This window comes from Dipodomys merriami, unplaced genomic scaffold (assembly GCF_024711535.1).
Source record: "Dipodomys merriami isolate MVZ:Mamm:240054 unplaced genomic scaffold, mDipMer1.0.p SCAF_156, whole genome shotgun sequence".
In the NCBI taxonomy this organism is placed as follows: domain Eukaryota; kingdom Metazoa; phylum Chordata; class Mammalia; order Rodentia; family Heteromyidae; genus Dipodomys; species Dipodomys merriami.
In genome coordinates this window covers 2,670,125-2,812,234 of record NW_027202893.1, presented here as the reverse complement: position 1 = coordinate 2,812,234, position 142,110 = coordinate 2,670,125, and the positions used below count along the sequence as shown (strand labels likewise).

General features: G+C 44.3%; 3 protein-coding genes, 1 long non-coding RNA gene and 1 other non-coding gene across 18 annotated transcripts in view; 1 reads left to right on the top strand and 4 right to left on the bottom strand.

The window, feature by feature from the left end:
* The window catches only part of LOC138827434 (RIIa domain-containing protein 1-like), a 10,700-nt gene extending 500 nt beyond the window's left edge, over window positions 1-10,200 (bottom strand). Inside the window, exons 1-6 of one of the 4 annotated variants that reach the window (XM_070022923.1) lie at window positions 10,104-10,200; window positions 9,525-9,601; window positions 1,778-1,824; window positions 1,596-1,676; window positions 895-1,071; window positions 677-763 (exon numbers count right to left, since the gene is read on the bottom strand). In XM_070022923.1, coding sequence (XP_069879024.1) covers window positions 1,630-1,676; window positions 1,778-1,824; window positions 9,525-9,601; window positions 10,104-10,187 — 255 coding nt within the window. In that variant the 5' untranslated portion in view covers window positions 10,188-10,200 and the 3' untranslated portion in view covers window positions 677-763; window positions 895-1,071; window positions 1,596-1,629. Of the gene's footprint in view, window positions 1-637; window positions 764-894; window positions 1,072-1,595; window positions 1,677-1,777; window positions 1,825-9,524; window positions 9,602-10,103 lie in introns of those variants that run through there. The other 3 variants (XM_070022922.1, XM_070022924.1, XM_070022921.1) reach the window with 3 other exon arrangements.
* Window positions 10,201-14,427: 4,227 nt separating this feature from the next.
* On the bottom strand, window positions 14,428-22,744 carry LOC138827516 (uncharacterized). 2 transcript variants are annotated; one of them, XR_011372103.1, is made up of 4 exons: window positions 22,682-22,744; window positions 21,516-21,588; window positions 18,644-18,676; window positions 14,428-14,567 (listed from the first exon to the last, which is right to left on the bottom strand). It is a non-coding gene; the product is annotated as an uncharacterized lncRNA (long non-coding RNA). The 2 variants fall into 2 exon arrangements; XR_011372102.1 differs by lacking the exon at window positions 18,644-18,676.
* LOC138827514 (CUGBP Elav-like family member 3) lies at window positions 16,351-32,610 on the top strand. Of its 9 annotated transcripts, XM_070023108.1 has the most exons (14): window positions 16,351-16,396; window positions 17,181-17,286; window positions 18,420-18,502; window positions 23,410-23,458; window positions 23,839-23,967; window positions 24,105-24,184; window positions 26,178-26,321; window positions 26,432-26,573; window positions 26,831-26,980; window positions 27,317-27,442; window positions 27,721-27,897; window positions 28,163-28,306; window positions 29,954-30,090; window positions 31,782-32,610. In XM_070023108.1, the coding sequence occupies exons 4-13, from the start codon at window positions 23,410-23,412 to the stop codon at window positions 30,079-30,081; spliced, it is 1,269 nt and encodes a 422-aa protein (XP_069879209.1). In that variant the 5' UTR covers window positions 16,351-16,396; window positions 17,181-17,286; window positions 18,420-18,502; the 3' UTR covers window positions 30,082-30,090; window positions 31,782-32,610. The 9 variants fall into 9 exon arrangements, with proteins under 9 accessions (XP_069879209.1, XP_069879206.1, XP_069879203.1 ...); XM_070023105.1 differs by lacking the exon at window positions 16,351-16,396 and having other exon boundaries at window positions 16,403-17,286; window positions 23,842-23,967; window positions 27,377-27,442; XM_070023102.1 differs by lacking the exon at window positions 16,351-16,396 and having other exon boundaries at window positions 16,403-17,286; window positions 23,842-23,967.
* A 12,944-nt stretch (window positions 32,611-45,554) lies between these two features.
* LOC138827513 (sorting nexin-27) lies at window positions 45,555-120,381 on the bottom strand. 2 transcript variants are annotated; one of them, XM_070023099.1, is made up of 12 exons: window positions 120,071-120,381; window positions 94,275-94,506; window positions 82,588-82,780; window positions 79,344-79,408; window positions 75,442-75,546; window positions 73,236-73,314; window positions 69,915-70,078; window positions 60,609-60,698; window positions 47,657-47,806; window positions 46,977-47,105; window positions 46,530-46,589; window positions 45,555-46,422 (listed from the first exon to the last, which is right to left on the bottom strand). In XM_070023099.1, the coding sequence occupies exons 1-12, from the start codon at window positions 120,379-120,381 to the stop codon at window positions 46,414-46,416; spliced, it is 1,587 nt and encodes a 528-aa protein (XP_069879200.1). In that variant the 3' UTR covers window positions 45,555-46,413. The 2 variants fall into 2 exon arrangements, with proteins under 2 accessions (XP_069879200.1, XP_069879198.1); XM_070023097.1 differs by having other exon boundaries at window positions 45,555-45,679.
* LOC138827526 (U6 spliceosomal RNA) lies at window positions 92,704-92,810 on the bottom strand. Its single transcript, XR_011372105.1, has one exon. It is a non-coding gene; the product is annotated as a U6 spliceosomal RNA (small nuclear RNA).
* Window positions 120,382-142,110: the final 21,729 nt, after the last annotated feature.

Genomic DNA, 142,110 nt, shown 5'->3' with positions numbered 1-142,110 from the left:
ATGCCTAGCTACTCAGGAGGCTGAGATCTGAGAACCGTAGTTCAAAGCCAGCCTGGGCAGGGAATTCTGTGAGACTTGTCTCCAATTAACCACCAGAAAATCAGAAATGGCGCTGTGGCTCAAGTGGTAGAGCGCTCACCTTGAGCTGAAGAGCACCCAGGCCCCATGACCAACACACACACACACACACACACACACACACACACACACACACACACACACACACACACACACACACACACACACACACACACACACACACACACACAGTATCCAATCCAAAATGCACGGAAAGTAAGTGCTCCATTCCCAGCCCCGGGGTGGTAGGGAAGGTCTCCTGCAGGAGCAGACTTGGTGCTAAGGACCCCTCCCCATCTCTTTGCTGCTTTCTCCCTGTTTCCTTCCACTCTTTTCCCTCTAACTGGTTCACTAGGTGGAAGGCTCCTGTCACTAATATGCTAGGCCAACTTAAGGCATCTCACAGTGCCGAATTCCCCGAAACCGTGGCAGGGAGACAGCGCGCGGGCGCTAAGCTCTCCAGCTCCTCTCGGCCTTTCTCTGCTTGCTCTCCTCCTCGTTCCCTAGACCAAAATGCAGGATGAAGCCGCCTCCCCAGCTGAGTGGGGCTAGCACCCACCCGAGGCTCGTTCTGGCTGGTCTCTCCCAACAGCTGAGCGTCAGGATTTTGCTAATTAAGTTGCTTTCTTGTCTTTAATTAGCTGCGTGTGAATCTTGTTGGGAAGTCTTGGATCCGTGAAATAGTCTGGGATAAAAATCAAAAAAAAAAAAAAAAAAAAAAAAAGAAGAAGAAGAAATCATTTATACTAAAGTGGAAAAGACTGGAGGGACACAGCTTACTTTGGGGATAGGCTGCTGGAGGGACCCCTGCCGTACAGTGTCTGTGAGCAAGCAAGCCCTCACTGCAAGTCCCTAGGCCACTGTCGTTGCTCGAGGGCTCCAATCCCCAGGGAGGGTGGACCGATGCCCACAGCCATTTGCTCCTTGTCTGCTGACACTCAGGGCGGTCTCAGAAGGCTCAGAGAGTCTCTCAGTTTTCTGCTCCGGGCCCATCTTGAGGCGCAAAGAAATGCCAAGTGTTATTCTCGTTTTCACTGGGCTTGCCAGCGCCTGTCTCTGAGAACACCCTCTCTGAGGAGAGCCAGACTCCGCAGGATGACGACAGAAGAGGGCTTTCTACCCCGGCAGCATGTGAGTCACAGGCTGCATCTGCTGTGTAGCAAAGACGTACTTAGATTTCGCTCCCAAACATTGGAGAACGTGACCTGCTTGCAGGGTTAACTGCTGGAGAAATGGCCCAGCTCAGGTTCCAGTCCTGCTAAATACCACTGACCTTAAGCCACCTCAGGGCAACCAAGTCCATTAGAGTCACCTGGGGGACCTTTAAAGCTATGGATACTGGGCCCCGCCCCCCAGACTCATTAAATAAAAATATCTCTAGGGGTGGGGCCTGAGCATGGGCATGTTGTAAAAGCTCCCCAGGTGATTCTAATATGCAGCCACGGTCAGGCACCCCTGTGAGATCCCCAGGGAAGAGGGATGTGCCTGTCTTCCGTTGGGAATTTCAAAATTCTTACCAATCCTCACCAAGCGCAAGTTCTGTCTCCTTCCTTATCTGGCCTCATTTTGAGGAAATGACAGCAGAGCAATGAAGCCTTCTGAAAATAGCCCCCAGGGGGGACAGCTGTCAAAAGAGAAGGCCCCCCAGACCCCACGGGGAGGGTAGCCTGTCCAAGTCTCCATTCCCCATCTTACTCACCTGCAGCAAACTCCAGGACGTTGCCAGGTCTTTGCAGAAACATCTGTCTGCAAGAAAATAGTAAGAGAAAAGGTAGCAGTAAGTCAAGCTTCGAGGCAGGCTGTGGCTGCCGCTTGAATACTTGGATACTTCTCCGCCTGCCACCTGAGACCTCATCCTCAAAGCCAGCAATCCAGGGGATCTCAGACAAATGATGTTTCGTCAACCCATGTTCTCAGGTGCAAAACACCCAAGTAGAAATAAACCTAGGCCACGGATTATTTCATTTTAAAAAGCTATGCTGGCCAGGCACTGGTAGTTCATGCCTGTAATCCTAGTTACTCAGGAGGCTGAGGATTGTGGTTGGAAGCCAGCTCAGGCAGGAAAGGCTGAGACTCTTGTTTCCAATTAACTACTAAAAAAAAAAAGCCAGAAGTGGGGCTTTGGTTCAAAATGGTAGAATGCTAGCCTTGAGAGAAAAAGCTCAGAGCATGGAGTTCAAGCCCCACAGCTGGCAAAATAAAAAAGAAGGGGGGAAAATAAGCTATATTGTAGCCAGGTGGGGCTTGTCATTCATTCAAACGTTTTCACAGAACCCAAATCAAGCCAAGAGCACAAGGCAATCATGAAGAACCTCTGCCCAGGGCTGGGAAGGTGGCTCAGTGGTAGAGTGCTTGCCTTGCATGCCTGAGGCCCCGGGTTCGATTCCTCAGCACCACATAAGCAGAAAAAGCCGGAAGTGGCGCTGTGGCTCAAGTGGTAGAGCGCTCGCCTTGAGCTGAAGAGCTGAGGGACAGCGCCCAGGCCCAGAGTTCAGGTCCATGGCCGGCAAAAAAAAAAAAAAAAAAAAAAAAAAAAGAACCTCTGCCCATTCTTCAAAGGTTAAATATGCAACTCACAACATTCTGAGAAAGTTTAACTGTAAATTCTCACAGGGCAGGGGACAGAGAGCCAACAAACAAGGCTGAGAAGATGGACTTCAGGTGGTGATTAGCCCTGGGTACAGCAAGCAGACACAAAGATTAACACCTGAAGTCCCAAACTCACTCGGCTCACAGAAAATGTCTTAGAACCTATCAAGTTTTATGTTTCACAAAATATGTTCACTAATGTTATCTTGTTTTATAGCATCCTTGTAAAATGACAATTAGTATGTCCCTAGTTTACATATGAAGAAACCAAACCTTCAAAGGTTAATCAGTTACCCCAGTTCATAAAGACAACAAATAAAGAGAGGGCCCTGGTCTGTAACTCCAGGGTTAGTGCTTGCTACATATGTTGCTGGTCCACCAGCCCCACTTCACTCTTGGCCAGAGGCTCTGTGCCCAGGAAGCCCCAAGCTTCAATACCAGCGCCTTGCATTTGCTTCCCAAGCAGGGTACAGGTAGCTTGTGCCTGTAGTCCCAGCTACTCAAAGAGATTGAGACCTGGAGGATTGCAGTTAGAAATCAACCTGGGCAAAAAAATTTTGAAAGACTCCATCTCCAATGAATCAGCAAAATGTCAGACTAGAGGTATGGCTCAAGTGGTAGAGCACCAGCTGTGAGCAGAAGCAGAGCCTCATTACAGGCAAATGACTAGTTTGCTTTCCTTCTCCTTCATTTCAATTTGATTAAGTACAATTATGTGTAAATTAACTGCACAAAACATGAGGGGTTGGTCTGTTTCCTAAAATGCAATCTGACAGTACCTTAAATAAGTTACAGGCAAGTGAAAGAGAACAAGTAAGTTCCCCAAAACTTCCCTTTGCAACTGGCCCTGAGACATTGACAGCACACATTAGATTTATTTGGCAGGAGAGGGCTGAAGGACAAGAACATTCTAGATTCTGGAAAACAGCAAGAACCAAGGCCCAGAAATGGAAGAATATATTCTTCAGATTAAGACTTTCTTGAGATTAGCAACTAGGGATCCCCAGGATTACCTTTGATTGCCAGAGCCCAGAAGAACACTCAAAAGGTATCTGTGCTTCTACTCCATGAACTCAGAATGAGCACCAGAGCTCAGACTGGCTAGAGTCAGGGCAGGTTCAGGGAGCATGAAAAGTAAGGAAAAAGACAACAGGAGGGCTGGAGGTGGAGCTTGGAGGTAGAGTGTGGACTTTGCACACAAGAGTCCTTGGCTTTAATCTCCAACAATGCAAACACGAAAGACAATGGCTATAGATACATAGCATGTGGTATAGTCATACAAACACAGAAGTGAGAATGGAGGATCGACTATTAAGGAAGGCACCAAAGAGTACATATTATAAAACGTCCATTTCTCTAAAATGCAAAATGAATCTGTGCTATTAGCAATCTGAACAATGGCATCAGGCATGATGGTTCACACCTGTAATCCGCGCACTAAAGCTGAGTGAGGCAGGAGGATTGAGAGTTTCACATCCACCTAGGCTACATGATGAGACCCTCTCTGAAACAAACAAAAAAGGGGTCACAAAGCGGGAGCTGGTGGCTCCCACCTGTAGCTACAGCTACTTAAAAGGCTGGGACCTGAGGATCATGGTTTAAAACCACCACCTGTAGGAAAGTTCACAAGACTCTTCTTTTTTTGTTTTTTCTTTTTTTTTGTTGTTGGTCATGGGGCTTGAACTCTGGGCCTGGGTGCTGTCCCTCAGCTCTTCAGCTCAAGGCGAGCGCTCTACCGCTTCAGCTACAGCGTCACTTCTGGTTTTCTGGTGGTTTATTGGAGACAAGAGTCTCACGGTCTTTCCTGCCTGGGCTGGCTTTGAACCATGATCCTCAGATCTCAGCCTCCTGAGTAGCTAGGATTACAGGCGTGAAGCCACTAGTGCCTGGCACAAGACTCTTCTTATCTCCAACTGACCACCAAAAAGTCAGAAGTGGAGCTATGGCTCAAGAGTGCTAGCCTTGAGCAAAAAATGCTTAGGGACTGTGCCCAGGCCCTGAGTTCAAGCCCCAGGACCAGCATACACGCTGGTCAGAATGGGTCTGAGGTAAGATCTAATTTCTTCACCTGGATGCTAGAGCCACAAGCACAGGAAAGTCCATCCAGCTTAGAATCTGTCACAGAGAAGTATATTTCAAAGGCAATTTTTGTAACAAGAAAAAAGATGTATGGGCTGGGAAGGTGGCTCAGTGGTAGAGCACTTGCCTTGCATGCCTGAGGCCCTGGGTTCGACTCCTCAGGACCACATAAGCAAAAAGAAAAAGCCGGAAGTGGCACTGTGGCTCAAGTGGTAGAGTGCTAGCCTTGACCTGAAGAGCTGAGGGACAGAGCCCAGGCCCAGAGTTCAAGCCCCACGACCGGACCCCAAAAAAAAGAAAAGAAAAGAAAAAAGATGTCGGGGCTGGGAAGGTGGCTCAGTGGTAGAGTGCTTGCCTTGCATGCATGAGGCCCTGGGTTCGATTCCTCAGCACCACATAAGCAAAAAGCCGGAAGTGGCACTGTGGCTCAGGTGGTAGAGCGCTAGCCTTGAGCTAAAGAGCTGAGGGACAGCGCCCAGGTCCAGAGTTCAGGCCCCACGACCGGACCCAAAAAAAAAAAAAAAGAAAAAAGATGTAGACCTACTGAAGATTTTTTTTCAGCCAAGTAATTATATGGCTGCTGCCATGATTTAGTATTTGCATAATTGGGTATTTACAAAAAAAACAACAACTAAGTCTTTCTATAATTTCACATCTCCAGACCCAAACCCAAGATTTCTGGGTGGCTAAAATAAGTATGATCCCTATTCTTTTAATTTCTCAGGTCCAAAGTTGAAGGTATTAAGAATTGTATGCATAGTATTTCTGTGACAGATCAAAGGGCCATGGCTGAATGGCCATAAGTCTCTAGGATCGAAACTCAAGAAGAAAATTCACTTTTCATTAAAAATGGTACAAAACTTCTCAAGGAGTCCAGAGCAGAGACCTGCAGGACAGACACAGGCATGCTGCCCAGAGCCCTGCTCTGTCTGCTTCTCTTCACAGGAAGGACTGGTGAAGTAGCCAGTCCAATGCTAGGCTGATTCTGGCTCATTCTAGTAGCACTCAAAGCAAATAATAATAGCACCAAACAAGCAAGCAAAGTAACTCCTCATACTTCAAACATTAGCCCTCGCCATCCCAGAGAAATGCCCAGGGGGGCCAGAATTCCATTTAGGAGAGCTGCAGGGACAGCAAAAAGAAAAGCCTGGCCTGCCTCATCTTGGAGATGGGGGTAGTAAGGAAGGTAGGGAGGCACCGGCGGCTAGGCTCATTATATCCAGCCTCCTCTAGGAAATGTTGTCCTCGAGGACAACAGAGAAACAGAACAGGGCCACAGGGACACAGGATTCAGACATGGCCTCTTCTTTTTTTTTTTTTGGTCCGGTCGTGGGGCCTGAACTCTGGGCCTGGGCGCTGTCCCTCAGCTCTTCAGCTCAAGGCTAGCGCTCTACCCCTTGAGCCACAGCGCCACTTCCGGCTTTTTTTTTTTTAATGTGGTGCTGAGGAATCGAACCCAGGGCCTCAGGCATGCAAGGCAAGCTCTCTACCACTGAGCCACCTTCCCAGCCCAGACATGGCCTCTTCATTCACCTTTCTATGTTCTTTCTAATCCCAGTTGTTAGTGAACAATGCAAATGGAAATATAATTTGAGCTTTTAACATTTATCCCCAGTCTCTTAGCTGGAACCCTTACTTAGACCACAAGCTCCCAGCGTGGAAAGGATGACACTCTTTACTTCCTTTAAGTTCTTGTTTTTGTTTTTTGGGTCCGGTCATGGGGCCTGAACTCTGGGCCTGGGCGCTGTCCCTCAGCTCTTCAGCTCAAGGCTAGCGCTCTACCACTTGAGCCACAACACCACTTCCGGCTTTTTTCTTTTTGCTTATGTGGTACTAAGGAATTGAACCCAGGGCCTCATGCATGCAAGGCAAGCGCTCTACCACTGAGCCACCTTCCCAGCCCTCTTCCCTTTAGAAGAAAAGGTACAAAAGTAATGACTTGACCCCCTCGTGTGACACTATCAGATGACTCCTAAAACTTTTTTTTCTTTTTTTAATGTCGTGGGGCTTGAACTGTCGGCCTGGGCACTGTCCCTCAGCTCTTTAGGTCATGGCTAGCACTCTACCAATTGAGCCACAGAGCTGCTTTCGGTTTTCTGGTGGTTACTTGGAGGTAAGAGTCTCACAGACTTTCCTGCCCTAGCTGGCTTTGAACCACCATCCTCAGATCTCAGCCTCCTGAGTAGCTAGGATTACAGGAATGAGCCACCAGCACCCAGCTTACTCCTAAAACTTTTACCCAAGCCTTATTCCTAGTACCAAGGAACCCAGCTTCACAGAGGAACTAGATACGATTTTGTTGTGTTTTGTTTTTTCTGATGTCTCCCCATCAGTTCTATAAGCCTCATGCACCTAAGAGAAAATTCCAAAATATAAAATCTGAGGCTCGAACCTAGATCCTCATGCATGCTAGACAAGTATTTTGCCACTTGGGTCTCCGTTGGATCTGCACAACATGGTAGAAAGAACCAGGGTTTAGGGGCTGGGAAGGTGGCTCAGTGGTAGAGCACTTGCCTTGCATGCATGAGGCCCTGGGTTCAATTCCTCAGCACCACATAAGCAAAAAGAAAAAAGCCGGAAGTGGCACTGTGGCTCAAGTGGTAGAGCACTAGCCTTGAGCTGAAGAGCTGAGGGACAGCGCCCAGGCCCAGAGTTCAGGCCCCACAACCGGACCAAAAAAAAAAAAAGAACCAGGGTTTGAATCATAGGTCAATAACTTGAAAAAGATACTTCATATCTCTTTTTTTTTTTTTTTTGGTTGGTCGTGGAGCTTGAACTCTGGGCTTGGGCACTGTCCTTGCGCTCTTCAGCTCAAGGCAAGTGCTCTATCTCTTGAGCCATACCATCACTTCCGGTTTTCTAGTGTTTTATTGGAGATAAGAGTCTCATGGATTTTCCTGCCCGTGCTGGCTTTGAACCACGATCCTCTGATCTCAGCCTCCTGAGTAGCTAGGATTACAGGCGTGAGCCACCGGCACCCGGCACTTCATATCTCTTGAGTTTAATGTGTTTCACCTGTAAAACGGAAATGATAATTACCTTTTTAAAAATCTTTCATAGAGTTTCTGGGAAAACCAACAACAACAAAAATGTTATCAAGACATCCCACACTATATGGGCACTGGGACACACACATGGCTTCACCAGCTTGAAGCTTTGGACCAGTAACAGAAGCAGAAGATTGACAACACAATTACAATACACTGTGATGACTGCTGATGTAGGGAAACAAAGCAAAGCCTGGAAATGGAAGGCATTATTATTATTTAAACCTTCCCTTGCTGACTTGTCTATAACAAAACAGTATGAGCAAGCTCTGTTGTTTGCACCCATGGTTGCGCCATGATTTATTTTTCCTTCAATTCTTTTGTCTGATGTCCCTTTAGATTTTTTCATTCAAGCCAAGTAGTAAGTTGAAATGTTGTGTGGGGGAGGGAAAGAGATACTCCAGGAGATACTGGAATGGCCTCTCTCTCTCTGTCTCTGTCTCTCTGTCTCTGTCACTCTGTCTCTCTGTCTCTCTGTCTCTCTCTGTCTCTCTGTCTCTGTCTCTGTCTCTCTGTCTCTGTCTCTGTCTCTCTGTCTCTGTCTCTGTCTCTGTCTCTGTCTCTGTCTCTGTCTCTCTCTCTCTCTCTCTCTCTCTCTCTCGGCTTAAGAAATGGCTTGTGGGTTGGGGCTGGGAAGGTGGCTCAGTGGTAGAGCGCTTGCCTTGCATGCATGAGGCCCTAGGTTCAATTCCTCAGTACCACATAAGCAAAAAGAAAAAAGCCGGAAGTGGCACTGTGGCTCAAGTGGTATAGCGCTAGCCTTGAGCTGAAGAGCTGAGGGACAGTGCCCAGGCTGAATTCAAACCCCACAACTGACAAGAAAGAAAGAAAGAAAGAAAGAAAGAAAGAAAGAAAGAAAGAAAGAAAGAAAGAAAGAAAGAAAGAAAGAAAGAAAGAAAGGCAAGCCAGGCGCCAGTGGCTCACGCCTGTAATCCTAGCTACTCAGGGGACTGAGATCTGAGGATCACAGTTCAAAGCCAGCCCAGGCAACAAAGTCCATGAGACTCTTATTTCCAATAAACTACTCAGAAAAAGCCAAAAGTGGCACTGTGGCTCAAGTGGTAGAGTGTCAGCCTTGATCACAAAGAGACTCAGGGACAGTGCCCAGGCCTAAGTTCAAGCCTCAGGACCAAGAAAAAAAAAGGGGAGGGGAGAGGTGGGGGGAGACAGAGAGAGAGCATCCAATCCTTGAGTTTTCTACAATGCTCTCAGTAGGGAAGAGCCAGACATGTGATTTTTTTCTTAAATTTCTACTAAGGATCTTGAGCTCCTCTGGCTGAGAGCAGTATTCTGTATCTATTGGCTACTTGGGTTTCCCAAAGTCAAATTCCCTTTTCCATTCCCTCTTCCAAGTGTCATATGGTACACATTTATTTTCACAGTTAAAGTAAATGAGCATTAATATTTTAACTGTATTATTAACTGAATTTAGAGATAACTGAAGGAAATCTTTAAGGTATACTGAACTATGATCCTCAGATCTCAGCCTCCTGAGTACCTAGGATTACAGGCTTAGGCCACGGGCATCCAGCTTAAGAATTTTAGAGATAAAATAAAGTTAGACAAACTCTCTTGTAAGAAAAAGTTCGTCTTAGGATATTTTCGAACTTTTAAGAAGGTAGAAGCAATAGGGAATGTATGAAGAAAAGGGACACTCCTATTCATCGATCTATAGCAAGACCCAGGAAGTTTTCCACTAGTTGCACAAGGTCAGTCTGGAAAGTCACCTACCTGAAGAAGCCATTTAGGAGCAACTCCACTTCTTTATGGGTCCTCAGGTACTTTTCATTTGCAAGCCGAGTCTGGATCTGGAGCAAGAGCCAAGGGTCACCCACCGCTCCACGAAGGGACAGACCCAGTTCAACCCCAGAGGTGTGAAAGGCCGGGGAAACAACCTCCATGGGTAACCTCGACCTTTCCCCAGGGTGCTTGTAAACGGAAGCCGCCCAAGTCCCGTGTGTGTACAGAGATTCGACATCTTCCGGCTGCTTCCTGTTAGGGCTTAGGGAACTTATTATTAAGGCCATTAAAACCTTGTTTGTATCTGAACAGATGAATCTGGCACTCATTTCTTCCCATTTCTCCAGAAGGAACCCTACTTTAAATCTTGCCTTTTTAAGCGCCCGTGGCTCTGTTCAGGACCCCAGAAACCCCCAAATCCTCTCCGGAACCCCTTCACCAGGGGTGGGCTCCTGCTCCCCTCCCCTCGGGGGCCCTTCGCTCCGTCGGGGGCGGGGCGGGGGGGAATCCCGCCCTGGGGAGCTGCACTTTTCACTGTCGGAGGAAGGCATGAAGGCTCGGACCACGCACCTTGATTTTCCGAAGCTCCTCGGTCTGCTCCTGGCTCAGAGCCCCAGGGTCCGGCCCCAGCAGGCCGCCCTCCAGCCCATCCATCTTGCTTCGGTCGTCAAGGCGACAGGCGCGCGAGCTGAGCGGGCCCCGCCCCCTGCCCCGGGCCCTGCCCCCGGCCCGCCCCCTACCCCGGGCCCCGCCCCAAGCCCCGCCCAGGCCCGCCCCAAGCCCCGCCCTCTCCAGAGAAAGGAAAGAAACCTGTCCTGGAAAGGGAGCGGGAGCTGCAGCTAGAGCTAACTTGAGGGGCGAAGACGTGGTGTCGCGCGGGGGCAGGCGTCTCCAAACGATCTTCATTCCTGGATTTGAAGACTTACTTTTTTTTTAAACTAACTTAATTGTAGGTGAAATGAACCTTTCTCCTTGACTCAAATAGTATTAAATCGGATAGAAAAAGATCTCTAAGGGAGGCTCTCCCAAAGTCCAGTTCCTAACAGGCCCAAGTTGGAGGAAGTCTGGTCCTAGTGGAAGAGAAAGGGAAAGGGAAGCATAGAAACGGTGGAACAAAGCGTGAACTAATTCAGCGATGATACTCACTAGAGACTATGTTGGAAATGAACTATGCAACTTGGGAGGAGGAGGGGAGTCAGGAGGGAAAAAAACTGGGAGAAAATGAGGTGGGGTGACACTGCTCAGAAAGAAATTGGGAATGTGGCTCAGTGGTAGAGTGCTTGCCTAGCATGTATGAAGCCCTGGGTTCAATTCCTCAACACCACGTACACAGAAAAAGCCCAGAATGGTGCTGTGGCTCAAGTGGTAGAGTGCTAGCCTTGAGCAAAAAGCAGCTCGGGGACAGTGCTCAGGCCCTGAGTTCAAACCCCAAGACTGGCCAAAAGAAAAAAAAAAGAAAGAAATGTACTCAATACCTGACTTATATAACTGTAGCCCCTCTGTACATCACCTTTAAATAAAAATTAAAATAAACCTAAAAAAAGAAAAAAAGAAAGGAACCCAAGCTTGTTCCCTAGCCACTGGCCAGAAGCCAGCCCTTCCATCTGTCCTGTACACACTTGACATTGAAGTCTGGGATTCTTAACAAGCATGAAAGTACCCCAGAGCATGGGGTGAGCCGAGATCTGCAAAGGAAAGAACATTCTTGGACTCTGGATGCCGGAAAGGACCCGTGGGACATTTTGGCAGAATTTCCCCTCTTGGACTGACTTATGTAGATTAATTTTCTTTTCACCCTGGGTTCCTCATAAATTCTAAATGATTTCTCCCACTCCCGATTGAATAAGGGAGGAGAAATGGAATTGGTCTTCAAGATTTGTTCTTGTAGTATCTGATTAAGAAGGGTAAGTGAAACATAAAGCCACAGAGCTGAAAATAGCTGCCTGGAAAGGGCAGGAGCCTGTCTGTAAACACACACACACACACACACACACACACACACACACACACACACACACACACACACACACACACACACACACACACACACACAGCTTCCACACCCACAGAGATGATGCCCAGCAGAGGCTTTCTGAGAGGCTGGAGACAAAAACCCTGCAGGAGAGGCTGTCTTTTCAGACTGGTGCACAACTGCTCCAGAAGCTCGTCCTCAGGCCACAGAGGGATTCTTAGTGGGCTGCCCCTAACATTTCCCAGCAAAGACAGAAGAGCCACAGAAATGTTGGGAGAGGGCTTTAAACCTCGTCTCAGAAACCTCATCAGGGTTAGTGATCATTTTGATTGGTAGTCCATTTTTTTAGGGGCGAAAGTTAATACAGTGAGAGGAAGATAAGCTACCATCTGTCCAAAGTGCAATGTTTTCCAACAGGAACAGAGGTTAACCAGAGGTGATCGTTCCTATTGGCCAAGACCTGCCTCTTGTCACCCTCCCCCAGAGCTTCACTAGCCAGGATGATCCCAAGCCACCTATTGCTCATTGTTTTGTTGTTTTGTTTGGTTTTGTGTTGTTGTGTAGTTTCTTTCTTCTGGTACCAACATTTGAACTCAGCCTTGCACTTTCTCAGCTGGCACCTTCACCACTTGAGCTACACTTTTAGCTCAGCGTTTTGCTAATTATTTTGTGGATGGGAATCTGAAGGACTTTTCTGCCTGGTCTGGCTTCGAATAACCATCCGCCAGATCTCAGCCTCCAAATGTAGCAAAGATTATCTAGGTGTGGGCCTCTGGCTCCAAGCCCATTGCTTTTCATGCTTGAAACATGGCTGTTGAGTGTTACATAGATTAGACATGTAAAATAAATCCTGAATCTTGAAGACTTGGCATAAAAAATAATGTAAAATAGCTGAACACTTTTAAGTTGATTATATGTAGAAATCGTATTTGAGTTAGAACAGACTAAATAAAAAATTTTTTGTTAAATATTTTTGTTATTATAAAGATGATATATAGAGGGGCCATTTCATAAGTCAGGTAATGAGAACATTTCTTTTGGGACAATGTCATCCCTTCCTTCTCTCTAAAATACTTTTTTTTTTGTCATGAAGCTTGAACTCTGGGCCTGGGTACTGTCCCTCTGCTCTTCAGGTCAAGGCTAGTGCTCTACCACTTGAGCCACAGCGCCACTTCCAGTTTTCTGAGTGGTTTATTGGATATGAGTCTCACAGACTTTCCTGCCTGGGCTGGCTCTGAACCGCAATCCTCAGATCTCAGCCTCCTGAATAGCTAGGATTATGGGCGCACGCCACCAGCACCCAACTATAATATATTTTTAAAAGTAATTTCATTTGTTTCTTTTTACTTCTTTAATGTAACTACTAGAAAAATATTTTTTTGGGGGGGTCCGGTCGTGGGGCCTGAACTCTGGGCCTGGGCGCTGTCCCTCAGCTCTTCAGCTCAAGGCGAGCGCTCTACCACTTGAGCCACAGCGCCACTTCTGGCTTTTTTCTTTTTGCTTATGTGGTGCTGAGGAATTGAACCCAGGGCCTCAGGCATGCAAGGCAAGTGCTCTACCACTGAGCCATCTTCCCAGCCACACTAGAAAAATATTAAATTATATATGTGTTCGGCATTTAGACAGCACTGGAGTCTAGACAAGCAGACCTACATATACAAACCCACACAACATACACACAGATAAATCTCTTTATCTTCCCCATGCATAAAAACATTGTTAAATCTTCCTGCTAGTTTGTAATCTTCTTGTGCATTGAGAATCCACCAAGGCTTTCCTGACTGATCACATTGTGTGCCCAAGGCTGTGTGTGTGTGTGTGTGTGTGTGTGTGTGTGTGTGTGTTACTGACCTTTGAACTCAGGGTCTTGTGCTTACTTAGTTGGTACTCTGCCACTTGAGCCACACCTCTAGCCCTGTTTTTTGCTGGTTATTTTGCAGATGGAGTCTAGTGAGGTTTCTGCCTGGTCTGGTTTCAAATAGCCATCCTCTAGCTCTCAGCCTCCTAAGTAGCTAGGATTACAGACATGAACCACCAGTGTTTGCTTAACAGCATCTCAGGGTTCATGATTATCTATTGTGTTTTCCTCTCCCACCTCCCCACTTGAGGTCAGGGAGGTTATATAATCAATTCTTTGTACGCTCTTATCCATTCTGCTACTGATCTCCTCATTCTCTGTTCAATCTCACAAGCCACACTGTCCACACATACCAACACATTTCTCCCTTTTTCAAAAATACCCCAGTTATCTGACATTTTTCACTGCCTATGATTCTAAAACCAGGAACAAAGATCTCCTTTATAAAGTCAACAGTCTTTTTTTTTGGGGGGGGGGCGGTCCAGTCGTGGGGCCTGAACTCTGGGCCTGGGCGCTATCCCTCAGCTCTTCAGCTCAAGGCTAGCGCTTGAGCCACAGTGCCACTTCCAGCTTTTTGCTTTTTGCTTATGTGGTGCTGAGGAATCGAACCCAGGGCCTCATGCATGCAAGGCAAGTGCTCTACCACTGAGTCACCTTCCCAGCCCAACAGTCTTTTTTTATGCTTTGACTGAAGAAGGAAAAGGTGAGCTTGGGAGTGGAGGGCAGAGTTTAAGTATCTTGGAGGAATTAGGACTTGAAGCTTTATTTCCTCCAGAGAGAAACTGACCACAAAGGATGTCTGAGTCAAGAGGTTCCCCCCCTCCCCGCCCCACTCTTTACTTCCTATCCCCTGGCCCTGAAAGAACATCTGTTACTCAAGCAGGAAGGTCTGAAGGGAGCGCCCTTTCTCCCCGCTAAATCCCTGATGCTCCTCTCACTTTGCCACCTCGATCTGGGACTGAAAAAGGAAAGACTGGAGCTATTTCCTTGCTAGCAGTTATCTCCACAATTACTGACTGGGAGGAGGAGTGCGAGGAGTTCATTGAAATTCATTTCTGTAAATGTTTAATATTTCAATTAATATGATTAGGCCCAAGCCTGAATGAACAGCAGGGCGGCAGATCTGCTGAGAAGACGTAGCGTAATGAGATCAACACAGCCCAGCCTTGGGGGTCTTCTCTTCTCCATCCTCAAAGGTTGTGATCTGTTTAGCATCACCATAAATACCAAGGAAATCAAATTAGAATGCAAGAAAGGCTCCGTGGGGGTGGGGCAGTGAGTGGAAAGTTACTTTGGAGAGAGATATGTTTGTACTTCCTCTTCCCTGGGCACCATCATCTCATCCTCTGGCCACCTACCAGGGAGTTCTCTAACACTCCCCACACCAGCACCAAGATCCCCATTTTAGGGAACTATAGCTTGGAGGACCTGATAAAATGTATGAAGTCTCCCCACAGCCATATCCACTCCAATACACACACCTGCCACAATACAGTTCCAGGCTAAGAAAGGATGGCAGGTGGCCAACAGGGAGTAGGAAGGGCAATCTCACCAGAGTCCCCTAAAGGCAGAGGAGAAGAGTGGTCAGGTAATCACTACCCCCTGGTCCCAAGATGAATGTTGGATGTGGGAGTTAAAAGCGTGGACTTAAAAGCCAGATGTCCTGGGCTCCAATCATAGCTACACTTTTTTTTTTCTAGCCATGTGGTCTTAGGCAAGTCATTTAATCACTCTGTGTCTTCATCTCTACTTGGAGATGATGGCAGAATTCACATCCAAAGCAGTGGGCAAGGAATAACCAGTTAGAAAGTATAACCCACTTGGAACAATGCCTAGGACACTATAAGTGCCATAAAAGCCCTGTTGCTCTTCTTTATTTTACTTCTAGGAGAGGAGCCTGCCTGCTGGGATAGCTCAGGAATGGAGACTGATGGGATTTGGCTGCGGTGTAGTTCAGAGATTCAGGCACCACTGTGGAGACTTCAGCCCCACCCTAGGATGAAGAGAACCACCGGGAGGCAGGGTATTCTACCAAAGCTGGGAGTGAAGTGCCCAATGGAAAACCCGGGCCGTCAGCGCTGAGGTCTGATGTCAGCAGGCACTCCCTGCCCTGATGGACCCAGAGCATCGAGGAGGGGCCAGGCTCCCTCTAGATCATGGAGCCTACAGATCACACATCGAAGTAGAATTGTCTCAGGGAGTAATGGTCCCCAGATGCACTTTTCTACTCCTCTTTGCTACCTGAGTCGATCAGGACCAAGTTCCACCCTAGGAACCCAAGTGCAGGGAGAGCAAAGGAAGGAGTCATTGAGTTTCTCTGCCTCAAAGGGGAGCTTGACAGCTGTGTTTCTCTTCCCACGGAAGGAATCAGAGTCTACACCGGTCACAGGTTCTTCACATGAGTGTGTGTGAAGCACCTGCTATGGATGCGAGACCCAGTGCTAAACCCTGCAGACTTCACCCGCGTCTTCCAACCTGTTTTTCCCTTCATCTCTCTCTCCTTTTTTCCTCTCTGGGTTCCTCCTTCCCCCCACCCCCCGCCCCGACTCTGTCTACACCTTCCTTCCTTCCCCTCAACCTGCCCAAACATCCTATTCGGTTCTCTGCTCCTGGACTCCTCCGGCCTCCCCACCCCCAGCTCCCCTCGCCCGGGTCTTCTCTTCCAGCACCGGGGACAGCTCCAGCCCCCGGAACAATGGACCCCACCTTAGGGCTCCTCGATAAATTCTCCATCTCAGCGCCTTGCCCAACTCCTGATTGGGGAGTAAGATGGGGGAAGGGCTGTTATCAACAGGACCAGCTGCTCTTCGGGGGGGGGGGCGGGAAAGGGAGTCAGGGAGGACGGAGATAGGGAGAGGGCGTGGCTCCTGCCTGGATTGTGCGTCCCTCGCTACGGTAGAGAATTTGTATTCCACCCCTGAGACTGACATCACTGATGTCAGGGGAGAGGAGGTGGGAGTGGGGAGGGGGGTGTGGAGGGGGGAGGTTTTTGTTGAGGAGAGCGCGGCCGGAGAGCAGAGCTCCGGGACCCAGGTGACCGGGAAAGCAGGCAGCCCCAGCCCCAGCGGCGGGAGCAGCCCACGGCAGCCTAGGCCCGGGGACCGGGGTGGGGGCGGGAGGGGGGCCGAGGGGAGGACCTGAAGGGGGGGAGGCAGGGCAGAAGGGACCCCCGGAGCCCCGCCGCCATCAGAGATCAAGCATCTGGCATCGGGGATCTTCGGACCCAGCAGAAGCATCAGCCACAGGGGAGGTGTCCTCCCGGGGAAAGCAACGAGAGAGCCACCTGCCCCGCACCAGGAGTGGCCCCCCTCACTGACGCTGCTGGCAACCAGACCAGGCCCCTGGCCCTGCCCTCCCCCCACAGCCCGCCGCCTCCCCGGCCCGTTCCCCTCGCGCTGCTCCCCTCTCCCCTCCCAGCTCCCAGCCCCCCCCCAGCTCCAGTGCCTCCTGCCCACCGCCCTAACCCTCCAGGTGCTGGCCACACTGACCCCCATCCTGGGCTATCTGCCAGATCTCAGGGAGGGAGATTGTTTGTTTGGGCTATGCCCCCTGGTGGCATGATCGTGTCTGCCTAGACCCCTGACCCCCAGACTTCAACTCCCTGGGCCTCCTTTGTGTGAAGAGCTGCTCTCCTCTGCTCAGCAGTGTGGTTGGGGGCCAAAGGGAAGGCCGGCCCGCCTGGGCTCCTGGCTCCCACCACTTGCCTCCTTGTTGGGCAGCTCCCCTGGCCTTTGGGCCTCTCCCTGCTCCCCTCGGCCCCTCCTCCTGGGCCGCCCCAATGAAGGAGCCGGATGCCATCAAGCTGTTTGTGGGGCAGATCCCGAGGCATCTGGAGGAAAAGGACCTGAAGCCCATCTTCGAGCAGTTTGGTCGGATCTTCGAGCTGACTGTCATCAAGGACAAGTACACCGGGCTGCACAAGGGTGAGGGGTCAGGCCAGACTGGAGAGGTGGCAGTGACTGGGGCTGGGGGGGGGGGGCCTGGGAGGAGGGAGGAAGCCAAACTGGAGGGATAGAGCGGCTGGGAAGAAGAGCTCAGGGGACTGTGATGGAGACATTGCAAGAGAATTTAGCTAGAGTGACCAGGGCACTCCAGGATGGAGGAGTGAAAAGGGCTATTTGGGGTAAAGAATTGTCAACAGGGATGCAGAGGTGTGGACCTTAGGGATGGAGGGGGTGTGTGGATGGCATGGGATGAACTCAAGAGGTTGGAGAGATGAGAGAGTTGGTTTTGGAGGTAAAAAGCCAGTGGTGTGTGTGTGTGTGTGTGTGTGTGTGTGTGTGTGTGTGTGTGTGTGTGTGTGTAGCAAGACTGAGAATCTGAGTAAGCTCAGATAATGCTGGGATAGGGATCAGGTGCTCAACCTAGAAAGTAGAGATGTCCTGCCTGGGCATCCCCAGGGCTAAAAAAAAGGGAGTGGAGAAGCAGGACATGGAGTATGGGAAAGTGTAGGAGATTTAGAAAGTTAAGACCCAAGGCTTCTCTGAGGGCAGTACTGCTAAAAAGCAGAGCCAGTCCCAGGGTCAGAATTTGGAAAGCTCCAGGCACCAGGATCCAAGGCCCATATTGCCTCCCTCCCAGCACTGGGCACAGGGAAAAGACACTTCCACTAACTGTCCTTCCCTTTCCTTTTCTGTTTACTATCCAACTTGTACCTGCCTCCCACAGAGTTGGGGAGAAACAGGGAAAATGGGAGTGGAAAAGGGTGTTGATGACAAGATGGAGGGAGGAGAGGGCAAAGGAGAAAGGGGAAAGCATAGAAACTGAGGAAGACAGAGCCACACTCTGCACACTGAGATCAGAGCCATCCCACCTCCACCTCTCAACAGCCCACTTGCCCTTCCTTCTTCATTAACCACCAGCATTTGGCCTGCCAGGTTTCTGTCCCCCACTTCCAGAGCACCATTCTACTCCTCTCAGATCTTTCCCAGCCCATATGGCAGAAGATGACTAGAAGGGAAAAGCTCTCCAGTCCTCAGCCATGGGGGAGCCCCTTATGGAGGGGAGACCAGAGACTCATCCCCCACCCTGTCTCTCTGCCCATGCCCCTCCTCAGGATGTGCCTTCCTGACATACTGTGCCCGCGATTCAGCCCTGAAGGCCCAGAGCGCCCTGCACGAACAGAAGACGCTTCCAGGGGTGAGTCCCGTCCTTTTCAGGGCCAAGGGGCTGAAAAATGACCTTAGAAGTGGCAGGGGGCACACAACCCTCCCAAGATACAGAGCTTATTTTCTACTTCTCATCCCCAGGAAGGCCCTCATCTCTTTTTCTAGCACCCACCTTTCTTGTTATAGATGCATGCATGTCTCTTACCTGGGGAGAAGGAAAAGATCAATTAAAGGACTAAATGTGATCCTCATAAGGAGTTGATACAGCTCCTTTCCACTTACCAACCTGTCCACTAGCCAAGCTAGAAGGAGGACTTTAGCTGGTTGGAAGTGTAGGGTGACAACTGGACACCTGTGTCAGTGTGAATGGGAGATACCCAAGACACTCTACTTGTAGTTCTAGAGAGGCAGCCTAGGTGGCTGTGGGATGGGGGAGGGGTGCTGCCACCCTGAGAACAGGCAGATGGGCCTGTTGGATTTGTCTGCTCTGTGTTGGTTTCTGAGCTCAGACAGACTCCCCTCTTGTTTTCTAGAAAGAGCCCCAGGAACCTCTGATGCCACCGGCATCAAGTGGGGCCTGGGCAGGATGTTAGCCTAGGTATAGCAATGCAGACACCATCAGATAGGATCAGATCTGAGCTGGCCAAATGTGCAGAAGTGGCTCTGGAGTAGGCTTCCTCACTGCAAGGTCACATCTCTTTGGGTTTGAGGTGTTTTTTTTCCCCCCTTCTTCTTCTCAGCCAGACTTACAGATTGTCCCAGGCCTGGGTTGGCAACTGAAGTTAAGATTAAATATTCTCAGACTGCTACCCCCTTGCAGAACTGGTTGGGGGAGAGGGATAGAAGAGGGAGGTCTACTCCCTTTTGCTACCTGCTTCTTAGTTTCTCTCTGATTGTGGATCCCAGGAAGTACTTCCTGAGGTCTGGCTCCGCCCTGCCTTCAGCAAACATTTGCTCAGAACCATCTAAGTACTGGAGACACAGCTGTCCCAGCCTCTGCCCCTTCCCCACCCGGGATATGGAGAACAGTGTGGACCGTCCATCTTTTCTAGGAGGAAACAGACAAAATAGATGGAGGCAGAGAACATCAAACCTGTTTCTACCACACCCAACATCAAAGTTAGGTCCTCCCTGGTCTTCAGCCCTGGAGTGTAGCTGGGAGATCAAACCCACTGCCCCTCCCCCACCATCTTAACCCATCACAAGAATAGCTAGGGCTGCAAAGTGGGGGATTGGTGTATGTGTGTGAGCAGGCTCAGAGATGCAGGGTGAGCCTGTGTTCAGCACAAATGCATGTAAGCACCCAACTGGCCAGATGTGGGGGTCTGGGCACATGCAGGCTGGTAGCTACTGAGTCTGAACTTCCCTTCCTTTCCTTTTTCTCTCTGGAAGCCCTGATCAAGCCCACAGCTTTCATGTCCTGTTGGTGTTGGTCTTTTCCTGTCGTTCCCCCATTTCAAAGCCCTGGTAGAACCAGTGGGGACAGGGGGGAAAAGAGAATATGGAAAGGGAGACCAGAGCGGGCCTTAGGTGAGAGATGGCCTGGGAGTGGGTAGGAACCTCAGGTGTGGTGTGTGCCAGCTAGACGCCTCTACCCTGTGTGCGTCCTCTCAGCCGCCCATGCAGCTCAGGCAGAGCTGTCTGGGGGGGGGGGGGTGGAGAATGGCACCAGGTAATGACTGTCTAGCCTGCCCCAGAGCTCCCAGGTGACAGAGTTCCCATTCCTGCCCTAGTTGGCAGGGTCCAGAGGGACCTAACAGCCTCCAGGAGGAAATGAGGGGTTCCATCTTCCCAGGGGACCCTGCACAAAACACTTGAGGGGCAGACTCATGGCAGTCCAGGAGCAGATGTCCGCGGCCCAGCTCTGTCTGACTCTCCGTGTTCCTTCCTCCTCCTCAGCTGAGTCTTCTGCCATTTGTCTTTCCCCTCAGACAGTGTGTGTGTGTGTGTGTGTGTGTGTGTGTGTGTGTGTGTGTGTGTGTGTGTGTGTGTGTTACGATGTCCACTGCTGCTTGCTGATTCTGTGGGGGGAAGTTTTTCTTACAGTCGAATCTCTAAGCCCTCTTACTACAGGTTCATGTTTCACCAGAGAGAGCACCTTTGTCACCCCAGAATCTAGAAAATGCTACCATATTAGGCTGCAGAGAAAGAAGGGGGGCTTGGTCTATGGTTGTCAAGCCCCATTTCCTCTTCTCTCCACTGAGAGTTCCCAGGGGTGACTGTGTCACAGGTCCCTGGATCTGTTCTGAGCACAGGGTGTGGCTCCCAAGCTGGGAGCTGGGAGGGACACATCTGTCTGCCTTAATCCTTTCCTTTTACTCTGAGCCAAAATCCTACTCCCTGGCTCCTCCTGGTCAGCTTGTGGCCGGGAAGGTGGACTCTGCTCCACTTGTGTAGGATCAGGAACACTAAGACACTAGGAACAAGTGTAGAGCCAGGAATTAGTAGCAGGGCTCCAGGCTTGTTTTCTCAAGACAAGTAGATTTGGGGGGATGAAGGCCTCTTTTTGGAGGTAGGTCTTCACTATGGATGCGAAGGAGGGGCAGCTTGGCACCCGTTGGGGTATAAATAGCCCCTTCTTCTTTTGGAGGCCCTAGAGAGGGCTTATTGCCTGGCGGGTGGTAACTAGGAAGAGGTGCCTGCCTGGTTCCAGGTAAACACAGCACAGCTGGACTCAGGGGAGGGGGCAGGTGTGTCTGAGCAAGCTAACAAAGCTGAGCTTCCCACAGGAAGCACCAAGCCAAGAAGAAGGCAGCTGGAAACGAGCAGGCGCTGGGGGTACCAGGAAGCCTGTCCTTGAGGGCGTGTGGGGAGACCCATGCTGTGGTCTGTGCACTCGGGTGTCTTTGTGTGAATCCACATCAGCTGTGGGTATTTATTGACCTGCTATTTTTGTGCCTGGAGGGAACCACATCCTTTCTCTCTGGGTCCCAGGTTCCCCATCTCTAACCAGAACAGCAAATCCACAAGAGGCCTGTTGGGAAGGGGTAGTGCCGACTGCCCACTCCCCCCACCCTGCGCTGTGACCCTGGTTCTGACTTTACCTCTGGAAGGGTGGTTGGGCAGCCGTGCTGAGCTGATGAAGCGCCTGTGGGGGAATTTCTTTGATGGTTTGGGCTACGGTGCAAAAGACAGGAAGGTCAATGGCCATCAATCTCTGGGCTGCTGACCCCCAGGTCCTGCCTGCCTTATGTTTTTTCTCTCTCTCTCTCTCTCCCTCCCCCCCTTTTTCCCCCTCTTCCACCCCTAAGGAGATTGAACCTTGGATGGGATAATCCCAGATTGGTGGGAGATAAAGCCAGGGGCAGGTTGGCTGGAGGATTTATGTGACTGCAGACCCTCCCTCCCTCCCCAGCTGCTCACAAACCCAGAGAACTGGGGGTGGGGCTGTGGGGCAGGAATATCTCTTGAGGTAGGACTTAGAGTTGATCCAAGGCTCTGAATACTTGACTGGCAGAGGGTCCAGAGAGCCTGCCATTGCTGTGCTGCTCACCCTAGGCTGGGTGAGGCCACCCAAGATCTCTCAATGTTAGGAAGCTGTCTGGAGAGTCCTTTTGTTTGGCAAAGGAGGAAGTTGAGGCCCAGAGGAAAGAAGTTACTTATCTAAAGTCTCACAGCTAGTGAGTGGCAGGGCCTGTACTTGGAACTCTTTTTCCTGACTCCTGGTCCAGTGCCTTTCCTTAGGGCACACTTAACCTCATCCTCAGAATGGCTTGCATTTGTTGTTGTCACTAGAATGAAGACAGCCCCACATATGAATGTGGGGACTTGGTATAGCCCTAGTGCTCAAAGTCCTCAATAACAAAATATTTCCAGACCCTGGAGCCATGAGTCCTTTTCATCCCTTTCCAGATCCCTACTCCAGTGAAGGAAATCAACCTGTGGGAGTCATTCCTTAGTCTTCTCACCAGACAAGGCATGGAAGAGGGGAACTAGAATTAGCATCATCCCCACTGCTGGCTGAACAAAGCAGGCTAGTGCAGGGGTCAGAGAGAAGGTGTGCTCTGGAAGACTTCCTGCCTGGTCCTGGGGAGAATGGCCAGGGAGAATGCGCCAGCATCTGGCGCTTCAGCACTGTCCCAGCGCTTCAGACCTCCAGGATTTGCACTGCAGGAGAAGGGACAGTTTGGTCCCTTCACGCTTGCTCTGCACACCTCCCTCCAGGACCAGGGAGCTTTCCTGGGCCCCTCCCCCACTTCCCAGCCCTTACCAAATCCTCCACCCCCAGCATACTCCGTTCCCACCCCCTCCTCACTCCTTCTCTGGGTGTGTGGAGCGGCAGAAGTGATGACGTCACCACGGTCGCCAGGGCGACGGGGACGGATAAATCAGGCTGAGTGGGCGGTTGCCATGGTGCGCATTCTCCTGTTGCCACGGAGACTGGGCATCTGCTCCCTTTGTGCTGCCCGAGTTCCTTCCCCCTAGGGTCAAGGGGTGTAGGGGGGCAGAAAAAGAGGCAGACACACCTTCAGGGGTCAGAAGGAAGTCTGGGCCTCTGTGGGGTCTTCTTCAATGTAGAGCCCTTCTTGGGGCTGCTTTTCCATGGGGTGGCCCCTGTGGCTCCTGTTTTGTGGTGGAGGAAGCTCTGGACACAGCCCCTTGGTTAGATTGTGTCTCAGGACCTGGGGCCTAGGGAAAGGACTAGTTCTGGCCTAAGGATAACCTGTTTCAGGCATCACTGGTCAACCTGAGCCTGGCACTATGCCCGATGAGCATCTTCCTCCACATCCTCTCTCCACTGCCTCTAATCCCCTCAGGTCCTTCCAGACAAGATTAGGCCCAGCCCCTTCCTTCCCATCAAATTTAGGGGACTAGGGACAATGCCCATGTCTGGAGCTTGCTCCTTCTAGCCTCGCTGGAGGTCCTGGTCTGGGGTGTGGGTGTGGGTCTCGGGTGAGCACAGGAGTCCCTGCAGCTGCCCTCTCTTCTCTCTTTTAGATGAACAGGCCAATCCAGGTCAAGCCAGCCGACAGCGAGAGCCGAGGAGGTAGGTTCTTCCCTTTTGAACTCATCCTCTTCTCTTCCCACCTCCAAACCCTAGGCTTGGAGGAACTTCCAGGCAGCCTTTGTTGACAAAGCAAGTCTGACAGTTCTGAAGAGTTCCCAGCCTAAGTGGGGATAGGATGAGTCAGTAAGGCTGGAGGGGATGAGATCTGGCAACACTGATACCCAGAGAGGAGTTCAAATCCTTCAGAGTTAGGAGGTTAGGTCAGTGAACCCAGTCCCCCTTTTCACACCCTGCAGCCACCAGTATCCAGAGTGGGGAAAGTCGTGTCCCCTCCGGGGAAGGGGGGGGCGTGGAAAGTGATGACGCTGAGAGGCCAGGAGGGCCTGACCAAGCCTGTTCTCCTGTGCCCTACCCCCCAGAAGACCGGAAGCTCTTTGTGGGGATGCTAGGGAAGCAGCAGACAGATGAAGATGTCCGGAAGATGTTCGAGCCGTTCGGGACCATAGATGAGTGCACTGTGCTCCGGGGGCCAGATGGCACCAGCAAAGGTAGCCCACCCACTCCCCTTCTTCTCATGGGCTTCTTTAGCTTTCCTGACCTTCCCCACTGGCCTCCTGGGCAGCGGGCACCCGCCTTCGTGATGAGAATCCTCACCTTTTTTTCTCCTCCACCTCCACCTTTCTAGGCTGTGCTTTTGTGAAGTTCCAGACCCATGCTGAGGCCCAGGCAGCGATCAACACACTTCATAGCAGCCGGACGCTGCCGGTGAGCCCTGATCCCCTGATGTCCCCCCCCTTCTCATCAGGCCCTGGCACATAGGGACAGCCTACCCAGGACAAGATTTTTAGTTCATTCAAAAGGAAATGTTCTGCCCAAGAATCAAACTGCTTAGGGACTTCTGCACATGGCAAATACCATGTCCTTGCTTCCTTCTATATACCACCCTGAGTGTGAGTGTGTGTGTGTGTGTGTGTGTGTGTGTGTGTGTGTGTGTGTGTGTGTGTGTGTGTGTGTGCATGCCTGGGCATTGTCCCTTAGCTTTGTCACTCAAGGCTTGCATTCTACCACTTGAGAGCTGGTTGGGTAATTGGAGATAAGAGTCTCACAGACTGCCTTGGCTAGCTTCAAACCTTGATCTAGGATTACAGGTGTAAGCCACTAATGCCTCCCTACTCCTCATCTTCAGTCTAAATTCCATCACCCTCCTCTCCTGCTTCCTCCATTCCTCAACCCCTTCCTCTGTCACCCATCTCCTCTCTGCCTTCCCATATCCCCCTCCCCACTTATTTGCTGGGTATCAGAACCCTTGCTTAGAGGCCCCATGCACTTTTTTTTTTTTTTTGGTTGGTTGTGGGGCTTGAACTCTGGGTCTGGGCGCTGTCCCTGAGCTCTTCAGCTCAAGGTGAGCACTCCACCACTTGAGCCACAGTGCCACTTCTGGTTTTCTGGTGGTTAATCGGAGATAAGACTCTCATGGATTTTCTTGCCCTAGCTGGCTTTGAACTGTGAGCCTCCTGAGTCGTTAGGATTATAGGTGTGAGCCACTGGTGCCCGGCTGCCCCACGTACCTTTACATGGTGATTCTGCCGAATGCACTCGGGGAATTCTTCTAAAATAGAATTAGCTGGATACAGAGGAAGTGATCTTCCAACCCCTCAAGAATCTCTAATCTGGGCACCAGTGGCTCATGCCTGTAATCCTAGCTATTCAGGAGGCTGAAATCTGAGGATTGTAGTTTGAAGCCACCTCAGGCAAGAAAAGTCTGTGAGACTCATATCTCCAATTAATCACCAGGAAACCATAAGTGATGCTGTGGCTCAAAGTGGTAGAGCACCAGCCTTGAGCAAAAAAAGTCAGGGACAGCACCCAGACCCTAAATTCAAGTCCCACAACTGACACACAAAGAAATCTCTAGCAGAGGCTGAGCAAGCTTAGAGGTACTTGGACTTGGTAGAGAGAATACAGCACCAAATAGAGAACTGTATTAGGTGGCCCTAGGCCCCTTCCAGTTCTGAGTCTAGGAGTTTCATCAATGTTCCTTTTTTTTTTTTTATTTGGTTCAGGCTTGTATTAATGCGTGTGTGTGTGCGTGTGTGCATGTGTGCGTGTGTGTGTGTGTGTGTGTGTGTGTGTGTGTGTGTGTGTGTGTGTGTGTGTGTGTGTGTGTACTGGGGCATGAACTCAGGCACAATCCATGCACAATCCAAGCAATTTCCATGCTTAACTAGCATTAGAATCACTCCTCCACTTCCAGTTTTTTTGGTGGTTAATTGGAGATAAACATCTCACAGACTTTTCTGCTTGGCTGGCTTAGAACCTTGATCTTCAGATCACACTCTCCCTGAGTAACTAGGATCACAGGTGTGAGTCACCAATGCCCAGCTTGTTATTGAGGCTGCATCTACTGAGCTTGAGCATGGGGGATGGTGGGGGGTGGGGGGGGGGGAGGGGGGAGTATGTCAGGGCAGTGGGGCAGCTACCAGACAAGATTGGCTATGGCCGAGCCATTGGAATTCATACAGAGAGGCCCTTCCTGTGCCCACAGGCCCTCCATTTTTAGAGCACATGACTTCACTCTTCCTTTGCCTTTTGTACATCCTAGCACAAGGAAATGGTGAGATTAGAATCTCCCCATTTGACATGGGCCTCCCAAAGAGGCCAGGCCATGAGAACAGTACCTAGGCCTGGTGCTAAGAAGGCTCTGGGGAAGGAGAGATGTGCACTGTTCCTCTGCCCACACATGGCGTCTATTACCCAGGGTGCCTCATCCAGCCTGGTGGTAAAGTTTGCTGACACAGAGAAGGAGCGAGGTCTCCGCCGAATGCAGCAGGTGGCCACCCAGCTGGGCATGTTCAGCCCCATCGCCCTTCAGTTTGGAGCCTACAGCGCCTACACGCAGGCCGTAAGCACGTCCCCGGTGCTGGACATGGCCCGCCCCCATGTCCTGCCCTATGCGTCCAGCGTTGAGAGGAAGACTAGGCCTCACTCTTCTCTTCCCTCCTCCACCTGCAGCTGATGCAACAGCAGGCAGCCCTGGTAGCGGCCCACAGTGCCTACCTCAGCCCCATGGCCACCATGGCTGCCGTGCAGATGCAGCACATGGCTGCCATCAATGCCAATGGCCTCATTGCCACTCCCATCACCCCATCCTCAGGTAAGGCTCTGTGCAAAGCAGGCTGGGCTTGGTATACACAGAACAAGGGGACTACAGTGTGGGGGGGCGGGGAGAGGAGAAGACATTGGGTTCAGGGATTAGAGAATGGTCTGCTTGCTCCTCTCTGCCCTCCAACTTGCTGACTGGTTTTCTGCATCTGTGTGTGTGTGTGTGTGTGTGTATGCACATGCGCACGCACACACGTGCATGCAAACGCGTGCTTCTTTGCTCTGTCTCTGTCGCTTTCTCCTCCCTAGGAACCAGCACCCCTCCTGCCATTGCTGCCACACCCGTATCTGCCATCCCTGCTGCACTGGGTGTCAACGGCTACAGCCCGGTGCCCACCCAACCCGCCGGGCAGCCTGCCCCTGATGCTCTGTATCCCAATGGGGTTCACCCCTACCCAGGTGCGGCTCTCTGCCTGTCCACACTCTCCTAGCAACCATCCAAGCCATTACTCCTGTGGTTGGCAGCCTTGATACCCATATCCACCTCCAGCCTCGGGGTTCACAATGCTTTCTTCTGCTCTGTCTTTTCTGGTAGAGATGACCCTACCCGGGAGGCTGAGGCTTAGGGAGGTGAAGCAATATGTCTGGGGTGGTGGAGTCAGTCATAGACTGCAGTCCTCCTTATGCTAGGCCCCCCCATCCCCCACCTACCTTGCCATGTGCATTTCCCCTCCTCATCTCACACCCCATGTCCAGACCAGGCCCCCTTCCCCACCACTTGGCCTCTGCTCACAGAGGTGCTGGCGGGGCTCCTGCTGTCTCAAGCGCACTCATGGTCCATGATGCTTTCCCCAGCCCAGAGTCCCGCGGCCCCCGTGGACCCCCTACAACAGGCCTACGCGGGGATGCAGCACTACACAGGTAAGGTGTCCTAGCCCAGGCCTCAGCTCAAAAACTGGATGTGGGCTTCTCAGCTCACTGCCAACCGCCTTGGGCCCTCCTCCCCCACTTCAGGCTTTCCAGACCATCTATACTTGTGAGGGTGGCACTTTGGGGCAACACACCTGAAGCAGGGGATCATTTCCCCCCCGATGACTTCTCAGCCCTGTGCATTCCGCTGGCCTGGGCTAGGAGAAGGGAGAGCAGGTCGTCTGCAAGGAGTCAGAGGACGCCATGAACTCTTTCTTCTCCCACCCTAGCAGCCTACCCTGCGGCCTACAGCCTGGTTGCGCCTGCGTTCCCGCAGCCTCCAGCCTTGGTTGCCCAGCAGCCCCCACCCCCACCTCAGCAGCAGCAGCAGCAGCAGCAGCAACAGCAGCAGCAACAGCAGCAGCAGCAGCAGCAGCAGCAGCAGCAGCAGCAGCAGCAGCGAGAAGGTGCCAGCCTGGGGCAAGGTCCTCATAGCTGTGAAGCTTCAGAGCTAGAAATGCCCTTGTCGTAAGCCCAGGAACTCTCCACTGTCCTGTGCTAAGTCCAGCTCTTGCCCCATTTGTGGGGATAAAAGCACCAGGGAGCTTTGGCCCACATTTTTGGGCTAAGATTGGAGGGTCCTCCCCAGCTCTGTTTTTTCCCAGGACTTGCTGCTTGAATCCTGCATTTCCTGGTCACTGAGCTCTTCCTTCTGTCTCTACTGGCACCCAGGCCCTGATGGCTGCAACATCTTTATATACCACCTACCCCAGGAGTTCACGGACTCAGAGATCCTCCAGATGTTTGTCCCCTTTGGCCATGTCATCTCAGCCAAAGTCTTTGTTGACCGAGCCACCAATCAAAGCAAATGTTTTGGTAAGAACATGATGATCTAAAAGACAAAGTATGGACATTTTTGTGTGTACATCTGTGTGTACACATTAGGGCAAGGTCTGATACATGTGAAGGCATTTAGGGTTACCGTAGACCTAGTATCTGAAGTCCTGAGTACCCAAGGCTATGAAAGATCTTTGACATCTAGGCATACCACAGTTATAGCTCTCTCTTCACTTTTTTTTCTTTTTGCCAGTTAAGGGTTTGAATCACTTGGCTTGCTCACTCATGGCTGGTATTCTAACTCTTGAACCATGTTCCCGCCCAGCTTTTTTTGCTGATTAAGTGGAAATGGAGTATCATATACTTTTCTTTCCCTACAGCTTCAAATCCCAATCCTTCCTGTCTCCTGAGTAGCTAGGATTATAGGTGTAAGCCACCAACATGCAGCTCTACAGCTTCATCTTTCTCCTGAAGAACTTGTCTTGGAGCCAGGCATGGGTGGTTCACACTTGTAATCCTAGCTACTTAGGAGGCTGGAAACTGAGTATCATGATTCCAAGTCAACCTGGGCAGAAAAGTCCACAAGACTCTTATCTTCAATTAACCAGTAAGACAGACTTGGAAAAATGGCTCAAGTGGTAGAGTGCCAGCTGTAAGCCAAAAAGAGCCAAGCAACAGCCCAAGGCCTTCAGCTCAAGACCCAGTACTGGCAAAAATCAAACAAACAAATCCAATACAGCCTTGGAACTGGAGGAATGGAGCATGCATAATGCCCTTGGGTTCTACCTCCAGCACCAAAACACCCCAAACAGCCAAACAAGAAAAGACAAAAACCCTAACCCAATTTGTGTGTTTCATGAAGTAGTCTGGGAACATGTGATTTTCAAAAGGGAGGCTTTAGTTGGTATCACATCTTTAAAAGCCCTCAGTGCCCTGCTTCAAAGCCATTCAGAGGCAGAAAGTAGCAATTTGCAAAGCATGTGTTCAGAAAGCTATCCAGGCTGAGCAAGGGGTCACCCTGCAAAGAAGGCTGGAACGAATGTCCCAGTTTATACAAATGGCTAGACTGGATTCACTCATTTAAACCCACTAGTGAAGAATTTCTGAATGCCTACCATATAGCAGGCAATTTTTTTTGTTTTTTTTGGGTCTGGTCGTGACCTGAACTCTGGGCCTGGGCGCTGTCCCTCAACTCTTCAGCTCAAGGCTAGCGCTCTACCACTTGAGCCACAGCACCACTTCCGGCTTTTTTTTCCTGCTTATGTGGTGCTGAGGAATCGAACCCAGGGCCTCAGGCATGCAAGGCAAGCGCTCTACCACTGAGCCACCTTCCCAGCCATAGCAGGCAATTTTCTTTTCTTTTTCTTTCTTTTTTTTTTGTCGGTGGTGGGGCCTGAACTCTGGGCCTGGGCGCTGTCCCTCAGCTTCTTCAGCTCAAGGCTAGTGCTCTACCTCTTGAGCCACTTCCGGCTTTTTCTGTTTATGTGGTGCTGAGGAATCGAACCCAGGGCCTCATGCATGCAAGGCAAGCACTCTACTACTGAGCCAACCTCCCAGCCCTAGCAGGCAATTTTCTAGGCATTTAGAGATACCTGGATGAAGTAGGGTGGTATTGGGAAACCCAACAGGCCCTGGCCCTAAGCCAGGAGAGCAAAGGGGCCAGGCCTTATGACCCTCTCATCACAGGCTTTGTGAGTTTCGACAATCCTGCCAGTGCCCAGGCTGCCATCCAGGCCATGAATGGGTTCCAGATTGGCATGAAGCGCCTCAAAGTCCAGCTAAAGCGGCCTAAGGATGCCAACCGGCCCTACTAAGGGCCCCAGGTGGGTGCTGCTCCTGTCTTGTGTCCTTCCTCTTCAGCCCCTGCGTACCGTGCCACCCTCGGGGCTGCTCATCCCTACACCCCCACTCCTGGCTCTGGGCATAAGGTAGGGATCCTGGGAGGGTTCCTCAACTATTGTACACACACACACACACACACACACACACACACACACACACACACACACACACACACACACACACACACACACACACACACACACACACACACACACACACACACACACACACACACACACACACACACACACACACACACACACACAGCCCTGTGACCCCAGAAAGAGCCAAGTCTCTTATCTATCTGTGTCCACTCCCAGATTTTCCACAGTATCTGGTCTCGTTTGTCTGGTCAGTGTCCGTGTGTCTGTGTGTATCTTCTTTCTGGTTTTCCTTTGGGTTGGATGGAATGAAGAGTAGGATTTGGGGAAGAGGGCTGGTTCAGAGTGCAGTAAAGGAGGGTCTTAAAATCACTGGCTCCTAGAATCTCTGCTCTCCTGAGAAGTGCAGATACCAGGTCCTGGTTGACCTAGACTCGAGATGATTTTCTTACACAGCAGAGCCTCCTTCCCCTTGAAAAGGAGCGAGCACAGGACAGACAGGGAGGCAATCCGTAGGCCTCTTGGGAGCTATTTTGGCTTAAGTGGAGGTTGGAACAGTGTACTGCCTGTGAATTTCATTATCACGGCCTCTTCACCCCAGTGCCAGAGCCACAGATGTGTGAGCCTTGGCTACTTTTATGTGGTTTAATCTCCTTTGGACCAAACCCCTGAAAAAAAACACAACCCATGAACAATACCCATATTTTCTGTTTCTCCCCTTTCCCCCCCAATCCTGGCTGCTTAACTCCCCCCCGACCCTGGGGGCCCCCCCCAGCCCAGGGCCCGTGTCCATTGTCGGCTGAAGCCCCCATCCCCGGACCCCTGCTCCGGGCCCTTGTAAGTTGCATGGAACGAGCGTGTTGTCTTTGGAGCCAATTGTTTGTTATTTGGGGAGGGGCCGTGGAGGGAAGCGCCCCCCAGCCCAGGGTCAGGGCCGGGGGCAGCTCGCGGGATGTGCTTGGGTCAACAGTGGTTGGTGACTGTGGTCTGTGTACTGTGCATTTCTCTTTTGCTTTCTTTGTTCCTTTCCAAAAAGGAATGAGAGCACTACCTAGGGGCTGGGGGCGGTCTCACCCCATGAGACTCCATCCCTAAGCCCATCCGGGGTCACCCTGGCCTTCTCTGCGGATGCTCCCACTCTCTGTCCAGGTGTCTGTCTCCTTCATGCACCCCCTTCTCCTTTCTTCTCTTAGTTATCTCTGCCTGCCTGTTTGTGGTCTCATTTCTTTGCCTCTCTTACCCTCTAGGTCTCCATCTCTCTATCTTCCAGTCTTTGTTTTTCTCGTGGGCTTTTTGACTATTTCCTTCCTACTAGCCTTTGGTTTCTGTATCGTGAATCCCCTCCCTCCCCCTCTCCTGTACCCCTGCCCTTTGCACTCATGGCTGGGGGTTGCGGGTGGGGGCAGATTGTTCTGCTTGGACTGAGGCCTCTCTGAGGATCTGCCTTCTTAAGGCAGCCCCATTTTAGATGCCATCTCCTACCTCAGCCACCCCCTTCCCCTTCCTGCTAGCGCCTGTCACCAGCACCAGCCGCCTTCTCCATGCTTCACCAGTGTTTCCTTCCTTCGCAGGTCTGGAGACACCTGAGGAAGGGGCACCTCACACCCTCTTCCCCCCACTGGCTCCAGCCCCTCTGCACATCTGCCCTGGGCCTTGATTGGGCTCTGGGGCAAAAGCTGCTTCATGGCCCTGGGGGCACAGAACTCAGCCCCTCCCACCACCCTGCCTCTCTGAAGGGCCGCGGCTTTGCTTCCCTGGCTCCAAGGGCCTTTTTCCTTCAGGTGCCCTTCTGGCCTTGTTGAGGGAGCAAGGAATAGGCTCGAAGGTTCCAGGGTATCTGCCTTCTGCTAGGGCTCCTGTGACGGGTCTTCTGTACCCACCATTTCGTTCGTACTCGCCTCCCCCACAAGTGGGCCTGTTCCAGCCGGGCAGGCCCAGGAAGGTAGTGGGGCCTCCCCCCTCCCCTGTCCCCCCCTCTTCCCCACAGTAGGGGCTTCTCAGAAGCCAGCTCTCACACGCCCCTCCACCCTCCGTTAGAGGTAGGATACCCTTGAATCCCGGGCTCTAAGCCCTAAAACTCACTGCCTCCCCCAAGGGCCCCTCCAAGGAGGGTGTGGGAGGAGCCCTGAGGGCTGCCTCTCTGCCAGTCAGCCACAGAGACCCTCCTCCTTTCATGAGGAAAAGACCTCCCCCTGAACCCCTAAAAATGTTTACAGTCTCTGCTGGCCCCCTCCGTGTAAATACCACTACCACCCGTGCGTTATCTAGCCCGTCTGCCCTGCCCGCTGGGCCAGACGCTGCCGTCTCCCTTTCTGGGAGTTTAGACAATGTTGCCCTTGGAGTTTTTCTCACTCTCTTTATTTCCCCTTTGCTTTTGGTGGGTAACTGGGTATTCGGGAGGAGGGGTGTGGGGAGGGCTCAAGGGGGTTTATTACCTGATCATTTTCTTTAGGAAGAGGTTTTAGGGAAAAGAAGATAGGGAGGGGGGGGGGAGTGGTAAGGGGAAACTGGGGAGTCAATTTCGGACAGTTCTCTATGCTTCACTTATTTATTTATTGCATTTTACTTTTAAAGAGTTGGTCTTTTCTGTCTAAATAAAGAAAAACATTTAAAAGCATTCAATAAGAGTCTTGGAAGGCTGAGGGTAAGGGGATTGTTCACACTGGGTATGGGAGGGAGGAAGGGAGGGAAGAGGTGGAGGTTTGGGAGAGAAAGGCCCAGGGAAGGGCTCAGCCCTTACTTTTGAGCAGTGTCTCAGTCTCACTCTCTGGGGCTGAATTCTGGAATGTTATGCTTGGAAGGGCACGGGAATGGGTGAGCAGGCCTCAGAAGGCTGGGCCCTTACACCGAGACCAAATGTCATATATGTTCACTGACCACTGTTCTGTACGTGGGTCAGGAGTTCCATATGCAGTTCTTCATTTAGACGGGGAAGAGGAAGCTTTGAAGGTTAACACAGATTCCTTAAGCAGGAAAGGGAAGGATATGGAGATTGAACCCAATTGGTCATACTCTAAAATCCAGAATGGTAATCTCCTCACCCGTTTTCTGACCTGAGGCAAAGATCTCCAGGAGTATCAAGTAGGCTACAGCAGCAACCCAGTCTGCTATAGGGTTAACTATATAAGCCCTAAGGTTTCTCCAATTCCTAGGGGATACTTTGTGAATGGTACATGGCGTGAGTCTAGGAGGATCAAACAGGCCCATAGCACCTGGGTCACTTGCTTGTGGTCAGCTATGTGCTACCTTTGCCCTTCTTAGAAACTTGCCCCCTTCCAGCTGTGATCTGGCCTCTGGCTACACTTGTTCACTGAAAGTACCACCACAGGCTACGGATGTAGCTCAGTGGTAGAGCACTTGCCAAGTACATGCAAGGTTCTGAGTTCCATACCGTTTAAAAAAAGAAAAAAAAAAAGCAAGCACAGGAGTTGGGAAGGTGGCCCAGTGGTAGAGTGCTTGTCTTGCATGCATGAGGCCCTGGGTTCGATTCCTCAGCATCACATAAGCAGAAAAAGCCGGAAGTGGTGCTGTGGCTCAAGTAGTAGAGCACTATCCCTGAGCTGAAGAGCTGAGGGGCAGACCCAGGCCCAGAGTTCAGGCCCACAATGAACAATAACAACAAAAAGCAAGCACAACAATGAGTAAAATCCCCACTCCCTATCTGCCCCCTTCTTCTGTCTCCTCTTAATGTGTCTCTCTCTCTTTTGAGCCACAGTGCCACTTCTGGCTTTTTCTGTTTATGTGGTGCTGAGGAATCGAACCCAGGTCCTCAGGCATGCAAGGCAAGTGCTCTACCACTGAGTCACCTTCCCAGCCCCTTAATGGCTATCTCAAAGTAGTAGTTCTTACCCCTGTAAATCCTAGTTACTCAACAGGCTGAGATCTGAGGATTGTAGTTTGAAGCCAGCTCAGGCAGAAAAGACCCCTCCCCCCTTCCACCACATGAGACTCTTATCTCCAATTATCCACTCAAAAACTAGAGCTATGGCTCAAAGTAGTAGAGCTCTAGCCTTGAGCAAAAGAGCTAAGACAGTGCCCAGGCCCTGAGTTCAAGCCCCATGACCAACAAAATAAAAAAGGGAAATTGGGTTTAGTAGTGCATACCTATAACACTATGTACTCAGGAGGCAAAGGACTCCAAGTTTGAGGCTAATTTGGGCCACATAGTAAGACCCTGTGTCAAAACATGGAATAGTAATAGAATGAAAATAATAAGGGCTGGTCATTATGGCACATGCTGGTAATCTTAGCTATTTTAGGTAAGAGAATAATTGTCTGAGCTAGCCCAGGGCAAAAACATGAGGTGTTACCTGAAAAATAAACATAAAGCCAGGCCCCTGTAATCCTAGCTACTCAGGAGGCTGAGATCTGAGGACTGTGGTTCAAAACCAGCCCAGGCAGGAAAGTTTGTGAGACTCTTATCTCCAATAAACTGCTAGAAAACCAGAAGTGGTGCTGTGGCTCAAGCGGTAGAGTGCTCGCCTTGAGCTGAAGAGCACAAGGACAGCGCCCAAGCCCAGTGTTCAAGCCCCACGACCGACAAAAAAAAGAAAAAGAAACATAAGCAAAAATGAACAAGGCTGGGGACATGGCTCAAGTGGTAGAACACCTACTCAGAAAATGTGAAGCCCTAAACTCAAGCCCCAGTACTGTCTTAAAAAATGAAAAGTGGAAGTGGCACTGTGCCTCAAATGACAGAGTGCTCGCCTTGAGCTGAAAAGTTGAGGGACAGTGCCCAGGTCCACAGTTCAAGCCCCACAACAACAACAACAAAAACATTTAAAAAATGAAAAATTATGTAAAATATGAAGTACTATGGAGATGTATCTATGGGTATGGTTTCAGGGAAAAAATATTCTTGGGTGGGGAACTTATTTGGATATATGCAAATCCAGTCAGGATTCTTAGCAAGTACACAGCATCTGAAATCTGCGCGCACGCGCGCGTGTGTGTGTGTGTGCGCGCGCGCAGAGATGGGAAGAAGTGTAAGACCAACAGGAGTTGGAATTTAGTATCTGTGAATTTTCCCTTGCTCCATGTCAGCTTCATAACACTTGTGGGTGAGAAAAGAAAGATAAAAGGAGAGGTTTACACCAAGAGCATCTCCCAGAGGGACTCACTGTGCAGTGTTGCTGCTCTCTCTCAGGATGTGGAGGTAAGGAGTATCAGGACTGATACTATTCTTCCTTTCTGGTAGCTTTCTGGATCTCAGACACCACCAAAGCATGGCCGCCCTTCCCACAAACATCAATGACTACCTTTACTGTCTTTCTATAATAACCTATGTTCAAATGTTAATGGCAGCATAAACAGAAGGAAAATAGCTTCTTGAGGCAGAAAAAAATGGAGCTGGCACATTAACAGCAGAAACTGGGAGCAACTTTCAACTGTAGAACCAAAACCAGATACCTGGAATGCTGGCTGCTTGTGGCCACACCTCATTTTCTTCTCCCTATCTGAGAACTTTAGCCCAGCTCTAGCCTCCAGGTTTTGTTTTTTTTTTTTAAATATAGAATATTGGAGTCTTTAATATACAGTTAACAGGCTGCAGGCCGCCAGTTGTTACAAAGGCCTGTAGCATGCAAGTATACATAACCCTGCTAGGAAACATGTTAAAGAGGAAAGAAATAACAAGAACAATACCAACAAGCCAATTCAGCTCCAATGGAGAGCTGAACTGGGACTCCATGATGACTGGAGATGAGCCAGGAGACAGGACACAGGACACAATCACAGAGACACATGGCATGGAGTCCTGGCAGCTAGGCTGGCTGGTCCAGGCCTAAATTAGCCTCCAGGTTCTTACACAATCCTAGTCCCAGGCTTCTCCTCAGGTCTGCTTCACGAAGAGCCAGCTGCTTCTTGCTCCCCAGATGCAGGGTTTCCCTCCAATGGGCTACATCCTCTCACTGGCTTGATGAAAAATGAATGTCAGCCGGATACTAGTGGTTTACACTTGTAATCCTTGCTACTCAGCAGGTTAAGAGCTAAGGATCCTGTTCCAAGCCAGCCCAGGCAGGAAAGTCTGTGAGACTCTTTATCTCCAATTAACCATCCAAAAGCCAGAAGTATATCTGTGACTCAGTGCTCTCTCCAAAGGGACAGTGCTAAGCCGGGCGCCAGTGGCTCACGCCTGTAATCCTAGCTACTCAGGAACTGAGAACTGAGGATCATGGTTCAAAGTCAGCCCAGGCAGGAAAGTCCGTGAAACACTTATCTCCAATAAACCACTGGAAAAGCGAAAGTGGCCCTATGGCTCAAGCGGTAATGCTCGCCTTGAGCTGAAGAGCCCAGGGACAGCGCCCAGGCCGAGTTCAAGCCCCACGACTGACAAAAAAAAAGAAAAAAAAAGAAAGGGACAGTGCTTAGCTCATGAGCTTAAGACCCAAACAAAACCAAAAACAAAAACAGCCAGGTGCTGGTGGCTCTTGCCTGTAATCCTAGCTACTCAGGAGGTTGAGATCTGAGGACCCTAGTTCAAAGCCAGCCTGGGCATGAAAAGCCGTGAAACTTTATTTTTTGTTGTTGGGGCTTGAACTCTGGGCCTGAGCTCTGTCCCTCAGCTCTTCAGCTCAAGGCTAGCACTCTACCACTTAAGCCACTTCGGTTTTCTAGTGGTTTATTGGAGATAAGAATCTCAAGGACTTTCCTGCCCAGGCTGGCTTTGAATTGTGATCCTCAGATTTTAGCCTCTTGAGTAGCTAGGATTACAGGCATAAACCACCGGCACCCTGCAAGCCGTGAAACTCTTATCTCCAATAAACCACCAGAAAACTGGAAGTGGCACTGTGGCTCAAGTGATAGAGTACTAGCCCTGAGCTGAAGAGTTGAGGGATAGCACTCAGGCCCAGAGTTCAAGCCCCATGACTGACCCCCCCCCAAAAAAAATTCCTAGTTATGTGTTCCTAACTTAGGTTTTCTTCTGACTCTTAAATTTTCATCAGGAAATATTATGAACCCACTCAACCATAAATTTAGACTATATCCTTTCTGCCTATACATAGGTTTAATTTTTCTTGGGGTCCTCTGCCTCAGCCTCCCTAGTGGTGGATTAAAGGTATGTGCCATGAGACCTGGCTTTTCCAACATCTCTAAGTCAATCCAACTGCAAATCACCAACTAGGTCCACCTCTAAAATAAATAATGCCATCTCCTCTCCCCACTGCCCCAAGAAACCTGTAGTATCCTCATCTGTGTTCACATTTCTCTTGCTCTCTCACAACCTAGTCTCCAAGGAAACTGCAGTTCTATTTGAGAGCTAACTCACTGATACTCAGTGTTCATCTGCTTTGTTCATTTCTGTATCTGCATCATCCTCAACCGTTACCAGAACATTAACAGCTGCTTAGTAAATAATTAAAACCAATAATCAATACTGGACTTCCCATCCCTGCCTAAATTATACTAATCCAAAGCTAACTGCTACCCTTCTGAAGTCGCAGCTTTTTTTTTTTTTTTTTTTTTTTTTTTTTTTTTTTTTTTTTTAAAATTTTTTTATTGTAAAGATTCTATACAGAGGGTTACAGTTACATGAGTGGGGTAATGAGTACACTTCCTCTTGAACATTGTTACCCCCTCCATTGTTTTCTCCCTACCATCCCCTCCCTCCCTCCCTTCCCCAAGGTTCTTTTTTTTTTTTTTTTTTTTTTTTTTTTTTGTGATTAAGTGATTACTTAATTTCCGGAAATTCACAGTATTGTGGAATAATGATGCTCATTTAAAGTCACACGTTCATTCTAACTTTCCTGGAGCAAATTGTCTATCACAGTCTGTAATATATAACGGTGTTCATATGTTATATACCATACACGTGATCAGCAGCATGGGGATATTTAGTAGTGGTTCAACCAGATGAGTGGGAGTTCTTTGTTTCTTAAGTCCTGTTAGTTTTGTCATATCACCTAACATTTTGGATTTATCATCCGCTTATCAGGGAGACCATGTACTGTTTGTCTCTTCGTTCTTGGCTTACCTCGCTCAACATGATTCCTTCTAGCTCCATCCATTTCCCTGCAAATGCCATTATTTTGTCATTTCTAATGGCTGCATAATATTCCATTGTGTATAGATACCACAATTTTTGGATCCATTCATCTGTGGTGGGGCATCTAGGTTGTTTCCATATCCTAGCTATTGTGAACAGTGCTGCAATAAACATGGAGGTGCACGTGTCTTTGTATATTGGTTCCTGTTGTTCAGGGTAGATGCCTAGAAGTGGTATGACTGGGTCGTAAGGGAGGTCAATCTTTAGCTTTCTAAGGACCCTCCAGACTGCTTTCCAAAGTGGTTGTATGAGTGTACATTCCCACCAGCAGTGTAATAGCGTTCCTCGTTCTCCACATCCCCTCCAGCATTTGTCGTTGGCTGATTTGTGGATGTGGGACATTCTGTGAAGTCGCAGCTTTTAAACATTTCTATTCTCCACTCAAGACATCAAACCTTAGAAGACTTCAACCATCTCACACAAATTCACTAAATCATGAAACAGTTCTGCATGGAGCCACATGCAAAGCATCCTAGCACTTGGGAAGCAGGGGTAGCCAAGGTTACATATGTTTAAGGGCCTGCCTGCGCTACATGTTAAAAAAAAAATCACAAAAACTTTTTCCCATCAATTTTCTCACATATATTTCTCTTTTCAGTGTTTGCTGTTTCCATTTACTGACTGAATAATCATAACTGGTCTCCTAATTGACCCCTGAAACACCAATTTTCTTAAAACAAAAAAACCCAACCTTCTAATGTAGGGCACCTATTGGCATCAAAGTTCTTCAAAGCCTTACTTCCCACTTTCTTTCCTACCTGCCCTGGGTTCCATTTGAATAGGATTACTGTTATTTGGATAACATTGGACCTTTCTATATACATTTCACTCTCTTGTACTATAGTGACTGGCACAGAATGGCACAATAACTGTGTGTGAGATTGTGTATGTGTACTAGGGTTTAAACTTAGGGCCTTGCCGGGCACTGGTGGCTCACGCCTGTAATCCTAGCTACTCAGGAGGCTGAGATCTGAGGATCACGGTTCAAAGCCAGCCTGGGCAGGAAAGACCGTGAGACTCCTATCTCCAATAAACCACCAGAAAACCAGAAGTGGCGCTGTAGCTCAAATGGTAGAGCGCTCGCCTTGAGCTGAAGAGCTGAGGGACAGGGCCCAAGCCCAGAGTTCAAGCCCCACGACCGACAAAAAAAAAAATTAAAAATAAATAAATAAATAAACTTAGGGCCTTGCACTCTTGCTTGGCTGTTTTGCTCATGGCTGGAACTCTACTACTTGAGCCATGCCTACAGTCAGGCATTTTGCTGATTAATTGAAGAGACTCACACTTAGTCGGGTGCCAATGGCTCACACCTGTAATCCTAGCTAGGGTTAGGACCTCAGGAGGCTGAGGTCTGAGGATCCTGGTTCAAAGCCAGCCCAGGCAGGACACTCCGTGAGACTCTTATCTCCAATAAATCACTCAGAAAACTGTAAGTGGCGCAGTGGTTCAAGTGGCAGAGCACTGGCCTTGAGCTGAAGAGCTGAGGGATAGAGTTCAGGCCCACAGTTCAAGTCACATGACAGACAAAAAAAAAAAAGATTCAGACTTTTTCTGATTGGGTTGATTTCAAACCATGACCTTCAGATTTCAGCCTCCTGAGTGTGTCCAGGTATATAGGTATGAGGCACTGGCCTCCAATTTTCCTCATGCCCTTATCTAAGGGTCTCTTTTCCTTCCCCCAACACCCCCTAATAAATATGGTGTCAAAACCTTCCACTGAGCCGGACACCAGTGGCTCACACATTGTAGCTACTTAGGAGGCTGAGATCTGAGGATCGCAGTTCAAAGACAGCCCGGACGGGAAAGTCCATGAGACTCTTATCTCCAATAAACCACCAGAAAACCAGAAGTGGTGCTGTGGCTCAAGTGGTAGAGTGCTCGCCTTGAGCTGAAGAGTTGAGGGACAGCGCCCAAGCCAAGAGTTAAAGCCTCAAGACCAACAAAAAAAGGAAAAAAAGAAAAAAGAAAAAGAAAAAGAAATAAAAACCAAAACCTAGGTGGGAGGGAAGGGATAGTAGGGGAAAAACAAAGGAGGAGGCAACAATGCTTGATAAGAAATGTACTCATTACCTTGCTCATGTAATTGTTAACCCCTCTGTACAGTATTTTCACGATAAAAAAACTTATTTAAAAAAAACACCTTCTACTGCTCTGTATCATAATTACTTGTAAATATCTCACTGTCCTGTGAGGCTGTGAGCAGAATGTTTTCCTTTGCTTTGGCATCTTTATCTATCACACTGCTCATCTTCCAGTAGATAGGTTGCTGGCCACAACCTCTGGTAATTTTAATTCTATAAATCCATTGTTTACTTTTTTGTAGATTTTTTTCCTTCCTTGGTTAAGGAAAAAAAATCCCATTGGCACAGTAATATCAGATTCCAAATGTTCAATGCTGATGCTAAGTGAATGAGATCCTTCCTATTTCTCCCCGGTCCTCGCTGTATGGCCATCAGCTAAGGCTTTGGTCAGGGGCTATAGAAATAATAAAGTAGGGGCTGGGAAGGTGGCTCAGTGGTAGAGCGCTTGCCTTGCATGCCTGAGGCCCTGGGTTCGATTCCTCAGCACCACATAAGCAAAAAGAAAAAGAAAGCCAGAAGTGGCACTGTGGCTCAAGTGGTAGAGCACTAGCCTTGAGCTGAAGAGCTGAGGGACAGAGACCAGGCCCAGGGTTCAGGCCCCATGACTGGACCCCTCCCCCCCAAAAAAGAAATAATAAAGTACAAAGAATTATAAAAAACAGTAAATATGTCCAAGCCGCTATAAATGCTGAGGTTTTCTTTTTTTTTTTTTTTTTTGTCGGTCGTGGGGCTTGAACTCTGGGCCTGGGCGTTGTCCCTCAGCTCTTCAGCTCAAGGTGAGCGCTCTACCACTTGAGCTACAGCGCCACTTCCGGTTTTCTGGTGGTTTATTGGAGATAGGAGTCTCACGGTCTTTCTTGCCCGGGCTGGCTTTGAACCATGATCCTCAGATCTCAGCCTCCTGAGTAGCTAGGATTACAGGCGTGAGCCACCAGCGCCCGGCTATGCTGAGGTTTTCTAAGCAGGTTTAGCCTTCAGCCTCATGCACAGAGGAGCAGGTACTCTTACATGTGTAGGTAAGTAGGTCTAGCACCTGGATTTCTTCTGTAAAGGCAAAGGCAGCAGGCTTACCCTTCCTTCCAGGGATATGGGCAGAGAGGGGTTAAAACCAGAATCTGCCCGGTCTTGTCCAGGAATTCACTAGGGTAACTTGGACTTTTCAGATCAGATCCCCAAGAGATAAGGTTGCCTAAGTTACTTCAGAAACTAACATGTACATGCGAGTGAGGTAGCAGTATAGTGCTAACATGTGACCCAAGGGCTCTGCCAGGCTTTCTGTACTTGGCTGGGAAAGGAGTCCAGAATTCATGCTGTGAATCCTAACAGGATTTTGTGCATGCTGGCTGACAGGAGGGGCAAGCTTAATCAACTCTAAGAGCTGAAGGAGAAGGAACTTTCAAAGGAGCCACTAAACACAGCACTGCAAACCAGGGACGACCTCCATGGCTTCTTGTTCTCCCATCCCTCTCAATCTCCTGCTCTCTAAAGACTGCTCACATTTTACTTGGGGTAACTGGCTACACGTTCCTTCTCATTTTCAGATTAACCACACTAGCTGAAATCTCAAAGGTCTCTCCACTTCTTCCCACACAACCCAAAGGATTTGTAGTCTAGGAAACCAAAGAATTGTTTCATCAATAAATCAATTTATTTAAAAGAATATGTTACAATTAATTACACTAAGTGACATTACCAAACAATTTTAGAGTGGTTAGCTCTAGAACAAGGAATGAAAGGAACACTGTTAGCCATTATGTGTCTGTGTATTTTCTCTTCACATTTCTTAAATCACAAATAAAAAATACAAGATACTGCAGTGAAAATACAATTAGAGTTTCTCTCAAATAAATTAAAAGTGTGCATGGCCCAGCTCACTGGCTTAAAAGAGGGCATGAAATAAAATTGTTATCCAAGTTTTGCAGTTGGCCAAGGGCCCTACCCCCTATTACTCCCCTCTTCAATTCCGACCTCCCCAGAGCCCTCCACTTCCCATCTACCCTCAGTTATGGGTAAGAAGGGAGCTGCTATCCTGCTATGAAAGAGCCTGGTCTGATGTGCTCAGAAGTTTAGCTTAGATGGAACAGGAAGATGGGGGGGGGGGCTAAAGAAGCACTCCCACTACCTGTATTTTCCCTTTCTTCCTCCCTCCTCCAGAAGGAAGCTAATGTGACTAATGAAGCTGGTGAAGGAACAGCAGTGTACTGAGGTCTACTGCTAAATGAGTCCTGCCAGATAGCATGATGAAGAGAAGGGGAGGGTACAGTGGTCCGCCAGCTCTGGAGATCGGGTCAACTAGCATACCGGTCCTTCAAAAGAAACTGTCTCTTAGAAACTAGGCCCGTAAGTTGGCAAATTCTGAGATAAGTGAGAAAGGCATTATTACCTCCTGTCAGTGCCCTATTTGGCCGCTCCAAGCATGGTGTTTGGAGTTACAGGAGGGGATAATCTAAGCTACTGGCCTGGGTAACTAAAGGATGAAACAAAACAGTCCAGGCATGAGGATGTTGGAATATTTAGCTAATTCCTCCCTGAGAGCTCTATCCAGGCCTAGGAGCTACCCTGAGCACGCACATATGGGTACCTGTGCTGAGCTTAAGCCTAGGGCAAGGGGAGGGTAGAAAAAAATGGAGACTAGAATAAAATATAATGAGCAGGAGCTCAAAGCATGGCCCAAGGGAACCTTTCTACAGAAGCATGTTTCTCAGGGCATACATTTTTTCCTGTTCCATAAAAAAGCTGAGCTTTTTTGAGCTTTTGCTCTACAGAACAGAAACCCAGTGTAAAGAGAACAATAATGGGAGGCCAGGAAGATCCTGCTGGGGTGAAGCTAGGGGAAGGGAAGCCCCTCCTTTCTCGGAGACAAATTGTAAAAAAGACTGGGTAGATGCCTCCCTGGGCAGAAGCCAGGACTAGGAAACATAGTAGGAATTAGAAAAGGGAAGTGCAGAGGAAGGGGGTTAAGAAGTCACCTAACACTGCTTCATGCAAAGAAGGGCTTGGCCCTATGGACCTCACAGCCACAGTGACCTCTGCTCCACTACTGAAGGGCTGATGTGAGCAAAAGAGAACGTGCTATCTTTCGGGGTCTCCCTCCTTTCCACCACCTTGCTACTGCTGGGGACTCTTGTTAGTAGGACAGCTTCAAGTAGAGGCTGATCCCAAACATATTTTGTCAACAGGCCAATTACCTACTGAAGGGGTCCCTCATCCAATCTCCAAAGCACCAAGTGAGTGCTAAATCAAAAAGGGAGCAGAGCACCATCTATCCATTCTCAGGGGCCTCCAAATCCATGTTTCATATCTGGAGTTCAGCACTTGGGTTACTAGAGACTTTGGGTTTTCACTCTTCAATTTGCTCTTTCCTTTCCCACTATGAGGGAGTAGAGGCACATTGCTATTTTTATAGTTTGAACAAAGCTGGTGCCAAAAGCCTCTTTAGCATCTTGGAGCAGGAAATAAATTTCTTTTTAGGGTTATTTGGCTCATTATTAAATTCATTTCAAGCCAAAAGGAAGAGTCAATCCTATATTAAAGCCTTTAAATCAGAGACTACCCCCTGCAACTTTAAACAAACAGCATTCTTATGTTCTGCACTCTATGGATCTGAAGAGAGGACAGGGTATCTATATGATTCCATGCCTCCCTAGGGCAAGTGGAATCCAGAATAAGGAATAAGAGAGACAGAAAAGTGGTCTCATTATGATCTGCAAAACCAAGTTACAAAAGAGAAACTTTAAGCTACCTCAACACTGCTTAGAGGAGCTGACTACGGCTAGCTAAAGCAGACAACGCCACCTCACGGAGGTGACTTACTCAGGTGTATGGGCAGTGTTCAAAGACCTGTTTCAACTGCATCTGAGCCTGACTTAGTGCTCCTTAGGCAAGACCTACAAACCTCAGGGTCTGAGACTGTTGTCCTATGTATCAGCCCTGGCCTCTGAACCTAGGATATAGCTCTTAGGGACTAAAAAGATTTCCTTCAGATTGATTTTAAGTAAAAAGAGAGCCAAATAAAATCAACCATATCCCACTTCTTCCCAGACCCTCTGCTGGCTGGCTTGAATAGGGTTATCTTTTAGCTGGCACAGACTACAGACACATTCCAAGTTCTCCCTGAGGCCTTGAAGATACTGTCAGTTCCCTCCCCACCACAGCTATTTAAAGAAATCACAAGATAATGCAATTGGTCAGGAGTGGAGTAGGTAAAAACCCTATATTTGCAGGTATCTTTCCTTCTTTTCCTTCCATTCATCCAACCTTTGTGCCTGAGATATATTTACCCTTGGTCTGTAGTACCATGCCTGCTACAGAAGTGGGGAGAAGGGAAATTACCATAAAGTAGTAATTTTATGTTCCTGCAGCATCAGCCTCCTGAGCCCATCCTCAACTCTGCTCTGGGGACAGTTGGAAAAAAAAAAAACACACAAAAGGCCCTAGAGAAGGAGGAAGGAGATGGGAGATGGACTAGAAAACCATGAGTTGGAGAGAGATGGTCCAGGAAAACTGCTTTGAAAGCAAGAGATCACATCAAGCCTTTAGATTCTCCCAGCAGATCTACAGCCTTCCTGCCTGTGAGAAACACACCCCTTTCTCCTCCCCAGCACCCTCTTAGAAGATAAAGCAACTACACACCCTGCTCCTCAGACTCTATGGCAACCCATGAGCCAGAAACTATACTCAATACAAAAAAGGAGGGGAAAGAACCCAAGCAAGGTTGTAAACTTTTCGAGTCCTTCACGAGGAGAGGTATTTTCTCTGTTTTTTTTTTTCCTTTTTAAAGTTTGTTTTGAAACAAAGAGAGCGAGAGGTCATGAATTCTAGTGAAAGGTGTGTAAAAACACAAGCTAAAAAAGGTACTGCCATCAATATGAAATTTAAAAAGAAATATATATATGTATATACGTGCAGCTAATTTTGTGTATATTATAATTTCTTTACATACATACATATATATGTCTGAACAGTGCAAATGGATGAAGTTCATAGTTCCAGTTTTAAAAATATAGTACAAGGAGCGTCTGTTGGTATGAGGCCCAGGTGAAAGAACAAAGATACCTTTGGCGAGTTGGTTGGGCTTATTTCTATCTTATCTCAGTGGACTTCTGGTACTGACCAATCTGTGTTCTCTGCCAGCTCAATTCAAGACATGAAATTCAGAGGGAGTTATTAATATTTAGTTTAGGGCTTTTGTATATAATTACTTTTTTCTTTTTCTCATCTTTTGTGTTAATGGTTACTCTGACATGGGAGACAAAAGGGATAAGAGGATGAAGGCAAGGGAAGGGGAAAGGAAAGGCTAGGTGGCCACATCCCTCTGCTGTGACCTCGACATCTGGAAAATGTTCTGAAAGGAAAAAAAGGAGAAGAGTTATTGGGAAGCCATCATCTCCTCCAATCTGGAGACAACCCTCAAACAGAAACTAAAACAGTATATAACTGTATGACTCAATCTCATTGGTTTGTTCCCTTGATACAACTAACTTTCTCTCTAGAATTACAAGAACCTTGAATGTTAATTACCAGGCTCAGTCTTCTTTTTCTATGGAAGGGAAAGCTCAGATTTAAGAAAGCTGATTTACCCAAAATTACAGAGAAAACAAAGCTAGGAAAAAAGCTAGATGCGATTCCCAAAGCCCAATGTTGTACTATATCATGTTCCTGACTTTACCTCTTGATCCTCTGATTTTCTTTGAGAACAAATAGTTAAGTGTTTAGAATCTTCTAAATTCTGCTCCAGCACTGACAGCAGTTACAGAAACTTTCCCCCACATATATGTTCTTTTGTTAGGCTATAAAGACTGTATCATGACTCATCCAGTCAGATGGCTAACACTGAAAACAGCTGCCCTTCTGGGTCAGGAACAACATGGAAGGTGATTTCACTGAACAAAACAAAATAAAACCAAAAGAACAGGCAGAAGAGGGTCCATGAAGTCATGAGAGATGGGAGAGCCTGATGCCAATGTCCACCCTCTAGACAAGGGAAGAAGCAGGGCTTTTTTGCATAGCCCATTCACCATCCAGAGGCCAGCCTCGCTGGAAGAATGTTCTGGCCCACATTGGATAATCAGTCTCTAACTAATATTCCTAGAAAGACAGAAATGGAGGTAAGGGTCCCAGGTATTTGGCCATGGGCCTACAAATTTTAAACAAACAAACAGATAAAAGTTAATTAAAGAATTCTTTAGAATTACCTCTTTTCTCCATTTGAGCTCGCAGAACACTCTCTCAAAGCATTCATGCATATAATTGAACTGGGGAAAATAAAAGAGTAACAACAGTCACAAGACTTCACAAGACAGAGCACCCTAGGGACATACCTTTTACTACTGCTCTGCTACCCTGTTTTCCAAATACATCCAATCTAGAGAAAACCCTGACAAATCCCAGGTCTGGCCATTTACTGCTCTTTAGCTCCTTCTAGTGGCAGTAATGAGTCAAGCGGGCTGTGAAACTGCCAATCCTAGAGTGGCCTCAAGGAAAAATACTATAACCTTGGAGCTATAAGATTCAAAGAGGTTCTGATCTTGAGAACAATTCTCCTCCTTCTCTCTCCTCTCTCTCCCCACCCAACTGATGTATTTACTTAAAGAAATCTGAAGCCCAGAGTTCTCCCCTGTGCTTTGCCAGGTCCCACTCACATATGGTGTGAAGATTTTAACCCATCGAGGTTTCTTCTCTCCCCGTGCATATTCAAAACAGAAGGCCATTCCTTCTTCATCTGTGTCCCATCGCTGCATCTCATCCCATTCAAATGCTATTACCTGGTTCTAGACAATCAAGAACAACACAGTAAGTTCTTTTTTTTTGGGGGGGGGATGGCAGTCCAGTCATGGGGCCTGAACTCTGGGCTTGGGCGCTGTCCCTCAGCTCTTCAGCTCAAGGCTAGCGCTCTACCACTTGAGCCACAGCACCACTTCCGACTTTTTTTCTTTTTTGCTTATGTGGTACTGAGGAATCGAACCCAGGGCCTCAGGCATGCAAGGCAAGCGCTCTACCCCTTCTCTACACCTTCCCAGACCCCAACACAGTAAGTTCTACAGTTGAGTCTGAGAAGCTGAGAAAAGGGGATTCAGATCCAGGGATTAAAAAAAAAAATGACTGGAGATGTCTACAGCACTTCAAAGACTGGCAAAAGAATGAAAGCCAGCAAAAGTAGCAGTGAATTTGGTTTAGTATAGGTTCAGTGCCTATTTATTTACCTTAATAGAACACAACTGTGATATCATTTGCCCAAAAATAGAAACTAAAATACAGTAAGTATCGAGTATCAAAGTGTTCATCTGTAATGCTCCTTGCTCAGGACCATGCTGATGCTCACCTCTAGCTGTCCTTCTTCAGTGCAGGCATGCAGTTTAAAGTGCGTGATGCTGATGGCTGTGATAACATGCCCCTTCCTCCTGGAATCACAGGCACAGTGGGGGAAAATAATTTCATTGTAGCCCTCACAAGTCCTTAGCATGTTGAGGTACTAGACAAAAAGGAAGGGAAAACAGTGTTACCATAAAGTTGAAACACGGTAAAGAGCTTCTGGTACAGCATAAGAGAAAGAACAGAGTATTTAAAGCAACCATGGTTTCTGATCTCACAGTTGACCCTAAATTGGGTAAGGAGTCTATGAAAATCCTTTATTCTGCTTCCAGCTTCTGCCCCATACTTATCTCCTTCCTTTCTCAACTTAAAGGGGATATAGGAATGAAAAGGAGAGACAAGCATGGTGGCTCAGGCTTATAACCCTAGCTACTTGGCAGGTGATCATAGGATTGCAGTTTGAGGCCAGCCTAGGCCAAAGAACTTCACAAGTCTCCTTCTTGACCAATGACTGGGTTAGTTGTGCATATCTTAAGCCACAAGGGAAGCAGAATGGGTACACACAATAGTGTGTGCCTAACATCCCAATGATCTGAAGAAACACAAATACAGGAGGACCAAAGTCCAAGATGGTCAGGGCATAAAGTGAGCTCTTGAAAACAACCAATGAAAAGGGTAACTTGAGTGGTAGTACATATGTTTACCAAGTGTGAGGCTCTGAGTTCACACTCCAGTACTATCAAAAATATAAAAAGAGTTGGGCGCCAGTGGCTGATGCCTGTAATCCTAGCTACTCAGGAGGCTGAGATCTGAGGATCATGGTTCAAAGCCAGCCTGGATAGAAAAGTTCGTGAGACTCTGATCTCCAATAAACCACTAGAAAACCGGAAGTGGCACTGTGGCTTAAGAGGTAGAGCACTCACCTTGAGCTGAAGAGCCCAGGGACAGCGCCCAGGCCCAGAGTTCAAGCCCCATGACCAAAAAAAAAAAAAATTAAAAGAAAAAGAAGGGCTGGGAAGATGGCTCAGTGGTAGTCTCACATGCATGAGGCCCTGGGTTCGGTTCCTCAGCACCACATAAGCAGAAAAAGCCGGAAGTGGCGCTGTGGCTCAAGTGGTAGAGTGCTAGCCTTGAGCTGAAGAGCTGAGGGACAGTGCCCAGGCCCAGAGTTCAGGCCCCACGACTGGTCAAAAAAAAAAAAAAAAAAGTGGATACTATAATTAAGATCAGACTAGCAGGGCTAGAAAGGAGACCTCATAATGCTAATTAGTCTTGTCCTCAATCCTTTTTTTTCAAGCACCAGGGTTTGAACTCTGGGCCTCATGCTTGCTCAGCTTGCTTGCTAGGCTGACACTCTATTTGAGCTACTTCCAATCTTGCTTTTTGCTAGTTATTTTAGAGATGGAGTCTGCCAACTTTTCTGCCCAGGTTGGAGACACATCTCAAGTTGCCAGATCTCAGCCTCCTGAATAGCTACGATTACAGGCATGAACCACCAATTCCAGCTCAACTCACTATTTTGAGTTGAGAGGGAGAGAATAAAAGAAGGTAAGTGGAAGGAGGATAGAGAGAAGCAGGGAAAGTAAGATAAAGGGGAAACAAAGAAGATTCAGGGTCAGTCAGGCTTCTTTTCAGGGATTGCCTTACCAGAAGAATCAGGACACAAACACAAAAAGGACATGGGGTAATTTATGGCTCTTCATAAATGGCACTTAAGACCACTAGGGACTTCAGGACCCAGGGAAAAATCCCTTTCCTACTTTCTTTCTTTCTTTTTTTTTTTTGGGTCTGGTTGTGGGGCCTGAACTCTGGGCCTGGGCGCTGTCCCTCAGCTCTTCAGCTCAAGGCTAGCGCTCTACCACTTGAGCCAAAGCACCACTTCCGGCTTTTTTCTTTTTGCTTATGTGGTGCTGAGGAATCGAACCCAGGGCCTCATGCATGCAAGGCAAGCGCTCTACCACTGAGCTACCTTCCCAGCCCCGCCCCCCTTTTCCTACTTTCTACTTTGGTAAAACAATAACAACTTTGAAGATGAAACATTATAAAAGGATAGAATATAGGGACAGGGTCAACAACTTAAATTTTTTTCTCTAATTTTCCCTTCTATCATCTTACTTACTCATTTTTAATCTTGTTTTGCTTATTTTTGAGACAAGGTCTTACTAGCCTCAAACTCACTATGCAACACAAGCTGGTCTCAAACTTGGATCCTTCTGCCTCAGCCTTTCAAGTGCTGAAACTATAAGCATGCACCATCACACCTATCTAACCTCCTCCAACTGCTTTTTACTGTCCTTTCTATATCAGTGACAAACATTGGCCCTACTGAAGCCTGCTATAGCAATATGAACAAAACAAATCCTTGAGTCAGGTACTGGTGGCTCATACCTGAAATCCTAGCTACTCAGAAGGCTGAAAGCTGAAGATCACAGATCCAAGCAAGTCCAATGTAGGAAAGTCCATGAGACTCCTATCTACAATTAACCACCAGTAGCTGAAATGGTATAGTGCTATCCTTGAGCAAAAAAGTTCAAGGATAGTGCCCAGGCCCTGAGATCAAGCCCCAGCATCAGAACATACAAAACAAAACAACTCAAATCCTTGACTGCTACACTTTGGTAAATATGACAGGAGTTATATGTTATGGAATAAGCAAGATCTCTTCTAGAGTTATAATAAGCAGCAATGTTTAGTCAAAAGAACAGTGGATGCGTCCAGGCTATCCTACCCTTCAATCGAGGCTCCATTGCTTCCTAACTGTGCAACCTTGGGTAAATGACTTTAACTCACTCCCAGGAACCTTAGTTTCCTCTTCTATAATGTAGGAAATAATAACAGCCATAATGTTACTTGTGAGCATGTAATATTAGTATTTAGCATCGAATCTGATATCTGAGAATAATGGTTCAAAGCCAGCCAGTGCAGGAAAATCTGTAAGATTTTTTTTTTTTGGGGGGGGGGAGGTCTGGTCATGGGGCCTGAACTCTGGGCCTGGGCGCTGTCCCTCAGCTCTTCAGCTCAAGGCTAGTACTCTACCACTTGAGCCACAGTGCCACTTCCGGCTTTTTTCTTTTTGCTTATGTGGTGCTGAGGAATCGAACCCAGGGCCTCAGGCATGCAAGGCAAGCGCTCTACCACTGAGCCACCTTCCCAGCCCGTGTAAGACTCTTATTTCCAATTAAGTACCCAAAAGAACCAGAAGTGGAACCATGGCTTAAGTGGTAGAGTTCTAGCCTTGAGCAAAAAAGCTCACGACAGCACCCAGGCCCAGAGTTCAAGCCCAGGTCCAGCATACACACACAATAAAATCCATTAAGTAAATTGTAATTATAATCTATAATTATTAAGTAATAGAATAAATGGGTTTACTTAATAATAGTACTATATAATATTAAATACGTGGATTTATTTACAAATAGGTTAAATAAATCTACTTTTTAATTTTTTTTTTTGTCAGTTGTGGGGCTTAAATGCTGGGCCTGGGGAGCTGTCCCTCAGCTCCAGGCAAGTGCTCTACCACTTGAGCTACAGCGCCATTCCAGTTTTCTGGTGGTTTACTGGAGATAAGAGTCTCATGTGCTTCCTGCCTGGGCTGGCTTTGAACTGCAATCCTCAGACCTCAGCCTCCTTGACTAGCTAGGATTATAGGTGGAAGCCACCAGTGCTACTATAATAAATTCTTAATGTCTAGGGAACAACAACAACAACAAAAATGCCTTGTCAAGACTGGGAGTGTGCCTCAAGTGGCAGGTGCTTGCCTAGTAAACCCTAGGGTCCTGACTTCCATCCTCAGTAGTGTCTTCCCACACCCCATAAAAACCTTTATGAAATGACATATCTCTAAATTGTTATTAAAATCTTCAGGGGAATAGCTGGGCACTAGAGGCTAATTCCTGTACTCTTAGCTACTCAGGAAGCTGAGGGATCATGGCTCAAAGCCATGATGGAGTCTCTAAGACTCCATCTCCAAAATAAGCAGCAAAAGCCAGAATAGAGATGTGGCTCAAGTGGTAGAGTGCCATCTGAGCAAGCAAGCCAAGCAAGTGCAAAGCCCTGAGTTCAATTTTCAGAAAAGCCAAAAAATCCCTCAAAATTCCAAGGGAGAGTAGTTCAGTGCTAGATCATTTGCGAATTAAGTATGAAGGCTTGAAATTAATCCCTAGCATTTTTTTTTGGGGGGGGGGTTCTGGTCATGGGGCCTGAACTCTGGGCCTGGGCACTGTCCCTCAGCTCTTCAACTCAAGGCTAGCGCTCTACCACTTGAGCCTCAGTGTCTCTTCCGGCTTTTTTCTTTTTGCTTATGTGGTGCTGAGGAATTGAACCCAGGGCCTCAGGCATGCAAGGCAAGCGCTCTACCACTGACCAACTTCCCAGCCCAATCCCTAGCATTTTAACCAAACAAACAGAAAGAAATTCCCAGGGGGAAAAACATACTGAGTGATAGGCAGAAAGATAAAGACCACCAAAGCTGGGCAATGGGTGCATGAGGGTTTTCTGTGATATGATTTCAATTTATGTGTTTGATTTTATAGTAAAATATATTTTTAAAAAGAGTAACTGGAAATATGGAGCTGGTGGCTCACACCTGTTATCCTAGCTACTCAAGAGGCTGAGATTGGAGGATTGCAGTTCAAAGCCAGCCTGGGTAGGGAAGTCCAGGAGACTCATCTCTCCAATTAACCACCAGAAAACTGGAAGTGGCACTGTGGCTCAAAATGGTAGAGCACTAGCCTTGAGCAAAAGAGATCAGGGATAGCACCTTGTCCCTGAGTTCAAGTCCCAGGACCGACGAAAACAAACAAACAAAGAGTGACTGTACAACCAGGCCTCTAGCATCCAATCCATGGCATCCTTCTAATATAGACCTAATAATACAGACCTCAGAAATGTTGTTATGCTCTATAAAAAGCAATTCTGCTCAATACTTAAATACTTAAAACCTCTACTGATACCAATGGGTGTCACAGACACAAGATTAATTCTGCTTATGTTCTATGACCAAAAAAAAAAAACAAAAAACTTTCATTAAAAAAAAAAAAACTATGGGGCTGGGAAGGTGGCTCAGTGGCAGAGTGCTTGCCTTGCATGCCTGAGGCCCTGGGTTCGATTCCTCAGCACCACATAAAGAAAAAAGCTGGAAGTGGCACTGTGGCTCAAGTGGTAGAGCGTTAGCCTTGAGCTGAAGAGCTCAGGGACAGCGCCCAGGCCCAGAGTTCAGGCCCCACGACCGGACACAAAAAACAAACAAACAAACAAAAAACTATGAACTCTCACATTTTAGAAAGAGTTGTTCTCTTTGAGAAGCACAAATACTATATCAACAAAATTTTCAGCCATATTCTTTTTGTGTGTGTGTGTGCTGATCCTCAAGACTAGTACTCTACCACTTGAGCCACAGCTTCACTTCTGGCTTTTTGAAAGTTAATTGGAGATAAGAGTGTCATGGACTTTCCTGTCTGGGCTGGCTTTGAACCATGATCCTCAGATCTTAGCCTTCTAAATAGAGTAGGTAGGATTGCAGTCATGAGCCACTGGAGCAAGACATTTTTTTGTTTGTTGTTGGCCCTGAGCCTTGAACTCAGTCCCTGAGCTTCTTTTGCTCAAGGCTAGTGCTTTATTATTTTAAGTACAGCTTCACTTCTGGCTTTTTTGGTAGTTACCTGGAGATCAGAATCTCATAGACTTTCCTGCCTAGGCTGGCTTTGAACCTCAATCCTCCTGAGTAGCTAGGATTATAGGCATGAGCCACCTGTGCTGGCTCTATTTTTTTTTTTTCTTTTTTATTCTCTTTTAGAGAGAACCACACAGACAAAGGCAAGAATTAGAAATTGAAAGAGATGTGTAACTATGCATATCTTAGGATGTATGACTTTAAGAAAGTTGCTTAACCTGAAGGCTTCCCCTGGACCATCTGGAAACCACTTCAGCCCTCTCTCACTCATTATAGGACATCACAGATAGAGGTTCAAATCCTGTTTCAAATCCTACTTCTACTTCAGACCAGCTACACAACCCCAGGTAAGAATCTTATCTATCTCTCAGACTTCAGTTCTCTGTAAAGTGGAGGTAATATCTGGAGGTAAGGAGAATGTCTATAAAGGGCCTAGAACAGTTCCAGAACAGAACACATGCTCGTCGACCTGACCTTTGAATTCAACAATGTTGTCCTTGAAAGAAAAAAGACCTGAAGTGGAGTTTTTATTGGCATAAGTTCTAAAAATAACCTGAGTGAAAACTAAGGTCACTTGTATCCTTGGTAAGATGCCAGAAGTAAAATCTTACTGGGAGATGTAAGGTTTTTAGAGATCTCAGGTTGGGTAATGTTTCTGTTTTAAATGGACAATCCCTACAATGCAATCCTGGGTTCGTATCAAGCCTAAAGAGAAGCATTTGAAATATTACATAAACCCAACATTTGGAAAAGGTGATTTTTTGCTTTCAAAAATATTTATTTTATATGTTTATTTAAAACACAAAATCAGGGCTGGGAATGTGGCTTAGTGGCAGAGTACTTGCCTAGCATGCATGGAGCCCTGGGCTCTTCGATTTCTCAGTACCACATAAACAGAAATAGCCAGAAGTGGCATTGTGACTCAAGTGGTAGAGTGCTAGCCTTGAGCAAAAAGAAGGTGGCTCATGCCTGTAATCCTAGCTACTCAGGAGGCTGAGATCTGAGGAACGCGGTTCAAAGCCAGCCCGGGCAGGAGAGACTGTGAGACTCCTATCTCCAATAAACCACCAGAAAACCGGAAGTGGCACTGTAGCTCAAGTGGTAGAGCACTCGCCTTGAGCTGAAGAGCTGAGGGACAGCGCCCAGGCCCAGAGGTCAAGCCCCACGACCGACCAAAAAAAAAAAAAGGTTAGGGACAGTGCCCAGGCCTTGAGTTCAAGCCCCAGGACTGGCAAAAAAAAAAAAAAAAAATACTGTCCTTGATTCACATATGCCACTTACATTTGGGCCCTTTTAGACAACAGAAGAGGGAAGGTATATTATAGGGGACATTTTATAAATTTTCAATATTCAGCAAGACAGGTAAATATGGAAGCAAGGCAGTTATTAACACAGACTCAGTATCTAACAGAGCAGAACACTTCAGGTAAATGGGTCAAGATCCATTCTGAAGAACAGTGTGTTCTTACAACCAACCTGGCAAGGGTCAAACCAGGTCTAAAACTGAAACAAGGGCTTAACTGAACTCTCCCCAAGCCCTACAGTACTAATTCATAAGCAAATAAAATTTCAGAATTACCAGTATGTGCTTTAAAACCAATGATCTCCAGATCCTAGCCCATTTACTCTGGCTTAGTAAATGTGAAATGAGATTCAGAAATCTGAATTTTAAGGGGCTTCATAAATGAATTCCATGAAGTGGACTGGGGAATCACACTTTGGGAAACACTAATTTACATATATACTGCTTTGTGTAAAATCATTACAAATTACAAATACTAATATAGAAAACATCAGTTTAGCAATAGCAGAATCAGGCAGGCCATGTCAACATAAGCAAAGTACAACTTAAACATGTCTACTGCTTGTATAGGAGTAGAGACAGGAGAAGAGAGGAGAAAGGCAGGAAGGAAAAACACTTAAATATTGTATCCAAATTTGAGATTAAATTTGACTTTGTGAATAAGTGTAAAAAATGTTTTGTTTTGTTTTGTTTTTTGGGGGGGTCCGGTTGTGGGGCCTGAACTCTGGGCCTGGGCGCTGTCCCTCAGCTCTTCAGCTCAAGGCTAGCACTCTACCACTTGAGCCACAGTGCCACTTCCAGCTTTTTTTTTTCTGCTTATGTGGTGCTGAGGAATGGAACCCAGGGCCTCATGCATGCAAGGCAAGCGCTCTACCACTGAGCCACCTTCCCAGCCCCCCATTGTTACAGATTCTATGGTGACTTGGGAACTAATTGTAGTGATGTGGCTAATTGCAGGACTACTGGCTACTCTAAGGTACTAGAGGTTATTATTACTAACATCAAGACCTCTTGGCCCTCAAAGGTTCATCTGATGCAATATTGATTAGATTGTCTTTGAACACTGGTACTTGAACAACTTTGATGAGATTTTCTTCAAAACCTGGCTATAGTAATTGTGGTTAGTACATGTTTATGTGTGAGCCCTAGGTTTCCAGCCCAATAGAACTCCATAAATGTTTAAGCAATTTTAATACTTGGTGCCAGTGACTCAGGGAAAAATATCTGTGCATCAATTGTACTTTAGTTCTTTACTGGGTGATTATGAACTTATAAGCTTGAGTACAAAAAGATTTCATAATAGATATCTGTGTTTATTAAATCCATATTTTCAATATTTTACAAAATAACTCAAAAGCTATTTATTTCTCTAGAATCTTGGATTGTACCTTGCACCCAATATTTTGCTTGAAACATTAAATGAAAGCACAGTGTGTTTAGAGTACTATTTATACAAAGAAACAATATGTATTCCATACCAGTATTATCAGAAGTCTTTATAAAATTACTTTGTTTTCTGTTGTCTTTTTTTGGGGGGGGGGCAGTACTAGGGCTTGAACTCAGGGCTTCATGCTCTCACTTGGCTTTGCTCAAGGCTAGTGCTCTTCCTCCACTTCCAGTTTTATATTTGTTAACCAGAGATATGGGCTTCAAGGACTTTTCTGCCCCAAATATATTTAGCTTCCAACCGGGATCCTCAGATCTCAGCTTCTTGAGTAGTCAGGATTACAGGATTACAGCGCCCAGGACGAGAGTTCAGGCCCCACGACCAGACCCAAAAAATATAAATAAATAAAATAAAATAAAACAATAAAAAACCAGAAGATGCCAGGCACCGGTGGCTCACACCTGTAATCTTATTTACTCAGAAGGCTGAGATATGAGGATCGTTGTACAAAGCCAGCCTGGGCAGGAACGTCAGTGAGATTCCAATTAACCACCAGAAAACTGGAAATGTCGCTGTGTCAAGAGAAGAAGGTGGTTTTTTTTTTCTTTTTTTGTTTTTTTAAGGGGGGGGGTCTGGTTGTGGGGCCTGAACTCTGTGCCTGGGCGCTGTCCCTCAGCTCTTCAGCTCAAGGCTAGCGTTCTACCACTTGAGCCACAGCGCCACTTCTAGTTTTTTTTTTTTTCTTTTTGCTTATATGGTGCTGAGGAATCGAACCCAGGGTCTCATGCATGCAAGGCAAGCACTCTACCACTGAGCCACCTTCTCAGCCCCAATGTTTGCATTTTCTATCTAGCTTGCCGGCATGTAGAATACTGTTAATTTTCTAAGGCAAAGAGATTTGTTGTTTTTCAGACGAGATCGGGTGCGTTCAGGGTGGTATGGCCGTAGACGATTTGTTGTTTTTCATTCTGTAAGTGATAAAATAACAATCCTGCCTAAATATAAAATTATGGGCTAAAGCCATGGCTAAGTTATTTGCATTCTTTCATAAAAAGTATACAGAAAGCTGGGCACCAGTAGTTCATGCCTTCTACCTACTTAGGAGGCTGAGATGTAAGGATCTATGGTTCAAAGATAGCTCAAGCAGAAAAGTCCATGAGACTCTTATTTCTAATAAACTACTAAAAAAAAGCTAGAAGTAGAACTGTGGCTCAAGTGGTAGAGCACTAGCTTTGAGCAAAAGCAGCTCAGTCCCTGAGTTCAAACCCCAGAAAAAAGTTAGAAGTTACAAACTAATTTAGCCAAGCTACCAGAACCATTACCAATGCAGTTACTATCTTGCATGAAATCATGGAAAATTATAATTGCAAATTTTAAGCTATATGTGAATCTGCAAAGTAATTAATTTTGTTTTGTTTTGTTTCATTTTTGTTTTGTTGGTCATGGGGCTTGAACTCTAGGCCTGGGCACTGTCCCTCAGCTCTTCAGCTCAAGGTAAGTACTCTACCACTTGAGCCACAGCGCCACTTCCAGTTTTCTGGTGGTTTATTGGAGATAAGAGTCTCACGAAATTTCCTGCCTGGGCTGGCTTTGAACCATGATCCTCAGATCTCAGCCTCCTTAGTAGCTAGGATTACAGGCATGAGTTACTTGTGCTGGGCTCCAAGTAAGAAATTTTTAAATGCTATGAGTGAAAATGTTTGTTGTGTTCTTTCCTAATTTTATTTTTAACCATTTCTATCCTACTTTTATGGCAGATACAAATAAAAGCTAATTTTATTTATTTATATTTATTTGCTTGTGCCAGTCCCAGGGCTTGAATTCAGGTCTAGACACTGTCCCTAAGCTTTTTTGCCCAAAGCCAGCACTCTACCACTTGAACTACAGTTCCACTGAAGAGATAAGAGTAGCTAGGGTTACATGTATCAAGCTGCCTGGCTCTAAAAGCTAATTTTAAAGGATTTAAGGAATACCCTACATAGCCTTACCCAACAGAAATTTCTGTGATGCTGAAATGTTCTCTACCTTCACTGGGCAATATGGCAGCTACTAGCCACATATAGCTACTTAGCACTTGAAATGTGGCCACTGTAACTAAAGAGATTAAATATAAAATTTATTTAAGTGACTAAATTTAGGGCCGGGAAGGTGGCTCAGTGGTAGAGTGCTTGCCTTGCATGCATGAGGCCCTCAGTTCAATTCCTCAGCACCACATAAGCAGAAAAAGCCGGAAATGGGGCTGAGGCTCAAGTGGTAGAGTGCTATCTACAGCTGAAGAGCTGAGGCACAGCACCCAGGCCGAGTTCAGGCCCCACGACAGACCAAAAAAAAAATCTTTTTTTTAAGTGACTAAATTTAGATTTGAATAGCCATAAGAGGCTAGTAGTGACTACATTGAATACCATGGCTCAAGGACATCATAGGAAACAAAAGCACTACTGAGCACACAAGTCTAAGCAAATGTAGAAATGGAAACTGTAAAACAAATAATTTTGTCATTGCTAAATTACAACTAAAGTGATTTGTAATGTTAAAAACCTATAGCTGAGCCGGGCGCTGGTGGCTCACGCCTGTAATCCTAGCTACTCAGGAGGCTGAGATCTGAGGATCGCGGTTCAAAGCCAGCCCGGGCAGGAGAGACCGCGAGACTCCTATCTCCAATAAAACCACCAGAAAACCGGAAGTGGCGCTGTAGCTCAAGTGGTAGAGCGCTCGCCTTGAGCTGAAGAGCTGAGGGACAGCGCCCAGGCCCAGAGTTCAAGCCCCACGACCGACCAAAAAAAAAAAAAAAAACTATAGCTGAACTGGGAGCCAGTGGCTAATGCCTGTAATCCTAGCCACTCAGGAGGCTGAGATCTGAGGATTGCTGTTTGAAGCCAGCCAAGATAGGAAAGTTCCTATGAGACTGTGTTCTCCAATTAACCACCAGAAAACTGGAAGTAGCACTGTGGCTCAAAGTGGCAGAGTGCTAGCCTTGAGCAAAAAAAAAGCTCAAAGACAGAGCCCAGACCCGGAGTTCAAGCCCCTCAACTGACAAAAACAAAAACAAACTAAAGCTGGGCTTAGTAGTTCATGCCTGTAATCCCAGCACTTGGGAAAAATAAAGCAAGAGGAATGTGAATTTGAGGTCAACCTGGGCTACATAACAAGTTCCAGAGCTGACAGGTATATAGGTCTCGCTCCAAACAAATTTATTGCTGGACACCGGTGGCTCATACATGTAACCCTAGCTACTCAGGAGTCTGAGATCTGAGGATTGCAGTTCAAAGCCAGCCCAGGCAGCAAAGTCCATGAGACTCTTATCGCCAATTAACCACCAGAAAACTGGAAATGGCGTTGTGGCTCAAGTGGTAGAGCGCTAGTCTTGAGCTGAAGGGCTCAGGGACAGTACCCAGGCCCAGAGTTCAAGCCCCACGACCAAAAACAACAACAAAAAATTTACAAGTTCTTATATATCTTATCTTTGCTATACTGTTAATGTTTTGCATATATTTGTTTTAAGTTTTTGTGAAAATATTATTTAATTATTATTAATAATAAAATTATACCTGTGTTATAATCCAAGTTTTTTTGTTTTGTTTTGTTTTTGGGTCCGGTCATGGGACCTGAACTCTGGGCCTGGGTGCTGTCCCTCAGCTCTTCAGCTCAAGGCTAGCGCTCTACCACTTGAGCCACAATGTCACTTCCGGCTATTTTCTTTTTGCTTATGTGATGCTAAGGAATGGAACCCAGGGCCTCATGCATGCAAGGCAAGTGCTCTACCACTGAGCCACCTTCCCAGCCCCAATCCAAGTTTTTTGTGTAACAAATGGAGGAACACAGTGAAATGGATCAAAATCTATGTCTCTTTTTTGTTTTTGTTTTGGTCCGGTTGTGGGGCCTGAATTCTGGGCCTGAGCACTGTCCCTCAGCTCTTCAGCTCAAGGCTTGTGCCCTACCACCTGAGCCACAGCGCCACTTCCGGCTTTTTTTTTTTTTTGCTTATGTGGTGCTGAGGAATCGAACCCAGAGCCTCAGGCATGCAAGACAAGCGCTCTACCACTGAGCCAACTTCCCAGCCTCTTTTTTTTTTTTTTTTTTTTTTCAGATAAGGGGTAGGTTTATTCAGTAGACCTGCTTGGACCAGGCAAGGGTGGCACTCCACGTCGCCCCAGCCTCTTTTTTAAAAGTTACTTAAAAGCTGGATGACTGTGGCTCATGCCTATAATCCTACCTACTCAGGAGGTTGAGTCCTGAGAATTGAAGTTTGTAGTCTGCCCATGCATAAAAATCTTAGAGATTCTGACTTCTAATTTAACTAGCAAAATCCAGAAGTAGAGCTGTAGCTCAAGAGGTAGAGTGACAACCATAAGTGAAAAAGCTGAACAAAAGCATGAGTCCTGGAGTTCTGACCCCACCCAGTACTGGCGCGTGCGTGTGCATGCACATACACGCGCACACACACACACACACACACACACACACACACATATACACATACACATTTAAGCCACTGACCTGGCAGTAATACTTTTCAGAAATAATCAGGAAAAAAAATGATTAGAACAAGTTTAAGGCAAAAAAAAGGATATTAAAAGAAAGTATTGAGGATATAAACTTACCATGACCATTTTTCTTTGTTCATATAGCTTCTGCAATTGGTAAGACTTTTCTTCTGCTTTGATGTAACCTTTCTTTACATCATCAACTGCCTATTACCAAAACAAAGGCAGGGAAGAAGGGAATGTAAACATTATCATCATGTATTTCTCTTGAGATAAATGAAGAAAAATGAACACATTTTCAGAAGAACTTGTATCCAAGGGACTACCACTATCATCACAATGAACTCTGCCACACAAGCATATTTATTAGATTCACTAGTATCTGGTATGTATTTATGGATTATTTTAAGTATGCGTGCATCTGGTTTCTCTTGTCAAGAGAAATGTAAATATGTGAAAACAATTAGTGAGCACTGAAGACAGTACATAATAGTTATTAAAGGCAATAAGTAGCAAATATATACCATTAATATGTGACATATGAAATCAGAACATGAGTACTCATTGCTAACTATAGTTATAATGGAAGCCTTGGGCAGGCCTCCAAAAGATAGGTTAAATGAGAAAAACTACACACTGAAGTCAAGAAACAAGAATGGATTTAAACTTAAATACAATCAGGAAACAGAACATGTCACGCAAATAAAGGATTAATGTGAGAGGAATGGAAGATAATGCTGGATTCACAGGCTAATAACAGATTATATTAAAGGATTCTAAAAACGGGCACAGGAATTTTGACTTAAGCAGGGACCTAAAAGAAGCAATAAAAAAATGATGCTAAATAAATTAAGACCAGGAGATCAAGGATGTAAAAATCATTTCCCACAGTCTTTTTTTTTTTTTTAAAGGCAGTATTGCCAGACACCAATATCTCACACCTGTAATCCTAGCTACTCAAGAGGCTGAGATCTGAAGGCAGCCCTGTCAGGAAAGTTCATAGACTCTTACCTCCAATTAACCACCAAAAAGCTGGAAGTAAAGTTGTAGCTCAAGAGGTAGAATGCTAGCCTTGAGCACAAAAGCTCAGAGACAGTGCCTAGGCCCTGAGTTCAATCCCCAGGACCAATAAGCACAGGTGCATGCACACGCGTGCTCTCTCTCTCTCTCACAGGTGCATGTACACGCGTGCGCTCTCTCTCTCTCTCTCTCTCTCTCTCTCTCTCTCTCTCTCTCTCTCTCTCTCTCTCTCACACACACACACACACACTAATACTAATAATTTTGGAAAGACAGTATCTCATTCAGGCTGGCTTGAAATTCCTAAATAGCCCACACTGGACATGAACTCATGATCCTCCTCCTTTAGCCTTGAGAATGCTTGGAGTCTTTCTTTTGTTCCGGTTGGGGGATTATTACTAGGGTTTGAACTTGGCTTTACACCTGCTTAGCTGGTATTGTACCACTTAAACTACGTCTCCAGCCTTATTTTGTTGTTTTTGTCAGTCACGGGGCTTGAACTCTGGGCCTGGGATCTGTTCCTGAGCTCTTCAGATCAAGGCGAGTGCTCTACCACTTGAGCCACAGAGCCACTTCTGGTCTTCTGGTGGCTTTTATTGGGGAGGCAAGAGTCTCACAGACTTTCTTGCCTGCGCTGGCTTTGAACTGCGATCCTCAGATCTCAACCTCCTGAGTAGCTAGGATTATAGGTGTGCACCACTGGTACCCAGCTAGCCTTGTTATTTTGGAGATAGATCTCACAGACTTTTTGCCCAGGTTGGCCTCAAATCTTAATACTCCAGGCCATAGTCTCCTACATAGCTAGGATTACAGGTGTGAGCCATTGGTGCTTGGCTTTTTTAAAAAGCAAAATATAGTTGGATGCCCAATAATTCAAGATTGAAGTTAAGACATTAGTTCAATTTCTAGCTCTATCACTTACCAATGTGGACTTAGAGAAATCAGTCACTTAAACATTACTATGAAATAGGAACAATACTTATCTTAGATGTTAGTGTCTTTTAAAGTATTAGCTATTACTAGTATCATGGTTATTGATATTATTTAGCTGTTCAATTCTTCTAAGAACCACAGAGAAATTATTGTCTTGTCAGAGACTGTCAAATGGAAAGATGATACCTTGCTCTGTACCTGGCCATACCAGTGGGTTCGCTTAGGCATGAAGGATTATATGTGCAGAAAGTATGCTCAGTAAGAACTGTTATGCAATGTCCTGATGTACTTGAACACTTAGCTACCTATCACCAAAAGTCTGTGCTGCTCTAGAGCACATTTAAACCAATTATTAAAAAGCTGGAGCTGGGCACTAGTGGCTCACACCTGTAATGGTAGCTGCTCAGGAGGCTGACATCTGAGGATTATGGGTTTGGTGCTAGTCAAAGCAAAACAGAACCAAAAAAAAAAAAACTAGAACTGGAGCTGTGGCTCAAATTGGTAAAGTACTAGCCTTGAGCTCAGGGTCGGTAGAGTGCTAGCCTTGAGCAAAAGAGCTCAGGGGCAGTGCCCAGGCTCTGAGTTCAAGCCCCACAACCAACAATAACAACAAAAAGCTGGCATATGCTGGGCACCAGTGGCTTATCTATACTGAACATAATTAGACTTTTTTGATCATTATTCTCTAAATTCAATATAATATATATTTACATATTATATATAATAACATAACATATATAACATGTTATATATTATAATATATATGTATAATATATAAATATAACTATATAATACTTACATTGTGACAAGTATGAGTCATTTACAGATGACTTAAAGGAAGAAATGCATAGTTTATATGAAAATAATATGACCTAGTTATAAAAGGATTTGAATACAGTGTCTCAGATTTGATTTATCTATGGGGGAGGGAGTTAAGGGGGTGTGTCCTGAAACTGATCCCTTGAAGATAATATCACTTAAAGTGATATTTAACTAACTTGGCTTTTTGACCAAAGATGGCACTCTACCATTTGAACTACAGCAAATAAAAATATATGTAAGTAAAAATACTATATTTCTTTTTGTTTAAATCCTTAGAACCTAAAATAGTGTCTGTCTCATACCATTTAAACATTTCATGAACATTTCCCCAAGGTAGTGGTTAGTCAAGAGTTGATTAATCTAAGATTTCTTGTACAGCAGGCAGAAAAATGCTTGTCTCTTTCATTTCAAATCACGATTATATTGCTTAACTATCACTAAACAGAAAAATAAACATCTAAAATTTATTCAATTAAAGATGCATGACTGGGCACTGATGGCTCATACCTGTAATCCTAGCTACTCAGGAGGCTAAGATCTGAGGATCATGGTTTGAAGCCAGCTCAGGCAGAAAAGTCCCTGGGACTATTATCTTCAATTAATCACCAAAAAGCCAAAAGTAGAGCTGTGGCTCAAGTGGTAGAATGCCAGCCTTGAGTAAAAAAATGCTCAAGTACAGTGCCAAGGCCCAGAGTTCAGCAAGGGGCTGGGAAGGTGGCTCAGTGGTAGAGTTGCTTGCCTTGCATGCATGAAGCCTTCGGTTCGATTCCTCAACACCACATAAGCAGAAAAGGCCAGAAGTGGGGCTGAGGCTGAAGTGGTAAAGTGGTAGTCTACAGCTGAAGAGCTGAGGGACAGTGCCCAGGCCAGAGCTCAGGCCCCACAACCAAAAAAAAAAAAAATTTTAAGCAATTATTTATTATCCTTCTGTAATCTCCCCCCCCCACCCGACCCTCTCTTTTGCCAGTCATGGGCCTTGAACTGGGCCTGAATGTTGTCCCTGAGCTTCTTTTGCTCAAGGTGAATGCTCTACCACTTGAGCCACAGTACAGCATTGCTGCAGTGAACTTCTTTATACATAACACTTTGTTCCCTATTTCAAATTCTTTGTTTTTTTGTTTTTTGTTTTTTTTGTCGGTCATGGGGCTTGAACTCTGGGCCTAAGCGCTGTCCCTCAGCTCTTCAGCTAAAGGTGAGCGCTCTACCACTTGAGTCAAAACACCACTTCTGGTTTTCTGATGGTTTACTGGAGATGAGTTTCATGTATTTTCCTGTCCAGGCTGGCTTTGAACCATGATCCTCAGATCCCAGCCTCCTGAGTAGCTAGGATTACAGACCTGAGCCATCAGCATACAGCTTCCTTACCTGTCTTGTTCAAAACTGAGTCTGAGGGTCTGGGAAGGTGGCTCAGTGGTAGAGCGCTTGCTTTGCATGCATGAGGCCCTGGGTTCGATTCCTCAGCACCACATAAGAAAAAGAAAAAAGCCGGAAGTGGCGCTGTGGCTCAAGTGGTAGAGTGCTAGCCTTGAGCTGAAGAGTTGAGGGACAGTGCCCAGGCCCAGAGTTCAGGCCCCACGACCGGACCCAAAAACAAAAAACAAACAAACAAAAAAACCTGAGTCTGAGGGCTGGGCATGTGGCTTAGTGGTAGAGTGCTTGCCTAGCATGCATGAAGCCCTGGGTTCAATTCCTCAGTATCACATACACAAAAAAAGCTGGATGTGGTACTATAGTTCAAGTGGTAGAGTGTTAGCCTTGAGCAAAAGAAGCTCATGGACAGTGCTCAGGCCCTGAGTTCAAGCCCCAGGACTGGGGGAAAAAAAACAAAGTATTACCACACACACACACACACACATACACACACACCACACACACACACACACACACACACACACACACACACACACACGCACGCACGCACACATACACCAGTACAATGAACTATTTTTTATTGTAAAGATACAGTACAGAGGGGTTACAGTTACATGAGTAAGGTAATGAGTACATTTCCTTTCCAGCATTGTTGCCCCCTCCTTTGTTTTTCCCCTACTATCCCGCCCCTCCCCACTTCCCTAACTCCTCTCTCCCCCTGCTCAATGGACTGTTTTGAAAATATTCTAAAAAATGGTAAAGAAGGAATAATGGAGAGTGATAAAGGGTCAAAGTTGATGAGGTCCATTGTATCCATGCTATAGAAACATAACGAACATCCTCCAACTATTCTCTCTTGTATAACTAATGTATGCTAATAAAAAATATTAAGATTTGTTGCTGTTTTTTGAGAAATGTCATGCTCTGACATCAAACTCATCCAGCTGCTGCCTTCTGAGTGTTCAAATTTACAGGCATGTACCACCACCCCTAGTTTTAAAAAAAGCTATTTTTTAATATTCTCCAGAAGTTAAAAATATTATAGCCACAAAACAAGAATCAAATGTTGCATATAAAAAGGATATTCTGACAACAAAAGAAAGCCTTTAGAAACTAAAAATAAAAGTTTACATAAAAAAGTCAATAATTAAGGGCCAGAAGCTAAATCTAGAAATCTAGTCTTCTAGAAAGTAGAGCAAGAGGGGCTGGGAAGGTGGCTCAGTGGTAGAGTGCTTGTCTTGCATGCATGAAGCCCTGGGTTCAATTCCTCAGCACCACATAAGCAGAAAAAGCCGGAAGTGGTGCTGTAGCTCAAGTGGTCGAGCGCTAGCCTTGAGCTGAAGAGCTGAGGGACAGCGCCCAGGCGCAGAGTTCAGGCCCATGACTGACAAAAAAAAAAAAAAAAAAAAGAAAGTAGAGCAAGAAGGCAAAGAAAATTAAAATGGGAGAGAGAAGATGAAAAAATGACAGCATATACAAAGAAATCTGATATCAAAAAAGTTCTAAAAGAGAAAAGAAAAGATTAGAAGTTATCATTTTAATAACTTTAAAATTCTGACAGGCTGGGATCTGGTAGCTCATACCTATAACTCTAGCTACGCAGGAGGCTGAGATTTGAGGATCATGGTTTGGAGCCAGCCTGGGCAGGAAAGTCTGCAATCTCCAATTAACTACCAGAAAACCAGAGGTGGCACTGTGGCCCACTAGGCTTGAGTGAAAAAGTTCAAGGACAGCACTCAGATCCTGAGTTCAAGTCCCATGACCACCACCACCAACAACCAAATCTTACGTATCAGAAAAGGCACAAATTTTCCACAGAAGGGCCAACATAATAAGTAAAAATAAATCCTTAGCAAGCACATGACTGTAAAAATTGAGATCAATGAAGACTATCAATCTTATAAACTTAAGAAAAGAGATCACATAAACGATAAAAATAAGAATGGGTTCAGACTTCCTAACAGCAATACTGAAAACCAGAAAATAATACTTTAAAATTTTAGAAGGAAGAGCCAGGCACTGGTGGTTCACACCTGTAATCCTCTCACCTCCAATTAACCAACAAAAAAAGCCAGAAGTGGAGCTATTGCTCAAGTGGTAAAGTGCAGACAATGCCTAAGCTCTGAATTCAAGCTGCAGGACTGACACAGAAAAAAGAGAGAAAGAAAGAAGGAAAATAAGTTTAAGCTAGAATTCTGTACCTAACCCTAACATCAAGTGTGAAGACATCTTCAGACATTTACGGTAATCTTCTATGTACCTTCTTTTCTTGAAAGACTCTGAGGATCTATTCTCCCAAACTAAGGGAGTAAAGGAAAAGAAGAAAAAGGACACATATCCAAACACTAGAAACAGGATATCCCTGTTGGTGATGGTGCAAAGCTGTATACCTAAGTGCAGGCCACCAGTTTAGACTGAGATTGGACAAAAGGCTCCTAAGAGATTTCTTCTGAAAATGGAATCTGCTGAAATATCAGATGGATTTGAACGTACTTAGAGTAGACTGAAACAACTAGAAAGAGTATAGAACCGAAAAACTGTAAATACTAAACAGACTAAGCTAAATGAAAAAGGGGTAAACCTATTAGAGGGAAATCAAAATGATATAAAAGAATGAAAAGGACAGTATTTATTATCTCAGCTGTAAATTTATTTAGTGTCATAGTCATGTAAGCACTGAATGACTGAACAAATATAATCTGACTCTATCAAAGGGTAGGAGAAATGAAAAGAATATGGGTATGTGGTAGGAATGGGGGAAGAGGAGAGCTAGTGTCCTACCTTTGATATTGGGAAATTAAAAAGATATTGTGGAAATCTGAACAATTAAATAGGAACACTATAACCAAATATAAGAGAGACATGGGAAGTAAATACAAAGTATGTTACAGAAACTAAAAATATACTCTAATCTCCTGCCTTATTGTCCTGGAACTGGCCACGATAAAATTCTGATAATAAAGCTCCCATTTTAAAAGGAATACTGCCTTATGCCTACCAGGAACAAGTACTGCAGAGAGAGGCCAAGAAGAAACTGAACAGTCCTTGCTGGCTACCATCACCGTCCATTAACATTACAGATCATACCTTTTTTTGCCCAATCATATTTCTTTTTTTTTCTTCTTCTTTTTTTTTTTTTTTGGGTCCGGTTGTGGGGCCTGAACTCTGGGCCTGGGCACTGTCCCTCAGCTCTTCAGCTCAAGGCTAGCGCTCTACCACTTGAGCCACAGCACCACTTCCGGCTTTTTTCTTTTTGCTTATGTGGTGCTGAGGAATCGAACCCAGGGCCTCAGGCATGCAAGGCAAGCGCTCTACCACTGAGCCACCTTCCCAGCACATATTTCTTTTTTTTTAACCTGGTAATATTTTTTTTTTGTTTTTTTATTTTTTTCACATTTTTTGTTGTGATTAAGTGGTTACATAATTTCCCAAATTTCACAGTATTGTGGGATAGTGATGCTCAGTTAGTCACAAACACATTCTAACTTTCCTGGAGCAAATTGTCTATCACAGTCTATAACATTTATGAGTTCTGGGGCTGGGAAGTTGACTCAGAGGTAGAGCATGCCTTGCATGCATGAGGCCCTGGGTTCAATTCCTCAGCACCACATAAGCAAAAAGAAAAAAGCCGGAAGTGGCGCTGTGGCTCAAGTGGAAGAGTGCTCGCCTTGAGCTGAAGAGCTGAGGGACAGCGCCCAGGCCCAGAGTTCAGGCCCCATGACCGGACCCAAAAAAACCCCCAAAAAACAAAAAACATTTATGAGTTCTATGAGCTTTGCAATACAGTTATTTCTTTCACACCAATCATATTTCAACATGGTTGTTTATACTTCAGTCATACTCATGCAATAAAGTCTATAAAATAAATCCAAAATACAAAAGGATAAGGTTCTGGAAGTTCCTGGACTAAAGACTGCTAAATATGGGGCTGGGAAGGTGGCTCAGTGGTAAGAGTGCTTGCCTTGCACACATGAGGCCCTGGGTTCGATTCCTCAGTACCACATAAGCAGAAAAAGCTGGAAGTGGTGCTGTGGCTCAAGTGGTAGAGCACTAGCCTTGAGCTGAAGAGCTGAGGGACAGTGCCCAGGCCCAGAGTTCAGGCACCATGACTGGCAAAAAAAAAAAAAAGACTGCTAAATATGTGAATGAAAGTTTGCAAGAAGGCAAATAGAAACTCATCTGTAGGAATGTGGTACAGTCAGCTCCAAGGGGATGGAAGGTCCTGTGCCTCTCAAGTCTTTTCAGTATCTCTGTTACTTCTTGATGATTTGTATCCTCTAAAATATCCTTAATAGTAAAGTAGTAAGTGTTAAGTAAAGTAGTCCTTTGAGTTCTCTGAGCTGCTCTAGAAAATTATTCAAACCAGAAGGAAACATGGCAACTTCAACTTGTAGCCAGGTCACAAGTTTCAAATAGTGTCAGAACTGGGGCTGGGAAGGTGGCTCAGTGGAGAGCACTTGCCTTGCATGCATGAGGCTCTGGGTTCGATTCCTCAGCACCACATAAGCAGGAAAAAAAGCCAGAAGTGGCACTGTGGCTCAAGTGGCAAAGGGCTAGCCTTGAGCTGAAGAGCAGAGGGACAGCGCCCAGGACCAGAGTTCAGGCCCAGGACTGGACCAAAAAAAAAAATAGTGTCAGAACTAAATTAAGACAATGACCAGCTTGTATCCACTTAAAATTGCTTGCTTGCTGGTGGGGAGAAATCCCATACCTTATGAGGTCACAGAAGTCTTGGTTATGGCTTGAGAACAGAGGAAAAACACACTGCAGTGGTACTCACTAGACACTATGCTGAAAATGAACAACTTGTGAGTGGCATGGGAGAGAAAAACTGGGAGAGAGTGAGGAAGAGGGTAACCATTGTCCAAAAAGAAATGTACTCATTACCTGACTTATGTAACTGTAACCCCTCTGTACATCACCTTTATAACAATTTTTAAAGAGCCTAAAAACACCCTCCCCCAACAAGAACAAAACCCAGACACTTTATTTTTAGCGGACACACAGCATCTGTGATATTCATGAAGTATAATGCTTTTCTTTTGTTAAAAATTAAAATATACCTCTGTACATCACCTTTATAATAATAAAAATATTTTAAAAATTAAAATAATTGTCTGAAACTCCAGGATATCTCTACCATTTATATATCTTAAAATGGGATAGAACACTTTACAAATGTAACTCAGACTAAAGGACCCACACAAAATTGGTAAATTACCAACGGTATACAAACAGAAAAAGAACCAGGTCTTTTAGGATTAGCAATTTACTCACCTGATGAAAGAAATACGTAACAGCAAGGTCATTGTCATTTAAGAGGATTTCTTCTTCTGTTGTAAAAAGCCACTTTCGAATTGTCAGGCAGGTGCCTGGCACAGCAGATGTATAATTCTGGACGTAGAGTTTATGAGGAAATTCATTAGGTGCCAGCTTACGTACTAAAGAAGACAGAATAGAGAACACTGGAGTGAAAAGGCATATAAGAAGTTTCTCTTATATAAGCTATGCAAGGCAGATCAAGAACAGTAGGTGAGCATATCTAGAGCATCAGCTCAAATTCTTCAGGGAGTGGTTATATAGGAGCACAAAATAACCACGTGTATAACCAAATTTATCCCTTCTAACTATGACTATGGTCAGTCAAGCCTCAAAGTGAGTAAAAAGTAAAATCTATCAATTGAGTGGTAGGGTCCTTAAGTTAACATAAAGGCTGTAAAGACCACAAATGCAAAAAAAAAAAAAAAAAGAGAGAGAGAGAATAATCTTGACCCATGATCCAGTTAATTATAGCTGATAGACACTAAATAACTTCAAAGCAAATCTCCCCTTATCTACCTATTGGGCATTTAGAGTCTTTCTTGAGGCTTTTTTCAATAAACAGTTTTTATTACGAAGAGCTCAAAGGCTTTTTCTACCTACTCCAGAAAATATAAGGCATCACAGTTAACATATATTCTTAGGTTACTTCTTCCTAACATCATACAGAAAAATAAAACAACCTCATGTTTAATTTCTTCTTTTTCTTTTGGCAGTAGTTAGGTCTGAATTATGGCCTCACAGTTGCTAGGAAGGTGCTCTACCTCTGAGCCAAGCCTCCACTCTCATTTTTTTTGCACTGGTTACTTTTGAGATAGGATCTCACTTCCAGTCTGGACACATACTTGGACTGTGATCCTGCTATAATTGGGATGACAGGCACATGTCACAGTACCCAGCTTCTTCCATTGAGAGGCAGTGTGGAGGACTTTGATGCTCAAGTTGGCCTAGAACCACTATCCTTCAAATCTCAGTCTCTCGGGTAGCTAGGATGAAAGGCATGGGTTACTACACTCAGCTACTGGCTGAGAAAGGATCTTGTGAATGGTTTTTTGTTGTTTTTTTTTTTTTTTGGGGGGGGGTCCGGTTGTGGGCCTGAACTCTGGGCCTGGGCACTGTCCCTCAGCTCTTCAGCTCAAGGCTAGCTCTCTACCACTTGAGCCACAGCGCCACTTCCGGCTTTTTCTTTTTGCTTATGTGGTACTGAGGAATCGAACCCAGGGCCTCAGGCATGCAAGGCAAGCGCTCTACCACTGAGCCACCTTCCCAGCCCTTGTGAATGTTTTTATTTAGGCTAGCTTTGACTATGACTCTCCAGACCTCAGACCCCCAAGTACCTAATATTATAGGTATGAGCCACTGGCACTTGACTCCACATTATTCTGTGAGACGGGGTATCACTAACTCTTTGCCTCAGCTGGCTGGCCTGGAATAACAATCTTCCTATCTTGGCCTCCCAAGTAACTGGAATTACATTTTTTTCTTTTTGAGACAGGGTCTTACTATGCAGTTCAAGTTGGTTTTGAATTCATGTTCTCACAATTTAAATTCTAGGGATTATAGGCAGCCATCATCACACTTCACTAACCACTTTTAATTTCAATATTACCTTTACTGAGTTTTCCTCCTAATGCTTTACATGGTTTTGTAACACTGAAAGAGACAGATTTAATATTTCTCATTTTATAGAAAATGAAATTAATGATTAGAAATGGATAAGATTAGAATCTGAGTATCCTAGTACCTTACTAATTTTTTGCAGAACAATTTATACCTGCCTATTAGGCTGTTGCGTTAGGAAGAAAAATAATAGTTAGTTGCTTCAGGGGAATTGAAAGTTATTCTACCTTGTCCTTGAAAAGGCAAAGCTACTGAAACCTCCCAAGCTTTCCTCATTCTGAGATGAGGAAGATCTAACCACCAGCCAATATTATCTGCTGTTTCTTGTGTGGGCCCTGTGCATATATGATATGGAAGAGACTCATAAACTACTGGAAATCTCTGTCATTCAGAGCAAGCCCTTGGTTGCACTGAAACCTCCCTTGTGTGGCTTCAATACAACCAATGTGACTATGATATCACTCCCAGCTTCTATAAAATAAAAAAGAAACTTCCTGTTACCTTGTAATAAAGTGTTTCAGGGAGAAGAAATCTATTCACAGGAGCTGGGAATGTGGCTTAGTATTAAGAGTACTTGCCTAGAATGCATGAAGCCCTGGGTTCAATTCCTCAGTACCACATAAATAGAAAAAAGCCAGAAGTGGCACTGTGGCTTAAGTGGTAGAGTGCTAGCCTGGAGCTAAAAAAGCTCACGGACAGTGCCCAGGCCCTGAGTTCAAGCCCCAGGACTGGCAAAAAAAAAAGAAAGAAAGAAAAAAAAAAAAAACTATTCACACAGCAACTTAAAATAAACATTAAAAGAAAGGCTTTTAAATATATTTCTAACTTCTGAAAACAAAAAAAAGGTATTCTAAAAAAGCTTTACAAAAAGCATTAAGTACCCTACCTTGACTGCATGTGGCTAAATAGAACATTCCCTTTAAAGCTGTTTCATTGTAATATATGAATTTTGAATCTCTTATTTAAAAAACCAACTCAAGGGGCTGGGAAAATGGTTCAGTTGTAGAGTGCTTGCCTTGCATGCATGAGGCCATGGGTTCGATTCCTCTGCAACACATTAGCAGAAAAAGCCAGAAGTGGTGATGTGGCTTAAGTGGTAGAGCACTAGCCTTGAGCTGAAGAGCTAAGGGACAACATTCAGGCCTAGAGTTCAGGCCCAGGACTGGCCAAAAAAAAAAAAATCTCAAGAAATTATGTGATCCTGGGGCTGGGAAGGTGGCTCAGTGGTAGAGTGCTTGCCTTACATGCATGAGGCCCCAAGTTCGATTCCTCAGCACCACATAGCAAAAAGAAAAAGCTGGAAGTGGTGCAGTGGCTCAAGTGGTAGAGCCCTAGCCTTGAGCAAGAACTGGGGGACAGCGCCCAGGCCCAGAGTTCAGGCCCCACGACTGGACCCCCCAAAAAAACAAAAACCAAGAAATTATGTGATCCTGACCTGGGTATAACCTATATAGACTGACAAAAGAAAAAGAACCTAGAGTGATCAGGCATCCTTATGACCAGGTTTCCCAGGATCTGCCTGCTCTGCTTGTTAGAGACAGTCCCAAAGAGTGGGATCTTACCTTGTCTTCAAGCACTTCTTTGGAAAAAATAGTTTCTACCCAACAGTATTAGAATAAAAGGGCCTCAAAATAAAACTTAATAGCTACTAGAACTTACCAAAGGAATGATTGATCACTTCAAATAAGGCAAAGTAATTCACTGTTGTGCTGTCCATGCCAACCTTTGCTGCAATAGCCTAAAGTTTAAACAGGATAGAATGATTCAGGACAAGTAAATCAGACATCATTGTGGGAAAAGGCAAGTATATGCATGTAGAGGTGAGGGTAAAGACAGACGGTTTATCATTTTGGCTTCATAAGTGTACGTGCACACATGCATACTTAAGTAGGGGGGAAACCCTCTGTACATGACCCAAAAAGCTATGTTTTACATAAGTTTTTCATAGAAAGGTCTTTATTTGACACCACTTGCAAGAAAAGTGCTTGCTAGCACAGGTGTTAAGAAGAAAACAGCCAGGTGTTGGTGGCTCATGCCTGTAATCCTAGCTACTCAGGAGGTTGAGATCTGAAGATCAGGGTTCAAAGCCAGTCTAGGCAGGAAAGTCTGTGAGACTTTTATCTATAATAAACTATTCAGAAAAAGCTGGAAGTGGCCCTGTGGCTCAAGTGGTAGTGTGCTAGCCTTGAGCAAAAGAAGCTCAGGAACAGAGACCAGGCCCAGAGTTCAAGCCCCAGGACTGGCAACAACAACAACAAAAATAGTTAAATATTGTTTCACATATTCAGCCTACATTTAACATAAGTCATTAAGACCTAAGGACTATACTTTGATTCTTTGTTTTTATTTAAGTAGTTAGTTACTTACTCACTTATTGTGATTTATTTACTTATTCTTTGGGTACTGGGGATTGAACCCAGGGCCCTGAGTATACTAGGAAATTACACTAAGTAGGTGTTCTAACCCTGAGGTATGCCCTCAGGATTTTTTTCTTTTTTGGCAGAACTGGAATTTGAACTTGGGTCTTCACATTTGCTAGTTAGGCCCTCTACCACTTGAGCCATTTCTTCAACCCAAGTCCCCTTTTTGAAAGAGGATCTCTCTGCTACCTTTGCCCAGGCTGGCCTCAAATTCACTGTTCTCCTGCTTTCAATTCCCAAGAAGCTGAGATTATTTCAGGCCTGGTTTTATTTATTTATATATTTAATTCATTTATTTGTTGTCTTGGTACTGGGGCTTAAACTCAGCACTGGGGTGTTGTCCCTAAGCTTTTGCTCAAGGTAGCACTCTACCACTTGAGCCACAGAGCCACTTCTGGCTTTTTGTGGTAAGTTGGAGATTAGAGTCTTACAGAGGGCTGGGAAGGTGGCTCAGTGGTAGAGTGCTTGCCTTGCATACATGAGGCCCTGGGTTCGATTCCTCAGCACCACATAAGCAGAAAAAGCCAGAAGTGGCACTGTGGTTCAAGTGGTAGATCGCTAGCCTTGAACCGAAGAGCTGAGGGACAGACAGTGCCCAGGCCCAGAGTTCAGGCCCCATGACTGACCAAAAAAAAAAAAAAAAAAAAGATTCTCACAGATTCCTGCACAGACTGGCTTTGAACTGCAATCTTAAGATCTCAGCCTCCTGAGTAGCTCGGATTATAGGCATGAACCACTGGCACCCATAATTATTAAATATTAGAGCTAAGGATATGGCTCAGTAGTAAATGGCCTGACTAGCATATGTGAGGCCCTGGTTTAATCCCCAAAACACACACACACACACACACACACACACACACACACACACACACACACACACACACACACACACACACACACACACACACACACACACACACACACACACACACACACACACACACACACACACACACACACGGAAATCATTATACTATTATTCTGTTTTTATGTGTATCATAAAGTTTATAATAAAAAAGGAAAAGTTGGTGCTGGGAAGGTGGCTCAGTGGTAGAGCGCTTGCCTTGCATGCATGAAGCCCTGGGTTCGATTCCTCAGCACACGTAAGCAAAAAGAAAAAAGCCGGAAGTGGCACTGTGGCTCAAGTGGTAGAGCACTAGCCTTGAGCTGAAGAGCTAAGGGACAGTGCCCAGGCCCAGAGTTCAGGCCCCACGACCGGACCAAAAAAAAAAAAAGGAAAAGTTAATTATAACCACTACACCTTGGAATATGTATTACTCATTGTTTGAGGAGGGTAAAGTACTTTCATATTAATAGCAATTTAAGAAACTTCTTGTATGCTAGGTACTACAAAAGGACATTATATGTGCTAACTCATTTAATGTATCTTTCTTAGCTTCACATTGTATAATATCAAGCCAAATTATTCAAGTTTAATTTACCTGATACACTTGGTCTGTAGTACTGTTCTTTTTAACTCGGACTGTAACTGTTGTTCCATCTGGTAATGCTACTCTCAGCTCTACATCAGACACACCATTGTAGTTCTAAGGGGAAAAACACAAAGAATTTGTGATCCAGTAAGTCTTCACTCTCCAGATAACATGCTAGCTAAACAACATCTACTATGTGATAGAGAAGAAATGAGTTCCAATGAATACAGTGTTGGGGGAAATGAAATCTTAAAAGTCAATATATTTATAAGACATAAAGTTGACTTTAGGCTGCAGCAGAAGTTAACCTTTAAAATGAACAGGGGAAAATAAGAAACATATTGAAGTCAACATGTTCACATTTCAAAACAGAAAACTATGGAACGGTCTAAGTCAAACCCAGATAAGATTTTTGGTTCACTTCTGTCACTCCATTCAGAACTGACAAATTAGAATGAAAACAGCTGAAAGCAGCAATGCCTACAAATGGTCTCTGGTTTAATGGTTAGATATAGAAATTGCTTCAAATGGTATCCTTACTTTGTTTCTTATTCCTGAAATAATCAGAAAAAAAATCTCTGAAAGGAAAAATGGGTGTCAGCTAGTCTAATGCCAATTTTCTTCCAGCAAAGAATAAACAACTCTTAATCTCTTTGATTCAAAGTAAGTACTAGGGCTGGGAGTATGGATCAGTGGTAAAATGACTGTCTACCATGAGATTTGACGTCCAGAATGGGGGGGGGGGGAACGACGACGATGACAACCACACAAAGAAAGAAAACAAAAAGGAACTTATCATATTTTTCTAATGGATTTTTTCACCTTTTAATTTTTATCTGAAAGAACCAACTACCTAGGAATAAGTCCATTTTCATTTTCATTTACTACCTGAAAAATTACTATTCATTGTCTAAGCATCCTAAGCATTGCAGTAGTTCCTATTTACCTACTAAGGATATATTCTAAGACTCTCAGTGGATGCCTGAAGCTGTGGCTAGTACTAAATCCTGTAATTGCATGTGGCTCCCACCTTCCCCAAGTACTTAACACTCACTATAGCTGTAACACTGACCTGCCTCTTTTGGCAGTACTGGGGTTTAAAACTAGGGCTTCACACTTGCTAGGCAGTCAGTCTACCACTAAGCCACACCTCCAGCCCTTTTCTGCACTGGTTATTTTTGAGATAGGGTCATATTTATTTTTGAGATAGGTCTTAGCTAGGATTATAGGTGTGAGCCACCAGTTTGTAGCAAATGGCTATAATTTTACACTTTAAGGTGCTATAGCAAAACTAGCATTATTATTCTTTTATTATTATTATTCACAATTATTATTCTTCACAATTTTACAGATTCAAGATTAAATCTTACCATAAGTCTTAGCAACCTCAGCATATGATTTATTTTTCTTATTGGTAAAGACTTTTACCTTTTTTTAATTTTTTTTAAATTTTTTTTTTCTCCACCACCCCCCCCCCGACTTTTTTACCTTTTAAATTTAAATGAAACACTCTATGGCTCCTCCTTGGTATATGAGTTGCTAGCATAGCTATTCCTATTATCTGGAGTCATTATTAAGAGTTACTTGGAGGAGGGGGTTGGCTGGTGGGGAAGATAAAGGAGGCTAAATATTGTTAAATACTGCTAAAATAGATTCTTTTGCAACTATGAAAACAAAACAAAGAAACTTGTTGAGGGTGCTATTTTTTATTTATCTATTATTTTTTTTGCTGGTCCTAGGGTTTGAACTTAGGGCCTAGTGCTATCCCTGAGCCTCTTTATGCTCAAGGCTAGTAGTCTACCATTTGAGCCACAGCTCCACTTGCGGCTTTTTCTCTGATTAATTGGAGGTAAGAGTGTCACAGACTTTCCTGCCCGGGCTGGCTTCGAATCGCCATCCTCAGTTCTCAGCCTCCTGAGTAGCTAGGACTACAGGTGTGAGCTGCCACCACCTAGCTGAGGGTGCCATTATGGGGGAGGAAGAGGCAGAATGAGTGACAAAGGCAGTGAAATTGATTGAAATACAATATAAACAAGAGTAGAGATGTAACAATGAAACTGTTTTCTTTTTTTTTTCTTTGTCAGTGGGGCTTGAACTCTGGGCCTAGACACTGTCTCTGCACTCTTCAGCTCAAGGCAAGCACTCTACCACTTAAGCCACAATGCCACTTCCAATTTATTAGTGGTTTATTGGAGATAAGAGTCTCATGGAGCCGGGCGCTGGTGGCTCACGCCTGTAATCCTAGCTACTCAGGAGGCTGAGATCTGAGGATCACGGTTCAAAGCCAGCCCGGGCAGGAGAGACCGTGAGACTCCTATCTCCAATAAAACCACCAGAAAACCGGAAGTGGCGCTGTAGCTCAAGTGGTAGAGTGCTCGCCTTGAGCTGAAGAGCTAAGGGACAACGCTCAGGCCCAGAGTTCAAGCCCCACGACCGACAAAAAAAAAAAAAAAAAAAAGAGTCTCATGGACTTTCCTGCCTGGGCTGGCTTTGAACCGAAATCCTCAGATCTCAGCCTCCTGAGTACCTAAAATTACAGGTGTGAGCCACCGGCGCCTGGCTAATGAAACTGTTTTCTTTATAACAACATAGTAGTTTTTAAAACTCCAAAACTATGGCTGGGAAGGTGGCTCAGTGATAGAGTGCTTGCCTTGTATGCATGAGGCCCTAGGTTCGATTCCTCAGCAACACATAAGCAGAAAAAGCTGGAAGTAGAGCTGTGGCTCAAGTGGCAGAACGTTCACTGTGAGCTGAAGAGCTGAAGAACAGCAGCCAGGCCCAGAGTTCAGGCCCCACGACCAACAAAATAAATAAATAAATAAATAAATAAATAAATAAATAAATAAATAAATAAATCCTCCAAAACTAAAAAAAATAAATAAAAAGAATAGTGATTGAAGCTAGATGCCAGTGGCTCATATCTATAATCCCTGCTACTCAGGTGGCTGATATCCAAAAGACTGATTAGAAGCCAGCTTGAGTAGATGTCTGCAAGGCTCAATCTCCAAAATAACCAGCAAAATGCAGGGCTTGTGGTATAGCTCAAATGGGAAAGTGGCAGCCAAGCAAAGCAGGTGAGTGCAAGACATTGAATTCAAACCTCAGTACAAGCAAAAATAAATTTAAGTAAACAGGTAGTTCTATGCTGTGATACCAGCATAGTCAATCCAATAACTGGTCTAGCTACTAAGTGACTAACAGGAAGTACAGTTATACAGAGTAGATATGTTAGACAAAAGATGATTCAGGTTCTGAATGGGACAGCTACTCAGAATGCCATATAATTTGAAACTCATGAATTGTTTGTTTTCTTTAATTTTATATTTAATATTTTAAGACCATAGTTAAGTGCAGTTAACCAAGACTGTGAAAACTATAACTATGGATAAGGGGGTAGGAGGAGTAGGGAAGCAAGCTACTGTACTTTACCATAAACCCCTGTCTGCAAGACACTTAAACTCTAGCCAGGAAAATAATACATATGCATATGAAATAATTAACAAATAAAATGTTGGCATTACCCATGCAATCTATTCAATTACTGTTTATTTATTATTTATATGATTGACACTGAGGTAAGGCACTGGGAATATAAAAGATGATCAAGGCTTAGTTCTTATTATAGGTAACTCATAGTCTTGTAAGCTAAATATAAAGTGACAAACTGATGACAGGTAGAGAATGAGACAGTAATATGCTGATACTAAAGACAAAAGTTCTTGGTAGAATGAAAAATCAATGATCTGAGTCATCAGAGAAGGATTCAAAGAAAAGGTAGACTTGGCACTAGGAGCAGAAAAAATTAGAGTCCTTTGGAGTTTACTGCAATTCAACCCATAATCAATACCTTTGATTTATTTTTTCCCATATGGAACTATGATAAAAATAGTAGTTGAAGAGTTTTCACCTACCTCATCTGATTCTGACAGGAATTCCTGCATGATATCACTCTCACCAATGACTCGTATTGAACACACTGTGGAAAATAAATAAAAGATCTAAAGTCTTAAAACCAAGAATATAAAGTCAAGAACATGTAAAGGTTTAAATTCAAATCATCAATAGCAGGCAAAGATAAAGTAGCATGCATTCTTGGCATGCAAGATTTTTCTTTTTGGGTCTGGGAAGGTGGTTCAGTGGTAAAGCGCTTGCCTTGCATGCATGAGGCCCTGGGTTTGATTCCTCAGCACCACATAAGCAAAAAGAAAAAACCAGAAGTGGCGCTGTAGCTCAAGTGGTAGAGCACTAGCCTTGAGCTGAAGAGCTGAGGGACAGTGCCCAGGCCCAGAGTTCAAGCCCCACAACCGGGCCCAAAAAAAAGATTTTTCTTTTTTTGGGGGGTGGGGGGGTAGGGGGATACTGGTCCTGGGGCAAGTACTCAGGGCCTAGATGCTGTCCCTGAGTTTTTGCTCAGAACTAGTGTTCAACCACTTGATTCACCGCTCCACTTCTGGCTTTTTGGTAGTTAATTGGAGATAATGCAGGCTTTCCTGCCCGGGCTGGTTTCAAACCAGGATCCTTAGATCTTCACCTCTTGAGTAGCTAGGATTACAGATGTGAGCCACCAGTACCTGGCAACATGTGGGATTTTTAAAGGCATGATGAACATTTATCTAAACGTGGTCTAGAACACAGAAAAACAAGAAAACACAAAGATACAGTTTGCTAAAAATAATAAAATTGGCTAATGTAAACCTAACCTTACAGTCTGATGTGACCTATGGACATGCTAAAAACAAAACAAAACAACAACAACAACAAAAATGATGGTGGTAAAAAAGGTAATGGAAGGAAAAAATCAGTTAGGAATAAACCAAGCTGCCAGTGTGGTGGCACGCACCTGTCATCCTGGATACACAGAAATGTAATAGGAGGATCATGGTCAGGCCAGCCTGAGAACAAACGTGACATCCTATTCTAAAAGTAACTACAGGGCTGGGAATGTAGCTCAAGTAATGGAGAATGTGCCTAGGAAGCATGAGGCTAAATCCTAGTATTGAAAGAAAAAAGAAGAAACAGAGTTAGGGGAAAAGGAGGAAGGAAAGGAGGGAAGAAAAGAAGGAGGAGAGGAAGGAGGGATAGAAAGGCTAAAAAGCAGGGAGGTAAGTAGCTGACTGTCTAAAGTCCAAGAGTTAAATTTCTGAACACTTGAGGATAGTAAATCATGATGATAATTATACTATATCGATTTTTTTTGATCAATCATGGAGTTTGAACTCAGGGCCTGGGCGCTGACCCTGAGCTTTTTTGCTCAAGGTAGCACTTTATCACTTTGAGTCACAGCTCTACTTCCAGTTTTGTGGTAGTTAATTGGCAATAAGACTTTCCTGCCCAGGATGACTTCAAATTACAATTCTCAGATCTCAGCCTCATGAGTAGCTTGAGTAGCTAGGATTATAGTCATGAGCCACCAGCTCCTGGCTTACTTTTGATTTTTTTTTTTTAAACTGTACTCTTTCTCACTTCCTGAGGGCTGTGTTTGGAGACCAATTCATGTTAGGAAAAACTAAAAGAAGACAAGGAAGTTCAACTACCTTCTATGGGGGAAATGATTTTTCTTCAGGGGGGTAAGACTTCCTACCAATTAATTTTAATTAAACTAGGTCAGTTCGTTTTTACATAAGCACATAAAGACATAGATTATTAAACATCACATACAATGATAATTCCTGTATTTTAAAATATAGCAAGGAGTAGGCTGGGAATGTGGCTTAGTGGTAGAGTGCTTGCCTAGCATGCATGAAGCCCTGGATTGAATTCTTTGGTACCATATAAACAGAAAAAAGCCAGAAGTGGTGCTGTGGCTCAAGTAGTAGAGTGCTAGCCTTGAGCAAAAGAAAAAAAAAAGGGGCTGGGAAGGTGGCACAGTGGTAGAGTACTTGCCTTGTATGCATGAGGTCCGCGGTTCGATCCCTCAACATCACATAAGCAGAAAAAGCCGGAAGTGGGGCTGAGGCTCAAGTGGTAGAGTGCTAGTCTACAGCTGGAAAGCTAAAGGACAGCGCCCAGGCCCAGCGTTTAGGCCCCACAACCGACAAAAAAAAAAAAAAAAAAAAAGGAAAAAAAAAAGTTCAGGGACAGTGCCCAGGCCCTGAGTTCAAGCCCCAGGACCAGCAAAAAAAAAAAAAAAAAAAAAGCAAGGAAAGGTCTCTTCTCTAAGCAACAAAATATCTTACTCAGGACATTTGTGTCATTTCTCTGCCATTCTAGAAAAACAAATGCTTCAGCAGCCTTCTAACTATAGCCTGCTTAGAAGAAGGGGCGTTTAGACTATCGAGAGTTTAGCAAATCTACCTTGAGTATCTATAAAGAGGGCTGGGAATGTGGCTTAGAGGCAGAGTGCTTGCCTAGCATGCATGAAGCCCTGGTTTCGATTCCTGAGTACCACATAAGCAGAAAAAAAAAAAAAAAAAGCCAGAATGGCATTGTGGCTGAAGTTGTAGAGTACTAGCCTTGACCACAGAGAGGCTCAGGGACAGTCCAAGCCCTGAGTTCAAGGCCTAGGACTGGCAAAAAAACAAAACAAAACAAAATATATAAAGAGTTTTCATGTAGGATGTTGAGTGAACCAACATCATTTTGATGAAAATGCCTTAAATACTGCTCATTTAGTTCCCAAATCAGCACGGAATTCCATTTCATTTGCATATGTAATATAATTCTATAAATAAAGGTCAAATGCATCAAAAACTATTTTATTTTTCTGTTGCTAAGTTTTTTGGGAGCCAATAAAGCAGGCTGTTATCAGTGTAGTAGACATTTCAGTCTTGCCTCAAAGCTCAAATCACTTTTTGTACTGGTCCTGGTGCTTGAGCTCAGGGCCTAGATGCTGTCCCTGAGCTTTTTTGCTCAAGGCTAGCACTCTAACACTTGGGCAACAGCTCTACTACTTGGCTTTTTGGTGGTTAATTGGAAATAAGAGTCTTACAGACTTTCCTGCCTGGAATGGCTTTGAACCAGGATCCTCAAATCTCAGCCTCCTGAGTAGCTAGGATTACAGGTGTGAGCCACTAGTGCTCAGCTCAGATCACTCTTATATTCAGAAATTTATGTTACTCTCACTACTGAGTTTCAAGAGACATAGCTACACAGTTTGCAATATATACATAGAATATATGTCTACTGAGGATAGTAGAGTTTAATAGAATGATTTGCCTTTTTCTAGATATTCTTCCAACCCCCGACGCCGGGCATCCAGTTGCTGTTCTGATAATGAGAATGGCCACTTTCCCGGAAGTCGAGGAAATGTAAAGTTGGCAAACTCTCTCTTTAGGTTCTGGTGTAGGATGGCAAACTCCCGGTACCGCTTAGAACACAACTGCCTTCCTGCCATGTAAACATTGTATACCTGGTAAAAGAGATAAACAAAGAAAAGTTTACTTGCTACAAAATAAATCACAGAATCACCTAAAGACATGCTCAGAAGGATACTGGTTAAGTATATTCCCATGCAATAAACAGACTATGCTCAAAAGGTCACTTTAAAATAAACATGCCAGCCGGGCGCTGCTGGCTCACGCCTGTAATCCTAGCTACTCAGGAGGCTGAGATCTGAGGATCGCGGTTCAAAGCCAGCCCGGGCAGGAGAGACCGTGAGACTCCTATCTCCAATAAAACCACCAGAAAACCGGAAGTGGCGCTGTAGCTCAAGTGGTAGAGCGCTCGCCTTGAGCTGAAGAGCTAAGGGACAACGCCCAGGCCCAGAGTTCAAGCCCCACGACCGACAAAAAATAAATAAATAAATAAAATAAACATGCCAAAGTTGTATAAGAGGACTACTCCCTTCAGGGGAGGTATTATCATGTAATGCTAACAAAATTATTTCTAATACTTCTTGCTTCAGAGGAAATTATCAGTTTTTCAGCTAAATTTTATTTTCAGAAAACTCAAAGTCTTTCAAAGCTGGTGTGGCAACATATAAGTAAATGAACAAGCAAGAAAAAAGATAACATGACTGATATGTGTGATAGATCACAATAGCTCTATAGTTAATTTCACAGAAAAGGCCTAAAAATAACTAAGAACAGTAGTATTTTTGTTAGCAAGTTAAACACCATCCAAAATAAAAGCTAAGGCCTTCATAATAATTTAAGGTAAACCATGTTGTCTCTACTTCTTCCAGCCAACCTTCCTGTTTCCCTGACCCTCAAAAGTTATCATACCAATCATGTTCATCATTCTCTTTTCTTTTTTTCCTTTGAGACAGGGTCTTAACTATGTTGCCCATAGGTACCTTTGAATTCCTAGGCTCAAATAATCCTCCTGCCTCAGTCTCTGAGAAGCTAAGACTACAGGCATGCCCAAAGCATTTAGCTGTTTTTTTGTTTGTTTGTTTTGGGGTGTGGGAGGACAGGTGGTTTCTTATGTTGCCCAGGCTTGCCTGGAATTTTCCTTCCTTCTATATCAGTCTCTCAAGTGCTGGAATTGCAGGTATGTGTCACCATACCTGGCCCCGTTGGTTTTCTTTTTATGGTTTTTGGTTTTCTACATTTATATGTAATCCTCTTACTTTAATTTTAATGGGTACTTTGATTCTATAAAAATAGCATACACACCATGCTGAATGAGACTTCTTGGGAATTACATTTTTCATGTAATACTGTATTACTCAATCTCCTCCACAATATTACATTAATTGTTGTATGTAGCATTTTGGGGTATGTGTGTATCATAGTGTTTGTTTTTAATTTGCTCTCTCTCTGATGGCATTTAGGTTGTTTCTATGTTTTAGCTAGTAATGTGAGCAATGCTGCTATAAACATTTGTGTACATGCTTCCTGTTATACAGGGAAAAAATACTGTCCTGAGTACAAAACCAAGAATGGGACTGCAGGAGTAAAAGATGTGTGCAAATTTAACCTCAGGATCCTGGGCACTGGTGGCTCATGCCTGTTAGGAGCCTGAGATCTGAGGATGGTGGTCAAAGCCAGCCCAGGCAAGAATGTCCAGGGAAATGGCACTGTGGCTCAAGTGGTAGAGCGCTAGCCTTGAGCTGAAGAGCTCAGGAACAATGTCCAGGCCCTAAATTTAAGCCCCACAGCTGACAAAAAATAAATAAATAAATAAATAAAATAAAAAAATAATAATAATAGTTCAACCTCAGGAAATAATGGCAAATTATAAGTAGGAGTAGTTGCATGAATTTATATTCATTTCAGTGACATATAAGAAGATCCTTTTAATTTCTGCCAAGGGATTGAGTATGAAAAGATTTGTAAGTGGTGGTAACTTAGATTTCCCAATTCACTTAAGATCCAGATTTTCCTTTTATATTTACTGACCATTATGTGCCATTTTGTAAAATACAAATTCATGGGGCTGGGAAGGTGGCTCAGTGGTAGAGTGCTTGCCTTGCATGCATGAGGCTCTGGGTTCGATTCCTCAGCACCACATAAGCAAAAAGAAAAAAGCCGGAAGTGGCGCTGTGGTTCAAGTGGTAGAGCACTAGCTTTGAGCTGAAGAGCTGAGGGACAGCGCCCAGGCCCAGAGTTCAGGCCCTACGACCGGACCCAAAAATAAATAAATAAACAAACAAACAAACAAATTCATGTGTTTTACTTACTGTTATGTTGAATTTTTGTGCTTTTACCTATGGATTTGTAGAGGTCTTTGTAAATAGTTTTTTAAATTGTTATTTTGACTTTTCTTTTATGTATGTGCCTGCACTGGGGCTTATACTCTGCCTAAAGCTCTCATTCAGCTTCTTTGACTCATGGTTGTCACTGTAGTACCTGAGTCTGACCTCCATTTTTGGATTTTTGTGTATGTGTACAAATGCTAGTCCTAGGGCTTGAACTCAGGGCCTGGGTACTGTTCTTAAGCTTTTTTGCTCAAGGCTAGCACTCTACCACCTGGGCAACAGCTCTACTTCCAGGTTTTTAGTGATTTATTGTAGATAAGAGTCTCATGGATTTTCCTGCCTGGCTGCCTTCAAACCATGGTCCTTAGATCTCAGCCTCCTGGGTAGCTAGGATTACAAGTATGAGCTACTGGTACCAGTTCATTTTTGGCTTTTTGCTGGCTTACTGGAGATAAGAGTCTCATGGATTTGTCTGCCAAGACTGACTCTGAACATATAACAGTCTTCTGAGGAGTCATAGATTTGAGCTACTGGTGTCTGGCTTAGTTTGACCTTTTTAGATGGAGTCTTGCTATATTATCCAGACTGGTCCTGAACTCCTGAGTTCAAGTTATCCACTTGCCTCAACCTCCCAAGTAGGTAAAAGGCACATGTCTAATTTACCATTTTTTTATGAATAACAATTTTTTGTGTCTAAAGAATCTTTTTTTCAGGGGAAACAAAGGAGAAGGCAACAATGCTTGATAAGAAATGTACTCATTACCTTGCTCATGTAATTGTAACCCCTCTGTACGGTATTATCACAGTAAAAAAACTTATTAATAAAAAAGAATCTTTTTTTCTATACATAATTTTAAAAAATATTCACCAATAGTTTCTACCAAGACTTTTTAATCTTTCAGTTTGTCATTTACGTCTTTAATACACCTTGAATTATTCTTCTATAATATTGGGTTGCACTGGAATTTCTTTTAAAGTTAATGATATTTAAAATCAAGTTTTAATTGAATTATTCCTAAATAACATCATTCTGATTTTACAGGATAAGTCAATTTGGAAATTTCCAAGTAGTCTATAATTAACCTATTATAAATAATATAAAATTGGACATAAAAAAAGGAAACAACTACAGTAACCTCTTGGTATCTCTCAATACTTGAAGACCTCCTTTGAGGAAAAACCTCACATGCTCAGGATGCAAAGTTCATCTGATAGCCCAGGCATAAAGGAAGTGATTAGTAATGGCCATGGGACAGACACAATGTTCATCCATTCCCCTGTCTATTCCCTTTTACTAAGGAAATGACAATCTGTTGAGAGATGGGCAGCAAATTCTCTCATCCAAAAGGCATACCTACAGCATTACCTACTCTACTCTTGGGAAGTGAAAGGAGCCATATTAGGTCTAAGATCCTACAATGATTACAAGACATCTGGGAAGGCAACGGAAAGTCTTTTACAAGATTAGCAATAGGGGCTGGATTGTGGCTCAGTGGTAGAGTGCCAGCCATGCATTCATGAAGCCCTGGGTTTGATTCCTCAGTACCACATACACAGAAAAAGCTGGAAGTGCTGCTGTGGCTCAAGTGGTAGAGCACTAGCCTTGAGCAAAAAGCTCAGTGACAGTGCCCAGGCCCAGAGTTTAAGCCCCAGGACTAGAAAAAAAAATTAACAATAGGTACAAGGCAAGCGAATAAATCCTTATGTGGCTGACTTAAAAAGAATAAGTCCTGGGGCTGGGAAGGTGGCTCAGGGGTAGAGCACTTGCCTTGCATGCATAAGGCCCTGGGTTCGATTCCTCAGCACCACATAAGAAAAAAGCCAGAAATGGTGCTGTGGCTCAAGTGGTAGAGCGCTAGCCTTGAGCTGAAGAGCTGAGGGACAGCGCCCAGGCCCAGAGTTCAGGCCCCACAACTGGACCCAAAAAAAAAAAAAGAATAAGTCCTTAGCTGGTTGAAAAAGTTAATAAATATAAGGCAGACAAATTAACTATGTAAGAAGAAATGACAGAACTAAGAAAGATAAAATCTCCACATAACACTAAAGCAAGGGGAGTAAACTGAGGCAAAGTGGAAGAATAGGTGATATTGTCCAAAAAGAATTGTATTTTTTACCTGACTTATGAAATGGTAACCCCGCTGTAAACACCTTAATAATAAAAACAAAATTATATTTTAAAAAAAGAGAGCAGATGTCTACCTCTACAATGAATCTTGTCTAAGTAAAACTCCAGGGAACTTTCAAACGGCAAAAGTAAGAGTATGCAGAGAGAACTTTTCTATTGTGTAAACATACTAAAGTATCTGAAAACTTGCTATGGAGAGAAGTCAGGAACATTGAGAACCCTCAGACACCTTTCCAGAGCCCCAGCCACCACTCTAAATAACAGGTTAATAATAGCAAGAGGAATGTAAATAATATAATGAAAGAAATGATAGATCAGAGATAGTAAACATTAGGGCAGAAATCAATGAATTAAGAGACCTAAAAACCTATAAATAGAATCAACAAAACAAATAGCTGATTCTTTGAAAAAATTAATAAAATTGACAAAACCCTAACTAACTTGACAAAAAAAAAAAAAAGAGACTCGAATTGATCAAATAAGAGATGAAAATGGAAATAGCACACAAACATTCAAGAAATCCAAAAGAAAGCCAGGTGCCAGTGGCTCACGTCTGTAATCCTAGCTACTCAAGAGGCTGAGATCTGAGGATCGCTGTTCAAAGCCATCCGAGGCAGGAAACTCCTTGAAACTCTTATCTCCAATAAACCACCAGAAAACTGGAAGTGGCACTGTAGCTCAAGTGGTAGAGCACTAGCCTTGAGCTGAAGAGCTGAGGGACAGCGCTCAGTCCCAGAGTTCAAGGCCCATGACCGACAAGAAAAAAAAAAAAGAAATCCAAAAGATTATGGACTACTTTCAAAACCTATACTCAAATAAGATGGAAAGTCTAGTAGAAATTGATAAATTCACAAAGATATATGAACTGTCTAAACTGAATCAAGAAGATATAAACCACTTAAACAGACTCATAAGAAACAATGAGATTAAGGAAGAAATTAAGTCTCCCAATAAGGAAAAGTCCATGTGTGGGTGAATTCACAGTTGAATTCTATAAGACGAACTAACACCAGTACTCCTCAAACTTTTCCATGAAATAGAAATTTAAGGCTGGGCACTGGTGGCTCACGTCTGTAATCCTAGCTTCTCAGGAAGCTTTAGATGGAAGGATCCAGGCTCATCGGCAGCCTGGGCAGCAAAGTCTGTGAGATTATAATCTCCTCCGATTAACCACAAGAAAACCAGGGTGGAGCTATGATTCAAAGTGGTAGAGCACTAGCTTTGAGCAAAAAAATCTCCGGGACAACTCCCAGGCCCTAAATTCAAACTCCTCACAACCAAAACAAAAACAAAAAAAAGAAGAAAGATATGGAAGGATTACTACCAAACATATCTGTGAAGCCAATATTATACACATCTCAAAAAAAGTGGGGACCCAACAATAAACAAGAACTATAGACCAATCTCTTTGGTGAACACAGAGGCAAAGCTCCTTAATAAAATACTGGGTAACAGAATTTAACAACTAATTTTTTAAAAATACACTACAATCAAGTCAGTTTTATCCCAGAGATGAAAGGCTGATTTAATGTGCGTAAATCAATAGAGGACCTCAAAGAAGCTTTGTTTATGTGAACTATCTCTAACAAGATTTGCCATACTAGGGCTGGGAATGTGACTTAGTGGAAAAGTGCTTACCTAGCATGCATGAAGCCCTGGGTTTGATTCCTCAGTACTACATAAACAGAAAAAGCTGGAAGTAGCAATGTGGATCAAATGGTAGAATGCTAGCCTTGAACAAAAAATAAAAAAGCTCAGAAACAGTGCTCAGGCCCTGAGTTCAAGCCCCAAGACTGGCATGCATAAATCAATCAATCAATCAGTCAGTCAATCAGACAATCCACAGAATGGGAGAAAATTTTCACTAGCTATTCAACAGATAAAAGATTAATATCCTTGCTGGGTGCCAGTGGTTCATGCCTGTAATTCTAGCTGTAATTCTGGCTCAAGTTAGTAAAGTGATAGAGCCCTGAACTGAAGAGCTGAGGGACAGCACCCAGGCCCAGAGTTCAAGCCCCTTGACCAAAAATAAATAAATAAAAAATAAATAAAAATCCCGAATACATAACAATCTCAAAAAAGTTGTACAGAGGAGAATAGTCAAATAAATAGACAAATAAATTGAATTAAGAAGATGCAAATCTTGAATACCAGGAAGTAGAAGCATGTTTTGGGGGTGAAGTGATGGGGGACATACAAACGGAGGAAGGGTAAGCAAATTAGGCCATTATACTCAAGATACATTATGTAAAATTGACCTTCATAACTTGAGTATAGTAATGGAAGGGAGAAAACAATAGAAGGGGTAACACTGCTCAAAATGCATTATAAGCTGAGTGCTGGTGGCTCCTTCCTATAATTTTAGCCATTAAGGAAACTGAGCTCTGAGGACCAAGGTCAAAGCCAGCCCAGACAGGAAAGTCCATGTGGCTCTTATCTCCAATTCACCACCAGAAAAATGGAAGTGGTGTTGTGGCTCAAAATGGTAGAGCACTAGTCTTGAGCAAAAAGAGCTCAGGGACAGTGCCTGGGCCCTGAGTTTAAGCTTAAACAGACATACAAACACAAACACTCACACTCACACACACACACACACAAACACAAATGTACTGTACTCATAACGTGACCTAATAATAAACTTTTTAAAAATATGTAAATCAAAACTATACTAAGGGGCTGGGAAGGAGGCTCAATGGTAGAGTGCTTGCCTTGCATTCATGAGGCCCTGAGTTCAATTTCTCAGCACAACATAAGCAGAAAAAGTCAGAAGTGGTGCTATGGCACAAGTAGTAGAGCGCTAGCCTTGAGCTAAAGAGCTGAGGGAGGGACAGCGCCCAGGCCCAGAGTTCAGGCCCCATACGGACCAAAATAAAACAAAAACAAAACTGTATTAAGAGTCCATCTCGGGCTGGGAAGGTGGCTCAGTGGTAGAGCACTTGCCTTGCATGCTCAAGGTCCTGGGTTCGATTCCTCAGCACCACATAAGAAAAGAGCCGGAAGTGGGGCTGTGGCTCAAGTGGTAGAGTGCTAGCCTTGAGCTGAAGAGCTGAGAGACAGCGCCCAGGCCCAGAGTTCAGGCCCCACGACCAGACCCCAAAAAGAAAAAAAAAAAAGAGTCCATCTCAGTCAGGCACCAGTAAATCATATCTATAATCCTAGCAACTCAAGAGGCTGAGATCTTAAGGATCTGAATTCAAAGCCAGACCAGACAGGAAAGTCCATGAGGCTCTTATCTCCAATTAACTAGCAAAAAGCCTGAAGTGGACCTATGGCTCAAGCTCAGGGACAGCACTCAAGTCCTGAGTTCAAGCCCCAAGAACCCCTCATAGAGACACACACACACACACACACACACACACACACACACACACACACACACACACACACACATACACACACACACACACACACACACACACACACACACACACACACACACACACACACACACACACACACACACACACACACACACCCTCAGTCCTGCTAAAAAACAGAATTTCAAGAAATAAATGCAATTAATAACTTCCACAGCAGACTAGAGCAAGCAGAAGAAACAATTCCTGAGCTTGAAGACTGTTCTTTTCTAATAATCAAATCTTTCCAATAAGCAAATATAACAACCAAAAGCCTGTAAGAATCATGGGAAACTTTAAGCAAGTCAACATTCACATTTATGGGTATTCAAGAAAAGAAGTAAAAATTCATAGTAAACTGAGTTAATGAAAGACAGTTGAAAATTTTCCAATACTGGGAAAGACACAGGTATCAAGTCTAGTTGTTTTAACCAAAACAGTTTTCTTCTTCAAGGCAGATTATAGTCAAAAGTATCAAAAAAATCACAAAGAAGCTGGAAGCCCGTGGCTCACATCTGTAATCCAAGCTATTTAAGAGGCTGAGATCTGAAGATCCTGGTTCAAAGCAGCCTGGGTGGAAATATCCCTGAGACTCTTTATTGTCGATTAACCAGCAAAAAAACAAAAATAAAAGTGGAGGCATTTACCTTGCCCATGTAATTGTAACCCGCCTGTATGGTATTTTCACAATAAAAAAAAAGTGGAGGCATGGCTCAAATGGTAGAGTGCCAGCCTTGAACAAAAAAGCAAAGCAGCTGGTTTCTCCTGGCTCAGACTTGTAATCTTAGCTACTCAGGAGGCTGTGATCTAAGGATCGAGCTTTAAAGCCAACCCAAACAAGAAAGTCTATGAGAATCTTATCTCCAAATAAACACCAAACAGCTACAAGTGGAGCTGTGGCTCACGAGGTAAAGCAAAAGAAGCTCAGGACCAGTTCAAGCCTCAGGACCAGCACAAAAATAAAGAAGAAGGAAGGAAAAAAAAAAGCGGCTGGGAATGTAGGTTAGTGGTAGAGTGCTTGCCTAGCATGCATGAAATCCTGGGTTCTCGATTCCTCAGTACCACATAAACAGAAAAAGACAAAAGTGGTGCTAAGGCTCAAGTCAAGTGGTAGAGTGCTAGGCTTGAGCAAACGGAGCTCAAGGATAGTGCCCAGGCCCTGAGTTCAAGCCCCAGAACTGGCCAAAAAAACAAAAATAAAAACAAAGCAAGAGCATAAGACTCTGAATTCAAGCTCCAGTATGAGCACCAAAAAAAAAAAAAGAAAGAAAGAAAGAAAGAAAAGAAAAAGAAAAAAGTTGATAAAGTTGACTTAATCAAAATGTCTAATTTCGGGGCTTGGTGGTTGGCTCAGTGGTAGAGTGCTTGCCTTGCATGCATGAGGCTCTGGGTTCGATTCCTCAGCACCATATAAGCAGAAAAAGCTGGAAGTGGCACTGTACCTCAAGTGGTAGAGCACTAACTAGCCTTGAGCTGAAGAGCTGAGGGACAGCGCCCAGGCCCAGAGTTCAGGCCCCACGTCAGCAAAACAAAACAAAAAAAGTTAAAAAACAACAACAATAACAAAATGTCTAATTTCTATTCTTTGCAAACCACTGTTTTTTTTTAAAAAACTGAAAAGGCAGGTTATAGACCAGTAGAAATATTTATAAAACATCTATTTGATAATATATCTATCCAAAATATATAACAAACCCTTACAACTATTAACAATGTTTCCTTTTCTTTTCTCTGTTTTACAGTTTGGGTTTGAACTCAGGGTCTCATGCTTGCTAGGCAGACTTTGTTCCACTTGAGCTACTCTACTAGCCTGACAATACTTTTTTTTTTTTTTGGGGGGGGGGCCAGTCATGGGGCTTGAACTCAGGGCCTAGGTACTGTCCCTGCGGTTCTTTTACTCAAGGCTAGCACTCTACTACTGGAGCCAGAGCACCACTTCTGGATTTTTCTGTTTATGTGGTACTAGGGAATCAAACCCGGGGCTTCGTGCATGCAAGGCAAGCACTCTACCACTAAGCCACATTCCCAGCCCCTCATTTTTTTTTTTAATGTTTGAAACAAATTTATTCTCAGAATAATGCACAAAAGCACAGGTTGAAGCTACTGATGGGAGTGTCCCTCCCCACTCTTTCTCCTCTCCCTTACTTTCTGAATGCCAGGGAGAACACAATTGAAGGAAACATGCAATCACAAACAATGATCAACTCTAAAAAAATATGGAATGCTTCACGAATTTGCGTGTCTTCCTTGCGCAGGGGCCATGCTAATCTTCTCTGTATCGTTCCCATTTTAGTATATGTGCTGCCAAAGCGAGCACACCCCTCATTTTTTTTTAATGGGTAGATGAATCAAGCAGATAGTTTATTGTAGATGAAACACTATGAACATTTACCAAAATTAATAAAACCAGCCATTTAAGTGAATATTAACATAGATAAGTTGTACTTAATAAGGCTGTTTTAAAAAAAGAACAATTAGTAGTTTCATTTCTTTTCTCAAGTCTACAGAAATTCTCAAGGTCCCCAAAGGTCCCAACACCCAATCTGCTCTACTTTTAGGATATGGCCTTAATTTCAACTTTTTACCTGCCTTTTGTTTCAAATTTAATACTTGAGAAGCACAAAACTCTAAATTTCCTAAATAGCTCTATGAACACAAGGACCATACTAATATAAAACCTATGTGCCATCATCTCCAGCTACCTTATAATGCCAACTATTTGAGCCCTCTGCAACTCTCCTAGCTTCCTTGCTTTTCTTATCTCCTCAGAAAACAAGTCCATAAATGTTTTGTGGCTTAGTCCTTTTGTGGCTTAGACAAATCCCAGTATCAGAGGCTGCAACTTTAATCACCAGATTAGTTTTTGTTTCCTTTAAGTGATGCTAAGGACTGAACTCATGGTCTTGCACATGCTAGGAAAAGTCACCAATGAGCTATCTATATTCCCAGTCCTGCAGATCCATTTTAAACACCTGCTACCTGTTACCCAGTATCTTAACAGAATTCACTTTTCATTTTCTACAAGGAATAATGAATATTTTTCATTATATCATACCCAAAGTGATCAAAGGCAAAAAAGCATACAGCAACCAACAGGAAAATAAGTAGATTGAGGTTATCAGTGGCAATGATGTTTTGAGGAACAAACAGCAGCATTCAGGAACGGGGCTGGCACACATACAAAATTCATGATGGGCTCCTACATGTCTACAGTAGCAACAAAATAAAAATGTGTAAAGTATCTAATGGGAATTGGACTTAGTATCATTGGAATCTTGAGGAAAATCTGAACTAATCATGCACACATGCATCTCCAAAGAAATGAAGAAGATGTAATGAGGAGTATAAGAAGGCATAGGCTCAAAAAAACAAACCTCTGCATTATCCAACAGAGGGTGAACACCAACTTTTTAAATTAATCTTGCTCTATTGCTCCACAAAGTCAACAAACAAGAGATTACTGTTAGCAAAGAGATATGACAACCAATAAAAGAATAAGCAAGCAAGCATCAAAGAAACTCCCATGCGTTTATAATAGACCAAAATGCAAACCTGAAACTGTCAGGAATTAAAATAAAATTGTACTTAAGCAGAAATATAACTCTTTAATACTGTAGTTTATCCCCTGAAATGAATCAGGATGTCTCTAATCTATGCATGAACCCATTTTCCTGGTGGAAAAACTGACTTGGATTGCAGTCTTTTAACTCTATTCTAATATACTCATAAGACAGGGAAATGAAAGCTAGATGTTTGAGGATCAAGTGGGGCTGACACTCACCACAAACTTCTCACCATTCTGCTCCACATGTTTGTATGTGGGGACCGAAATGGGCACTGCTTGCTTTTCTGTGTAATCATAAAATGATTGTCCCAAGGAGTCGTCACTGGGATCTAGGTTATCCGCCTCATGAGGAGGTACAGACAACACTGTCAAGATCAATTCCTTCTCGCCTGCACGGATCAGGTCCACCACCTGCTTGTGTGTCGCCCCCTCAACATTCACGCCGTTCCTAAGGGGAAAAAGGGAAAAAGACAATCCCATAAACCAGAAGGGTCCAAACACTTTGTATTTCTACCCTCTTCTCCTGTTCCCACTCCAGTGCCAGATAGTGTGAGGAATCTTAAGATCAAAAAGTTCACTTGCTTCCAAAAGAATTCTTTTCTACCTTTACAAAATTCTAAGGTGCAAATTGTGAACTAATGGCAAGGAGAGAGAAGGAAACAAGTAAGAAGACCTACCCTTCCTCTATTCTAATAGCTCACACACACACAGCTTCAGACAAACACAAGGAAAAGAGGGTGATGCTGGGGAGGAAACAAAGCGTCTTAAGCTAAGCATATGTACAATATAATCAGAGTGACTTTTAAACTGTAGTCTGTCCATTTAAACTAAACCAAACTAAAAAATTTGTGCCAGCAGCTCACACCTATGATCCTACTATTCAGGAGGCTCAGATCTGAGGATCGTAGTTAAAAGCCAGACAGGGCAGGAAACACTATGAGACTTTTTTTGGGGGGAGGGGAAGGGTCAGTTGCAGAACTTGAACTCTAGGCATGGGCACTGTCCCTTAGCTCTTCAGCTCAAGGCAAGTGCTCTACTACTTGAACCACAGCACCACTTCCGGTTGTCTGGTGGTTTATTGGAGAGAAGAGTCTCAGGGACTTTCCCTCCTGGGCTGGCTTTGAACTGCAATCTTCAGATCTCAGCCTCCTGAGTAGCCAGGAGTACAGGCATGAGCCACTGGCGCCCGGCAATTAATTTTCTTTTATATCAAGTTTTATTGCATTGGGGTTAAATATTATTCATCTTCACACATATTAGTTTCTTATATCTCTTGACCTTTAAGAATATCTTCTTGGGCTGGGAAGGTGGCTCAGTGGTAGAGCGCTTGCCTTGCATGCCTGAGGCCCTGGGTTCGATTCCTCAGCACCACGTAAGAAAAAAGCCCGAAGTGGCGCTGTGGCTCAAGAGGTAGAGTGCTAGCCTTGAGCTGAAGAGCTGAGGGACAGCGCCCAGGCCCAGAGTTCAGGCCCACAACCGGACCCAAAAAAAGAATATCTTCTTTAGCCTGTAATCCTAGCTACTCAGGAGGCTGAGATCTGAGGATCTCGGTTCAAAGCCAGCCCAGGCAGGAAAGTCCGTGAGAACTACTATCTCCAATAAACAACTAGAAAACCGGAAGCTCCACGATGGACAAAAAAAAAAAAAAATTCTTTCTAAAGTTGCATTATCTGACCCAACTTCCTTTGTTTTCCCAAATCAATTAATCTCTCAGGATTCTACTTTTTTTTTTAACCTATTCTGTGTTATCTCACTTAAAGCCCTGTGTAATCTGTTCAAACTAAAAAACATACACCTAAGGTTACACAGTAAACCAACCTACTCATTCCTGTTCCCGTGTATAAAGACTAAAATAAGGAAAAGTACAAGGTTTGGTAGAGCAATAATTTTGCAGACAAAGATGCTGAGTCTTATAAAACTCACTCAGCAAACTGAACTACCCCCTCAGAATGCTGAGCCAGTCTGCTGTCTCAGCATAAACCACTGGCAACTGGAGGTTCCCTACCATGGTTATCCCAAGAAAGATAGGAAATACACACCTGGCCTCTAATTTATTTAATATTTTAAAGCTTATCTACCCTTTAGAGTTCTTTTCAGTTCTGTTCCAAACCATTAAAGCTTTTTTCCTCCTTGAAAATGAATGCTAAGTTTAGTCATAAGACTTCCACATACTTTTTAGTCGCTAGAATTGTCTCTGTCAAAGTGTGGTATCTGAAACACCCACTTACACAAATTGAGCAGGCAGGCATTCACTCACTAGCCTCCCTCCTTATTACGGGTTTAGCAATCTAGTCAGTAAATTCAGTACTCTTGACATTTTATAACTTGAAAGTCAAATTTATAAACTAAAAAGCAGTTTTACAAAAAAAAATCCAGTAACATAGAAGAAAATGAACTCCTTTACTGATGAAAATTTGAACAGGTCATATTAAAGGACCAAAAGAAAATGATAAATTCTGATTAGCTAGTAAGATGACACAATGGGAAGAAAATCTACATGAGTTCAAATCCTGACTCTGCCTGTGAGTCATCTTGAATTTTTCAATCTTTCTAAGTCTTGCTTTCCACATCTGCAAAATAGGAACAATAACTCTCCCTAACAGTTGTTATGACAATTAATGTAATAAAACACATTACCTGTGGTGAACAATGTCTGAACCCACAAATCCATAGATATAAAAAAGAATTATATACTGCGGGGACTGGAGATGTTGCTCATGGTAGTGCTTACCTAAAATATGCAAAGCCACCGGTTGCTTTCCAGTACCAGGAGAAAAAAAAACAAAGAAACACTATGTATAAAGAAATTTGGGATATGCTGGGCATGCCAGAGGCTCAGATCTGTAATCCTAACTATTCAGGAGGCTGAGCTGAGGATCACCGTTAAAAGCCAGCCTGGGAAGGAAAGTCCCTGAGACTCTTCTCTCCAATAAACCAGAAAACTGGAAGTGGTGCTGTGGCTCAAGTGGTAGAACAGTAGCCTTGAGCTGAAGAGCTCAGGGACAGTGCCTAGGTCCAGAGTTCAAGCTCCACAACTGACCAAAAAAAAAAAAAAAAAAAGCCCCCATGAGACTCATCTCTAATAAACCACTCAAAAAATTGGAAGTGGTACTGTGGCTCAAATGACAAGAGTGCTAGCCTTGAACACAAAGAGCCTCAGAGACAGAACTCAGGCCAGAGTTCAAGCCCCACAACTGACAAAAAAAAATTTAAAAAACAAGTTTGGTTTTAAAAAAACAAAAACCTGATGGGGCTGGGAAGGTGGCTCAGTGGTAGAGCGCTTGCCTTGCATGCCTGAGGCCCTGGGTTCAATTCCTCAGCACCACATAAGCAAAAAGAAAAAAGCCGGAAGTGACGCTGTGGCTCAAGAGGTAGAGCACTAGCCTTGAGCTGAAGAGCTGAGGGACAGTGCCCAGGCCCAGAGTTCAGGCCTCATGACCGGACCCAAAAAAAAAAAAAAAAAAAAAAACCTGAAATTATGGGCTACCAGATGTTATCATCTAATTCTTTGGCCTTAAAGTCAAAAAAATAATTTGTTTGCAAAGAAATAAATTGAAAAGGTTAATGTTAATACAACAAGAGAATAGAAATCTATCTTACTCATAAATATCCATATTAATTTTTTAACAAAATAGAGGATTTTGGGTGGGTGCCAGTAGTTCATGCCTGTAATCATGGGGCTCAGATCTTGAAGATCATAACTCCAAGTCAAGCTGAGCAGAAAAGTCCACATGATTCCATTTCCAAAACATCAGCAAAAAGCTAAGCTAGAGATAGGGCTCAAATGGTAGAGTGCTAGCCAAGCAAGTATAAGGCCCTACTAAGTTCAATTCCTGGTACCAACAAAAAAAGAAAAAGAAAAAGCCAAGTGCTCATAGCTCACTCTGATAATCCTACTTACTCAAGAGACAGAGGTCTAGAGTATAATGGTTCAAAACCAGCTCTGGCAGAAAAATCTGCAAGTCTGTCTCCAAAATAATCAGCACAAAGCCAGGCTGCAGGCCTGGCTCTGTGGCAGAACAACAGCCTAGCAAGAAAGCACAAGGCTTTTTGACTACAAACTGCAATACCAGAAAAAGAAAAAGAAAAAAAAAAAAAGACAGGAAAGAACCTCCAGTGCTATATCCTAAGTACTATCTGACTTAACTACAGAAAGAATGCTATACATTCCACAACTTAATACAAAGACAGTCATTCTTTCATTTTTCAGAGAGTGAAAAGAGGTCAGTAAAAACCTCAGAACGTCTGAGTTGAAAAAGGCCTTCCCTCAAGAATTAAGAGGTTATCAGTCATAAATGTGTTAGTCACAAAATGTTTTTATGATATACTTTTTTCCACACAAATGCTACTAAACCAGCTTCAACTAGGTGTGGTTCCAAAACTTGTGTAATTCTGAAGACCTTAGAAAATGTAAAATAGAAAGGGAGAACTTTGGGCTGGGAAGGTGGCTCAGTGGTAGAGCTCTTGCCTTGCATGCATGAGGCCCTGGGTTCGATTCCTCAGCACCACATAAGTAAAAAGAAAAAAGCTGGAAGTGGCACTGTGGCTCAAGTGGTAGAGTGCTAGCCTTGAGCTGAAGAGCTGAGGGACAGCGCCCAGGCCCAGAGTTCAGGCCCCACAACCAGACCCAAAAAAAAATGTAAAAAAAAAAAAAGAAAGGGAGAACTTTCACCACTCTTGTAATTCAAAGTATGTAATTCAAAGACATCTTTGAATATGAATATCAATTGTTCCATTTAACATAACAGCAGGGAAATTACTACCTTAAATTCTTAATTCACATAAAATGTAGATAATAATGCTTATAGCTAACAAGAGTTATTGTGAGCCAGGTGCTGGTGGTTCACGCCTGTAATCCTAGCTACTCAGGAGGCTGAGATCTGAGCATTGTGGTTCAAAGTCAGCCCGGGCAGTAAAGTCCCTGAAACTCTTATCTCCAATAAACCACCAGAAAACCAGAAGTGGCACTGTGGCTCAAGTGGCAGAGCACTAGCCTTAGCTGAAGAGCTGAGGGACAGCACCCAAAACCAGAGTTCAAGCCCCACGACCAACCAAAAAAAAAAAATTCTTGTGAGACTAAGATAAAGTTCTAAAACATGGTAGCCAGCCAATGAAGTTGTTTGTGCTATAGTATTTGCTTCAATTGGGCAAAAAAGCTTGGGAGAATTTTGGACTTCATGATAATTAAAGTTTAAAAAAAAAAAGTAAAACAGAAGTGGCCCAGAGTTCAAGCCCCACGACCGACAAAAAAAAAAAAAAAAAAAAAAGTAAAACAAATATCTCTTTCCCTTATCTTCTTTTTCTGTCTTTGCAACATAATCTACTTGGAGTTCATTTGAAAATGAAGGGTTGAGCTCTCAAAGGTGATGAAAACAACAGGATGACCATTAAGTCCTACATAATATCCAATAGGATCTACCTGTTTATGTCTCTTCTGCTAAGAAAAGGTAATAGCTTAAACACACTATTAAAAAAAAAAAACAATTTAACAGCATATATTAAGCAAATACAACTAAATGCTAATTTTACCTTATTTTTACTTTTTGCCAGTCCTAGGGCTTGGACTCAGGGCCTGAGCACTGCCCCTGAGCTTCTTTTGCTCAAGGCTAGCATTCTACCACTTGAGCCACAACACCACTTCTGGTTTTTTTCTGTTTATATGGTACTGAGGAATCAAGAAGCTAGGGGGGGCTTCATGCATGTTAAGCAAGCACTCTACCACTAAGCCACATTCTCAGTCCTGTCAGTTTTAGAATCAAGGTGATAAGCGTATAGGAACTCACTGTATAATTTTTCCAGCTTTCCTATTTCTGAAATGTTTTCACAACAAATTGTTGGTAGAGCAGGAAGATTGTCTCAAACCCTAACAACCCAAAATAAAATCAGAATTTGATTCCTTGCTATCTATATGTACTCAAATTATTTTGTTTTCATCACTGTAAAGACACACTTGATAACTTTGATATAATGTTCATTTTTAAATAAAACCAACATTTGGCTCAAATGAGAGGATTTTTTAGATAGCTAATGGGAGTGGCTTCAAAAAATACTCCTCTTCAATGAGAATTAAGCAGTTGAGAAAATTATAAAGCTAATACAAACACTCCCATAAACAGGAGAATAAGCTCTAAATATAATTTGTATACTGCCTGTGAAGAAAGCTGAATATAAGGAAAATAAGGTATGGATAGCAATAAGGCAAAAGCCAATCACTAACTATACCAGAAAAAGGTGTCCTTCTACATAGTAAGCAGAATACTATTTTGACCCCATGTGGCATCCAAGAAAGTAATTAAATGGTAATTAGTCCTTCAAAAGCAGCCTATTAAAAACAGATAAAAAATTCCATAACTGCAAGTGATAAGCATACTTTTCAATTTTATAAATTAAAAACACTTGGCTTTGTGCCTGTAAGAATGGCTAAAATGGGCTGGGAAGGTAGCTCAGTGGTAGAGCACTTGCCTTGCATGCCTGAGGCCCTGGGTTCAATTCCTCAGCACCACATAAACAAAAAGAAAAAAGCCGGAAGTGGCGCTGTGGCTCAAGTGGTAGAGTGCTAGCCTTGAGCTGAAGAGCTGAAGGATAGCACCCAGGCCCAGAGTTCAGGCCCCACAACTGGACCAAAAAAAAAGGCTAAAATTTGGAGCTGGGAAGGTGGCTCAGTGGTAGAGTGCTTGCCTTATATGCATGAGGTACTGGGTTCGATTCCTCAGCACCACATAAGCAGAAAAAGCCGGAAGTGGCGCTGTGGCTCAAGTGGTAGTGCACTAGCTTTGAGCTGAAGAGCTGAGGGATAGCACCGAGGCCCAGAGTTCAGGCCCCACGACCAACAACAACAACAAAAAAAAAAGAATGCTAAAATTTAAAAATTTGACAATACCAATTTTGCCAAAGATGTGGTATTCTCATATACTGCTGATGGGAACATCTCAAAAATATCAATTCATTATAGCACATACACTATGATCCAGCAATCCCACTCCTGGGTATTTACCCAAGAGAAATGAAAATCTTTCCACATAAACAACTAGAGTTGAATTGTTCACTATAGCTTTATTTATAATACTCCAAAACTAAAACAGAGCCATTTCTATCAAAAAAAAAAAAAAAAAGGAAAGACAAATTGTGGTTTATTCATGAGAAATGGAAGAGATTATAGTACTTAAAAGGAAGAAACTACTTTATACACAATACAAATAAATCTCAAAGACACAGGGGGGAAAAAAAGAGTCACAATGATTTGATCCCATGTATTTGAAGTTCAAAATAGAGAAAACTACAGTAGATATTGTGGTTGTCTGAAGGGGAGGGAATGGGTATTAAATGCAAAAGAACAGAAAGAAGCTTTTTTTTTTTTTTTGGTTGTTGGTTGGTCATGGAGGTTGAACTCTGGGCCTGGATGCTGTCCCTGAGGCTATTCAGCTCAAGGCAAGTGCTCTACCACTTGAACCACTTCCAGTTTTCTAGTAGTTTATTGGAAGCAAGAATCTCATGTATTTTGTTGCCCAGGCTGGCTTTGAACCATGATCCTCTGATCTCAGCCTCTTAAGTAGCTAGGAATACAGGCATGAGCCACCAGTGCCCGGCTAAGCGCACACGCGCGTGTGCGTGTGTGTGTGCGTGTGTGTGTGTGTGTCATGGAGCTTGAACTCTGGGCTTAGATACCCAGCTAAGCGTGTGTGTATGTGTGTGTGTGTGTGTGTGTCAGTCGTGGAGCTTAAACTCTGGGTTTAGATACCGCTTGAGATACCCAGCTAAGCGTGTGTGTGTGTGTGTGTGTGTGTGTGTGTGTGTGTGTGTGTGTGTGTGTGTGTGTGTGTGTGTGTGTGTGTGTGTGTGTGTGTGTGTGTGTGTGTGTGTGTGTGTGTGTGTGTGTGTGTGTGTGTGTGTGTGTGTGTGTGTGTGTGTGTGTGTGTGTGTGTCGGTCGTGGAGCTTGAACTCTGGGCTTAGATACCACTTGAGTCACAGCTCCACTTCCAGTTTCCTAGTGATTTATTGGAGATAGGAGTATCACAGACTTTCCTGCCCAGGATGGCTGTGAACCATGATCCTCAGATCTTAGCCTCCTGAGTAGCTAGGATTACAGGCATGAGCCACCAGCACCAGGCTAAGATTCTTAAGTGAGGAAAGTATGCTACATCTTACTTGGGGTGGTTAAACGGGTGAATTCTTTTGATCAAAACTCAAGCTCTAGGGCCAACAATGTAGCTCAATAGTAAAGTACTTTGCTTAACATGGTCAAGGCCCTGGGTCCCTGGCACTGCAAAAACAAGGAAGAGAGAAGGGCTGGAAAGGCAGCTCCGTGGCACAGTGCTTGCTTTGTATGCATGCATGCATCCCTGGGTTCAATTCCTCAGCACCACATAAGCAGAAAAGGCCAGAAGTGGTGCTGTGGCTCAAGTGGTAGAGCTAGCCTTGAGCTGAAGAGCTGAAGGACAGCGCCCAGGCCCAGAGTTTAAGCCCTACAACCGACCCAAAAAAAAAAAAAAGAGAGAGAGAGAGTAAAAAATAGAGGAAGGGAGAGAGGAACAAACTACACTTAAGCTATGTGACTGCGTGTAAATAAAATCTCAGTACTAAATTGCCGGGTGTAGTGACTTAAGACTGTTGTCTACTTGGGACAAGAAGTGATTCAAAGCCAGACTATGCAAGAAGACATTAAAGAGCCAGGCGCTGGTGGCTCACGCCTATAATCCTAGCTACTCAGGAGGCTGAGATCTGAGGATCGCGATTCAAAGCCAGCCCGGGCAGGAGAGACTGTGAGACTCCTATCTCCAATAAACCACCAGAAAACCGGAAGTGGCACTGTAGCTCAAGTGGTAGAGAGCTCGCCTTGAGCTGAAGAGCTGAGGGACAGCGCCCAGGCCCAGAGTTCAAGCCCCACGACCGACCAAAAAAAAAAAAAAAAAAAGACATTAAAGAGACTCCATCTCAACTAGTGGCTGGTTGTCAACCCAGTGACAGAGTAAGCAATGTGGGTGATCCGCAATTGTGTACACTTGTCATCCCCAGCAACACAGAGAAGGAGGAGAGTCAGCCCAGGAAGGCTAGGACATAAAGTGAGATTCTACCTTTAACCAATGCGAAAAAGGGCTGGAACTAGATGGGCACCGGTGGCTCATGCCTGTAATCCTAGCTGCTTAGGAGGCTGAGATCGAGGATATGGTTCAAAGCCAGCCCGGGCAGAAAAATCCGTGAGACTCTGCTCTCCAATAAACCACTAGAAAACCGGAAGTGGCTCAAGTGGTAGAGCGCTCACCTTGAGCTGAAGAGTGCAGGACAGCCCAGACCCAGAGTTCAAGCCCCATGACCGACAAAAAAAAAGGCCTAGAGGTATGGCTCAAATGACAAGAGTGCTAACCTGGTGAGCATGAGGCTTTAAATTTAATCCCAGGTTTAAAAAATATAATCTCTGGGGCTGGGAAGGTGACTCAGTGGTAGAGTGCTTGCCTTGCATGCATGAGTCCCTGGGTTCGATTCCTTAGCACCACATAAGCAAAAAGAAAAAAGCTGGAAGTGGTGCTGTGGCTCAAGTGGTAGAGTGCTAGCCTTGAGCTGAAGAGCTGAGGGACAGTGCCTAGGCCCAGAGTTCAGGCCCCACGACCGGACCCCCCAAAAAAAAAATAATAATCTCTGCCAGGTGTGAGTGGCTCTTGCCTGTAATCCTAGCTATTCAGGAGGCTAAGGTCTGAGGATCAAGGTTTGAAGTCAGCCTGAGAAGCGAAGTCTGTGAGACTTTTTTTTTTTTTTTGACCAGTCCTGGAGCTTGAACTCAGGGCCTGGGCACTGTCCCTGAACTTCTTTGACTCAAGGCTAGAGCTCTGCCAACTTGAGCCACAGTGCCACTTCTGGTTTTTTCTGTTTATGTGGTACTGAAGAATCGAACCCAGGGCTTCAAGCATGTTAGGCAAGCATTCTACCCCTAAGCCACATTCCCAGTACTCTTTGTGAGACTTCTATCACCAATTAACCATCAGAAAACCAGAAGTAGCACTGAGGCTCAAAGTGGTAGAGCGCTAACCTTGAACAAAAAGAGCTCAGGGACAGTACCCAAGCCCTGAGTTCAAGCCTCAGGATCAGCATGCAAACATATGCATGCATGTATACACATACACATACACATACACATACACACACACACACACATTCTCTCTCTCTCTCTCTCTCTCTCTCTCTCTCTCTCTCTCTCTCTCTCTCTCTCTCTCTCTCTCTCTCTCTCTCTCTCTCTCTCTCCCTTTTTTTTACTTGGAAGAGGCTATTGAACTACCCAAAGGCTTAAACAAAGTTCTAACACAAAAACTCTAAAAATTACAAGTAACACTGATACTTTTTTTTTCAATAGGATTTTTTTTTTGACAGTCCTGGGGCTTGAACTGGGGGCCTGGGCGCTGTACCTGAGCTCTTTTGCTCAAGGCTAGCATTCTACCACTTGAGCCACAGCACTATTTCTGGCTTTTTCTGTTATGTGGTACTGAGGAATTGAACCCAGGGCTTCATGCATGCTAGGCAAGCACTCTACCACTAAGCCACCTTCTCAGCCCTCAGTTAAGATTTTTTTTAATTTTTGTATTTGCAAATCTGATCAGCATATAGCAATACTATGGTTATATTCAAAAATATTATGGATGGATGAACATGTTCAAAGTAAACTGCATAAATGTATGAAAGTATAGAAGAAAACCCACCACATTACTCATGTATGCTAATTTAAATATAAAATGTATAAGTGAAATACATACATATATATATAGTCAGTTGTGGAGCTTGAACTCTGGGCCTGAGCACTATCCCTCAGCTCTTCAGCTCAAGGTGAGTGCTCTACCACTTTAGTCACAGTGCCACTTCCGGTTTTCTGAGGGATTTATTGGAGTTAAAAGTCTCAGGGACTTTCCTGCATGGGCTGATTTTGAACCACGATCCTCAGATCTCAGCCTCCTGAGTAGCTAGGATTATAGGCATAAGCCACTGGCACTCAGCAAAATAAATATTTTTAAAAGAAAAAAAAATTTAAAAAGAAAACGAATTTTAAAAAGTGACAATGACATGTACATCATTTCTAAAGACCAAGCACTCAGCTAGTCTCTTTTTTTGCTGGTCCTAGAGCTTGAACTTAGGGCCTAGGCACTGTCCTTGAACCTCTCTATGCTCAAGGCTAGCACTCTACCACCTGAGCCACAGCACCACTTCTGGCTTTTTCTGTTTATGTGGTACTGAGGAATAGAACCTAGGGCTTCATGGATGCTAGGCAAGCACTCTACCCCTAAGCCACATTCCCAGCCCCTCAGCTAGTCTCTTAATACAACTAGTCCTAAATCATTTCCCAATAACAACTCAGAATCTGACATCTCCTACACTTAAATCATTAAGTACACATGGCCAATTTAAGTAACAACCCCTAATATTTTTAATTTGGTAAAGCAATCACAGTGAAAGTTAAAAGAATAAAAACTAAAGAGAGATCTTGTGGTTCACACCTATAATCCTAGCTACTTGGGAGGCTGAGCTCTAGAATCATGGTTCAAAACCATTCCAGGAAGGAAAGTCAGTGAGACCCTAATCTCCAATTCACCACTAAAAAAAAAAAAAAAAAGAAAGAAAGAAAGAAAGAAAAGAAAGAAATGAAGCTGTGGCTCAAGTGGTAGAATTCTAGCCTTGAGCAAAAAACAGGAGCTCAGAGACAGAGCCTAGGCTCTGAGTTCAAGCCCCAGGACCAGCAAAAAAAATAATAATAAAATAAAAAAATAAAAACTGAAATAATGAGTGTGATAGGGAAAGAAAAAGAGGAGTGGCTGATATAGTGCACATATTCATGGAAATGTTACAATGGATCGCCACCTTGTACAACTAAGTATACTAATAAAAACAAAAAGCCAGCGCTGGTGGCTCATGCCTGTAATTTTGTGTGTGCGTGTAGTTTTGGGTTTTTTTTTTTTTTTTTTTTTGGCAGTTGTGGGGCCTGGCCTGGGTGCCGTCCCTCAGCTCTTCAGCTCAAGGCTAGCACTGTACCACTTGAGCCATAGCACCACTTCTGACTTTTTCTGCTTGTGTAGTACTGAGGAAAGGAATCCAGGACCTCAAGCATATAAGGCAAGCACTCTACCACTGAGCCACCTTCCCAACCATGCTGGTAATCTTAAATACTCAAGAGGCTGAGATCCGAGGATCGCGGTTCAAAGCCAGCCTGGGCAGAAAAGTCCATGAGACACTGATCTCCAATTAACCACCAGAAATCCGGAAGTGGTGCTATGGCTCAAGTGGTAGAGCCCTCACCTTGAGCTGTAGAGCTCAGGAGCAGTACCCACCTTGAGCTCAAGAGCTCAGGGACAGCACCCAGGCCCAGAGTTCAAGCCCAAAACCAACCAACCAATAAATAAATAAATACTATCTGCTTTATCAACAACCTTGTATGCAAGTCTAAGAAACTACCAAAGGAACTTTTTAAGGTTCTATTTCAATTTCTGAATGTGATTATATAATTAAAAGCATGATTCCTCATAGATTTGTTTTTTTTTCTCCTGAAACCTAGATTGCACTCCACTTCCTAAGTGCTCAGTTTATGCCCAAGGAGTACCTTACCTGGATGTGTAAATCTATCATTACTTCTAAAATCACAGTCAAAATTAAAAACTATCTAGGTCTGGGAATGTGGTTTAGTGGTAGAATGCTTGCCTAGCATGCATGAAGTGCTGGGTTCTATTCCTCAGTACCACATACACAGAAAAGGCCAGAAGTGGCACTGTGGCTTAAGTTGACAGAGCTCTAGTCTTCAGCAAAAGAAGTTCACAGACAGTGCCCAGGCCCTGAGTTCAAGACACAGGACTGGCAAAAAGAAGAAGAAGAAGAAGAGGAGGAGGAGGAGGCGGAAGAGGAGGAGGAGGAGGGGGAGGAGGAGGGGGAAGGGGAAGTGGAAGGAGGAGAAGGAGAAGGAGAAGAAGAAAGGTAGAGCTAGCCTTGAGCTGAGGGACAGCACCCAGGCCCAGAGGTCAAGCCCCATGACCAACAACAACAACAACAACAAAAAGGTAACTAGAAAGGGAGACCTGAAATTAAAAAAACACATAACTCAAAAAGGAAAATTCAGTGTCACATTCCCTTGGATTTAAAACACTAAGTAGAAAACAAAATTCTGGGCTGTTTTCAAGATAGATGCAGGTTACCTATCTTAGGAAAACATCCAAACATTTTTAAACCTGTCAGATCAAGGAGATTATAACACTGGGTAAAAACTATGTACCCTCACAGCAGCAAATTTCACAAATGAAAATTAAACTGATCAATAAAAGTAGATGTTTCTAAAACTTTTAGAAATCATATTTTCCAGTATCTCTAAATATTTACTTAATACATCTCTTTATTTTTTAAGCATACTAAACAAATATAAAATAGATATAAAAAAGATATAAAAATACTGCAGTTTTTAGGGGAAGGGACAACTTTCTAATTTCATTGAATAGTCTGTAAGAATAACCAGCTTCTTGAAAGCAGCTGGGAAAGTATGTACATAAGCAGCTGTCTACAGATGGCTCTGTACTTTTCCAAAGGAAGTAAGCTAATTATTACGTATCAAGTCCATAGAATATATAGATTTGTCATTCTAGTCTTGCTCTGAGATCTTTACACAAGAACCTAGTTTGGCCAGATACCACTGTCTTATGCCTATAATCCTAGCTACTGAGAAGGCTAAGTAAAATCTGAGGACAACTGTTCAAAGCCAGCCCAAGCAGGCAAATCTGAGACACTCTTATTTCTAGTAAACAGGCCAAAAAGCCGGAAGTAAAGGTGTGGATCAAGTGATGGAATTCCAGCCTTCAAAGACAGATGCCAGTGACTTACACATTGTAGGCTGAGATGTGAGGATTGCGGTTCAAAGCCAGGCAGGAAAGTCCGTGAGACTCTTTATCTCCAATTAACCACCAGAAAACTGGAAGTGGCATTGTGGCTCAAGTGGTAGAGCACTCACTCACCTTGAGCTGAATAACTGAGGGACAGTGCCCAGGTCCAGAGTTCGAGCCCCACGACCAACCAAAAAAAAAAAAAAACAGCCTTCAGCAGAAAAAGCCAAGGAAGAGCACAAGCCCTTGAGTTTCAGCTCTATCTCAAACTTCTTTTGTGTGCCAGAATCGGCACAAAAAATAAATAAATAAATAAATAAAAAGGGAGCTGGGAAAGTGGCTCAGTGGTAGAGTGCTTGCCTTGCATGCATAAGGCCTGGGTTCAATTCCTCAGCACCACATAAGCAGAAAAAGCCAGAAGTGGTGCTGTGGCTCAAGTGGTAGAGCGCTAGCCTTGAGCTGAAGAACTGAGGGACAGCGCCCAGACCCAGAATTCAGGCTCAACAACCGGCAAAAAAGAAAAAAAAAATTTTAAGTTTTAAGACAGGGCTGGGGTATAATTCAGTGATAGAGTGCTTAGCCTGTACAAGGACTTGGGCTCAATACTCAGCACAACCACTACCCCCTATAAAAAGGTTTCAAAAAGATGCTTTCTCCATCAGGCATAGTGGTGTACAAGCTTGTAATCTCAGCTCTTGGGAGGCAGAGGTAGGAGGATAAGAGTTTATGGCCAGACTAGGTTAAAACTCCCACCCCTCTGCCCCCCCCCAAATTGGTTTTTATAACATGGAAAGTTCATTGATGGAAGTATATACAAGGGGACTCAGATCAACTCCTCACTTAGCAACTCAAATACTAACAGATGATTATATAGTCTCCACTATAATGAGAACCTTATTTACTTGGCAGAGGACAAGTTAATTAATTTTTAGGTAATGTCATATCACAAAATTTAAAGTTGAAGTACGTTACTGAAACCACACACACACACACACACAAAAGTCAGGTAAATTTATTTTATTTGTGCTGGTCCTGAACTTTAACTCAGGAACCCACTTGGCTTTTTCTATTAGGCTGGCACTCTACCACCTAAGCCATACTTCCACATCTGGCTTTTTAATAGTTAACTGAAGATGAGTCTCACAGACTTTTCTGCCCAGGATGGCTTTAAACTGAGACCCTCAGATCTTAGCCTCCTGAGTATCAGCTAGGATTACCAGGCATGAACCACCAACACCTGGCCAGTCAGGTGTAAATTTCAGTACAACCCAAATTCTATCTTCAGTCCCCTCAACTCTTGACATGTGACAAAACAAAAAAATTTAAATTAAAGGTAACATCTTAAATCGGAGGACCTGAAGCTACTTTCTTCAAGAAAAGTATAGCCAAAACAAGATATCACAGGGCAGAGCACAAGTGGGCCTGAAGCATAAAAGGATGAAAATCTTATCAGCTGTAAACACAATAAGTAGAATCCTTTAATCTGTAAGAAAACAAGAACTGGCTATTTCAGAAGCCCCATTAGATTGTGAAATAAAATGCAGACACAAATTAAAGGCAGCCAGCATCTCATCAGCTGTTCTAAGCTTTGAGTATTAAAGCTTAGTTGTTTTCAGTTCCTTTCTTTATATAGTACAAGACAGTTCAAGAGAATACGTGCTTTTTATTCTAACAGCAATTTTCCTCTTTGGCCTGGGAAAAGTTGTTGAGCCTTTCTTAGTAAACAACAGTAACACTAAATTCACATGAAGTCGTGGGTATTATTAACACATAGACTATATTCTGAGCTCATAAACAATAAAAGCCTAACAGTTTAGCATTGTACTGGAAGTTTTTTTTTAAATCTCATCTCAACTTTCCTTCCTTTCCAGCTTCTAACACAATTGTCTGCAAACAGCAACTTTAGGCCCTTTACTATCCTAAGAATTTTTCACATTTTTCTTCCCTCTGCTCATAGTTTCTTCAATCTGTGACACTCTTCCTTCTCCGTTACTGAAATTATACTTGTCTTTCAATCACAGTGTAAAAGCCTTCCATGAGCAATCACCTTCACAAATAGCAATCTTCTTAAGCATCCTCATTCTTTCCTCTAAATCTCATTGTGTTTTTCTGCTTTGTTTTTTGTTGGCAGTTGAAGATTGAACCCAAAGCTTCATAAAAGCTAAGCAAATGTTCCGTCACTTGTGCCACATCCCCCAGCCCCTTCAGCTTTTTTTAAATTTTTATTTTGCCAGTCTTGGAGCCTAAGCACTGTCCCTGAGCGTCTTTTGCTCAAGGCTAGCACTCTACCACTTGAACCACAGTGCCACTTCCAGTTTTTTCTGTTTATATGGTATTCAGGACTCGAACCCAGGGTTTCATGCATGCTAGACAAGCACTCTACCACTAAGCCACATTCCCAGCCATATTTTTGTTTTTGAGACTGGGTCTGGCTAACTTTGCCAAACAGGACTCAAACTCCTGCTTTCTTAGACAGGCAAGGACCACAACACACCACACATTGTATTTTTCTTTTTTGCCGGTCGTGGGGCCTGAACTCTGAGCCTGGGTACTGTGCCTCAGCTCTTCAGCTCAAGGCTAGCACTCTACCACTTGAGCCACAGCACCACTTCCGGCTTTTCCTGCTTATGTGGTGCTGAGGAATCGACCCCAGGGCCTCATGCATGCAAGGCAAGCACTCTGCCACTGAGCCATCTTCCCAGCCCCAAACACACATTGTATTTTTTATCCTCATTACTTCATTTAGATCAGTTGTTACTTACACTTTCTCCACTGCCACATAAGCTTAAGGGTAGGGAATACTTAAATATGGAACCAGACTAAACACAAGATAATACTGAGCCAACATAAGGAAAAGTGATATTTAAATCAATATTAAGACAATGGGAAACAACCCAATAGGTTGGGGATGCCATTAGCACTAAAAAAACAGAACCCTAAATACTAAATAAGATAATTTTAAAAATACCACTGTATTGTGCTACATGTTTTTTGTTTTTGTTTTTTTGTCAGTCCTGGGGCCTGAACTCTGGGCCTGGGCGCTGTCCCTCAGCTCTTCAGCTCAAGACTGGCACTCTACCACTTGAGCCATAGCAACACTTCCGCCTTTTTCTGCATATGTGGTGCTGAGGAATGGAATCCATAGCCTCTTGCATGCAAGGCAAGGACTCTACCACTGAGCCACCTTCCCAGCCCCACCAATAAAGTTTTGACAAAACTTGTCTCAGATGTTTTTGTTGATTTGTTTTGTGTGTATATATATTGGGTAATAACATATACAGTGTGAGTTCCTTTTTTTGAGACAGGGTCCACATTGCCTAACATAAGATCCTCTTTCTACAGCCTCACAAATGCTAGGATCACAGGCCTCTGGTACTATATGTGGCTGCAACTTTTTAATAAATATTTAACTGTCTAAGATTCTAATTATGGGTTGGAATTGTACCACACATACAGGTTCCTACAGGACTGCCTGAGTGAAGCATGGAAGACATCTTACAGAGTTGACAGCTGAACAGAATGAACCTAACTGGCTCTAACCTAAGTCACCACAGTATCCTGTCTCTAATGAATAACTTACCACAGATCCTGCTCCCAAAGCACTTTGCTGTGATCATAAATTACAGTGTTTGCTTGTCAATTAAGTCTCTCTGCTTATCTACCATTGAGACAAGTCCCACTGAGACTTATCTTTAAAAATAACTGTCCTTAGCTGGGCACTGGTGGCTCACGCCTGTAATCCTAGCTACTCAGGAGGCCGAGATCTGAGGATGGTGGTTCAAAGCCAGCCCAGGCAGGAAAGTCCATGAAACTGTTATGTCCAATAAACCACCAGAAAACCAGAAATGGAGCTGTAGCTCAAGTGGTAGAATGCTAGCCTTGAGCTGAAGAGCTGAGGGATAGCGCTCAGGCCCAGATTTCAAGCCCCACGACTGACAAAAAAATAAAATAAAATAAAAAATAAATAAAAATAACTGTCCTTGACAGCATAGTAACTGTCATAGAAACAAACTGGTCAGCGGGGGCTAGAGAGACAACGGTTCTTCATAACTTACAAGCAGGAGCCGGGTACTGGTGGCTCACACCTCTAATCCTAGCTACTCAGGAGGCTAAGATCTGAGGATCACGGTTCAAAGCCAGCCCCGGGCAGGAAAGACTGTGAGACTCCTATCTCCAATAAACCACTAGAAAACCGGAAGTGGCACTGTAGCTCAAGTGGTAGAGTGCTAGCTGAAGAGCTGAGGGACAGTGCCCAGGCCCAGAGTTCAAGCCCCACGACTGACCAAAAAAAAAATAATAACTTGCAAGCAGGGGCTGGAAAGGTGACTCAGTGATAGAGCGCTTGCCTTGCATGCCTGAAGCCCTGAGTTCGATTACTCAGCACCACATAAGCAAAAGAAAAAAGCCGAAGTGGCACTGTGGCTCAAGTGGTAGAGCGCTAGCCTTGAGCTGAAGAGCTGAGGGACAGTGCCCAGGCCCACAGTTCAGGCCCCACGACCAGACCCAAAAAAGAAAAATAATAACTTACAAGCAACAGCTAAATCTTTACACTACTAACAAAAAATCATTCCCTGGTCTGTAAAAGTGATTTTTAAGGGAAAGGTAATATTATTTGCAATTTTTTTTGGGGGGGGCGGTCATGGGGCTTGAACTCTGGGCCTAGGTACTGTCCCTCAGCTCTTCAGCTCAAAGCTAGCACTCTACCACTTGAGCCACAGTGCCACTTCTGGCTTTTTCTGCTTATGTGGTACTGAGGAATCAAACCCAGGGCCTCATGCATGCAAGGCAAGCACTCTACCACTGAGCCACCTTTCTAGCCCCTATTATTTGTAAATTTAATGTTATCTATTTACAACCAAAACTACTTATGAAAGTAAATGTTTTTTGAAGTTATGATTATCACACTCCCTTCATGGATAACCAGCTGAGTAAAGATATACAATACCTGGGCAACTGTGACTTATGCCTGTAATTCTAGCTACTCAGGAGGCTGAGATTTGAGGATTGCAGTTCAGAGGCAGCCCAGCAAGAAAGTCCATGAGACCAATTAGCCACCAGAAAACTGGAAGTAGCGCTGTGGCTCAAAGTGATAGCGCGCTAGCCTGGAGCAGAAAAAGCTCAGAGACAGTGCCAAGGCCCTGAGTTTAAGCCTCATGACTGGGGGTGAGGTGGGAGGGTGGAAGAGGAAGGGAAGGAGAAGGACTTTTATAGTAAGGGTAAAGAAGGTTTCTTAGATCCAGTCTCTCATCTAGTTTAACAACAGGAGATAAGGAAGGGGTAAATAAAAATATAGAATTGTTTCATTTCACAATGGCAGAACCCAAGTTCAACTGCTATCTACATCTATAACTGAATTTTTAGCTTTATTTTTTCAGGGCTGAGTACTAAATCCAAGACCTTGCATATGCTATGTAAGTACCACTAAGCTACAGCCCCAATTGAAATTTTTTAACTATTTCATTTTATCTGACTTTGTGCCTGTACTAAGGCTTGAACAAGGCCTGGGAACTGTCCCTTAACTTTTTCACTCAACACTAGTGCTCTACACAGTGCTCTAGACACACTGCTCTACTTCTAGCAGTTAGGTGATTAATTAGAGTCTCACTGACTTTTCTGCCTGGGCTATCTTCAAACCAGGATATTCAGATTTCAACTTCCTAAGTAGCTAGGATTACAGGCATGAGACACTGGTACTCAGCAAAATTTTAGTAACTTCATGTAACTAGTCACAGTCAGAAATAATTGACTATTAATAGAAATATTTGGAAAATCAAAGATGAAAAATACAAGATTTAGGCTGGGAAGGTGGCTCAGTGGCTAGAGCGCTTGCCTTGCATGCCTGAGGCCCTGGGTTCGATTCCTCAGCACCACATAAGCACAAAGAAAAAAGCCGGAAGTGGCACTGTAGCTCAAGTGGTACAGCGCTAGCCTTGAGCTGAAGAGCTGTGGGATAGCACCCAGGCCCAGAGTTCAGGCCACACGACCGGACACCCCCCAAAAAAAAGAAAAATACAAAATTTAGTAACTGAAGACCTGGATATAATCCTGGTTGTCATTCACTAATGTAACACTCAGTTTCTTCTCTTATAAAATTGGGGTATTTTTATTCATTCAGCAAGAATTCACTGAAAATTTCCTTCTATGTGCCAGCAGACATTTAGTTAGGGACACCACAGCATATTTATTAGATATATTCCCTGCCCTACAGAGTTTATAATCTCTCTATCTGATAGGGTTAAGTACAAATGTATACACACTGCAAATTATACACATCATACACATTTAAAGTGCTATAATGATCATTACTTGTCCTACCTCTTAACTATACACCTTTATTGCAAGAGCTTAGCAAGATCCAATAAAGTATACATAATCAAACAGAACACTGACTTTCCACCTAATCTGGAATTTAGGAGTTTCACAAATCACTATTTGTTACTATATTCCTAAAGACTCTCACTATAAGTACAATGATAAACTAAGAATACAGGCTCTTTTCTGTTGTTCAGATCATGTGGTTTGATGTGTGGTTGCATTCCCTACATCTGGCAAAGAGGTAAAAAAAAAACTGAACATTTCTATGTCTCATCCAAGTCCTACTGAATCACAAACCTTAAAAAGGTGGGCCTGAGAATCTATACTTTAGACAAGTATATCCAAGTGATTCTCACACACACACTGAAGTTTGAGAACCACTGCCATAAAATTCCCTTTGATCAGAAACCATTCTAAACACTATTACCAAAATTTACCTGAGCCAAACAAAATTCAGTTACAATAAAGAAAGAAGTTGAAGAACGGAACTATACACAATTTGTAAAAATACTTTTTATAACACCAACCTCTTCTTATTCAATAATTTTCAAACTTTCACACAAAATGAAGTAAAAAATTGACTTTCAATAAACAAATTGATGTATGTAGCCTAACTTATGGCTTAACTTTAACCAGGGAAAGTTAATAGCTGTATTATCTGACAGCTATCAAGGAAGAAAGCCTTTCTCACTAACAGAACCATATCATGATTTTAAATGCAAAGCAGCTTGAAGGGGTGTAGGCTTAAAGACATTACCTAAATACCAAAGAAATGAAAAAAAGGAAAAAGAAAGAGAAAAAACAGAATGCCTCAAAAATATAGGCATATAGACACCCCTTTATCCATAACTCCACACTAAAATCCTCTTAAAGGGTTCTCTTTGCTTGCCTTGCATACATGAGGCATTGGGTTCAATTCCTCAGCACCACATAAGCAGAAAAAGCCAGAAGTGGTGCTGTGGCTCAAGTGGTAGAGCACTAGCCTTGAGCTGAAGAGCTGAGGGACAGCTCTCAGGCCCAGAGTTTAGGCCCCACAACTGGCAAAAAAGAAAAAAAAAAAAAAAAAGAATTCAATAGCAAGTACCAGTGGCTGGAATCCTAGCTACCTGGGAGGCTGAGATGTAAGGACTTTGGTTCAAAGTCAGCCAATGCAGGAAAGCTCATGTGATTCTTATCTTCAATTAACTACCAAAAAGCTGGAATTAGAGTTGTGGTTCAAGTGGTAGAGCTCTAGCTTTGAGAGAAAACAAAACAAAAAAACAAAAACTAAGGGACAGGCAGAGCACAGTCCCAGGACCAGCAGAAAAGCAAAAGGGGGAGGGAGGGAGGGACGGAGGGAGGGAGGAGAGAAGGAAGGAAGGAAGGAAGGAAGGAAGGAAGGAAGGAAGGAAGGAAGGAAGGAAGGAAGGAAGAAAGGAAGGAACGGAGGGAGGGAGGGAGGGAGGGAGGGAGGAAGGGAGGGAGGGAAGGGAAGGGAAGGGAAGGGAAAGGAAGGGAAGGGAAGGGAAGGGAAGAGAAGGGAATTGAAATGAAGGAAAAGGAGGAGGGAGGGGAAGAGAGAAAGAAGAAAGAAAAGAGAGAGGGAGGGGAAGGAGAGAAGAGAGGGAAAAGAGCTGGAAGGAGAAAAAAATTCATCAATAAGCCGGGCGCCAGTCGCTCACGCCTATAATCCTAGCTACTCAGGAGTCTGAGATCTGAGGATCACGATTCAAAGCCAGCCCAAGCAGCAAAGTCCATGAGACTCATCTCCAATAAACCACCAGAAGACTGGAAGTGGCGCTGGAGCTCAAGTGGTAGAGCACTCGCCTTGAGCAGAAGAGCACAAGCACAGCGCCCAAGCCCAGAGTTCAAGCCCCACGACCGACCATAAAAAAAAAAAAAAAAAAAAAAAAAAAACTCATCAATAGCTGTGGAACAAAATCTCTTGGAACAACTTTAAAAAAAAAAAAAAAACTAACCTGAAGTCAGTTCTTTCACATAATATATAATTAGGGCAAAGACATTTATTTTAATTCTATTTGTTGAAAGTTTCCTTCACACAATAGTCTACAGGTACTTAGACATCTAAGGGAAGACAGTGTATGTTACACTGGGAAAAATAAGGTGGAGACTATGATAATGTTAGTCAACAAAAATTTCCATCTGCTCAATGTTCAGAGCCCAAAGGGCTTCTTCATAGTGGAATACCAAATTTTGCAACAGGTCTCTCCTAAACTGGTTACAATGTAGTCCATTTTGAAAGGGGAAAGGACAAACTGAGCCATACTAGGTAGGGTGTAATTTAAAAATTGTAAGAGTCAATAAGGACTAGAGCCTTGCATAAGCAAACTCTGAAAGAAATACAAAGAAATTCAAGGCTTTACTTCTGTCTAAACTTGTCTGATTCTCGTAAGTCTCAAAATTACTCTGTTCTTTCATGTTTCTATCAGCTGTCCAAATCATGACAATAAAAGAAAACTGGAATAAAACAATTTGTCCACATAGAAAAAGTTTAAAATAGAGGGGGAAAGCCAGAAGTGGTGCTGTGGCGCAAGTGGTAGAACACTGCCTTGAGCACAAAGAACTTCAAGAACAGTGCCCAGCCCAAGCAAAAAACAAACTACCTAGCCCTAACTTGGAACCTACTGGGCACTTCGTAGACATAGAACGTTTTCCTGGGACAACAAATTAAAGAACTTGAGTGAAAGATAAATAAAAGCTTTCAAAAATTAAAGAAATTTTTTTTAAATGTCTAAAAATGCTCTCAGAAAATCAGCATCAATCAAATCAAATCAACTAAGTTGCTGGCACAAAAAGAATCATGTCCATCTGGTAGCTGATTTCCTCCTCGTACTTGAAACCCTAAGAAAGGTGTGAGGAAAGAGAAAGAACTGTATAGCTGAGGTTGAAATTTTACCAACTAGTTCAACTTTGGGATACAACTATCACTAATGCCATTACAGTACTACAGAAGTGTCATAGCCTTTTGATATTAAAATGCTCATGGGTGAAAGGCTACAAAACCAAAATTGTTGATCATCACAACCTTTCAAGGAGGTCATCTAGGCAAAGTCTTTTGTTTTTCCTACCCTCTAAAATAAAGTTCTCTTCTCACCATTAAAGATATGCCAAAAAGCAATGTTGTTTCTCCAGAAAGAAAAATCTTCCTAGCTACCCAACATAGATCTTAGGTCTGAGACAAGTCCTTCTAGCTGTCCTTACAGAGTCACTGAGGTCTCCTTTATAGTATCTAGTTTACTGCGAAGTTCTGCTTTAGAAACCACAAAAGAGGGGCTGGGAAGGTGGCTCAGTGGTAGAGCACATGCCTTGTATGCCAGAGGCCCTGGGTTCGATTCCTCAGCACCACATAAGAAAAAAGAAAAAAAGGGCTGGGAAGGTGGCTCAGTGGTAGAGCACTTGCCTTGCATGCATGAGGCCCTGGGTTCAATTCCTCAGCACCACATAAGCAAAAAGAAAAAAGCCGGAAATGGCGCTGTGGCTCAAGAGGTAGAGCGCTAGCCTTGAGCTGAGGGACAGCGCCCAGGCCCAGAGTTCAGGCCCCACCACTGGACCCAAAAAAAAAAAAAAAAGAAAAAAAGAAAAAAGCCAGAAGTAGCACTGTGGCTCAAGTGGTAGAGTGCTAGCCTTGAGCTGAAGAGCTGAGGGGCAGCACCCAGGCCCAGAGTTCAGGCCCCACGACCAGACCCCTCCAAAAAAAAGAAACCATAAAAGAGGGTTGCAAAGGTGGCTCAATGGTATAGCACTTGCCTTGCATGCATGAAGACCTGGGTTCGATTCCTCAGTACCACACAGACAGAAGGAGCCAAAAGTGGGCACTGTGGCTCAAGTGGTAGAGCACTGTGTCTAGACCCTGAGTTTAAGCCCCATGACCGACAAAAAAAAAAAAAAGAAACCACAATAAAGGCAAAACCACCAACTATATTTTTGGCATATACAAATGGTAGATCACATTAGCTTTAATCTCCTACATAATTATTTTAGTTTTGTAATAGAGTAAGTGATCTAAAACTTTATAATAGTTTTAGTTTATAGTTTCACTTTAAGGCTAAAAATGAACAGCTGTATCCAAAGTTAACTTCCAAGGTCTTTACCCTCTGGTATGACAACTACAAAAGCTATTATCAGAAAACACCAGACACAGATTTTGCATTAATCTAGAAAGTAATCAGATATGTCCATGTACAAGAAATCAAAAGGTCATTATTGCATTCTGTATCTGTAAGCTCTATCCCCCACCCAAAAGAAAAAAAAAAGACAAAAGAATGTACTGCCAAAGAATACCAGAAAACAGCACATAATACATTAGTGAGAATTGAAAGAATAATCTGCTTACAGAAAGGACAGAAACAAAGTATAAGAGCTCCAAACATATGCTTTGTTGAGTTTCTTGAAGTGAGAGATGAGAAAACAACGATTAGATAGCAGAGTAAGACTGTGAAGGACAGAGGGCACAAGATGATCAAGAAGTGATGGACTCTTCTATAAGGCCAGATTTTCAAGATAGCGTCCTCTTTACAAACTCAAGTGTTTTACAAGACATAGACTGACAGTTGTGGAAACTACAATTATAATAACATTTTTAAAATATATATATATATTAAAACTTCATATGGGCAAATACCATCATGGAGAAAGAGGTGTTGAAAGAAAGCATACACAATACAGATGCAGTAATATAAGAGAAGTACAAAACTGCAGGAGAATGGAAACAATGAGAGCTATACCGCCTACAACCACTATAGGAATTGTAATACGAAGTACAAAATTACAAATATAGATTAAGGGTAGTGGAGGAAGTCCGCATAGAAACTGCAAGACAAGGCAGCATCTTAGGAGTGTTAAGGGATGTGATGGAGAAGTAAAGCTGAGTAATATGATGGGGGCCAACACTGCAGCAGTGGGGGGTAGGTGGGTTGCAGCAGGAGCTGGGAAAGCAAACTAGAGGTGGGGGGGAGGGAGATAAAGTAACATGGAATAGGAGAAATAATGGAGTTGGACATGCTGCTTTAAAAAAAAAAAATGCAGATGTCCAAGAGCTAAAAGGAGGATGTAGTTTGGGGATAAGTAGGAGCTAGAAGGGCTCTACCATAAACCTGATGCAAAATAAAAGTGTGAGTATGGCTCAGGCGTGACGATACGGGCCAGAACAGGGATGTCCTGAGAGACATACGTTGATTGGGACACCAGGTTCAAAATCAGGGTGTTAATATCGAAATTACAGAGGAAACTACAGTATCAAACCCTGCCCCGCAAGAGGTCGGCAAGGGTCAGCAAAGATGGCATACTCTTGAGGGTATGAAAGCAAAAAGAAACGGAAGGACAAGAAGTGGACGTTTAACATGCGAAGGAGCGTTTAACCCGTACGGGAAAGAAGAAGGAGCGGAGCGGGTAGGGTCGCTGTTTCCGGAAGAAAAAGTGCGAGCACGCCACAGGGTCCTGCTTTGGTCTAGAGGACAGAAGGGACAGTCCTCCGGGACTGAGGGGAGTGGCGGAGAACAGGAAACTGATGCTCAAGCGAACTTGGGGAGGACCCAGCGCTGGCTGGGGTCCGGAAAGGAGATGCCGTTCCTGGGGAGGAAAACGAGGGGGGGTAGTGAGCGGCAGAAACCCGCGTGTCAAAAGGAGAAATCAAGGCGGGGGGGGGGCGAGATCATCTTAATGCTGCAAGGGAGCAGGGGTTAAAAAACAACAACAGAACTGGGGGGGGCGCCAGGATCTAAAGGAAGGGAAGTGGGAGTCGCAGCAAGCCCGGGGAGAAGAGGCGGCGGCGGGGCCGTCAGGCCTAAAGGGGGCGGGGGTCGCCGGGGCCCGCGCGAGGGCTGGGGTGACAGGCAGGGCGGGGCGGCGGCCGCCGCGATACTCACACCTCCAGGATGCGGTCCCCTTTGCGCACCCCGGCCCGGTCGGCCGCCCCTCCGGGCAGCACGGCGCTCACATGCTGCAGCGGCGCGTACAGCTCCCCGTTGATGCTCCGCAGTTGCCCGCCCTCGCTCACTTGGCCCCGCACGTTGAAGCCATAGCCGGATTCGGACTTCACGATGCGCACGACCCGGGGGCCGCCGCCTCCCCCGCCGCCGTTACCGGCGCAGTGGAGCCCAGACCCTCCGCCGCCGCCGCCGCCGCCGTTACGGTGAGGGGCTGAGGGGTGAATCCCTTCCCCGTCCTCGTCCGCCATCTTGCGAGCAAGCAAGCTGTACCCCCGCCCCCCCCCACGCCTCCACTCCTCCCGGCGCGCGCTCGCCCTTCACGGCAACCGCGCGACCCCCCGACGCGCGCGCCCGCCCCGCCGGCCGCGGAAAGTCGGCCCCGGTGCAGCCGGCCGGCGAAAGAGGAGCGAGGGGGGCGGGGGAAGCGAACGGTTGTGCCTCCCCGCGAGGCCTTCTGGGAAATGTAGTTCCGAGCTGTGTGGCCGGAGAGAGCCGGAGCCTGCGTCGTGCGCAAAGCCTGCTGGAAATTGTAGTTTGTCACTCTCAGGAGGTTCATCAGTTGGATGATATCTAACTCAGCACTGTGTCTTACTATAGGTTCCAAAGCTGAAGCATGAGTTTCTTCCTTTTTCCTTTCAATTAATAACCTCTAAAAACAATTACGTTGGCTGGCTAGGGGTGTAACAGCGGTGGTGTGCTTGTTAAGCATTCCTGCTAAGCCTTGGATTCAATCCCCAGCAAAGAAGGAAAGAAAGGGGGAGGGGGGGAGAGAGAGGGAGGGAAGGATTTAAAATATTAGGATGAGCTGGGCGCCCGTGGCTCACTCCGGTAATCTTAGCCACTGAGGAGGTTGAGATCTGTTAAGATCTGAGGATCGTGGTTCAAAGCCAGCCACGGCAGGAAAGCCCTAGAGACTCATCTCCAGTTAAAACACCCAGGAGCCAGAAGTGGAGGTGTGGCTTACATAGTCAAGCATTAGCCTTAAGCACAAAATTGCTCAGGGACAGCGCCCAGGCCCTGAGTTCAACACACATAAATACAGACACACACAAAATAAAAATACTAGGATTAGCTGATATCTGTGGTTCAACACAATATTAAATTTGCTTAAAGGGCTGAGTAAATTTCATTTTATCTGATAGTCCAACAACCTAGTAAGGAAACAGGATCGAAAAATCAGTCTCCTATTTCACATATTAGGAAACAGAGCCTTCGAGCACTCAAAGTCAACAGCAATTAAGTAACAGGAACTAAGGCTTAGCCATTTTTTGCGCAATATTCTTTTCATGTATTGAGGCTACATAAAAACTATTGCTCAAACTATACAAAAAAGTTTATGTAGAGAGGAAACTACAGTATCTAATTTAAAAGTGGATATTAGAGTGGTCAAGTAATTTCAATTGAGCAGTAATTTTGAAGTTACATTTATTTCAAATTCATTTTATTTTCCCCTAATAACTTAATAGAATTATTTGCAAATGGCAGCAACTTATGTTATTGGCTCCCTACCAAGACAGACATGAACATTGTGAAGAGTGAGAAATAAAAGAAAACAGATGCTCGGTGCCTGTGTCTCACTCCTGTAATCCTAGCTACTCAGGAGGATGAGATCTGAGGCTCACGGTTCAAAGCCAGCCTGGGCAGGTAAGTCCATGAGACTCTTGTTTCCAATAAACCACCGGAAAGCTGGAAGTGGCACTGTGGCTCAAATGGTAGCTAGTGAGCTTGCCTTGAGCTAAAAAGCTCAGAGATAACGCCCAGGCCCTGAGTTAAAGCCCCGGGACAAGAGAGAAAGAGAGACAGACAGAGAGAGAGAGAGACAGAGAGAGAGACAGAGAAACAGAGAGGGGGGAGGGGGAAGAAGAGGGAGATGGGGAAGGGGAAGGGAGGGGGGAAGGGAGGAGGAGGGAGGGGGAGAGGGAGGGAGGGGAGAAGAGGAGGGAAGGGGAGGAGGGAGAGAAGGGAAGAACTAACTTAAGCATTTACTACTCCAGTCTGACATTTGGTTTTCCCCAACTTTTAAGTCTAAAAGTCTGTTATGGCTTCTAGTCACAAAATTCTTGGGTCTGAGACAAAGGACTATTACTCAGGACACAGGAAACATGGAACTTCTGCATGTTTGTACCAGTTCCTCTTACCTCTCTTCACCCCAAGTACCTCCAGGAATAAAACACAAAGGCTCAAATAAATCTTGGGTGTTTCATGGATTTGCATCACAGAGGAGGGCAATGAACTCAGAAAATGCTACCTCAAAGTAGTAAGTGAACCTGTTCTTTGTCCTAAGAAGACATTACTCCATCTCTCAAGGTTGCGTGTTACAAAAACAACCCCACAACCTTAAGAAACGAGAAGTCAGAGCACTGTCTTGAAAGGCTAAGATCCCAAGAGCTTATTTAGCTTTCTTCTCAAAATCTATTTGTGGCTCACATATGTAATCCTTGCTACTTGGGTGGCTGAGATCTGTGGATTCCAGTTTGAAGCCAGTCCTTGACAATAAGTCTGAGAGACTCTTCTCTCCAATTAGCTGGCAAGAAGCCAAGAGTGGAGGTGTGGCTTAAATGGCACCGCCCAGCCTCAACTCAAAAAGCTAAGCTCTGGAGCTGGGAAGGTGGCTCAGTGGTAGAATACTTGCCTTGCATGCATGAAGCCTTGGGTTCAATTCCTCAGCAGAAAAAGCCGGAAGTGGCACTGTGGCTCAAGTGGTAGAGCGCTAGCCTTGAGCTGAAAAAGCTGAGGGACAGCGCCCAGGCCCAGAATTCAGGCCTCACAATGGGCAAAAATAAATAAATAAATAGAAGCTAAGCAAGAGTACAAGGCCCTGAGTTCAAGCTCCACTGTACACAATACACACAGACATATACACACCATTACAATACACACACACATATACACACCATTAGTATATACAGGAAGATGAGGAGAAGCATGAAGGGCTTCCTTTCTCAACATTACTATGTGCCAAATAACACTTTAAACACTTAAGTCTCCATCTCAGTAAACCCTTAAACACTATTATGTCCCCACTTTTACAGATTAATAAAAATGAACAGAGAAATTACACAACTAAAAAGTAATGAATCCAGAAATGGAACTGAAAGAATTCAGGAGCTGGGAATTGCTGGTGGTGCAGATCAAAAGGATTAAGAGATCTCACAAAAGGTGGGATAAGGATACAAAGTCATTGCACCATAACATTAAACAAAATATAGAGTGGGAGTTGGGTGCCATTGGCTCATGCCTATAATCCTAGTACTCAGGAGCCAGCCAGGTCAGGAAAGTCCATGATATGCTTATTTCCAATAACCAGCAAAGAGAGGAACATAGAGATATGGCTCAAGTGGTAGAGTGTTAACTTTGAGTGAAAAAACAAAGGGACAGAGTCCAAGCCCTGAGTTCAATCCCTAATGCTCACATACACACATACACAAAGAAATAATTTTACTTGAAAGCTGGGCACCAGTGGCTCACGCCTGTAATCCTAGCTACTCAGGAGCCTGAGATCTGAGGACAGCAGTTCAAAGCCAGCCTGGGCAGGAAAGTCCATGAGGCTCTTATCTCCAGTTAACCACCAGAACCTCAGAAGTGGTGCTGTGTCTCAAGTGGTAGAGTGTTCCTTGAGCTAAAGAGTTCAGGGATAGCAACCAGGTCCAGAGTTCAAACCTCACAACAGACAAAATAAATAATAATTTTAAATGTTGGGGACATGGCTCAAGTGTTAGAGTGCTTGTCTAACAAATGCACAGACCTGGAGTACAATTCCTAATACCACACCCAAAAAAGTTATTTTGCTTCAAAATAATATTGGTGTTTGTTTTCTTTTCTTTTGTCAGTCGTGGGGCTTATACTCTGGGCCTGGGCGCTGTCCCTCAGCTCTTCAGCTCAAGGTGAGCGCTCTACCACTTGAGCTACAGCACCACTTCCGGTTTTCTGGTGGTTTATTGGAGATAGGAGTCTCACAGTCTCTCCTGCCTGGGCTGGCTTTGAACCGCGATCCTCAGATCTCAGCCTCCTGAGTAGCTAGGATTACAGGCGTGAGCCACCAGCGCCCAGCTTGGTGTTTGTTTTCAATTCCATCATTTAGTTTGAATTGAATCCTAGATGGGTAAGACACATTATACTAAAAGCAAGGGGTTAGAGAAAGGGAGCATTTGCTATAAGAGATCTTTTTTTTTTCATTTGCTTATTTAATAAAAATAAATTTAATGCCTGCTCTGTTCTATGCTCTGTAATAGTGGCTAGAGATGCAGTGTTACATTAGATAATACCCACAGATTCAATGTGAACAATAGTACAAGATCAAGGTTATAAATGCACATGGCTCTGGGTCCAGGAGTTCACTTCCAGGAGTTCAGTGCTAAACTTGCAATGCTGTTTTTTATGAAATGACTTTTTTGTGTGTGAAGTTCAATCATTGTAGTATTGTAGCTATTCACAAAAGATGGAAACAACCTAATAGTCCTTGGTTAAGTTATGACACATCCATAATGGAATCACTCTAGACAAGAACTCTTTCTACACTGCAATGAAATGATCTCATGGAGAATACACAGTTAAATGAGAAAAGGGTTCCACACAGATTACAGAACACCATACCATTTGTGTATAAAAGAGGAACTGTGGCCCAGCATTATAGGTTCACACCTGAAATTCTAGCTACTCAGGAAGCTGGGATCTGAAGATCACAGTTCAAAACTAGCCCTGGCAAGAAAGTGCATTAGTCTCTTATCACCAATTAACTACCAAAAAGAAAAAAGAAAAAAAAGCCAGAAATGGTGCTGCAGCTCAAGGTGGTAGAGCACTAGCCTTAAGCACAAAAGCTAAGGGATAATGCATGGGCCCTGAGTTCAAGCCCCAGCACACACACACACACACACACACACGCACACACACACACACACACACACACACACACACACACACACACACACACACACACACAGAGGTACAGTATATATTTGTATTGTTGGAAATACTACAAGAAGCATGTCTACAATCCCAGGACCAGGAAGCAGAGACAGGAGGATGGAGTATTCAGGGCATACTTGGGCTATGCAGTGAGTTGGAGGGCAGCCTAAGACCTTGTCTTAGAAAAAAAAAGAAAGAAAAAGAAAAAAGGTTTTTTTCCCCCACAGGAAAATAACATTGACTGATACCAGGGAGGCTGACTGGAGCAAAGACAAGACTTTATTCTCTAACTTCTGAATTTTTAGGTAGATGAGTGTATTACCTATTAAAAAAATAACTAAAATATTCAGGAAGGATCAGACTCAAAGAAAATGTCATAAAGAACTCTCAGTCTAGCCTGGCACCAGTGGCTCGTGCCTGTCATCCTAGCTACTCAGGAGGCTGAGATGTGTGCATCATGGTTTGAAGCCAAGTCCAGGCAAGCAAATCTGAGACATTCTCCAATTAACCAACAAAAAGAACTCCAGTCCCCAGCAAAAAATAAAAAAGTTAAGCAAGAGAGTGAGGTCCTGAGTTCAAGCGCTAGTATAGACACCAAAATAAAAAAAGGAACTCATAGGCCGTGTGCTGGTAGATCACACCTGTAATCCTAGGAGGCTGAGAATTGAGGATCACAGTTCAAAGCTAGCCTGGGCAGGAAAAATCTGTGCAACTTTTATCTCCAATAAACTACAAAAAAAAAAAAAAAAAGTCAAAAGTGGAGCTGTGGCTCAAGAGATAGAGCACTAGCTAGCCTTGAGCAAAGAGAAGCTTAGGGACAGCACCCAGACCCTGAGTTCAAGCCAGGACCAGCATTTTAAAAAAAAAAAAAAAAGAAGAGGAAATGGTGCTGTGGCCCAAAGTGGTAGAGCACTAGCTTTGAGCTGAAGAGCTCAGGGGCAATACCTAGGCCCAGAGTTCAAGCCCCACAACTGACAAAAAAGAAAGAAAGAAAACCCTCACCCTCACAGTTTAGCAGGAAATAGAACAAAAACAATGATTACAATTCTGCATAATGCGCTGTGGCAGAGACTCATACAAGCTGCTAGGAGACCACCCGACAAGTCCCCTACTATCTGGAGGGTGAAGCATTAGGAAGATGTTTCAGAATATGGGGAAGCTAAACCACATGGTTATAGATGAGCAGAGTTAGCAAGACAGAGGAGAATGGTGACGGAAGGACATTTCTAACGAAGGGAACAGCATATTCTAAACACATAGAGATCTGAAAGAACACAGTGTAGTGTGAGAGGCCAGGAAACATACAGGGAACAGCCAGATCTGAGAGGGCTTCAGTTACTGAGCATCAGGCCCAGACACTTCCATTTCCTTCCTAATAAGGTAGGGGTCCTTTGAACACTCTTTAGCAGAGTAGCAGTGTTATCAAATGTGTGCTTTAGAAAGTTCACTCTGTAGAATGTATATAGAGAAGGAATTGAGATAGATGGGTTGAGAATTGACTGCAGTGATTGGGTGAGAATTAATGAGATTCCAACTAGGGCAGTAGCAGTGGGAATACAAGGAAGGGGACACACAGGAAAAGAAAGAACTTGAGGCCACTGGGACCTCAGGGGTGAAGAAGCAGAGAAGATGGAATGATGTAAGAATCATGTATTCCCCAAGATGAGTTATGTCAAAAGGAGGTTTGCAAGGGAAAGCAGTACGTTTAGTTGATTTCAGAAGCTTGTGGGAGATTCAAGAGGAATGGTTGGTTCAGTAATTGGTTGGACAGATAAATCTGGTGTTTAGAAGGGCCTGGGCTAGAACACAAATGTGGGAGCTGTTGATTCTGGTTGGTAGCAGATCAGAGCTGCAACAGAGGTAGAATATATAGAGATGAGGGGTGTGCCAAGGAATTTCCCACCACCCCTATTTAGAAGATTCCCAGAGGAGTCAGAGACCTGGGGGGAAGGGGGCAGCTAGAGTAGGGGATCTTGGAAGTCAACAAAACTGCCTTTGGAAATAGAATCTGGATCATCCAAAGTACTTCCCCACTCTAAAGCTTGTTTGACCAACAACGTAAATACAAGTATCCAGCTGAAACCAGGGGCAGATAACCAGCAGGTCTCAATCTCAAAGCTAGTTAATAGCAAAACTGAACTTTGAGCCCAAGTGCTGGGACACACTAAGACAAGGACCCTCTCCAGTATCTAGCTTCCTTGTGATTAAATAAGGAAGCTCCTCCTGGCTTTTGAGTTCTGCACATCAGCAGGTTCCATTACCTTGTCGAACAGGAAATCCCTACACAAAAAAGTGGAAATCCCACCTGTGCACTTTGGATCCTGTGGTCCTTTATGTTCTACTGTGTGTGTGTGTGTGTGTGTGTGTGTGTGTGTGTGTGTGTGTGTGTGTGTGTGTGTGTGTGTGTGTGTGTGTGTGTGTGTGTGTGTGTGTGTGTGTGTGTGTGTGTGTGTGTGTGTGTGTGTGTGTGTGTGTGTGTGTGTTCCAGTCCCAGGGCTTGGCTAGGCACTATCCCAGAGCTTCTGTGCTCAAGAATAGAGCTCTACCACTTGGAACCACAGCCCCATTTCTAGTTTTTTGGCAGATCATTTGAAAGAAAAGTCTGGCTTTGAATGGAGGTTCTCAGATCTCATCCCCTTGAGTAGCTAGGATTACAGGCATGAGCTACCACTGCCAGGCCTGCCTCTTCTCTGTCCCTCTTTGCTGTCTGAATTCTACCCAGCTTTCAAGCCCTCGCTGCAGTCCCTTCATAAGGCCTCCTGAAGATTCCAAGTTACTAACTATCTCTCTAGTCTAAATGACTCCAGCAAGTACTGATTCAGGTGACCGCCAATGAGTCAGGCTCTTGTGTAATCCCTTCTCCTTGAAGGTGAGTGAAACCTGTGACTTGTTTGTAGGCAATAAACTGTGGCAAAGGAGATGATGTGTCAATCACTTCATTATGTTACAGACTCAGCTGTGAGATTCCCATGCTGGCCTTGAGGAAATTGCCATACTAAGAACTGTCTATGGAGATAGCCACATGGCAGCAAAACCACAGGGACCTCAGGGAGCTAAGAATGGCTCCCAGGGACAGCAAGAAGTTGGTGTCCTCAACTCTATACACCCTTAAGAAATTCTGCTAACAACTAGGTGAGCTTGGAAGAGGATTCTGAGCTTCACAAAGAATTAAGGCCCACACTTTGTACCTTGTGAAACCTGAGCCAGACACCAACTGTGAGATCATGATTGCATAGTTTTTAGTGTTTTGTTTAAACTTTTTTTTGAGGGGAGGGGGCTGAGTTTTGTTTTTGGGTTTTTTTGGTTGGGGGTATTTTTGTTTTGTTTTGTTTTCAGTATAGGAGTTTGAACGTTGTTTCATGCTTGCTAAAGAAGCATTCTACCCTAGACCATTTTTGTTTTTCTCAAGTCATTTTTTTTGTGGGTTATAGAGCTTGAACCCTGGGCTTGGGCACTGTCCCTGAGCAATTCAGCTCAAGGCAAATACTCTACCACTTGAGCCACAGTGTCACTTCCAGTTTTCTGGTGGTTAATTGGAGATAAGAGTCTCACAGACTTTCCTGCTCTGGCTGGCTTTGAACTGCTATGCTCAGATCTCAGTCTCCTGTGTAGCTAGGATTACAGACGTGAGCCACCAGCATCTGGCTTCAGATCATTATTTCAGATAAAGTCTTGCATTCTATTTCCCCAAGCAGGCCTATGCTTCCCTTGTAGCTGAGATTACAACTGTGACTCAACATGCCTGGCTTATATATTGAGATGGAGGTTCACTAAGTTTTCACTCAGGTTAGCATCAAACCTTAATCCTCCTACTGGATTTCAACCATACCCCAGGACTGGGTTTGAACTCAGAGCCTCATATTTACTGGGCTTGCTTGATCTATTAGTGCTCTACCTCTTGAGCCATGCCTCTAACCCTGCTTTTTGTTGGTTATTTGAGAGACAGAGTAGACTTTTCTGACTGGCTAGCTTTGAATCATGGTCCTCTGGATCTCTGCTTCCTGAGAAGTTAGGATTACAGGTATGAACCACTGGTACCTAGCACAGAAGCATTTATTTATATCAGCTTATTTTGCAACTATGTTAGTTTTCTGTCAATATTCTGTTGAATTCTATTCTATTGAATTCTGTTCTATTTCCTGTTCTTGTAGTGTTTCAAAGTCATTTATCTGGTTATCCTCAAACCACGTATTTGTCTTCTACTTTGCCACATACTACCTCTTTGAGATTGTCTGGGTTTCCTGTTGGAGACAAAAGTTCTCTGGCTTTTATAACCACCCTGGCTTGCCTTATTTCCACACCATATCTCATGCTTGATGTGCACGCACTCTAGCACTTGAGTCATGCCCCTGGCCCTTTTCTTTAGGTTGTTTTTCAGGAACAGTCTCACTTTTACTGGGGCCAGCCTAGAGCCATGATCCTTCCTACTCCCAGCCCTAAAATGTCATTTTCACTATCTTCTTTGCTTTAACTCCCTAGGCAATTGTCATTATTAGTTATATCCTCCATTTTTTTCCATTATCTTCCCTTTCCTTTTTGTTTTGTGCTAATACTGGGGCTTGAACTCATGGCCTAGGCGCTGTTTCTGAGCTTTTATTTGCTGGAGGCTAGAACGCTACCACTTGAGATCTCAGCCTTGTGAGTAGCTAGGATTGCAGGCATGAGCCACCAGCTCCTGGCTTCTCTCCTACTTTTTAAAAAATTGAAATGATTTTATTGCTTGAGTGTTCAGGCTTTAGATAGGCTAAAATAATATTTCTGTGAGTAACAAAGTGGATTCAAAATTCTCATAATTCTACACATTACAGAAATACCCTTTAACCTACACATTAGCTTGTTAAAAGAATTAGATACTAGCCGGGCACCGGTGGCTCACGCCTGTAATCCTAGCTACTCAGGAGGCTGAGATCTGAGGATCACAGTTCAAAGCCAGCCAGGGCAGGAAAGTCTGTGAGACTCTTATCTCCAATTAACCACCAGAAAACCAGAAGTGGCGCTGTGGCTCAAGCGGTAGAGCAATCGCCTTGAGCTGAAGAGCGCGAGGAGACAGTGCCCAGGCCCAGAGTTCAAGCCCCACAATGAACAAAAAAAAAAAAAAAGAATTGGATACTAATAAAGTAGATTGTACAGCCAAATATCATCCTGTGGATCTCATTAACATAGATTTTTCTCTTTTTTTGCCTGTCACAAATGTACTGTGCAACACTGTGTGAGTCACTCAGGATCACATTGATTTGTGAGGGGGAGTCAGGCCCTTCTTGGTGAGTTTGTAAATCTGCTTCTTCATGTCTTCAGAACTTCAGCTAGGTAGAAGCACAGCTGGGTGGGACAGGCCCTTCCCTGGAGCCTGGAGCCTGCAAACCACCAATGACGGCGGTGATCTGGCAGCAAAGAGCCCTCCCTTTTTGAATGCTTATTTTAGTTAGTTTATTTGTTTATTTATTTATTTATTTATTGCCAGTCCTAGGGCTCAAATTCAGAGTCCAGACACTATCCCTGAGCTTCTTTTGCTCAAGGCTAGCACTCTACCACTTGAGCCACAGCGCCACTTCGGCTTTTTCTGTGTATGTGGTACTGAGGGAACAAACCCAGGGCTTTGTGCATGCTACACAAGCACTCTACTACTAAGCCACATTGCCAACCCCCCTTTTTTATTTTTTATTTTATTTTATTTTTTTTGGGTCCGGTTATGGGCCTGAATTCTGGGCCTGGGTGCTCAAGGCTAGCACTCTACCACTTGAGCCACAGCGCCACTTCCGGCTTCTTTTTCTTTTTGCTTATGTGGTGCTGAGGAATCGAACCCAGGGCCTCAGGCATGCAAGGCAAGCACTCTACCACTGAGCCACCTTCCCAGCCCCCCTTTTTAAATTTTTTTTTAAATTCAAACTCAACTTTCCAGAGGTCCTTTTCTGTCTCCAAGAGTCAACAAAATATAATAGATCAGGAGACTTTATAACAAGAATATTGACAAGGTGTCTACTTTGTTAACATCATCCAGTGGAATATGGTATGAGATTGTGTGTGTGTGTGTGTGTGTGTGTGTGTGTGTGTGTGTGTGTGTGTGCGCGTGCGCACGTGCTACTCCTGAGGCTTGAACTCAGGGCCTGGGTGCTGTCCTTGAGCTTTTTTGCTTAAAGCTAGCACTCTACTGTAGCTTGAGCCACACTTCTACCTCTAGCTTATTTAGTGGTTTATTAGAGATGAGAGTCTGAATGACTTTCCTGCCCAGGCTGGCTTCAAACCACAATCCTCAGATCTCAGCCTCCTGAGTAGCTAGAATTACAGGTCTGAGCCACCAGCCCCTGGCTAGGTTTTTGTTTAGTTTTAATCTTTAACATGTCATTTAGGGGCTGGGAATGTGGCTTAGTGGTAGAGTGCTTGCCTAGCATGCATGAAGCCCTGGGTTTGATTCCTTAGTATCACATATACAGGAATAGCCAGAAGTGGTGCTGTGGCTCAAGTGATAGAGTGCTAGCCTTGAACAAAAGAAGCTCAGAGACAATGCCTAAGCCCTGAGTTCAGGCCCCCAGGACTGGCAAAAACAAAACAAAAAAACAAAACATCATTTAGGATTTTATGGACGTAAAGATAAAAATTCAAAAGTGGTTTGAATAAGAAGAAAATTTATTATTTTACATAAGTAGCAAGACTATAGAGGTGACTATGTGGGGGGGGGAGTGTCCCCAGAGTCAGTTGACTGAGCAGCTATATATACAAAGATCCAGATTCCTTCCATCTCTCACCTTTACACCATAGCATCTGAATTATTGAATTAACTCTTCTTATGGTGGCAAAATGATTGCTATACCTAGCATTTTCCAATACACATAGCCACTGGGAAGTAGAAAAGTAGAAAATAGGCAGTTTGCTGGGCTCTGGTGGCTCAGGCCTGTAATCCTAGCTATTCAAGAGGCTGAGATCTACAAGCAAGCCTGGGCAGGAAAGTCTATGAGACTCCTATCTCAAATTAACCACCAGAAAACTAAATGGTGCTGTAGATCACAGTGGTAGAGTGCTAGCCTTGGGCAGAAAAGCTCAGGAACAGGTCCAAGTCCTGAATTAAAGCCCTACAACTGACCAAAAAAAAAGAAAACAGGAAGTTTCCTTTTGTGCCTGTTGTACAAGAATGCACACAGTAGCAGCCTTGTATCAACTTTCCCTCATGTCTCATGGGCTAAAAATATGTCATATGTTAATACACTAAACCATTGATAACAGAACCAAAAGTGATCATGATTAACTTAGACTTATCATGACTTGTTCCTGGGGTTAGGAGTAGACCTGTGTGTGTACAGCTTGCCAGTGAACACCAGAACAAGACTGGGCCTCTATCCAAAGAAGTATAAGAGGCAAGGAAGCACAGACAAGCTGGATTTGGACAAGCAGCCAGTTGTACCCAATGCATTTCTCTTCAACTGATTTCTCCCACTCTAAGCTACACACGATGATGCCTGCTTATCTATATATGGAGATATTTCAAGAATTAAGATTTTGCCAGGCGCTGGTTGGCTCATGCCTATAATCCTAGCTACTCAGGAGGCTGAGATCTGAGGATCCAGGTTCAAAGCCAGCCCAGGCAGGAAAGTCCATGAGACTCTTATCTCCAATTAGCTACCAGAAAACCAGAAGTGGTGCTGTGGCTCAAGGGATAGAGTGCTTGCCTTGAGCTGAAGAGCTGAGGAACAATGCCCAGGCCCAGAGTTCAAGCCCCACCACTGACAAAAAAAGAAGAAAAAAAAGAAAAAGAATTTAAGATCTTAGCTAGGTTCTAGAGGCTCAGCCCTATAATCCTAACTACTCAGGAGGCTGAGATCTGAGGATTACGGTTCAAAGCCAGCCTGGACAGGAAAGTCCAAGAAACTCTTATCTCCAATTAACCACCAAAAAGCCAGAAATGGCTCAAGTGGTAGAGCACTAACTTTAGGACAGTGCTCAGGCCCTGAGTTCAAGCCCAGGACCAGTGCAAAAAACAAAAACAAAAACAAAATGTGTGTATGTGTTAGAGAGAGGAGGAGGAGGAAGAGGAGGAGGAGGAGGAGGAGGAGGAGGAGGAGGAGGAGGAGGAGGAGGAGGAGGAGGAAAGAGAGAGAGAGAGAGACAGAGAGAGAGTTAACTTTTTTTTTGGTCGGTTATGAGGCTTGAACTCTGAGCCTGGGTGCTGTCCCTCAGCTCTTCACTCTACCACTCAAGCCACAGAGCCACTTCTGGTTTTCTGGTGGTTTATTGAAGATAAGAATCTCACGGATGCCCTGCAGCAGATGAGTGGATCAACCAAATATGGTGTATATACACAATGGAATTTTACTCATCCATTACAAAGAATAAGATTATGTCATTTGCAGGGAAATGGATGGACCTAGAACAAATCATGTTAAGTGTGGTAAACCAAGCTCAGTGAGACAAATGGCGCATGTTTTTCTCTCATATGTAGAAGTGAGATCTAAAATATAACTGGACATGATGACCTGCATAGGATTGTAAGCATTCACACACAGACCAAAGAAGGATACCCTTAGGGGAGGAACACAAAGGTGTAAGGTCTCAGAACATTTAAAATACTATTTATGGAAACAAACTCCAGAAAATAGAAATGTGGGGTTTCTGGTTGTTACTGTTGGTGGTGGTCATAAGTGATGTTTGTTTTTTTAATTTTGGGGGAGGGAAAGGGCATGTACAAAAAAGGAGGGAGGAAGGGAGAACAAATGCAATCATGCTATTCATTATACACTATGTGGAAAATGACCTATGTAATTTGTGGGCAGGAATGGGAGGGAAGACACTGTGGGAACGTAAAGGAAGGGGTAGGGGCTGGGAAGGTGGCTCACTGGTAGAGCACTTGCCTTGCATGCCTGAGGCCCTGGGTTCGATTCCTCAGCACCACATAAGCAAAAAGAAAAAAGCCGGAAGTGGCGCTGTGGCTCAAGTGGTAGAGCCTTGAGCTGAAGAGCTGAGGGACAGCGCCCAGGCCCAGAGTTCAGGCCTCACGACCAGACCCCCAAATAAAAAACCAAACCCGTCTTCATTGTATTTGATGTTGATATAATTTGGGGAGGGGGAAGGGAAAAAACAAGTTGTTTAAATAGGGATACAGATTGACCCATTGCAACAATGAAATGTACAAGACGCTATGTCGAAAAAAACGATCTTTACAATTTAGGCGGTGGTGGGAGTGGGGGGTGTAGTTGAGGTGGTGGGAGGGGCGGGATAGTAGGGGGAAAACAAAGGAGGAGGCAACAATACTGGATAAGAAATGTACTCATTACCTTGCTCATGTAACTGTAACCCCTCTGTACAGTATTTTCACAATAAAAACCTTATTTAAAAAAATCAGTAAGGGGCTGGGAAGGTGGCTCAGTGGTAGAGAGCTTGCCTTGCATGCCTGAGGCCCTGGGTTCGATTCCTCAGCACCACATAAGAAAAAAGCCAGAAGTGGCACTGTGGCTCAAGTGGTAGAGCGCTAACCTTGAGCTGAAGAGCTGAGGGACAGCACCCAGGCCCAGAGTTCAGGCCCCACGACTGGACCCAAAAAAAAAAAAAAAAAAATCAGTAAGGGGGCTGGGAAGGTGGCTCAGTGGTAGAGTGCTTGCCTTGCATGCTCAAGGCCCTGGATTCGATTCCTCAGCACCACATAAGCAAAAAGAAAAAGGCTGGAAGTGGTGCTGTGGCTCAAGTGGTAGAGCGCTAGCCTTGAGCTGAAGAGCTGAGGGACAGCGCCCAGGCCCAGAGTTCAGGCCCCACGACCAGACCCCCCCCAAAAAAAATCAGTAAGGCAATGCTACAATATGGAGGAATAAAGAAAGAATCCATAAAAAGACAAATAATGCATAATTATTATGTGTGTATATGAATATACTGAGGCTTGAACTCAGGGTCTGGGTACTGTTCCTGTTTGTTTATGCCGTTCTTTTTTTTTTTTTTGGGGGGGTCATGGGACCTGAACTCTGGGCCTGGGCGCTGTCCCTGATCTCTTCAGGTCAAGGCTAGCACTCTACCACTTGAGCGACAGCGCCACTTCTGGTTTTCTGAGTGGTTTACTGGAGATAAGAGTCTCAGGGACTTTCTTGCTTGGGCTGGCTGTGAACCACGATCCTCAGCTGAGTAGCTAGGATTACAGGCGTGAGCCACTCGCCCCCGGCAGCTAGTTGTTCTTATAGCCACACCAAGAGCTTTTGGGACAGTGGAGGCAGAGGAAGACTAGGAGCGAGACAGAAGTACAAAGTCTTCAGATTTTGTAGCTCTCTCGTAGTCTATTCACTGACAACTGGTATGCATGAACTTCACAGCTGTGAGAAGCCATGCTGAGCCATGACAGCGTCTATCTACCTCCAATACCCATTCATGCAGGGCCAGGTCATTCTATCTGAACCTACTGAAGCCCCAACCTACACCCAATGACCAGAGCTGCCCAAGAGGACTATCCACTTCTATTCCATAAGCTTAGACTCAGAGGCCATATATTCATACTGAACAGGCTCACTCCAGATAATGTTTCTGAAAAATATCATAGTTATAAAACCCTTCAACACAGAGCACCACTATCTTAAAACTCATGTCCTACAACTTGGTCATATTGTCAGAAAATTTCTCCTTATATGTCGTCTTCTATAACTAAAATACATTCTAAACAGTTTCCATCAAGTTTTGTGTTTTGAGACAGGGTTTTGGTTTTGAGACAGGGTTTCACTAGGTAGCCAGCCTCAAATTTGTGATCCTCCCACCTCAACCTCCTGAGAGCTAGGATTAAGAGTCTATGACACCTAGCAATCTGCCATTAATTATGAATAATGTCTGTCCTCCTCCATATAAATATTAAATATGCACACATAGCTCTTTACATTTAGATCTCAATGCCAGGCAAGTGCCCCAAGGCTCTCTCCAGGAAAGACTACCTTTTCTTCCGATATCCTGGTCAGCCACCTGCCAAAACATCTAACTGGTGACAGAAAAAGAGAATTCGATTCTGTTCTTCCAGCACTGATAAAGTACCTACAATCTACCAGGCATGGAGATAATTAACGCTTGTCCTTTAGGAATTCTCAAGTCTGAGGGGAGAGGCAGACATGAAAACAAACACATACTAGACAGTGTGATGTTTCATCCCAGGCGCTGTGGGAGTTCTGAAAGGGATGATGAACGTTGCCTTGGGATTCTCAGGGAGACAGGGGAGGCTGACACCAAACCGGTGGCATCTTCGCCAGGTTTAGAAGGATAACTAAAACTGTCACAAAAGGCCAAGGCAAGATAAAGAAATCCAGGCAGGAGGACCCACATATGGAAAGGCAGTGAGATGATCAAGGACACTGTATAGCTCCAAAGCAAGCAGCAAAACCGCAGAGGGCCAGAAAGGAGGCTGAGTAAAGCAAATGACAGTGTAATCCCAACCATCCTCCCCCTGTGCGCTGGGAGAAGAGGGCTAACAATGAATGGCAGCCAGAGCTCTGCAGCTGCTGGGTAAGCAGCCTTATCTGTCTATGGGGGCAAGGGAGGGGGGAATCACATTCTTCTGTCTCTTCTGTGGGCGCTGCTGGTATTCTGCAAGGTTATAATCTAATGGAAGCTGTCAAAGGATCCAATCCTTATACATTTGAAAAGACCATAGAACAGGTCAACTGAACCTGCAGGTAGCTGGGATCATCTAAAATGTGATTACTGCTGACTGGAATTCAGAAGGACCTGGGATTTGGAAGAAGAGGGAACTGGGACTCAGAGAAGTAAAGGGACCATCCAAACTCACACAGCAGAATAAGATAGGATAGCATCCATCCCTCCCAACCACCCTGGTTGCACTTCTTCTTATGAAGTTCGTGTTTACTGTTCTTTATCCAGTGGACACATGTTAATTCTGTTTATTTTATCCTCTCCAGAAAAAGGAAGGAAGGAAGGAAGTAGGGAAGAAAGCAAGAAATGAAGGAGAAAAAAGGAAGAAAATAAGGAAAGAAAGAGAAAGAAAAAGAAAATATGACCTTGGCAGAACATTCTGGAAACGCTGAAAACTTTCAAAACCAACTCTTTCCTGAGTAAGGGCTTATTAAACATGAGCAAAATGAACTGACGCTTCTCAAATAACTCTAGGAAAAGCTGATCAAACATAACAACCTTATAAAATGAGTTTTTACAAAATCATCTTTCAGACTTTTAAAACGTTTACCAGCCTATAAAATGCTCCCAGACCTCTGCCTCAGATAAAAGGAGCTGTGGGCAACCAAAACTAGGGCAGGGGATACATTTTCAATTTTCCATAAAATATTTACCTTCCCAGAATCCAATTTCATTTTAGGGCTGGCCTTTACCTTTCTGGTTTCAGACCTAATTTGCAAAACGACTCCCTCATCACATCCTAATCTGGCTGGCTGTCCTTTGCTAAAAATCGAAACCCCAGAGACCCACACGAGGTCTGAATAAACAGCTGCCTGGTTTTCCTATGGGGCCTATAACAGCCACCTGTCCAGGTGCTCAAGGACCTGCCGCCCTCTAGTGGTTGCAATCTGGGCGTGCAGTAGGATCTCCACTTGTATATATATATATATATATATATATATATATATATATATATATATACATATATATTTTTTTTCAGGCTCATAGGTTGACTAAATGAGCTCAGAAAGCAGTCTTTCCCCACAAGACTCAATGAAATTTTAGAACTTAAAGAGACTTTAGTCCAACTCTGCCCACATACCCTTAGAGATAAAAAGACAAACATGCTTAAGGATCAGAGAGATTTAGGTCTTTCAGCTTAGGACACATAACAGAGAAGTAGCCAGGAATGGAGCCCCCATCCTCATGAGAAAATAGAGGAGGAGATATGAAACTATGATGTCTAATCATTATAGACTTGGGGGCTGGAGGGATGTAGATCTGTGGTAGACTGACTAGCATATGTGAGGTCCTGGGTTCAAACTGCAGCACTGCAAAAAGCAAAACAGAACAATGAAAAACAAATTGTAAATTCCTAAGAGTCTTGTGAGCTAAGTGGAGCCCAAGGATCTGACTGAATACCAACTTTCTCTCCATCATTTAATACCTCTGCCTACCATATTCTACTCTACAGGAAGGTAAGGGACAGGGGTACAGATGTTTTTCTCTGGCATTTTTGAACACTTTCCTTAGGACACAGAACTCTATTGCACCTCTAGACTCTTGTCCAAACTTCATCCACCATCCATACCTTCAAGCCCCAGTGTCCCAAGAGTCTATTGGATTTGTAGTTGTTGGGGGCTTGAACTCTGGGCCTGGGCGGTGTCCCTCAGCTTTTTGGCTCGAGGCTAGTGTTCTACCACTTGAGCCACAGCACCACTTTTGGTTTTCTGATGTTTAATAGGAGATAAGAATCTCATGCACGGGCTGGGAAGGTAGCTCAGTGGTAGAGTGCTTGCCTTGCATGCCTGAGGCCCTGGGTTCGATTCCTCAGCACCACATAAGCAAAAAGAAAAAAAGCTGGAAGTGGTGCTGTGGCTCAAGTGGTAGAGCGCTAGCCTTGAGCTGAAGAGCTGAGGGACAGCGCCCAGGCCCAGAGTTCAGGCCCCATGACCGGACCCAAAAAAAAAAAAAAAGAATCTCATGCACTTTCCTACCCATGCTGGCTTTGAGCCACAATCTTCAGATCTCAGCCTCCTGAGTAGTTAGGATTACAGGCGTGAGCCACCAGCACCCAGCTTGGATATTTTCTTTTAGCATTGAAAGTGTATGGTTGTGTTTGCCTCTCAGCATACAAACATCTGGTGTCACTTGACTGGCAGCGACCGGAAATTGAGGCCTCCATTTTTTTCTCAATACATCCTCAAAGCCTAACCTATACTTCTGACATATTAAATGTTCAGAAGTATTAATAATAATGAACATAGTGTCTGTCTGCTGTGTACCACACATGCTACATATGATTCCTGTATAAGGCTTTTGGAGGGATTACTGCTAAAGCGACTGCTGCTAAAACATAGTGGTATACACAAGAGCTCTGGGATCAGATTCCTGTGACCTAGAGTTTGTTGTATATGTCCTACAATTGCATCTTGGACAAGGCATTTGTTCTGTGTTGTAATTCCTGGGCTGTCAAGTAGGAATAAAATGACAGTGCCTGGCTCACTGTAAGCACTCAGTAAATGTTCTTATGAAGTGGGGATTATAGTCTTTGATGTATAGACAGAGAAATTAAACCCTAGAGACTTTAAATGACTTTTCCAAGTAGTATGGCCAGTAAAGGTGAGAATTTTAAGATTATAAACAAAGGCTGGTAATATGGCTTAGTGGTAGAGTGCTTGCCTAGCATACATGAAGCCCTGGGTTCAATTCCTCAGTACCACATAAACAGAAAAAAAACCAGAAGTGGCACTGTGGCTCAAGTGGTAGAGTGCTAACCTTGAGCAAAAGAAGCTCAAAGACAGTGCCCAGGCCCTGAGTTCAAGTTCCAGGACTGGCACAAAAGAAAAAAATTATAAAGCCAGCCACTGGTGATTCAACTTGTAATACTAGCTACTCAGGAGGCTGAGATATGAGGATCATAGTTCAAAGCCAGCCCAGGCATGAAAGTCTGTGAGACTCTTATCTCCAACAAGCCGTCAGAAAACTGGAAGTGGTGCTGTGGCTCAAGTGGTAGAACACTCGCCTTGAGCTAAAGAGCTGAGGGACAGTGCTCAGGCCTAGAGTTCAAGCCCCATGACTGACAAAAAAAAATAATATATATATATATATATATATATATACACACACACACACACACACACACACACACAAGATCCAAAGCTCATGCCAATCTGTGTGTGTGTACGCATGCACACATTATGTGCATGTGCACATACATGCTTCAGTACTAGGGGCTGAACTCAGGGCCTCAAGCTCTAGTTTAGCTTTTTCCCCTAAAGGCTGGCAGTCTACCATCTGAAACACACCAGTACTTCTGGAATTTTACTAGTTAATTGGAGATAAGTCTGTTGGATATGTCTGCCCTCTACCCAGGCTGACTTCAAACTGTGATCCTCAAAGCTCAGCCTCCTGAGTAGCTAGGATTACAAGTTCTGGACTCATACTAACTCTTTAAGTGCTATGCTACACGATTCCACTGCTGTTGAAAGATCAAATACAAAGACATTGAATGAATGTGATGTTTTATTGCTGATGGTAATGCCAGATGTTGGCATGACTCATGAGGAGGACATTGGTACTGAGGATCTGCCTCTTCCTTATTCTCAAAGACCAATTTAGACGAGAGAAGATAGAAAAAAAAATCCTCAAGCAAAGAAGGAAATGCTGCCTTCAGCACAGAGAATTCAGGTTTCTTCTAAATCAAGGAGCACTTATTGTGCAGCTTATACTTAGAGGTAGTGCTTGAGCTGGGTACTGTGTAGATTAGAGATCTCTCTGCTCTTTAACCATGAGACTCTTATTTCCAATAAACCACCAGAATCAGAAAGTCCTCCCATTAGTTCTTTCTTGTTGTTGCTGCTGTTGCTCAAGGGCCTAGAAGCTGTCCCTGAGCTTTTTTGCTCAAAATAAGCACTCTACCATTTTGAGCCACAACTCCACTTCCGGCTTTTTTGGTGTTTAATTGGAGATAAGAGTTTCAAGGATTTTCCTGTTCCAGCTGCTTCAAACTGACTTTCAGATCTGTTTCCTGAGTAACTAGGATTTCAGGAGTAAGCTACCAGCACCTGGCTCTATCAGTTCTTTCCAAATGACTTTTCCTAGCAGTCCTTCCTGACTGAAACCTTTATTCCAGTTCAGCTCATTCCTTGAGGTACCCTAATACCTTGCCATCAACCTTTATATTTTTAACCCTGATATCTACCTCTTTGGGATCAGCCTTTTTTTTTTTCCTGGTCCTGGGGTTTGAACTCAGGGTCTGGGTGCTGACCCTGAGCCTCTTTGTGCTCAAAGCTAGTGCACCTGAGCTACAGTGCCATTTCTAGCTTTTTCTGAGTAGTTTATTGGACATAAGAGTCTCACGGATGGGGCTGGGAAGGTGGCTCAGTGGTAGAGCGCTTGCCTTGCATGCATGAGGCCCTGGGTTCGATTCCCCAGCACCACATAAGCGAAAAAGGAAAAAAGCCGGAAGTGGTGCTGTGGCTCAAGTGGTAGAGCACTAGCCTTGAGCTGAAGAGCTGAGGGACAGCGCCCAGGCCCAGAGTTCAGGCCCATAACTGGACCCAAAAAAAAAGTCTCACGGACTTTCCTGCCTGCCCAGTTTGGCTTTGAACCACAATCCTCAGGTCTCAGCTCCTGAATAGCAAGGATTACAAGCGTGACCACTGGTGCCTGGCTAGGATCAGCCTTCTTATTCTATCATGTCATTCCTATAATTGGTTCATCCCAATTTCCATCCAACTAACATTTATTGAGCATCTACTGTATGTAAGGCACCACTCTACTAGGTACCTGAGTCTCAGTTGTGGTTCTTTGTTGTTGTTGTTGTTGTTGTTGTTTGCCAATCCTGGGGCTTGAACTCAGGGCCTGGGCACTGTCCCTGAGCTTCTTTTTGTTCAAGGCTAGCACTCTACCACTTGAGCCACAGTGCTAGTTCTAGCTTTTTCTGTTTACATGGTACTGAGGAATTGAACCCAGGGCTGCATGTATGCCAGGCAAGCACTCTACCACTAACCCACATTCCCAGCCCTGAGACTCAGTTTTGAACAAGACAGGTAAGGAAGCTGTATGCTGATGGCTCAGGCCTATAATCCTAGCCTCTCAGAGGCTATGATCTAAGGATTGCAGTTCAAAGCTAGCTCGAGACGGGAAATCAGAAGTGGTGCTGTGGCTCAAGTGGTAGAGCACTCATCTTGAGCTGAAGAGCTCAGGGACAGCACCCAGGCTCAGCATTCAAGCCCAAAGACCAACAAAACAAAACAAAACAAAACAAAAACAAAACAGAAGTGGCACTGTGGCTCCAAGTGGTAGAGTACTACTAGCCTTGAACAAAAAGAGCTTAGGGACAGTGCCCAAGCCCTGAGGTCAATCCCCATAACTGACAAACAAAGATAGATAAGGAAGAACCGTGTCTCCCTAGACCTCATATGATAGTAAAAGCAAAACAGTGGAGCCTTGTTGCTTTCAAGATTAAAGACCAGACCCTCCTCAGGGAA

Bases quoted from the DNA above. Each gene is read 5' to 3' on its own strand.
- LOC138827514 (XM_070023100.1), top strand. From the start codon at position 17,142: ATGAAGGAGCCGGATGCCATCAAGCTGTTTGTGGGGCAGATCCCGAGG. The intron at 26,981-27,316 runs GTGCGGCTCTCT...CTCTGCTCACAG, and splicing joins TGGGGTTCACCCCTACCCAG to AGGTGCTGGCGGGGCTCCTG. The intron at 27,898-28,162 runs GTGCCAGCCTGG...ACTGGCACCCAG, and splicing joins GCAGCAGCAGCAGCGAGAAG to GCCCTGATGGCTGCAACATC.
- LOC138827513 (XM_070023097.1), bottom strand. From the start codon at position 120,381: ATGGCGGACGAGGACGGGGAAGGGATTCACCCCTCAGCCCCTCACCGT. The intron at 73,315-75,441 runs GTAAATTAAACT...TTTAAACTTTAG, and splicing joins CTACAGACCAAGTGTATCAG to GCTATTGCAGCAAAGGTTGG. The intron at 47,106-47,656 runs GTGAGCATCAGC...TTGATTGTCTAG, and splicing joins CTGAAGAAGGACAGCTAGAG to AACCAGGTAATAGCATTTGA.